We start from the raw sequence: 124,336 nt of genomic DNA, 5'->3' as shown, positions 1-124,336 counted from the left end.
TTCCCAAGTGGTTGCCCTTCTCAGCCCATCCAGCTGCTCTGGTTGAGAGAATTTGAAAACTTGCTCTTCTCCAGCTGTCATGGCAGTGTTTCCACAATGATGACACCGGCAATTTCTACCTACAGAGATTTTAGAAAATTGTCTAATATGACCTGGAAATGCAGTGAACCAAGCCTAGAAGCTCTGGGTCTGCTTCTGGATTGTTTGTGTCTGTTTATAAAAGTATAATCTACCAAATTGCTATAAATTATAGAAAGGTTAAGAGAGAAGAGAAAAAGTTTCCCTGGATCTCTAAAGAAAACATTAAAGAACCAATCACACTCATTTTTCATCAGGGCCTAATAGAATTACAATGAAAGTGAAAGTGGGAGTTGCTCAGTCGCGTCGGACTCTTTGACACCCCATGGACTGTAGCCCACGAGGCTCCTCTGTCCACGGAATTCTCCAGGCAAGAATAATGGAGTGGGTTGCCATTCCCTTCTCCAGGGTATCTTCCCAACCCAGGGATGGAACCCGGGTCTCCTGAATTGCAGGCAGATTCTTTATCAACAGAGCCACCAGGGAAACCCTCAATATCCTATAGTTATAATCTGTTTCATCCCCTCTTATACAAGCAACAGTGTTAGAGTAACACTATCAATAACATTGCTGCTGCTAAGTCACTTCAGTCGTGTCCGACTCTTAGCGACCTCATGGACTGCAGCCTACCAGGCTCCTCCGCCCATGGGATTTTCCAGGCAAGAGTACTGGAGTGGGTTGCCATTGCCTTCTTCCAATAACACTGCTACCAATATGCTATTGAAAGCAGGAATTTGTTTCTGCGTTTTTGCTCTCCATTCTTCCTCTATGAATAAAGAGCTGTATACATCTATTTTGTCAGAGCATATACCATTACATACCACTCTCTCTCTCTTTTAACCTGAAAATGGTCTTAATTCAAATGACACTGTGACTTTGATGTTCACCTCCTATTCTTATAGCAATATCTCTCCCTTGTCATTCTGATGGTCTGAAGCTTGTTTTTTGGAAGAAATCACGGAAACTAAATTCTCTGAATTCCTGTATGTTGATAACTGTTGTCTATGATCTTTATATTTGAAATTCACTTTTGCTGCATAAGTCCTAGGCTCATATTTTCTTTCCTCACAAAATCTTAAGTACTTGTACATATTCTCTGCTGGCATAAAGCTTAGAGTCTGAAAGTGAAAGTGTTAGTCCCTCAGTTGTGTCTTTCCCACCTAGGGATTGAACCCGGCTCTCCTGCATTGCAGGCAGATTCTTTAACCATCTGAGCCACCAGGGAAGCCCGATAAACTAAATCCTATTCCTTCATAAGTCACTTGCTGTTTTTGCCTGGATGCCCAAAGATACTTCCTTTTCATTTTTATTTAAAACTCAGCAGTTTTACTAGAATATGTCTTGGTGGTGTGCACTCTGAACTGATATTCTCTGGTATGCAGTGTTTCCCTTCCTTATATTTCAAGTATGTAGAGTTCATATTTCAGGAACATTTGTTTCCTTGAATTGCAGGTTTTAGAACTGTTATCTCATGTCACTTTTATCTTCTGGGACTCCTGTTATCTGCTGGATGCTTTTGGCTGTCCCCAGTATTTGTTCCTTCTCAAACTTATTTGCCTTTCTTCATTAAAAAAATTTTTTTTTAATGATTTTCTTCTTTTCAGTTTCCATTTCTTCTAAGGTGTTGTTGGTTATGTTTAGTTCCTCTCATTCCTTTAGACTTTATTTTTTCTTTTATTTCTATTTCTTCCTAATTTTGATTCACATTGTCTCTCACTCTCTAAATGTCTTTAGTTTGTTCTGAAATAGTAGGTGACAGCTTTGGTCTGTTTTGTGGGCATACCCCTGTGGTATGCTTTCATTGTCGGCAAGAATGTTATTCTACTTCTTGTTCTTTTTTTTTCTGATAACTTTGCTGACTTTTGACCTCACTTCTTTCCTGATGCTCATTCCTGAACTGACGTCAGCTGTTGCAATGCCTTCTGTCGCTGTCAACCGCAGGCTAACGTGTGAGGGCTTGCCTTCTGCAAGTCCCTTGTGCCCAGTGTTATCGGCATGTCTTCCTTCCTGTCTGTCTCTTCTTCAAGTCCTGCAAGTGCTCATTCCCCGAGGGGGTCCCCCTCCATGTGGGGTCTTGTCCTGGAAGAAGCATTGCTCCAGCCCTTCAGGCCTAGAGGAGGAAAAACCCTTCCTGTGTTCAGCTGCTGTTCTCTCTGCACTTCCTGGGGAAACTGATGCTGGTTCTGTCTTCAGGACCATCAGGTTCCTCAGTGCTCCTGTTTCTACCTGCACACACACTGATGTCACCTAGGCTGCAGCGCTCTGTGGTTCATCCTCACTCCCCTTACATCTAGGGGTCGATGGGGACAGCTTGTCAGACTGTTTTCCCATGAGCTCTGTCTGTGGGTTTTGAATCTGCTACCTACTCATTTAGTTCATAGAGCCTAATGGATAAATGAGATGAGATGGTGAGATAGCATCACTGACTCAACGGACATGAATTTGAGCAAACACTGGGAGATAGTGAAGGAAAGAGGAGCCTGGTGTGCTGTAGTTCATGGGGTTGCAAAGAGTTGGATACAACTTAGCCACTGAACAGTAACAATCACCTGACATCCATTCCAAATCCAAATTTCCCAATCTTTTATTACTTTTTTTTTTTTTGCTATTCAGTGCGGGTGGAATGTGGGATCTTAATTCCCTGATGAGGGATCAAATCTTTGCCTCCTGAAGTAGAAGCGTGGAGTCCTAACCACTGGGCCTCCAGGGAAGTCCCCAAATCTCAAAAAAAAAAATTTTTTTAAGCTAGTTTGTCCCACTCATGACCCAACCCAGGCCATGATCTGCTTTGGCTGCCTTGTTTCCTGTCTGATTTGCAAAGACAGATCCTCCTCTCTTCTGCTGTGATGCTACTTGTTCGTGGAATAAAGACAGTGGGCCATCTGCTCTGTACACTTACCACACCCTGGGTTCACTGCTCACTTTCTGCTGTGTCACATATCAGTTTCGTTTGGTCCCTGTATTTCCTTAGGCTTGTAGTTCTAGGCTTGGCCAGATTTCATATTTTTCCTTTTCTTTCTCAGTGAGAATACTTTGGGGTGACTGATGTCTACCTCCTAACTGCATCATGAAGAGTCCGGTTGTGTTGGTGTTCTGGAGATGTTAAAATTGTTCATCTGGGCATATCTGGAAATACTACAAAATTTTAATTAATAACACCACTTACTGCTTACATATACCAGGCATCTTGCTAACTGCTTTCTCTGTGATTTCTCATATTACATCTCAGTACATTCATTGAGTTCACATTTGAAAATCGGCCCAGACTTGGTTGTTTGGAAGACTCTGAATCACTGCTCTGAGCTTCTGTTTGCTTGACATAGTGATGCTTGCTCTTGATTTACAGGGTCATTTTGTGGATTATTTGAAGTCATGATGTGTGAGCATTTTGACAAAGGAGAACATGGCCAGCTTTACTGTTATAAAAAATTTAAGAAGGAAAACCCCAGATAAACAGCGACTGTGATGTCGTTTCACTTGCCCCGCATCTGTTTCTTGAAAGCGCTGAGCCACACAGACCACGCAGAAAGCTGCCGAGTGCCAGAGCCGAGAGGAAGCCCGGGAGCTGCGGAGGTTTCGCAGCCAGTCCTGCGCCGGGTGCAGCCTCGTGCGCCGGAAGCCCAGGTCCTCCCGCGCGCCGGAAGCCCAGGTCCTCCCGCGCGCCCCGCCCCCGTGCCTCTACACCCCGCCCCATGTCCCATACTCCCTGTCTCTGAGCTCCCCGCCCCTGCGCCCCGCCTTCCCGCTCCCCAGCGGCTCTCGGGCCCCGCCCCGCGCGCCAGCAGCCAGACGCCTGCAGCTTGCGGGTCCGGATCCGAGCGAGAGTGTCGCCGTGGTCAGGTCTCGGCACTTGGAGGCCGAGTGAAGGAGGCGCACCGAGCGCGCGGTGGAGCCCTCGATCCGAGGTCGGCGCGGGGCTGGGCCTCCGGGACCCCGGGTCTGCCCATCGGCCCGGGGAGCAGGTTGCGCGCCGCGCTTTTGTGCTTCCGTTCGTTGCTGTTCCGGCTCTGCGAGCTGCGGCCCCCACGCAGGTTAGTCAGTGCATGAAATATTCTGCTCCCGGTGATGGACGGCAGCTACTACTCCTTGAGTGTTGGGCCACACAGAACGGTGTTGTATATGCGCTTTTTATGCAAATATTTAACTTAAGTAACTGTTCTTGACCAGTCACGTAATGTGGGTCATCCGCTGTTAGATTATCAGCGCATTTTACTTCCCTCCTGGTTCAGGCTCCTCGGTGTCCGGGGGGGGGGGGGGGGGGGGCGGGGGGGGCGGGTGGCAGCCGCTGTGCCCTCCAGAAAGTGATGCATTTTCCGCTTTAGTAATACTTGACGAAAGATTATTCAGCCATAAAACACACGTTTGTATTTTATTTCAGGTAAAGGCGCTCTGATTTGGGGAAGCACAAGTCGACCTTTAAACGAGTTTCATTCTTTAAAAGGTGAGAAAATGAAAAAGAAAAAAAGAAATGAGAAAAATGACTCAGTGATATTCCCTAAATCCAACTTCTGGAGACTTTTCCTTTTTTTAAATATATAAGTAGTGAATTTAAATCAGAAAGAAAGCCTTTGTTATAGGATATTGTTAACTTATAGGCTCCTCTGTGTGCATGCGTTTGTCTTCTTTTAAAAAAAATTGTGCAACACCTCCATCAGTTCAGTTCAGTTGCTCGGTGGTGTCTGACTCTTTGCGGCCCCATGGACTGCAGCGTGCCAGGCCTCTCTGTCCATCACCAACTCCCGGAGCTTACTCAAACTCATGTCCATTGAGTCAATGATGCCATCTAACCGGCCATCTCATCCTCTATGCTCCCCTTCTCCTCCCACCTTCAATTTTTCCCAGCATCAGGGTCTTTTCAAAGGAGTCGGTTCTTCGCATCAGGTAGCCAAAGTATTGGAGTTTCAGCTTCAACGTCAGTCCTTCCAGTGAATATTCAGGACTGATTTCCTTTAGGATGGACTGGTTGGATCTCCTTGCAGTCCAGGGGACTCTCAAGAGTCTTCCCCAACACCACAGTTCAAAGGCATCAATTCTTTGGTGCTCAGCTTTCTTTATAGTCCAACTCTTACATCCATACATGACTACTGGAAAAACCATAGCTTTGACTAGATGGACCTTTGTTGGCAAAGTAATGTCTCTGCTTTTTAATATACTGTCTAGGTTGGTCATAACTTTTCTTCTAAGGAGCAAGCGTCTTTTAATTTCATGGCTGGAGTCACCATCTGTAGTGATTTGGAGCCCCCAAAATAAAGTGTCTTACTGTTTCCACCATTTGCCCATCTATTTGCCATGAAATGATAGGACCAGATGCCATGATCTTAGTTTTCTGAATGTTTTAAGCCAACTTTTTCACTCTCCTCTTTCACTTTCATCAAGAGGCTCTTTAGCTCTTCGCTTTCTGCCATAAGGGTGGTGTCATCTGCATATCTGAGGTTATTGATATTTCTCCTTGCAATCTTGATTCCAGCTTGTACTTCGTTTAGTCCAGCATTTTTCATGATGTACTCTGCATATAAATAAGGGTGACAATATACAGCTTTGAAATACTCACTTCTAGATTTGGAACCAGTCCATTGTTCCATGTCCAGTTCTAACTGTTGCTTCTTGGCCTGCATACAGATTTCTCAAGAGGCAGATCAGGTGGTCTGGTATCTCCTAAGTTTTACCATTTTTAAGTGTACAGTTCAGTGGCTTTTAGTACATTCACATTGTTCTGCAACCATTACTCCATCCATTTCCAGAGCTTTTTCCTCTTCCCAGATAGAAACTCCACATCCATTAAGTAATAACTCTCCGTCCTCCCCATCCCGTGCCCTGGCATCCACTGTCCCACTTCTGTATCTATGGGACTGACTGCTGTAGGGCCCTCATGTACCTGGCCCTCATGAAGCGTTTGTTGTTTGTGACTGGCTTATTTCTCTCAGCATACTATCCTCAGGGCTCATCCACGTTATGGTCTGGGTCAGAATTTCTTTCCTTTTTTAAGGGCTGAATGATACTCCATTAATGATTACAAGTTTATGCAACATTTTGTTTATCCATGATTCGTCTGTCACTGGACCCTTGGGTAGCTTCCACATTTTGGCTCTTGTGAACTGTGCTACTGTGAACATGGGGTAAACATATCTGAGTCTCTGCTTTCAGGACATGTGCGTGTCTTAAGAGTTATTACTTAATGGATGTGGAGTTTCCATCTGGAAATGGATGGAGGTGATGTTTGCAGAACGATGTGAATATACTGAAAGCCACTGTGTACCCAGAAGTGTGTTTGCTGAATCATATGGTAGTTCTACTTGTAATTTTTTTGGGGAGCCACCATACTGTTTTCCCAGTAGTGGGAGCCTGTATGGCAGCCTGTATGGCTCTCCTGCTGGGTTAAATTTGATGAGCTTAGTAAAACTGACGAATTGAACATGGAGACAGAAAAGAATAACATTTTATTAATGTTGCCTTTTGAGCCCAAACCTGCTAACTCAAAGGAAACCTAATATTGACAGAATGATTTATCATTTATCACGAGAAGGCAACACACAGAATATAGCCTTTATCCTAACCTCCCTCTTCCTCCTTTTACAGACGTGATACAGATGGATAAGCACGTCTTTTCCACATGTTTGTCAAGTAGACAGGAGGGGTCAGTGGCATCTGGGCCCAGGCAGCTCTGAGGAGGGACCAGACATCCCCACCACCCAGGTTAGTCTAGAAAAGGACATATTTTCTCTGCATTCGTCTCTGAGCGCCTGGACGTGAAGGGGATGGTAGTACTTCGTGGTTAAGTAACACAGTAGTGGCTGTGTTACAGAAGGGGGACCCTTCACAGGCCTGAGGATGGGCTCTTATCTAACACTCAGAAGTGAATTGTCTGAGGAGACAGTAAGAGTCAGGCTTATGCCCTGAGGCTGTGATGAAGGCTGATGAAGCAGATACTGATGAAGCAGATACTGATGAAGCAGAAGGCTTTACTGGGAAGGGTCACCTGGCGGGAGGACAGTGGAGTCAGGGAACCCAGGAGACCTGCTCCGCCGTGTGCTCCCAGTCTCAGGGTTTATGGTGATGGGTTGGTTTTCTGGGTCGTCAGTGGACAGTCATCTTGTTTGGCCCATGTTAAGTCCAATTCCCGACGCTGAGGGCATCTCAGACAAGGCTCATCTCAGCTCAAGGGCTTCTGGGAGGTTGGAATGTATTATGGGCTGGCATCTCCTCCCTCCTTTTGGCCCCTCCCAAATTCTTCCTTATCCTTATCGGTACCTTCTGTTGTGAGATAATTCATACAGGTGGTCACTGTTCTGCCTGGCCAGGTGGGCAGCTTCAGTTATTGGTTCCTGAACCTCTGTGAGGATCTTACGTCATTGGTTTTGTTACGTACGAGGTTTACTTTCAGTGAGTCAAGGATCTGGGGCTTCAGGTGTGAAACGTGAGAAGCGCTATGCAGTGAATGGTGGAAAAGTGGGGTCAGCCCTGCGGCCACAGCTCCTAGGCCCTCCGGTCACTGGCCTTTCCCTGGACCCGCTGGTTCCTCTTACCAAGCTGGAGGGACTCCCTTAGGGTGTGAGCCTGACTCATATCTCATTCTGATAAGCCTGCCTCATGGGAATGAAATAAAATTCATATTTGATGGCAAGATGAGGAAAACCTCAAAATAAAAATTTTCTCTGCCCATTTGGGCCTCCTCCCCGCTTTAGTGCACACTCTGCACCTGCACTGACCAGCCCTCCTGAGAGACTGGGCTTCCTTCGCCTCCTTTAGGGGGCCTGGTGACCCACCACCCACCAGTTGTACTTGCAGGTCTGCATTGTTCAAACTGTCAATGAGACATTTGATGCATGACCCCTTGCTCAGAAGCAAAAGACTGACTCCCAGGCTGGCTCCAATAAAATTCTCCATTTCTTTCTTGGACGAACTGTTGGTTAATTTTCCCATCAACAATAGAAAGTCTTTTTTTTTAAAAAAAAAAAAAAAAACACTTTTGTGAACATTCCGTCAGTGTCTGAAGCAGCAGTGGGGGGTGGGTGCTGTGACCCTGTGAGGCCCAGGGGGTCAGAGACTCACTGAGGACCCCAAGCGGAGCTGCAGTCAGTTCTCACAGGTCAGTGCAGCTCTCTCTGTGTGGTGGAGGGTGAAGCACGAAGAGGACTTGAAGACCGCTCGGTCTTGCTCTTTCCAGCACTGAAGGCCGCAGGGCAGTGACTGGGCATCCATGGCCACAGGTTCCTTCCAGCTGGGCCAGGAGGTGGTGAGGCTGACTGTAAGCTCCGTGAGAGCAGGGAGCTGTCAGAAGCAGCTGTGGTGGGAGTGACGTCCGAGCCCCTAGTGTGGGGTTTGGAGTTGAGCCCAGCCCCGTTCTACTACCCCATCAGCCCTGGAAACACTGCCTTCACTTCAGAAGGTGAAGAGGGTGAGCTGTGGCTGATGTTGAAGACCGTGAGGGGAACTCGACTTTGATGGAAAATACAGTGAGTTTTGGAAGGAGGAAGAGCCGTTTCCAGGATTTGAGGAAAAGGAATTCTGTTGGAAGGATTCTGTGTCAGAAGTTGTCAAATATGGTTTCACTCTTATGGGGAGTTCTGTGTATTTTTCAGTGATCACACTGTAGCAGGGTCACGTGGCCTTAGGGTGTTCTTGAGAAGACATGTCTCAGTACCAGCAGGCTGGCCTACTGCCCCTCCCTCCTTTTCTCCCTCCTTTCCTCTAGGTCCTCTGGCTGAAGGGCTCTCTATGGAGGAGAGAACAGGGAGCCTGGGGAAGGGCAGGGCCCCGGGCCCTTATCTAAGCTGACAGCGGTGGGTGGTGCCCAGTGGTAAACCCTGTGTCCTCCTGCTCCTGTCCCCCGACTCCTGTGTCCCCCCCACTCCTGTCCCCCCTACTACTGTGTCCCCCCGTTTCCTGTGTCCCACCCCGCTCTTGTGTCCACTGCCCAGCTGAGCAGCTGGGGTGTCGCCTCTCTGTACTCCAAGGTCTCTGTCCCCACCACGCCTGCCGGGAGCAGGATTCCATGACGGAGCAGTGGGCGTGGAGGAGCCACTCAACTTGTCTTTCAGGCTTCCTCACTGGGAAGCTAGGAAGCATCAGAGCAGAGGCCACAGGGATAGGCTCCCTCCCTCCTAGTTCTTGCGGGACATCAGGTCGTTGCAAGTTTCAGCTGCTGCTGGGCCTTAGCTTTCAGGATTGTAGGATATTCTAGGCCTTTTGAGAGAAGATGGGCAGTGAGAGCAGATGCCTTTCATTTATTTTTTCTTTGCCATGTTTTTTTTTTTAATTATTTTTTAATTGAGGGATAATTGCTTTACAGAATTTTGTTGTTTTCTGTCAAACCTCAGCATGAATCAGCCATAGATGTACATATATCCCCTCCCTTTTGAACATTCCTTCCATCTCTCTCCCCATCCCACCCCTCTAGGTTGATACAGAGCCTCTGTTTGAGTTTCCTGAGACGTACAGCAAATTCCTGTTGGCTGCCCTGTTTGTTTTTAGGTGAAGTTGTACAGTTTTCTGTGTCTTGGTGGTTGTGTGTTATGAGCACTGCTGTGGAGCAATCTGGGCTTTTACTGGTGCAGGGGGACTGTTCTGCAAGCTGGACTTAGCGGAGATTGTTTTAGGCCCTAAAACAATGTGTCCTGGTCCCTTTGGTGTCAACCAGATGCAGGTTCCTAGATCATCCTGGAAAATCGCCTCCTCCAGAAAGGGTTTTCTGCATTTATTGGCTCAGTTAGGACCCATGGTCAGTGTCTCCACAGCCCACCCCTCCCCCACCCCCAGGCTTCTGGGGCGTCTCCCGTGTCTGAGCTCTCTGTGGCCCCCAGGTCACCACGTGCAGGATCCTTGTCTTGACCATCAGTGTAGGACCCTTCCATGGAGGACTGGCTCTCGGAGGCCCCCTTGTGTTGGCCTTCACTTCAGATGTGTCAAAAGTGGATACAAAGCTCATCTACAATGAAGGCGAATCTTAATGTTTGAAAGGCTCCTGAAGAGAAACCACTGCACATGAATGTTTCATGAAGGAGGGTCACCCAGAGTGTAAGGCTGATGTGCAGGTGAAAAATCATGTTTGTGGACATGTGTGTAATCCTAACACAGAATTCATGGCTGTGGCTCTGTCCAACCCCGACTCTGAGCCACTGAGGGGGCACCTCGCCTGTGAACATCCACTTCTTTTGTGGAAAACCTGTGTAGAGAAGTGGTGAATTCACACCAAAGGCAACACCCTAGAGGGGCCTACATATAGCCTGTTGATTTTTGTGGAGGTGGGTGGTGGGGAATCCTGGAATTGGCACTTACTTGTTAATTGTTGACTTTTCCTGTTTTTTTTCTCTGACCTTAACAAACACCTTTTCATCAAATGAGTTTTGTCGTGCAGTCCTGTCTGACTCTGCGACCTTGTGGACTGTAGCCTGCAAGGCTCCTCTATCCATGGAATTCTCTAGGCAAGAATACTAGAGTGGGTTGTGATTCCCTTCTCCAGGGGATCTTCCCAATCCAGGGATGGAACCCAGGTCTCTTGCATTGCAGGTGGAGTCTTTACCGTCTGAGCCACCAGGGAAACCAAATGTCATTAAAATAGTGATGAAACTGTCATCTTGTTGGGAGAACCATTCTAATAGCTCCTCTGGCCCTTGCAGATGTAGAGACCTCGTATGGAGCCATGACAGGTTGTCCTTGTGAAAGTACAGGGCAGTGGGTCTGGGAAGGTTACAGGCTCTGGAAGTCATTGGTTCTTAGTGGTGGTGCCTGACGGTGGCTCCTCAAGGGAGACACATAACCTGGTCCTTCTCTTCCCTGCAGGTACACAGCAGAGACGCGGACACCACCACACCGGGCCAGAAGCCTGGCTTCCTCGTGGAAAGTCTCTGGCTGCCAGCACCCCTGGGCAGGGATATGGCCTCAAGCCAGCTAGGGGCCAGGGGGCAGTGCCTCCGTTTGCTGAAGACAAGGGGCTTCTTGCTGCTGAAGCTCTCGGCTGCCATCTTGGCCGTGCTTCTCTTCTGTGAATTTCTGATCTACTACCTCGTTATCTTCCGGTGCAGCTGGCCCGAGCTGAAAACCCCTGAAGGTGCCGGCACCCTTGGGGCCCCCAAGGCCCCTGAGCCTGTGCTCAGGGCCATGTTCTTGGCTGACACCCACCTGCTTGGGGCCGTAAGAGGCCACTGGCTGGACAAATTACGGAGGTAAGTTGGGCCAAATTCAGTTTTCTGCAGGTCTGTAGGCCTCTTCCCACAGGTGGGGTCTCACGGTCCCCCATGTATTTCTGTCTCCACCACCTCAAGGGCTCGTGGGCACTGGGTCACTTCCACCCTTTGACCTTTGTGGGTGACGCCACCAGAGGGTTGATGGGGGCACCTCTTGCCCCGGTGGCCCTGTCTCTGACCCCTTTTGTCACCCTGGCTGCACTTGTGCCTCCCTGAATAAGCCTTCACTCCTGGGGTGGGTGGAGCGTCCTAGGGCACCGGGACATCCCAGGGCGGGGGTTGGGGAGGCCAGACAGATGAAGGCAGGGCTACTGTATTTCCTCTCAGAGCTTTAAACCCCGGGAGGTGTGAGGTAGACAAGAACCGGAACACACCACCCCTCCTTTCCTCTTGGCCTCCAGGGAGTGGCAGATGGAGCGAGCCTTCCAGACAGCGGTATGGCTGCTGCAGCCGGAAGTTGTCTTCATCCTGGGGGACATCTTTGATGAGGGGAAGTGGAGCTCCCCCGAGGTGGGCATGCGCCCCAATGCCTGGGGCTGCACTGAGGTTCAGGGAGCCCAGGGCGTGCGGAGTCCTGGCGCTTGGCGCTGGGGCTCCAGTGTCCACAGTCGTAGGCTCCATGTCCCCGCCAGTTCTGGGTCCTGTTTATGTAAGAGAAGTCTGTGAAGGTTGGCAGATGCTTCCCACGACCCTCTCGGAAGGGAAGGTCCGCAGGAGGGAAGCGTCTGGGTCGTCCCCAGAGTTCAGGATGCATGCTGAAGTGTGGTTTAACACTTATGAGGCTGGGCTGCCTATGAGGTCATGGTCTTCTTCTAAGGGAGGTGGGGGGTTGCTGGTGGGAGGTCTCTCTGCCCTCAGGGGTGAGACCAGGTGCTGTGAGCTTTCCAGGAACCAGAGGGCAAGGCTCTTCTCACCTTGGCTGGCAGAACGCTTGGCTTACTGCATTCTTGGGATTAATGGGGGAAAGAAAAGCACCATTCTTGCTGCTTAGTTAAAAATGTTCAGTCACTGATGGTTTGAAAAGTGAAAGTGAAAGTTGCTCAGTCATGTCTGACTCTTTGCAACCCCATGGACTATACAGTCATGAAATTCTCCAGGCCACAATACTGGAGTGGGTTGCCTTTCCCTTCTCCAGGGGATCTTCTCAACCCAGGGATTGAACCCAGGTCTCCCACATTGCAGGCAGATTCTTTACCAGCTGAGCCACAAAGGAAGCCCAAGAACACTGGAGTGGGTAGCCTATCCCTTCTCCAGTGGATCTTCCCAACCCAGGAATTGAACACGGTCTCCTTCATTGCAGGTGGATTCTTTACCAGCTGAGCTATCAGGGAAGCCTGATAGTTTTGGAAGATACTTGAAAAAAAATTTCAATTAATTTTAAAAAATATCTTCCAGATGGGTTTGGAAGATATTTTTTTTTAATTAATTGAAATTTACTGGGACACTTCAAATGGTGTACAAAGAAAGTCCAGATCTGATGGGAACCCGTTTGTGGGGTTGCAGTGTTGGTTGTTGTTCTTCCATCACTAAGTTTTGCCTGACTCTCTGTGACCCATGGACTGCAGCACATTATGTTTCCCTGTCCTTCACCATCTCCCACAGTTTGATCAAACTCATGTCCATTGAGTCGGTGATGCCATCCAACCATCTCATCCTCTGTTGCCCCCTTCTCCTTCTGCCCCGAGTCATTGGTTTCATCTAGTCCAGAACTAATTGTGAAACCATGGAAACGCTGTGTGTAAAAAGCAACTGGTTGTAGAGTGAGCTTGGATATAAATGCTGCTTTAGAAAATTAAGGGGAACATGTTATATTTTTCTAATTTTATGTTATTCTAACTCTAAGTATTATTTGTTAAAGTCTTTGTAAAGTACTGAAGGAATCTGTCCAGTTTATTTCCATAGGTTGGGCCAAATTTAAGACTTTAGGACAAATTTGACTACTGTTCAGCTAGGTATCATCCAGCCTAGCGTGTTTGTCCAGTTTTTTAGGCTTAATAAAAATAAGGACTGAAACATCATCTCAGGCTTAAATAGTAAAGTCAGAAAAGCCTGGAAAGACCTTTTGGTTTCTCTCTTTCCCACACATCTTGTCGGTCCCCACCCCCCTACCCAGCCCCAGGGAGCATAACCCTGAGGGAGGCACTGGTCCTCATTCCAGGGGGGCCCACCCTGAGCTGGATGTTTCTGCAGCCATTTTTAGGACATGTCCTGATCTGAGGGGATCCTCAGCCTGGGGTTCATGCGTGGCTGTCAGGCGACATTGAAGTAGCGGGTGTGTGAAGAGGATGGTTTGGGGAGATAAACTGTTTCATCAAACTTGGCACCAGGTTAAATACTTAGGTTAGCCTTGGGAAAAGAATGGTAGAAATACTGCACATTGGCTTTATGGACGTCTCATCCCGGCAAGGAGTGACCTTCCCACCCTACAACCTGACAGGGCGGTTCCCTGGGCTGAACTGTGTGCTTCTCTCTGCAGGCCTGGGCGGACGATGTGGGGCGCTTCTGGAAGGTGTTCCGACACCCGCCCCACGTGCAGCTGCGGGCCGTGGCTGGCAACCACGACATCGGCTTCCACTACCAGTGAGTGGTCAGCGGAGGCGCCTTCCCCCTGCCCAGCCCAGGGGGGCCTTGCCTGTGGGGTCAGGTTCTGGGGGCTCCTGCACATCACTCACCAGCCCTACCACCTAGCTGAATGTGCCTCAGAGTGGTTCTCACTTGAACTTAATGTTTTGTGACCAGTTTTCTTTGGGAATCAGAAAACAAGACGGTTTGGGCTTTAATAGCTGATGTTTACATGGCGCCGGCCTGTTGTGAGCACAGCGCTTCCATACATTCAATCTCTTTCTTTACCTGTTTTTTTTATTGCTTTACCCACTCTACCAGTGAGGGAGCTGGAGCTCTGGGGATGAAGTTGATCACCCTGGGCCCCAGACTTCGGACTCTAGGCCCCAGGTTGGACAGTGGTGGCAGCACCCTGCTTACCCAGGGCAAGTGGGAGCTCAGAACCAACATGCTGGTTGGGCCTTCAGGTCCTGGATGTTATTTTTCCTGTGTTCTTGATAATTCTTAGGATGTTTTAAGAATGACTTGTTCTGAAAAACATTTCTTTTCACAATTGAATGTAGGATGGACACATACAGAATAAAACGATTTGAGAAAGTTTTCAACCCTGAAAGGCTGTTTTCTTGGAAAGGAATTAAGTGAGTATTATCTGTGAATTCTTAACGAAGACCCCTAGAATGTGACTTAAAGTGTAAACACGATGATTGTCTTCCAGATCATGGGGTTAATCGACTCCTGGCTTCTGAATTCTTTAGACGCCAGGCACCTCTTTGTGGCCAGTGGACATGTGTGCAGGACACGATGGCACATTTAACGGGTCTGTGACGATGTCCCTGAGGGAGGAGGTGCCAGGGCACCTCAGCTGGCCTGATGTCATCTGGGTTTGGGCTCCTTGGCCCAGTTAGCTTTGCAGGCCCCTCTCCCCGCCTACCCCCCACCCCCACCCCACCCGGTCTGCTTAGGCTCTGCTCTGATGTCTTATTCCACGTCACCCCCACAGGAAGCCAGGGCTGTGGGTGGCTGTCATCTCCCCACTTTACATCCCAGGCCCAGGGACACAAGGTCAGGTGCTGAGTGTAGTGGTCACCTGGGGCCTCTTACTAGTTCAGGGTGGAAAAGCCTTTCCTGTCTTGGATTTGACTCCCAGAGATGCTGTCTTGTCCTCTTAGCATCATCTGCACCTGCATGCACAGTGCAACAGGACTGGAATCTCTTCTCTGTGGGGTGCAGCTTCCGGGTCCCAGAGCACAGGGGCCCACAGACAGCACCAGTGCCCATGGCTTGACCTCCTGTCTCTCCGCAGTTTTGTGATGGTCAACAGTGTTGCACTGGAAGGGGACGGCTGTGACATCTGCTCCAGGGCAGAGGCTGAGCTCCTGGAAATCTCTCACTGGCTGAACTGCTCTCGGGAGGTAGGACACCCCTCAACCCCTGCCCCACTCTAGGAGCACGGCCATCCCCGCTTCCCCCTCCCTCCCACCATCCAGTGTCCAGTGAGTGAAGAGCCTGGCCTCTGACCTGTAGGAGCATAGCCCCCGTGGGTGTGGAGACAGGCAGCGGCTGCCGGCCTCGGCCCCCATCCTGCTACAGGTGAGGGGAGGGACCCCACTCGGTGGCCTGCGAGTGTGTGGGGGAAGCGCTGGGTCTCACGGTCCCCTGACCCCTCTCTGGTCTCGACAGCACTTCCCGCTTTACCGGAGAAATGATGCCAACTGCTCTGGGGAGGACGCAGCACCCCCTGACGAGAAGTACACCCCCTTCAAGGAGCGCTATGACGTGCTGTCCTGGGAGGTCTCGCGGAAGGTGTGCGGGGATGTGGGGATGCAGGGATGCAGGGTGGGGCAGGTGGCGCTTACACAGGTGTTTCATCTTCCGCCCTAGGAAACCCACTCCTAAGATCTGAGTGATGATAGTCTCAGCTCTTGTTTATTCTGTTTCCCACCAACATGTATCCAGGACAGTGAATGAAACTAAAGAGTAGAGTCTTAAAACTTAATTAGAATGTCCTTCCTAAATATATACACACCAATATTTATATACTGTATGGTGTATATAATATATAAAACAAAATATACATTTGTGAAATGGATTTATTAAAATATTTATAAAAAAGAAAATATAATAATTAAAACCATACAATCTGGGATGGAAAAATAGATTCTCCCTGAGAGCCTGGGCTTACTTTTGACGGAGTCTGAAAAGACTGAATGACTTGAGGGCGGAGGGAGCTGCTGGGGGTGTGTGTGTCCCAGGCCCCGGCGACCTCTCACTGCCTCCACTCCCACCACAGCTGCTGTGGTGGCTGCGGCCGCGCCTGATCCTCAGCGGCCACACGCACAGCGCCTGCGAGGTCCAGCACAGGGCAGGCGTCCTGGAGGTCAGTGTGCCATCTTTCAGTTGGAGGAACAGAAACAACCCCAGTTTCATCATGGTATGTGAATGTTTATTTTGGTCTCAAAGCTTCCACAGTATTTAAATCAGCACAGTGATCACCTACTGAATTGCAGCATGAATTGCCGCAATCTGTGAAAACATACAGAAGCTGTAACCACACCCCTCCCAGCACACCCAGCAGTGTGAACCCCTCTCTTGGGGACAGTTGTTTCTGGTGGGGTGGTGAGGGGACCATCTCACAGTGTCTCGTCCGGCAAGGACAGCAGTGCCCCGGGAGCTCTGCCTTCTATTTTCTAAGGAGACAGGGTCATCCTGTCTTATTTTCCACACACGCCTATTTGTGCTGACAGACAGATGCTGCAGGTCTTGCACGTTTGTCAGGGACGTTAGTGACGACCTAAAGCTTCAGCTCCTTTCTTTGAGCCCTAAGTCCATGTCCAGGTTATAGTGCTTTCATATCAGGAGTTTTTACTTAATAACAGGATGGGGAAAACCTTCTGCTTTCAAATTCACAGTAAATGAATGTTCCCCACTGTCATTCCACACAGCAAAAATGTCTACCAAAAAAAAAAAAAAAAGTCCATTGAAATGCCCCCCACACATGCATTTCTAGGTGATAGGTTGCTTACTTCAGCATCAAGTGGCATGAAAAACAGCCGTGTCCTGTTTTTTCCTGGATGACCACTGATCTAAGTCTCCAGGCCTTTCTGAATCCTCTCCTGCATGGCCTCTGGGTTTAGAGGACCTCCCCACCCTGTATTAGGTGCTAGATTCAGTGCAGGATTAGCTCCCGGGCCATGTGCACTCAGCCCCCGAGACCCAGCATGTGGGATGGGGGCAGTGTGGCCTGCAGTGTCCTTGGTCTCAGTTTCATCGGGCCCAGCGGCTCACTCCCTTGGTCTTGTCTGCGGGTTGGTGCCATCCATGCAGTGATGGTCTTGCTTTCTCCCCAGGGCAGCATCACGCCCATGGACTACGCCCTTGCCAAGTGCTACCTGCCGCGTGAGGACATGGTTCTGACCACGTACTGTGTGGCAGCTGGGTGCCTCATGCTCATCACGTTAATCCCCACTGGGCTTGTGTCTGCACCTTTTCATTTTGGTCAGAGGGTGCTCAGAAAATTTAAGACCATGTGAGTAGCAGCAGACTTTTGCTCTTAGCAGTAGTGTCCCAAAGCCGAAGAAAATAAACTTTGGGGGGTGCTCATGGACATTGAGACTACAGTGGGCCATGAGCACCGCTCCTGGGTTCCGGATCACTTGTGTCAGGCCCTGCAGGATCAGTGCTGTTCCCAAGCTGCAAAAATGGGACCTGTCTCTATATCGGGTCTGTCTGCTTGTTTATCAAGTGTGTGTGTTATCAGAGACTCTGTACAGTGTGCAGAAGCTGCGTGTGATCACTGGCATGCACTGGACAGCCTCCCTTCCCCAGGACTCTTCCCCAGGACAGAGGGCCAGCTGTACGCATATGTGGGGTCTGTGTCTGTCCTCCTGTGAATGTTCTCAAGTTTCTGTTTTATAAAGTCGTGTGCTTAAAATAAAATACAGATGGTACAAGCAAGAATATATTGTTCTCACAGACTTCTTTATTTCTGTGCTAAATTAATGGAATCAGATTTTTAGATGAGTGTAATTTCCTCTCCAAGCTGTTAAATCTGAATTGAATGCCTGTCAGTAGAAAGTCGAAAAAATGGACCAGGAAGAGGCTTTTGGTATTTAAAATAAATATGCCGTGGTAATTTTAAGCCTCATATAATCTGTGTGTGTGTGTGTTTTAGAGAATCTAGCTCTTCAATCAGACTTATCTAAATAGGAAGTTTAGTTACAGGGGAATTGTTGAATTACAATTCATATAAAAATACAGTTTTATTCTTTTGGGTATATATTGGGGCTGTAGCTCTTAAGATTCTCTTCATGTTGTACTGTGAAAATGCAATGGAAACTGAAGATTGTTTCCCCTTTGTAAGTCTCTGTTCATCTGAGTTTAATGGAACGATCAAGGATGGCAGGAGCCCAAATTCAGTGATAATGATTCAAAATATGTGATGGTGCACTGTATGTAAAGCTGTCATCCTTTATTTCATGGAAAACTAGCGTGTAAATGTGGATGAGTTTACAAAAGATAGTAAGATGCTGCTTTAGAGAGTAAACTTTAAAACATTAAAGACCATAAAGACAAAATGGAAGTTAATGTCGGCATCCATGTTGTTAGGATATGACCTCAGACAGTTTAACAGGTTATCCTTGACCTGAGAGCACCAGCCTCAGGGTGGTGGACAGATGAGGCTGGCTTTTGAGGTCTTGTGCTCGATGGCGCTCACAAGGCTGCATTTGCTGATCTTTCAGGGTTGAGGAACAGCTGTATTCGTGTTTCAAATAAAGGTTTTGTTGTGTTTCTTCTTCAAAAGGCAAATCAAAGTCTGTCCTTTGACTCCCCCCAGGCCAGACACAGCCTGAAACCCTTGTATTTTCCTTGCTATTTATGATGGGACCTGTGCTCAAGGAAGTAGTTCAGAAACTTTGACTAAGGGAACAGGTGGCCTTGAAAAAGTCTTTAAATAGCCAGATAATGGAGAAACATGTTTTTTGGATAGAAACATGTCCCTGGTTCCCTGAAAGAGGCTTGTGGGCATGGCATTCTGTGAGAGGTGGAGGATTACTGTGTGTCACTTACAAATATTTATATAAACGTATATACACATATCTATTGATCAATGAGTATTATCAAGAGTACCAGCCTAATAAACCCCTAAACTCTACATACACCATTTGTTCTCTTCCTCAAAGCAAGTGCAGTGATGAGGATGACTGTTCAGCACAACAGAAACGCGTTTCTTTACAGGGACAGCCACAGTCAAGGCACAAAGATCTATAGGGATTTTCCTTGAGTAGTTAGTTATCAAAATAATATTACATCTTGTGGTCTGTACAGTGTAATAAACCAGCAATAAAACAGCAACAGGAAGAACCTATTAAAGGAGGCGCTGCCACAGCAGTGGAGTCTGGGGGACCACAATGGATGGGACTCATGTGAACTGGAGGAACGTGGCCCCAGTGAGTGGGGGCTTTCTGCTGACACGTGGAAGGTCAAGGGGCTCCAGCAACAATGCTGAAGTTGGCCTCCCCTGGAGACGGAACTGAACCCCACTGCGGCTCAGGGTCTCCCCTGAGTCGGGGGCCCATCCGGTCAGAAAGGCAATCCTCAGTCAGGCCTGAGCTAGTGTGTCTCCCCATCTTCCAACTTCTCCACGAGTCAGGGGCCCCTACCCCTACACAGACCAGGGTTTGGGGAGGAGTGAGGGGACAGAAGTGGCTGGGGGCCCGGTGGTAATGAGAGCCCCGCAGACAGCCCCAGGACTCCTTGAGTTGTGCCTGGCGAGCCTGGGATGGGCGGGGCGGGGGCGGGGCAGCGGGGGGCGGGGGGGGCTCACAGGAGCTCGTACTGCTTGAGGTGCATCCGCTGGATGATGTCCCTGCAGTCGTTGAAGACGCGGCGGATGTTCTCCGTGTCCACGGCGCACGTGAAGTGAGGGTAGCAGTAGTGCTTGCCGTCGCCGGTGGCCGTGCTGATGCGCTGTGAGGACACGGCCGTCAGCTCCGGGGTGGGGGGCGGGGATAGGGGGTGTCTGCCAGGGTTGAGCCCCCCAGAACCCACTTTCTATGCAAATTTGAAATCAGCTCAGAATACAAAGTTTCTTTTCAAAATGAGGACATTTAAACCTGAGTGGGTCTGTTTCTCTGTGACCCCTGAGCCGAGGGGGAGTAAACGCTCCCCTGCCCCGTCCCTTTGGGAAAAGGCGACACGCGGATGGGTAGCTGTCTCGGGGTCGCCCCGGGGCCTGCGCCCTGACCGGCGCTGCTGACAAGCTGTGTGACCCCAGGTCGTAAGTCAACCTCTCGGAGCCGTAGGAGGTTGAGCGCAGAGTCGCGCGGGCCGAGATAGTGGGAAGGCAGAGGGCGGGGAAGTGCTCACCAGGAACAGGTCCCGGATGAAGAATTTCGCCCTCGTGACTTTGGGGTCTTCTCCTGCATCCGGCGTCGCTGTAAGAGATGAAAGGAGTTTTTATTTAAGAGCCATGAAACGAATACAGCTCGACGGAGGGCGTAAGAGGCGGAGGGCCTTCGGCCATGCAGCCGAAATCTTCCTTCCTCCTCCCAGGTCATTTTGATTTTAGCAGTGGTTGGCGTCTGCTGCTGGGAGACGACGTCCACTCACATCAGATGAAATGTCTCACTGACGGGGAGCCCCGCCCCCCGACCGCTTGCACCCCCGGGTCATCCTTAGGCCTCATGCTGAGACCTTCCCATGAAACATGCTGACCAGACAGGGTGAGGGGAGCAGGAGGCTGGTTCCCCGAATAGGTCAGAGCAGGCCCTGCCTGTGAGGTGGACGGCGACGCCACCACACGGCAGGCAGCGTGGGGCCTTGGTGCAGCCTGTGGGCAGCTGCTCCCGGGCCTAGGGAGCCCCCGCCAGGCTGGCTGAAGTTGGTGCAGAGACCTAGACAGGTTTCTTCCCTTCTAACTGAAGTCTCTGGGAAAGCCCCCTTCATTCTGCTTCATCCCATTTGGGACTAAACCATGAGGAGTGGGGTTATTGTGCTCTAAGCAAACCCCTCCTTGCAGACTCTGGGGGCGGGATGGGGGGTGGCCTAGGAAACTCAAAACCCAGAAGCAGCCCCTGAAAGGGAGCGCGAATCCTCCAAGGTTTGCCGGGTGGGACCTTCTAGGCTGCAGCACTGACGGCCTCCTGGGACGGTTGGTTGCCTGATGAAGTCACCATGCTGTGGCCGGAGTCATCGCTGGGAACAGAGGCCTCAACATGGTGCCGGCAGCGGGTGGCTCAGGACAGAGGCCTGGCTAGGGCCGCTCAGACAGTGGCTCCCTCTCAGTCTGTGCGGGTCAGTGGGCAGGTCCACGCAGACCGACCCACACAAGCCCGGGAGGCAGAGAGTCTCCGTCAACCCTCACCCATAACAAGCTGCCTTCCCTCCGCCTGCCCAGTGTGGACCAAGTCAGACTGAAATTTTCACACAGGGACCCTACGGACACTTGAATGCTCTAGTAGCTTAGAGGGGGCAGGGGTCAAGAAGACTGATTAAATTAACTGAATTTCCCAGATTCATCAGAATTGGGAATTATAGTCACAGTGCTATTGAAAGAGCAATTCTTTCCCATAATTCCGAGATAACTTGTTTCATAATCTTACCGTCTTCAGGAACAGTATAATTTGCGTACTCTGGGAAATAGTCTTCAATTTTTGATTTCCCCGCTAGCACTTTTTCTGCCAGCATATCCTGTTTGTTCAGAAACAAGATGATGGAAATGGTGCGCAACCACCTGGAAGGAGAAGCAAGCACACAGATGCAGGTCCTCGGCAGGAGCAGGGTGAGGCAACCTGCCGCCCTCTGGACGCTGTGAGGGGCTTGGATTTCTTGACAGCCTGGCACCTCGGCCCCCACTCCATCTGGACGCTTGACACTCGCATGAGGATAAACTATCCACCAGGCTGTACGTTTACTGGCACCAAAACTAAACTTCATGTAGGGAATAAGTGTACTTGGATTTGTGGTGTAATTTACTAGTAAAGGGTTAGAAAAGCAGGAGAAGTTAAAGCTTCAACAACAGAACAGAGAAGTGGGCATCTGGGGCTACTGGTCGAGGAGCTGGCATGTGGGGGGTCTGAGTGGGGACCCATCACTTGGCTGACAAGCTGAGGGAGGGGCTCAGGGGTCATCTGATCATCAGTGGATGCTTCGAATGGTTGCTTTCTGAATGTTAAAACCCAAACAAAGCCAATTTTGAACCAGAAGGCAATGGCACCCCACTCCAGTACTCTTGCCTGGAAAATCCCATGGATGGAGGAGCCTGGTGGGCTGAAGTCCATGGGGCTGCTAAGAGTCAGACACAACTGAGCGACTTCACTTTGACTTTTCACTTTCATGCATTGGAGAAGGCAATGGCAACCCACTCCAGTGTTCTTGCCTGGAGAATCCCAGGGATGGGGGAGCCTGGTGGGACACGACTAAAGCAACTTGGACACGACTAAAGTGACTTAGCAGTAGCAACAGCAACGTAGAGATACGGATTTTCCTGACTGAGTCCTGTCAGTTCCAGCCCCATTGAAAGTCTCCATATTAGATGGGCTGGAAGGGACGCTGCTTATGGTTTGAGAAGATTTATCATGAGGAAAGATTCCCTTGGAAAACAAAGATGGCAGTGCTGAGCGGTATTAGCTCTAAACCCAGGGTGAGGGTGAGTTCACCACCTCTCACCTGTTGTTCCAGATGCTCTCGAAAAGGTCCAGTGACTCCCGCAGGCGGTTGGTGTTGTTGTCTTCCCGGATGACCATGTTGTAGCTGCTGCAAGCGGCCACATAGATGATAGCAGTGACGTCTGGGTGGGGAAGAGGGGCACCTGGGTGACTCACAGCAGTGATGCTCCATGTCTCCAGGGAGAGCTCCCTCGGTGACGGCACTGGTGACCCCGATCCCCAAAGCAGCAGGGACAGTGTGACCCAGGATGCCGGACTCCCACGTCCAGGGGACGCTTGGTCAAGGCGCTTGATGATGAGCTAGTGGGAAGCAGCTAAGACACGGCAGTGGGAGTGGAGGTGGGTTCATTCCTATTTTCTTGAGAGAGCAGAGAACTCACCATTGAAGCACTGGATCCATTTTCTTCTCTCATCCCTCTGGCCGCCGACATCAAACATGCTGGGGTAGAATGGGGTGGGGGGGTTAACCAGGGGTGGTGGATGCTCCTCCTTTGCTGCTCCCTCAGCCGAAGGCTCTCCTTGCATGGTGACGTTGTGGACTGGACCCATGGGGCCTCCCTAGTCTGGCCCAGCTGGGTGTCCACACCCAGTGTTTCTCTCTCTGGGCCCTTGCCCTGCGGTCGGTCAGTGGCTCTCGGCTCTTGTCCCCCCAGGGCAGCCCCCTGCCTGCGTCCTCCTCCTCTGCACCTGCCCAGGCTGCCAGGCTGGCTCACCCTCTCAGCCATGTGGAGCTCAGGTACCTTCCTCCCTGCACTGACCACCTGCACTCCAGGGTGTGCACGGGGGTGTGGCAGTGCCTGCCCGCCCAGGATCACCCACCGCCCAGGCCCAGGGGTCCTGCCCACACACTTACTGGAAGTTGACTTTGTCCACTTGGAATCTGGTCTCGAAAATCCCTGAGGTCAGAACTCTGCACCTGAGGAGGTCCTGGGGGCAGAGAGAGGGGAGCAGACCCAGTGACCCTGTCCTTAGGGGTCATCCTGGGGCAGAGAGGGAAGCAGACCCAGAGACCCCATCCTTAGGAGGTGGCCCCGGGCAGCCACAAGCCGTGAGGTTCTCTCCATCAGAAAAGAAAAGGAAATTAAACACTTGACAAACATTCTCGGTCTCACTCCCCAGAGAAAATCACAGTTATGTATTGGTCTGGTTTACAGTCTTGATGGCTCAGCTTTCTCTTAGGAATTTCTTCTAATCTCTCCTGAGCGTCCTCTACTGACACGGGTCCCTGACAGCCGCCTGGGGTCTGGGAAGCTGAGCCCGTCCTGCTGGCTCTTGCTCTGGGTCAGATTCCCGTGGGTGCTGGCTGGTTTCAGACTGTCTTCTCCTGTATTTCTAGTCGCTAACATAAAAGACGGTGTATTCCCAAGGGGATGAGAAAGCCTTACAGTTTCACAATCTGACACCTCTGCAGGCCAGTCAGGTTTCAGTGTTTCTTTGCTGGTGACTAAATCCATTAGGATGTCAATCAGCCACTGCAGATTCCAGAATTGGGGGGACAGTGGCCCCTCCGAACTGATGAGGAGTCTGAAGACAGAATCCAGGGGTGGGCTCAAGGCCCAGGTAATAGCTACTGAGTCAGCCTCACAGACGGATGGATGCTGGGGTGGGTGAGGAGCCCAGACCTCTGGGAGGTGGGAGGCAGGGAGCAGAAACCCTCCAGTATCCCCAGGTTCGGGCTGTGGTCATGGCCCGACCCCACCTACCTGGTCGGTGGGTGTGTAGTCCACCAGGCTGACACTGTCGATTCTCTCCAGGAAGCTAGAAAAAAAGCAAGACATGCTGGGAACACCTCCAGGCTGGGAGGTAGGTGCCCATGTTTGGGGGGGCCCCCTCGAGCCCAGGGGGACCAGGCAGCCATGGACCAGCAGGTTCATGCTTTATTCAACACATGTCTCCCCAGCAGGTCAGTGTCCTCACGGTGCTGATGGGGTGCCAGACCCGTCCCTCCCTCCCCTCTTCCCTTGTGCAAGGCTGGGGTCCTTGCAAGGTTGAGCTGGTGGATGGCTGCTGTGTAGGCACACAGCAGGCCAGACCGTCCCAGTAAGACCGGGGTTCAGAGGGAGTCGTGTGTGCACAGGCTGAGCCTGTGTGGGGGGTCAGTCTGGTCCCCAAGGTCCGATGCTTCACTGGTGGAGGGGTGGAGAGAGGGCAGGACACGGCATGTATGGGTCCTCCCACCCCCCACCCCCGTTCACGTCCACCTTCACGCCCACCCAGCCTTCTCTTCCTACATAGCACTTACTACCACCTGACAAATTCTATACATATTTGTCTATTATCTGTCTCTCCCTCTGAATTCAGGACCCACCATTCTGTCCCGTTGGATGGGTTTCCCCAGCACCTGGCTTGACACCCTGCGTGTCTGTGGGATGAGGCGTGCAGGTGCTGCAAGGCCCAACCTGGACCTGGGAGGACACGGGGGAACCTAGGGGATACAGGGGGACCCCGGAGGACACAGAGCTGGTAACCAGTGAGCACGGGACCACGTTCCAGGTGGGAGGAGCAGAGTGTGTGAGGACCAGGAGGGGACTTGCCCGACATTTCTCCTGGACGGCTCAAGTCCACTGCTCTGATCTCGAGTAAAGCTATGGAGGCTTCCCCTCAGCCTGTGTGCTCAGGAGCTTCTGCACAGCGATGGGTGGGCGCCTCCCCATGGTCACAGCAGCCTCCCTGGCCAGCACTGCAGGCCCTGGAGCTGCTTTCTGGAGGAGGGTCTAGAAGGGGACGCCTGATAGCTCAGCCTGGTGTGAAAACCACAGTGGGGTTTGGCCCAGTCCTCGCTGGCTTTGTGTCTGGTACATCAGAAGGCCCTCAAGGTCCACCCCGAACACCTCATGGGGAAGGAACAGGGCAAGAGCCTCAAGTCTGTGATGGAGGGGGAGAGGTATCTGCACAATGGTGGTGGGGCTCCGGACCCTGGGGGCTCTGGCGGGTGGAGGATGAGCTGCCTCCCTTCCCACTGCAGGGCTGTGATAACTTGAGGCGGTCCTCCTCTTAGCAGGGAAATCTAACATGAACATGTGACAGATGCTGATCCTCTCTGAAAGGGCTGGAAGGAACTGAAAATCAGACCAGGCAGGAAGTCCTTCAGCTCAGAGTTTAGGGGGCACCGCTTTCACACTGGATGCAGACAGAGAGGAGGGGATGAGTGAGTCTATTAGATGGCCCTGACTGGTACAAGTAGAAACAATGAAATGTGGTCAACAAAAAAGACATCAAGCATTCCTGAAAGATCAGAGACCACCATCCCAAGGAGGACGCTGTAGGAGTACCCTCCTCACCCAGACAAAGGAAAGCTGTCCCTCGTGTCCCCACCTCTGAGCCGGGGAGGGGTGTTAGGGTTCTTCCACGCATTCGGGCTAAGACGCTTCAGTCGTATCTGACTCTCTGCAACCCCATGGACTGTAGCCCTCCAAGCCCCTCTGTCTGTGGGATTCTTCAGGCAAGAATACTGGAGTGGGTTGCCGTGTCCTTCTCCAGAAGATCTTGCGAACCCAGGGATTGAACCTGCAACTCATGTCTCCTGCATCGGCCGGTGGGCTCTTTACCACTTCCACTTGGTACTTAACCACCTAGGATCTGACAGGCATCAGTGAACATTTCCCAGGCATCTTCTGAACTGTCACTGATGCAGGATAGTCCTCTGAGTTCACATTTGTGCCACCAAAGCTGCAAATCCCCCCAGATGGCTGAGAACCTAAGGAGTAAAAACTACAGCAGTCAGTTTCTGCAGGCTTTTTGCCTTAATCTTTGGTTCAACTGGTGTATTACCCACATGGTATAGAAGGACTTCTTAAAATTGGGACTCCTAAAATAATATATAGGACAGGAATTTTAAAGGAACTTTCCAAATTATGCAGTTTTGTGTGACTAAATTTTTTTACGGTTTTTAAAAAAGATTTATTTCTGGCTGCACTGGGTCTTCATTGTTGCGTGCTGGCATTCTCTAGCTGGGGAGAGCAGGGGCTCCGGTTGTGGCACACAGGCTCTAGGTACACGGCATTGGTAGTTTTGGCTCATGGGCTCAGTAGTTGCAGCACTTAGTTGCTCCTTAGTATGTGGGATCTTCCTGTACCAGGAAATGAACCTATTTCCCCTGCATTGGCAGGTGGATTTTTTAACCATTGGACCACCAGGGAAGCCCATGACTAAATTCTAAAGGGTTGACTCCCTAAACACACCACTGCCTGTGATGAGGAAAAATTCACAAGATCTAAGGGTCCCACTTGTAGACGCTTCACTCCCACTAGACACAGAGCTGCAAGACAATAACAAGTTACCATTGTACAGTCACTCCCATCACAGTCACTTTAAGAAAAGCCATTAAAGAGCAATTTACTGTGCTTTAACTGCTTCCTACTACAGCTGAGGATAGTTGTGTTTGCAGAGTGTTTTTACTCTGGCCACTGGGATCACCTTCTGCTGGATCCTGGCACGAGACAGCCATTCACTGCTCTTTTCTCCTCTGTTGGCTGCCCCACCCCAGTATCTCATAATCGCAGAGTTCTTCTGGCTGGGGGGTGGGGGGTGGATTGTAAAAACATGAAACTATTCTGTTAAATGTCTGAACAACTGGATCCAAGGAAAAGTACCAAAGATATTTAAATAAAATGTATTTAAAATGATTTGTTTTGTGAAGAATGTGGCAGGTCAGAGCTCGGACAAACTGAGTAAAGCCTTTTCTCGGTGTGTTATCAAAATTCACTTCAAGATGCTTATTTACTTGACGGAAAAACACTGGAGGAAAGTGTTACCAGAAATGACAGCAGCCTGCGGCAGGGCTGAGACCCAGGCCACATAAAGTGGTCCTTGACCAGAGCTGGGGCTTAGGAGTTGCAGCCAAGTCACAGTTGGGGTGGACGAGTGACCCTTGTGCCCCCACCCAGGTTGTCCCTGCCCCTCACCTGCAGGGCACACCTGCTGACTCACATCCTGCTCCTCTTCAGGGAGTGAAGTTCACATTGAACCTGCCTCCACACCCTCTGTGATCCGCCCCAGTTCTTCCCTGTTCCCAGTGGTGTCAAACCTTCCACCCCAGTCAAAGCCACACGGGGATTTTCAGCTTTTCAGACCTTTATGTAATCCCCACTTTTTTTTTTCCCCCTTGGCAGCCTCAGATTGAACCCAATCTCTTCTAAGAAGCCAATTCTAGAGAACAGAATCGACAGCCCAGAAACAAACCCACAACATACAGACAACTAATTTATGACAAGGGAGCAAAGAACGTACACTGGAGAAAGGATGGTCTCTTTTAAGAACTGGTGTTGGGGAAACTGGATGGCTCCACGGAAAATAATCAAATCAGACTGCTACCTCACACCCTACATAGAAATCAAACTCAAAACAGATTAAAGACTTGAATGTAAGACCTGAAACCACAGAATTCCCAGAAGAAAGCATAGGCCATGTTCTCCAACACTGGTCTCAGTAATTTATCTTTCTGGATGTCTCCTCAGGCAAGGGGAAGCAAAGCAAAAATAAACAAAAGGGATTACATCAACCTAAAAAGATTTTGCGCAACGAAGGAAACTACCAGCAAAACAAAAAGACGGCCTACCAGATGGGAGGAGGTGTCTGATAAGAGGTTAATAATCACAATATATAAAGAAGTCATAAAACTCAGTAGCTAAAAACAATCCAATTAGAAAATGACGCTGTCACTGGGGAGCTCTGGGCGGGGTCGGGAGCAAGAGAACCCAGGGGAGGTCTGAGTTCAAATGGACCCTCAGCTAGGAGCCCACCGAGCTGGGCACCAATCCAACGCCCAGGGATGGTAACCCAGACATACCTGTCCTGCTCCACATGGAGCAGTTGGGGTGGACTAGTGACCCTTGCTAGTCCATCTGGCTGTAGGAAAACTAGTGACCCTTGCTAAGCATCTGGCTGTAGGAAAACGAACCTGGTAAACCAGGCAGGCTGGTCTCATTCCAACCAGTTGATTAAAAGAAGAAAAGACAAGAGGCCTGCTCATCAGTGTGTTATGTCCACGGGCTTGAAGCTTGTTGCCAGCAGCACCTGAAGTCCTGAGCTCTGGATTCTGGCTGTGGAAACACCTCCAAGAGGGTGTTGTAGCTGTTGCAGGTATCTTGCTCATGGTCAACAGGTTGAGGGGGGTCTGGCTGACCCCTAGACTATGTTCAGTGAGTGGGATGGTCGGACTGGCGCTTACTTTAGGGGGTGCTTTTCCAAATCAAACATGGCAGGGTGGGCATTCGACACCCCCACCTGAAGGGCACACCCACACTAAGACTCCTTTAGGGAGAAACAGCTTTAGTAAGAAGGGCCTCCAACAGCACACTTCTCATCTGAACTGAAATAAACTGAACAGCTCATAGAGTGAACTTAAAAGTTTATTCTAAATCCATTTGGAAACTGCATTTGAAGGCAGAAAAATACAAAGGAGAAATAAGAGGAGAAATTGTACTAGTGGTTGCACAGAAGAGGAACTATTTCCTTGTCTATGTTTGAGCTGGGCTCAGCCTAGGGCAGTTTCAATAAGGAGGAATCTGGTTGCCTTGAAGAAACCATTACAGTAAAGAAGTTAACGACCTGGGCTTCTAGAAATGGGCATGCAAATAGAAATTCAGGTGCTAAAACCGAGTCCAGAAAAATTCTATGCTTTCTGAACCAAATCAACCTCCAAATTATTTTTCCTTAAATAGCTTCGTAAACAGCATGTACACTCATGTGCAATAACATGCAGTTTAAAATGATTTATTTGACAAACTTCTGTGGTTCATATTCCAGCATTTCATCAACTGCAAAAGTGAGGAAATAATTCGTGGGCCTGATATGCTTTTGAAAATATGTATGTTTTATAAAAATGTACATTCATGTAGTTTGAAATGAACATATTTTAAGAAAGGCCAAGCATATATAAGCACTATTTAATCTCACAAAATATATTAATTTTGTTGGGAATATCTGCACTATAAAAGGGTCCTAAATGTACCAAAGGATCAACACCAAGCTACTTTTTGAGCTGTAATAATTTTTGCAGTCTGAGGAGGGTTAGGATGTGCTCACATACAGCTGCTTCTGTGCAACATGCAGATGGGAGGAGACACCTAAAGGTACAGGTTCTAGAGAGAGGATGTGGGGAGACGACTGGCAGGTGTTGCTCATAGAAGACTCTGGAACAACAGCCAGTCAGACGTAGTGACACTTAAATACGAGGGTCAGTTCTCATCTGCACACACCTCTGCATTTTTTCCCCTGCTTAAACACACACATTCATACAGGAGGACATGTTATAGTGGTGAACATTTGGTTCTCAACTTTCCGAAGAGCTTGGAAGAGTCCTCTGAATTATTTCCTGAAATACTGGAATTGTCTCATGGAGAAATCTTCCAGTGAAGGGAAGGGGGAGTTAAAAATATCCTTAACTATTTAACTTAGATTAATATGCCTGCTGAGGCAAAAGCAAGTCACTGCTCTCTTTGTTCAAGGATCAGAGAAAGTGGTGGCTACAGGCTCTACGTTTTCACTTTTACTTTGCACACCACCGTTCCAGAAAGACAGAAGGCAGCACAGCTGGGCTCTGGACTGAGAGGGTCGAGTCTGCACTTGTCCTTCCCACACTTCCAGACGCTGCACGAGAATGTCAGGGATTTGAAAGGCTAAACCAAATATCCCAGCTTGTATCAGTATTTCCAAGGTTTTAAAGAGTTGTCGCTTTAAGACAAGATAATAAATGCGAATAACTAGAACCTAAAATTTTATTTCTAGTTTTGATTAAAATCTAAACAAAACTCACTCCCACACACAGTCCCAGGGCTTCTCAAACCCATCAACAGTTCTTTGGCAACATTAGAGAAATGTGACTGTCATGCTAATTGGTATACTTTAAAACAAATCTAATCAAAGTCTAATGAATAGGAAAATAACCAGAAATGTGTGAGAGAAATTCACTTGGAAATAACCGTCACACATTAAGCCTTGTAAATCTTAAAACCATAAACAAATGATTTTCTCTTACGATATGTGGAGGTTACGTAGCATTTTCTTCGTTACAGAAAGGCAACTACCACAAGAAATTTATAGGCCATAAAAAGTAAAAGAGTATTACATGAGAAGGTACTAAAGTAATTTCAGTGTAAGCTATGAGAACAGATTAATAGTCAGATGTAGACTGCATTTGACAGCAACAAACTAAGGATACACAGAATGGCGCTGCCCATGAAATAAGTTGCTGAATGAACAGTAGAAAGCCCAGCAATAGACCTAGGTAATCACCACCCCTCAACTCCAGATACTACACAAAAGTAAAAAGAAAACTGTCAATTTTGATAATTCGGGCAGAAAACTGAATACACGGGAACTAGAGTTAGATAGCAACCCACTCCAGTACTCTTGCCTGGAAAATCCCATGGATGGAGGAGCCTGGTAGGCTGCAGTCCATGGGGTCGCGAAGAGTCAGACATGACTGAGCGACTTCACTTTCACTTTTTACTTTCAGGCATTGGAGAAGGAAATGGCAACCCACTCCAGTGTTCTTGCCTGGAGAATCCCAGGGACAGGGGAGCCTGGTGGGCTGCCGTCTATGGGGTTGCACAGAGTCGGTCACGACTGAAGCGACTTTGCCGAGTTTTGACTAAATTTTTGAGAAAGATTCATATAAGTCAAATTAACTTGATACACTTAATCACAAGCCATACAGAACTTTCAAATCCAGTTAAAAGTTAAGAGAAGGCCTGGGAATTCTTCGTGTGTCTGGAGAGCACTGTAAACCCGAAGGGAGAAGCATCTTGAGTAAGAGCAGTTCAGCATTCTGGCCGATTCCGAGGTTCTAGTGTAAAGTATCCGTCTTCGGAAGGTCGCTTGCGGCTGGCTCGCCTCTGAGCGGTCCAGCGGTCACACCTGGTCCCGCAGGCGGGCCAACCTCTGGGACAGCTCGTCCTGCTCGGCCGAGGCTACGCTCGTCCCCACGGAGCCGGTCTGGCCCTGCGGCAGCTCCATGTTGAGGTCGAGGCCGGCCTCGTCTGCCATTTCCTGCAGCAGCATGTCCACCTGGCCCTGGGGAGTGGTCAGCGTCGTCGTGCTGCTCATCGTGTCCTCCATCTGCTGCGTCTGAACGTCCAGCGTCTCGAACTGGTGCTCGAACTTGTCCATCAGGGCGGAGATCTTCTCGAGGTTCATGGTCTTCAACGTCGCGTCCATCGACTTAACCACTCCGGCCATCGACTTGGTCACCTTGCCCATCGTCACGGCCGTCTGGACCCTGGCGGCCACCGCGTCCACCCGCGCGCTCATCCTCAAGAAATTCACTGCCTGGTTCTTCTGGCGAATCGCGTTCTCGGCGTGAATCCTCGCAACTTCCATATTGCCCTTCTGAATGGCCTTTTTAATCTTGGCCTTTTCGGCCTTTTCCTCCTTGTCGCATTTTTTAGCACTCCTGCCCAGTTCTTTGGCCGCGAACTTTAAGTTGAACAGGTGTTTCTCCATGTTGGACATGTTCGGACTGCTTCCGAGGGTCGGCGGCCACGGTCGAGGAGGAGGCCGGAGGAAGCAGAAAAACAGAGACCGTTCCCCGCCGCCGCTCCTTTGTTTTGGTCTCACTTCCTGTTTCTGCCGTCCTGGGCGCAGGCGGTGACGTCATCCCTCGACGCCAGGGCGGGGCCCGCGGCGTAGCGGGTGGGGCCAGGAGACGCACGGCGCGGCTCAAGGGACGCACGGCGCCAGGGGCGGGGTTTCCGGACACGGCCCGCTGAGACCAGGATACTTTCGGGCAGGATCCTCCAGTCTGAGGACTGGGGCCTCGCCGACTAGGGCACTCGCCGTCTGTACCTAGTTTTCGCCAGTTGTTAAAGCACTGAAGCATTAGTAAATCCACAGAAGTGCGTGTATGCACACTTTCTTATGCACGGACAGGCTGGGGGCCGGAGGTGTCCAATTAAAGACTGAAAACCAGGAAGCTTTCCCGAGGTCAGCAGACTTTCTCCACCTGCTCCTGCAACTTCCACCTTCTCAGGGGAAAGTGGACCGTTAATAATTAAAAGTACAAAACACACAAAGTTGTGTCACTGACCTGCACCTCATTCTTTAGGGACAATCTGGCTGCAGCCTGAGACATCCTTTTACTGCAGTGGATGAAAATACCTTCCAGTCCATGGACCACCTCATCTATGCCATCGCTGAAGGTCAGCTAGTAGGTGAACTGCTAATAACGACCATCCAGAAATCTTTCTGAAGTTTAGTAATAAAAGACCCATTTTTGCCGACATGATTCTATTTGATATTTTATAAATATCCAAGGAACTTCACTCACATTTAACTTTAACAGGCAAAACTGTCATTTTACATGATGCAGGCAGATGACGGTGAAGTGCTGGGACCCACACCCATTGGCATATATCAAAACTGTCACCCTTCAGAAGTGCAGGCTTGGAGGTGGCTGCAGCCGGTGCTGCGGCTTTTTTCTTTTAGGAAGAGTCCTTTGGTACAGCAACGACAACATAAAAAGGCCCAACCTGCCCTAAGGAGCTCAGCTGACTGTTTGAGATAGTTTTAGTCCAGAGGCTCACCACCCCTTTGGGCCTCCTGTGATAGTTGGCCATGGTGGTGTTGGCACATACGTTTTAATCCAGAGGCTCACCACCCCTTTGGGCCTCCTGTGATAGTTGGCCATGGTGGTGTTGGCACATACGTTTTAATCCAGAGGCTCACCACCCCTTTGGGCCTCCTGTGATAGTTGGCCATGGTGGTGTTGGCACATACGTTTTAATCCAGAGGCTCACCACCCCTTTGGGCCTCCTGTGATAGTTGGCCATGGTGGTGTTGGCACATACGTTTTAATCCAGAGGCTCACCACCCCTTTGGGCCTCCTGTGATAGTTGGCCATGGTGGTGTTGGCACATACGTTTTAATCCAGAGGCTCACCACCCCTTTGGGCCTCCTGTGATAGTTGGCCATGGTGGTGTTGGCACATACATTTTCCTAAAACACAGCTCTGGTTATATCACTCTTGCTCCAACACCTGGGCAGAAAGGCATGTGGACACGGTCCCCACCCTCTTCTTTCTCTCCACACACAGGCAAGTCAGACTGAGCTTGAAGGCTGAACACCACTGTGTCACCTGTCAGTGTGGATGAGGACGGGTGGTCACTTCTCAGTTTGGATGAGTCCTCTCTGCGGACACTGTCCCTGCTGTGTGGGCTTCCACCCCATACCTCTCCTCCTGCTGAGATCCTACCCCCGCCTCACACTGCTCCTCCAGAACCTTCTCCAGAAGCCCCTCTGAGCTGCACTCTCCACTCCACACAGCATACACAGCAGACCTCCTGGCACGGGAGGACCTATAATATTATGGGGACCTATAATATTATGAGCCACGTGGAGGCAGAGAACAGCCTTGTTCCTTTCCCCACTATAGAACCTAGAACATGCTCTGCACACAGGAGACACTGAACCCAAGTGACGCTTTGCTTAGTTGAATTTGACTGAGAGGGGCTAGGATGTTACCCTCATCAACAGCTTAGCTTAGATTTTCTTTTCCTAAAGTAGAACTCTTTCTTTACATGAGACGTTTCTAGAAGGTGGCTCAGATGGTAAGGAATCTCCCCGTAATATGGGAGACCAGGGTTTGATTCCTGGGTGGGGAAGATCCCCTGGAGACGGAAATGGCAACCCACTCCAGTATTCTTGCCTGGAGAATCCCATGGACAGAGGAGCTTGACAGTACAGTCCACGGGGTTGCAGAGAGTCACACATGACTGAGAAACTAATGCTAACACAGCTGTGAATCACTTCACCTTTCCCACTATACTTTTCTTTGGGGGGCATCTTTCTTCCAGAGTATTCTAAAACCAATTATGTACATGGACGTGTCTGGAAGGTACCACGTAAACACAAGAGTGCAAAGCATGAGACCCTACGTACACTGCAGAGTTTCAAGTTAGATTAAGCAAAGTCTGACTTTATAAACCTGTTCTGAAATCCAATTTTCTTTGATTTCCTTTCTCCCAAAATAGCTGTTTCCATGGCTACCTAATCACTTATTATTAGCACTTAGAGGAAGTTCGTTTTTGGGGATAATGCAGTAGAGATTGTTTTTAATTTTCACAGTGGGCACCGGGGACCTCTTATGAAACAGAATCTCTGCTAATTTGCTCAGCTTGCTTGATACTCCAAAGACACTCATTTTTACCGAGAGGCCAACCCTTAAAGCTCATAATATGCTTATTCCCAGGCTGCTCCAGCCAGGTCCTCTGTCAGATGGTGCAGTGCCCACCCATTTTGAATCACTCTCAATTTCCCCTCCCCAGCTTCCAGCAACCACGAATCTACTTTCTGTGTCTATGAGTTTGCCTGTTTTGGACATTTCATACAAATGGAGTCATAGGGCATGTAGCCCTCGTGCCAGGGTTCTTTCACTGAGCCTCATGTCTTCCATGGAGAAGGCAATGGCACCCCACTCCAGTACTCTTGCCTGGAAAATCCCATGGACGGAGGAGCCTGGTAGGCTGCAGTCCATGGGGCCGCTAAGAGTCAGACTGGACTGAGCGACTTCACTTTCACTTTTCACTGTCATGCATTGGAGAAGGAAATGGCAACCCACTCCAGTGTTCTTGCCTGGAGAATCCCAGGGATGGGGCAGCCTGGTGGGCTGCCGTCTGTGGGGTCGCACAGAGTCGGACATGACTGCAGCGACTTAGCAGCAGCAGCAGCATGTCTTCCAAGTTCACTCATGCTATAACATGCATCAGAACTTCATTCGATTTTATGGCTAAATAAGATCCCTGTGTGTGGCTGGACCAAGTCCGTTTATCCCTTCATCCTTTCATGCACATGTGGGTTGTTTGTGCTTTTGGATACTGTGGATGCTGCTGCTGTGAACATTTGTGTGCAGTTTTTGTGTGGACGTATGTTTTTAAATCTCTTAGGTGTACCCGGGAGAGAAACTGCTGGGTTCCTCCGTGTTTTAAGTTTCTGAGGAACTGTGGTGAGACCATTCTTGGATTCTTCACTGGAAGTTCAGCCCCCTGGAAAGCATCTCCTCCCTTCAAATATTCCCATGGTTTCTGCCATGGAAGAAATGACTTAGAATGAATCCCGTCTTAGTTAGCATCTGGGTTCAAAATATAAGACTGCTGAGCAGATAACATAGTGACTTGGAGTCACGCCAAGATGTCAGCAGATCTTTTTTTGAGAATTCAGAATAGAAGGGAAAACAAGACATGTCAGAACCCTGGACTCTGCCAACGCGAAGCTCAGCTCCCCACCAACCCCACGCTGAGCGCCGGGCTCCTGATTTCAAACAGCCCTGACTTCATGCAAAGACACCCTCCCAGTAATTGAGCCTCCAAGGAGGAATAAGACACATTTTTCAAGCAGCTGGAAACCTGGGGGCTGGGCAGGCGGGCTTGAGTGTCCCGGTCCCAGGGCATTCCCAGCTGGATGCTGGAATGTCCTTTCTTCCATAAACTATGGTGATAGGAAGCAGAAGCAGCTACTTTCCTTCAACATCTCATTTGGCAACATAAACACATTGGGCACCACGCATGCATCTAACAAGTGTTATGAAATGTTACTTGTTCTTGAAACCCCCTGGCCCCAGCTGCAAAATCCGACTGCAGAGGAAAAACAAGACCGTGATTAAGAGACAATGGTTGCTGATCCCACTTGAGTCCCATGCATATTAAAATGGATTAAAGAAGCCAAGCTGGGGATGTTAGGATTAACCCAGATAGTGATGTTCAGGGCAGGGGGGGTGGTGGGGGGCAGAATCCAGAGCAGGAGTCACCGTATTGATGTCTGACAAGCCTGTAGTCTTCACCTTGAGTCTCAGTCTCGCTCTCCCTAATTTCAAAGGACAGAACTGAAGGAAATAGCAGATGGTGGCTGGGGTCCTCCCGGGTGGGAGTGCTGATCTCAGGCCCCTCAGGGGACCTCCTAAACCTCCGCTCCCACATGGAGACACGGTAGCAGGGGCTCAGCAAGGGCCCCCAGGTGCCAGGCACACTCTGGGGTGTTTGGGTCTCTGCTTAGTCAATCCTACAACAACTGCACAAGAACACAGTCCGTGACTTTATTCCCATGAAGCACCCTGCCCAAGCGAACATCTGGATCCTGACTGCCTGCCAGCAAAGCTCAGGCTGCTTCTGTTTGTCATATGTGCCTTGCATATTCTATTTTAAAGTAAATCATTAATTCTAACACTATGGTGATGGGCTCTTTTCATAAGAAAGAGAAATTCCTAATGGGACACTGAAGGGCGCTGAAGGCCCAGGAGACTTCACTCAAGAAATGCTGGAAATGGCGATCAGACATACCCCCATGAACCTCAGATGCAAACTTATATAGGTTTTAATGTTATCTTGAGCTGTGCTGGGAATTCCAGCTGCTGATAGTTTCTTAGTATGACATTCCCATCTCTACAACATTGTGATTTAACATATAATTCCACTGTGGTTTTTAAGCGGTGGTGACATGGCCTTAGAAAAGAGCATGAGGGGGCCTCAGAAGGGAGATGAGGGCCCCTCTGGGAGGGGTGGCCCCCAGGACCCTCTGAGGTTGCGTTTAGCTCCACCAGATCTGTACCCCACACCACACCCACACCCACATCTAAACCCCCCAGCTCTCTGGACTTCGCAATACGGCTGTGGAATAAGTGATCACAGGAAAGCAGTCACAAATGTGAACCAGAGCCTGTGGTCTGTTTACAAGGTGATGTGGATTCAACGCAAGTCTTGAAGGAACTGTTACGCATGGCAGGAAAAGAGAAGTTTTAAGTACTGCTCTACTTAATTAGCGAAGCGTCAGAGGCAACTAAGCATGCACAACTAATTAACTACAGATCCTTATCAGTAAATAGACTTTCGAGTACATAAGGGAGGATCATTAATGCTGTTGGTGGTCATTCAGGGCCCCTGGGGCAGGTCTGTCGGCACCTCTGGTTAACCTGGCCCTCCTGGACAGCTCCAGAGGCTCCCTGAATTGGGGCAGCTCGACACCTGCCAGCGGCTGAGCGGGTGTGGCGGGCTCCCCGGCACAAGGGGGATGAGGTGAAGTAAGGTTCCACCAGCACCATCTGTCTCACTGTCTTGGCCTTGAGGACTGCCTTCCTCCTGGGAGGATCCCCTCTCTTCCCACTCCTCCATCCTCTGAAGACGGAACATCATTGCTTAGTACTTCTCCTCTGTCTATACTCGCTCATCTTGTCCAGGCTCTACAGTCATCAGTGGGCAGGCACCGTCCACACCTGGGTCGCTTCCTCTCATCTAACACCAGCTCCTACATCCAGCCACTTGCTCCATCTCTGTCTCTGCTCTGGTATCTCAGCTTGGCTTCTCCAAACTGGAGCCAGATGGCGTCCTGTCCTCCACTAACGACATCTCCCTGGTCTCCGTCTGAATAATAGCATCATGACGCACCTGTGGTCACCCTGACCCCCTCTTTTCTCCACCTCTCTCATCCGATCTGCTGCATGGCTCTGTCCCCATGGACCAAGGCTCACCTCTAAGCCCACCATCTGCCCTGAAGCACCCACGGATCTCTATTGCCTCCGTTCTACCCTCTAAGCAGCAGCCAGAATGACCTGACAAGTCTGGGTCATCACATATCCAGGTGATGCCACTTGCTGCACGGGGTGGGAGAGCTGGACTCCGAGGGGCAGTGTGGTGGGGGTGCCCATCCTGGGCTGGGCCTCGTGGGCAGACTCACTATTGGGCGCAGTCGATGAGCTGGTACTCGTTGGACCGCTCGAAGCAGGCCTTCACACCTTCATCATCCCAGAGCTTCTTCACATGATCGAAGAATTCCTGAAATTTGAAAAAGTTATGAGTAAGAAAACATGTGCCACCCACCTTCTAAAAGTTAAAAGGAAAAAGAAAATGCCAAAACCATCTGCAGGGTAGGTCGGCTCCGCACAGGGTGGAAGGCCTTATTCCTAAATCTACGTCAAACACTCTCATAGTCCCAGAGAGTTCCCAAAGCGGAAGTGATAAGTCCAAAATTAATGACATTCATCAACTATCCATTCCACTAAGAGTTTACCGTTCTTAAGACTCAGCGACTTGACTAGCAGAATGGCCACTTCAGCCATGAAAAAACACACTTGTTATAATGGCAAGGTCTGTTTTAGCTGCTTCCCTCGTGGCTCAAATGGTAAAGAATCTGCCTGTAATGCAGGAGATCTGGATTCAATCCCTGGGTTGGGAGGTTCCCCTAGAGAAGGAAATGGCAACCCACTCCAGTATTCTTGCCTGGAGAATTCCATGGACAGAGTAGCCTGGTGAGCAAGTCCATGGGGTTGCAAAGGGCTGGACACAACTGAGTGACCAACACTTTCATTTTTAATTTTCTAGGTGAGAATGAAGCCACGATCATGAACAGACATGACTGACCAGGTGAGTTATGTTCTGCCCAGAAGCATTAGGTACATGAGAAAGAAACTTTTAAAATTATAATCTTTGGGGATAGTGATTTATTGTCTTCTGGTCTTTTAAGAAACTCTGAGGTAAGCATGAACCGGGAATTTTCATTCAAGCCCATCCATTATGGCACCAGCAGCCTCTGAAGCGGGAAGCTGGCCGCCTGGGTAAAGATGACTCTGTGAACCTGTATTTCCAAAATTACCCATTTTAAATGAGCAGCGCTATGGCAGCAAATGACTATACATTAGCAGCTAAATATAAAAGAAGTTATGTAAATTTTCAAGAAACTCTTTGTTAGAATATTTATATCCCTTCCCACACCAGGAAGCACTGACTTCCACCTTCGATCTGCAGGGGAGGGTCTGGGGCAAACCCTCCAGGAAGCAGCTGAGGCCATGCTTCCTAAGAAACAGCACAGGTTCTTTGCAGGGGGGAAAAAAAAACACAAAAAAACTGAGTTGGCACATTTTTTAGAGATTCACAGTTCCATACAAGGGTGGATCCCAGTTCTGAGGGGCCTAACACTTCTAGAAGTTTTAGGCCCTCTAGGAAAAAGGAAACATAGAATTACAGGTACAAATTAGGTCCAGAACCAGGGAAGGGAAGTGGGGGCCCTAAGTGCGAGCATCACCAGATTCTAGTATGTCTTATCCTGACTCCTAATGTAAGGAACAATGTTTAAGCTTACGCCATGAGTCTTTGTGTCTATCGTGTCTGCCTGCCTGTTGGCATCAACAACAAATCCATACTGTCCATGGGGGACAGGAGTGGACAGCATCCATGTGAAGGAAAGGAGCTGGACCCTTAGCTTTTATCCTGCCCCCCTGAACTGACGCTTCCTTCTGGAACCCTCCAGGGCTGCTCCCATCTCTCCAGAGAAGGGGTCTGTCTGTGGGTTTCATTAAAAACTTCTTTCTAAGAGCCAAACAAGGACACACACACACACACACACACACACACACATTTAAAGAGAAACGCTCTCTTGTGTTATCATCTGCCAGTCCTGGCAGGCAGTGATGCCACTGTCTCGGTGATGCTGGAATTTGAGTGCCCCCTTTCCCCCACTGCAACCTCTCGTGCAGTGGTCCTGGAACAAAGTTCCTTCCTGTCTTTAACAAGGGTCAGGATTAAAAACAGGATTAATTAAAAAAACAAAGTATGGCAGAAGGGAACTAGGAGCAGGAAAGCGAGTGATGTGAAGCAGACTGAAGTAGGTGCCCAGAGCATAAGGCAAGGTCTACACACAAGCTCGGACCTGTGCCCAGACAGGGTTTCTGAGCTTCTGTGCCATCAACTTAGTGATGTAAGTGAAGTTTTTCTTTAATAGTCTGAGCAGAAGCCTTGGAGGCAGAGTCACAGAGGGGTGCTTGGTCCAAGGAACAAAATGCACGGTTCTTGGAGTGATGCTGACGACAGCAGAGAGGTAGGAACCTGGTTGCCGTGACCTTACAGCAGACGCTGTGACCTTATAGCAGATGCTGTGACCTTACAGCAGACACTGTGGCCGACACCAAGACAGGGGCAACTTCTATCTGTTTCATCTTCCTCCTTGGGGAACAAGACCTTAGGCAAGACCAAGGCCAGGTGCCCAGGAGTCTCCACATTTAGTCTTTAAGGAGTTCTCAGACCTTTGTGGAAAATTCCAGGGTGGCTGTGGCTGTGACTTATTTACCTTTCCATCAGGGAAATTGTCACACAGAAGGAGAGAGACTGCCGCAGAGCACTCACTACCCACGGGCAGATTCCACACTCATCGTGTGGCCGGTCTCTTTATCTGTATCTCAGGCCTTCTCTCTCACCTTGATTATTTTATAGCCACTCTCTTACACCATTGTTTTATTTCAACGTTATTTCTAAAAGATAAAGGTTTAGAAATCATAGCCATAATGTGCGTGCGTGCTAAGCTGATTCAGTTGTGTCCGACTCTTTGCGACCCTAGGACCATAGCCCACCAGGCTTCTCTGTCCATGGGATTTTCCAGGCAAGAATACTGGAGTGGGTTGCCATGCCCTCCTTCAGGGATATAGCCACAATACCACAACCTCAAATAAAAATATACAAACCAGTAAAGAAATGATTCTGTGACATCATGAACCACTGCAGCTTCTTGCGCTGCAAGCAAACATTTGTCCAGAGCCTGGCTAGAATCCTCCTACATTTGCTAAGACAACTGGGAAGTAAATATGAGGAGTAACTTTAGTATGCCTCCCTTAACAACTAAAATGAACAATACTAAATAAAAATAATTTCAGTGTTGTGTGTGTGTGTCTAAAAAGAAAGGGTGATTCACAGTGAAGTGTCCTTGTTTTTGACATCTGGGAGTTGAGAGAAACTGAGAGCATAAAGAGAACATTACTAAGTCATACTTCCTATTTTTTCTGTATTACAGAATATGAGAATCACCTTGTGATCTTCACATATTTAGCAACTGAAATACATGGAGATTTATGCTACTCTTATTCAAAGAAGTTTTAGTTGTGTTATAGAAAATAAAAATGATAATGATACCAAATTAAACCTAAAGTAAGGCTTTAAATTGTTACAGCATAATCTTGATGTTGAAATCAAAATTTAAACTGAAAATATTAAATACCCAACTTCTCCATTTCCTAGCACAGCCCTTGCCTTCTGGTTCTGCTGTTTACACTTCTCTGTAGATATAAAGTATACTCAAAGCTAGCTTGGAATTCTCAGGTGAGTAACTTTTTTTTTTTGCTTTTAAATTCTTCATTATTGCTTTAAAATAGAAATAGATGTATGCCAACAAGAAATGTAAAAAAAAATCCTTGCATGACTTTTCTAATACAATAAAACAACTTTCTGGTTACACTAACTCTTAAAATACATTTTTCATTTTGGAAATAAAAATCAAGTCAAAAATACTTCTTGTCTGGTGAGCTGAATGTGGTCCAGGGGTCTGGAGGGCACCCGGATCTCAAGTGGGGCTGCTCCCACATTCCATGCCCTGTCCTGAGGCTGGTGGAAACCTTCGATGGGTGGAGTGAAAAATGTTATTCCTAGAATGACTTATGGAAAAGAGCCCTCTTTAATTTTAGTGTCAGGAATAGTTTTTTGCATCTCTCGGGCAATTGCTGTTTCAATATTATTATTAATTTTTAATCCTCTGGGATCCTGTGACTCTTCTTCACTTATATCACTGAGTTGATGGCACAGAAGCTCAGAAACCCTGTCTGGGCATGGGTCCGAGCTTGTATGTAGACCTTGCCTTATGCTCTGGGCACCTACTTCAGTCTGCTTCACGTTACTTGCTTTCCTGCTCCTAGTTCCCTTCTGCCATACTTCATTTTTTAAATTAATTTGTGTTATAACCTTGTGAGTGGCACCAAATCTTTTATGGAACTCGTTGAAGCAAAAGTGAAAGTGAAAGTTGCTCAGTTGTGTCCGACTCTTTGTGACCCCGTGGACTATACAGTCCATGGAATTCTCCTGGACTTTGGGGATTCTTCCCAACCCAGGGGTCGAACCCAGGTCTCCTGCATTATAGGCAGATTCTTCAACAGCTGAGCCACAAGGGAAGCCCACATTGAAGCAAAATAAATGATTAACGGAACCGTCCATGGTAACGGAGTGGACAGTGATCATCACACCATCAAGTGGGCCTTAGAAACAGGCAATTTGTTTCAGGTGAGTAGCTGTTTAAATGGAATTTTCTGAAGCTCAGGTTTGAGTCTGATTCATCTAAAATGCACCTACTCAGTTTTACCCCTCAGAAAGCAGGGTGATCTAATAGGCTTCTGTCATTTCTCTTTTCAGATATCTGGTGGATGTCAAGTTGAAAGTGTGTGTGGGATCTGTCAGGGCTGGTTATTTATAATCTCTGTCCATCCTCAGGTCTAAGTGAATACAGGATACCTCAAATTCTATTTAGAAACAGCATTCAGAAACCATGCTAAAGGGGACTTCCCTGATGGTTCAGTGGTTAAGAATCTGCCTTCCAATGCAGGAGATGCAGGTTCAAGCCCTTGTCGGGGAGTTAAGATCTCACATGCTGTGGGGAAACTAAGCCCATGCTCCACAACTAGAGAATGCCCACACGTTGCAATGAAAACCCAGAAAAAACCAAAGTATTAACAATAATCAGGGATCCCCAAGCTTGTGTGTTTCCCAGCATGAAACACAGCCTCTGTGGGCAAAAAAAACACAGGAAGAAACCAAACGTAAGGTGGGGTCAACTGGCCCCTCCTGGGGCCTCGTGTGTCTCAGGCAAGGTTCTCAGGGGCTCCTGGCTGAGGGCTCATTTTGAGTCTCAAATGTCCCGCCTTGCAGGTGATGCAGCTCCCGTTCTACAGACGACAAAATGGGAAGGATCATGGATCCTTCACACTTGTCTGAGCCCCGTGATGAGGAGGTGTCTGCCTGCATCTAGAAGCAGCTCAGTGGGCTGGGCCAGCTTCCTGTTTCCCCACCTATAGCAGCTCCTCATGGCTGGAGACCACTGACAGCAAACCCACGTTTACAATAAATACCACACTTGTCTTCCCCTGACCCCCAACCTTGGACAGCCTGCTTTATTCTTAGAATCATTTCTAGCAGCCTTTGGAGGTTTACTTTATATGCCCTAAAATTCACCCATGTAGTTATCCAGTCACACACCCACCAACGCAGCCAGGTCTCAGAGCCTCTCTACCACCTCCATGCCACCTCCCCCATCCCCACCCCAGTCTCAGACAACTGACAATCTACTTCAGTCTCTATATAGTTTTGCCTTTTCTAGAAACTTAATATAAGTGAAGTCATGAAGCCATCATGGTCAACAAAAGAGTTCAAAATGCAGTACTTGGATGCAATCTCAAAAATGACAGAATGATTTCTCTTTGTTTCCAAGGCAAACCATTCAATATCACAGTAATCCAAGTCTATGCCCCAACCAGTAATGCTGAAGAAGCTGAAGTTGAACGGTTCTATGAAGACCTACAAGACCTTTTAGAACTAACACCCAAAAAAGATGTGCTTTTCATTATAGGGGACTGGAATGCAAAAGTAGGAAGTCAAGAAACACCTGGAGTAACAGGCAAATTTGGCCTTGGAATACAGAATGAAGCAGGGCAAAGATTAATAGAGCTTTGCCAAGAAAATCGGAGAAGGCAATGGCACCCCACTCCAAGTACTCTTGCCTGGAGAATCCCTGGGACGGAAGAGCCTGGTGGGCTGCGGTCCATGGGGTCGCTAAGAGTCAGACATGACTGAGCGACTTCACTTTCACTTTTCACTTTCATGCACTGGAGAAGGAAATGGCAACCCACTCCAGTGTTCTTGCCTGGAGAATCCCAGGGATGGGACAGCCTGGTGGGCTGCTGTCTATGGGGTCGCACAGAGTCGGACACGACTGCAGCGACTTAGCAGCAGCAGCAGCAGCCAAGAAAATGCACTGGTCATAGCAAACACCCTCTTCCAACAACACAAGAGAAGACTCTACACTTGGACATCACCAGATGGTCAACACCGAAATCAGACTGATTATATTCTTTGCAGCCAAAGATGGAGAAGCTCTATACGGTCAACAAAAACAAGACCAGGAGCTGACTGTGGCTCAGATCATTAACTCCTTATTGCCAAATTCAGACTTAAATTGAAGAAAGTAGGGAAAACCACTAGACCATTCAGGTATGACCTAAATCAAATCCCTTATGATTATACAGTGGAAGTGAGAAATAGATTTAAGGGACTAGATCTGATAGAGTGCCTGATGAACTATGAAATGAGGTTCGTGACATTGTATAGGAAATGTAAAAAAGCAAAATGGCTGTCTGGGGAGGCCTTACAAATAGCTGTGAAAAGAAGAGAAGCGAAAAGCAAAGGAGAAAAGGAAAGATACAAGCATCTCAATGCAGAATTCCAAAGAATAGCAAGAAGAGATAAGAAAGCCTTCCTCAGCGATCAATGCAAAGAAATAGAGGAAAACAACAGAATGGGAAAGACTAGAGATCTCTTCAAGAAAATTAGAGATACCAAGGGAACATTTCATGCAAAGATGGGCTCGATAAATGGTATGGACCTAACAGAAGCAGAAGATATTAAGAAGAGGTGGCAAGAATACACAGAAGAACTGTACAAAAAAGATCTTCATGACCCAGATAATCACAATGGTGTGATCGCTCACCTAGAGCCAGACACCCTGGAATGTGAAGTCAAGTGGGCCTTAGGAAGCATCACTACGAACAAAGCTAGTGGAGGTGATGGAATTCCAGTTGAGCTATTTCAAATCCTGAAAGATGATGCTGTGAAAGTATTGCACTCAATATGCCAGAAAATTTGGAAAACTCAGCAGTGGCCACAGGACCGGAAAAGGTCAGTTTTCATTCCAATCCCAAAGAAAGGCAATGCCAAAGAATGCTCAAACTACAGCACAATTGCACTCTTCTCACACACTAGCAAAGTAATGCTCAAAATTCTTCAAGCCAGGTTTCAGCAATACGTGAACTGTGAACTTCCAGATGTTCAAGAAGGTTTTAGAAAAGGCAGAGGAACCAGAGATCAAATTGCCAACATCTGCTGGATCATCGAAAAAGCAAGAGAGTTCCAGAAAAAACATCTATTTCTGCTTTATTGACTATGCCAAAGCCTTTGACTGTGTGATCACAATAAACTGTGGAAAATTCTTCAAGAGATGGGAATACCAGAGCACCTGACCTGCCTCTTGAGAAATCTGTATGCAGGTCAGGAAGCAACAGTTAGAACTAGACATGGAACAACAGACTGGTTCCAAATAAGAAAAGGAGTACCTCAAGGCTGTATATTGTCACCCTGCTTATTTAACTTATACGCACAGTACATCATGAGAAATGCTGGGCTGGAAGAAGCACAAGCTGGAATCAAGATTGCCAGGAGAAATATCAATAACCTCAGATATGCAGATGACACCACCCTTATGGCAGAAAGTGAAGAGGAACTAAAAAGCCTCTTGATGAAGGTGAAAGAGGATAGTGAAAAAGTTGGCTTAAAACTCAACATTCAGAAAACGAAGATCATGGCATCTGGTCCCATCACTTTATGGGAAATAGATGGGGAAACAGTGGAAACAGTGTCAGACTTTATTTTTTTGGGCTCCAAAATCACTGCAGATGGTGACTGCAGCCATGAAATTAAAAGGCGCTTGCTCCTTGGAAGAAAAGTTATGACCAACCTAGACAGCATATTGAAAGGCAGAGAGATTACTTTGCCAACAAAGGTCCGTCTAGTCAAGGCTATGGTTTTTCCAGTGGTCATGTATGGATGTGAGAGTTGGACTGTGAAGAAGGCTGAGCGCCAAAGAATTGATGCTTTTGAACTGTGGTGTTGGAGAAGACTCTTGAGAGTCCCTTGGACTGCAAGGAGATCCAACCAGTCCATTCTGAAGGAGATCAGCCCTGGGATTTCTTTGGAAGGAATGATGCTAAAGCCGAAACTCCAGTACTTTGGCCACCTCATGTGAAGAGTTGACTCACTGGAAAAGACTCTGATGCTGGGAGGGATTGGGGGCAGGAGGAGAAGGGGACGACAGAGGATGAGATGGCTGGATGGCATCACTGACTTGATGGATGTGAATCTGAGTGAAGTCCGGGGGTTGGTGATGGACAGGGAGGCCTGTCGTGCTGCGATTTATGGGTTGCAAAGAGTCGGACACGACTGAGTGACTGAACTGAACTGAACTGAATGGGTGCGTGCTGGCATCTGGCTGTGGCTTTAGTTTGCATCTCCCCAATGACCAGTGATGGTGGACATCTTTTCACGTGATGGCTGCCCACTTGCATGTCTTATTTTTGAAGCATTTGTTCAAATATTTTTCCCATTAAAAATTGAGTTGTATGTCTTATTACTGTTTTATTTTCTTTATAACAGTAAAATATTCTTGGTCTTCTGAGTTTCCACATACATCTGAGAATGGGCCTGTCAGTTTCTAGAGAAAAGCTGCTGGTACCCTGGCTGGAGTTGCACTGTGTTTCTAGGCTACTTTGGGGAGAATGCTGTCTTAATAGTAATGAACTTTCTATCCATGAACATGCTATATCTGTTTATTTATGTCTTATTTTCTCTCAGTAATGTTTCCTAGTTTTCAGTGTACCACATTTTCCACATCGTTTGTTAGATTTTTTGCCTAAGTAGATTTTTGGTGTTATTTCAAAGGTGTATTCTTTTTAAAAAATCATTTTTGGAATTATTCATGGTTAGTACAAAGAAATACAGAAAGAAATACAGTTAATTTCTATATTTGATCCTGTATCCTACAACCTTGTTAATTTCATATATGACTTCCAGAGGCTTTCACTTCCTTCCTGTGTAGCTGAGCACAGAATTACCCATGTAGTTTTAGCCTCTTTTTCCCTGAAGCATGACTCACAAGGTCTGGGGCAGAATCAGAACTCCCTGTGGTTCCAAAGTGCAGAGTGACTGAGCCAAAGGGGGCTTTGCTAACCACAGTGGCCAGGCTGCACTTGGTTTAAAGGTTTATTTATTTATTTATTATTTTTTTTTCTATTCTTAATTTTTAAAATTTATTTATTTTAATTGGAGGCTAATTACTTTACAATATTGTATTGGTTTTGCCATACATCAACATGAATCTGCCACGGGTATACACATGTTCCCAATCCTGAACCCTCCTCCCACCTCCCTCCCCATACCATCCCTCTGGGTCATCCCAGTGCACCAGCCCCAAGCATCCTGTATCCTGCATCGAGCCTGGACTGGTGATTTGTTTCTTATATGATATTATACATGTTTCAATGCCATTCTACCAAATCATCCCACCCTCTCCCTCTCCCACAGAGTCCAAAAGACTGTTCTATACATCTGTGTCTTTTTTGCTGTCTCACATAAAGGTTTTTTTTTTTTTTTTTAAAGATATAGTAAGGGACTTCCCTGGTGGTCCAGTGGTTAAGAATCCTCCTTCCAAAGCAGGGGACATAGGTTCAACCCCTGGTTCGGGAACTCAGATCTCACATACTGCAGAGCAACTAAGCCTGCAAACCACGACTAAGACCTGATGCAGCCAAACAAAAAAAATGTCCAGTAAGATTTGCCTAAGGACCCTCTACCTTTTGTTTCAAAATTATAGTCTCACAAAACTGATAAGCATAAAGTTTTAGCAATAAGATCCATGACCCACAGTACAGTTAAATAAATCTACCTCATTGTGATGGGAACATATAATTTTCCTTAAAGTATTCTTTCCCATAAAATTAATTTCTCAGCTTTTGATTTTTCTCGTTCACAATACTCCCACTCTTCTATTTGAGATTCTCTCTCTAAAATCCTAATTCTCGTGCACTTGAAGCATGCCAAAGAGACTCATGGGAGAAACTTATTTGTGTGGGAACAGAGATAAAATAATTATGTATTTTCATTAGGGGTAAGACACTAAAGAATCACGACTTTGGTCTTTACTTCCAGACAGGCTCTGTCAAGTTGTCTCCCCAGAGTTCTCCGTGGTGTCAACTTGCTTATGCAACACCTGGAGGTATTATTCTTGGTCTCTTAGTCACTCTGAGTCCTGTCTGCTTTACGTGCTGAGAGGCAAAGAGGAAGAAGAAGGCCCACTTTTGGGAAGAGATTAAAGCAAACGTCTGTAAAAGGGTGTTTGCTGCATTCCCACAGAATTAGATACATATGTATTTGGGGAAACTTTAGTGTAGTATATAATAGAGGAGCCTAACAAGGAATCCTAAGACAACATTTGATAGTGGATTCTAGTATCGGAGGGCCTGGGTTCCGGCCTGGTGGGGTGGGAGGGCTCCTTTGCTCTGGCCACTGTACCCTGTTCCCCCGGGACAGGGCAGTCTTTCTGGGCAGCTGCTGGAACACGTGGCCAACAGGTGGAGGAAGTGGGTGAGGATGTGCCTGTGAGGGGTGGGGCAGGAGGGGGTAGTGAGAGAGTGGTGGGAAGATAAAACCAGAAGGTGGGGGTGGCACAGGGAGGACAGACTTGGCGCGAGGTTGAGGACTGGCCTGTGAAGTGCTGCCGGGGGAAGGCTTGGGAGTCCTTGGCTCCGGGCACCAGGACAGGACCTGAACTCAAGGGTGCAGATCCAGCAGCATTGTGACTAGACTGCCAGGTGCCAAAAGGCCCCAACAGGAGAACGTGGCAGGGAACAGGAGGCCGTGCAGGCTTGAGGACACCCACTGGTTCAAGGCATCACCAGCTGCTGGGGAGGGGGCACGGGTTCTGAACATGGGGTGGGGGGTGTCCGGGTCAAGGGCATGAGGCTGGCTATGGTGGCAAGAATGGGCCCTTGGGACAGGAGCCCCGAGGACAGTGCTATTGGGCTGAGCTGCACCCCAGCTCCCAGACCCTGCAAGGCCCCAGACTCCTGACTTACAGCAGGGGAGGGGTGGGGCTGGCTGAACAGAACTGCAGCCACTTTCTAGAAACAAGGGCTGAGCCTTCTTAGGAGAACATGTGCAGCCCCATGAAAAGGCGCCTGGGAGCCGAGCCCCCAAGTCTCCACACTGGCGAGGGTCCCGAGAGTCGTGGATATCAATACAATTTATAATGCATGTATACAAAGGACCATAGCAGATAAAGATGAACAGTGAGTGCATGCTCAGTCACTCTGTGTCCAGCTCTTCACAACGCCATGGACTGTAGCCCGCCAGGCTCTTCTGTCCTGAAGACTGCCAGGGGGTGGGGAGGAGGATGGGGAGCAGGCTGGGGGTGGGGCCCAGGATCCCCAGGTACTAAGTGGGCTGTTTGTAATTAACTAAGCGACACATGTACCAGGCACCCACAACAGGCTGAGGGTGTCCTCAGTAGGACCATGCAGCCTCTCCGAGAGGAAACAATAGCTATGAGGAAACAGGACACCCTTGGTGCATTTCTGGAGGGATTAGGGGACTCATGTTTCCACAAAATAACAGATCTCAAAGGCACTGCTGATCTCTGCAATTCTGCACCAGCTGAGAATCTGGCATCTGACACAAAAGGGAAAGAAAACTGTCCAGAGAACCAGAGACCTTGACATTCTGCACTCGTGAATTTGCGAGAGATCATCTTTAAGATTTCTTCCAGTTCTGGGACTCTCTGATTCTGAGTTTTGTATTTTCCCTCTTTCTATTTTTAATGGAGCCATTTTATTGACCTTTGATGCGCATACCATACAGTTGACCCATTTACAGTGTACAAATCTGGTTTTTAGTTTATTTGTGGAGTTGTGCACCCATCACCATGATCACCTTTAGAAGACGTCCATCACTGGTAAAGAATCCGTCTGCCAATGCAGAAGACTTAAGAGATGCAGGTTTGAACCCCGGGTTGGGAAGATCCCCTGGATAAATAAATGGCAACCCACTCCAGTATTCTTGCCTAGAGAATTCCATGGAAAGAAGAGCCTAGCAGGCTAAAGTCCATGGGATTGCAAAGAGTCAGAACACAACTGAGCACACACACACATCACCTCAAAGAAACCCTGTACCCAGGAGCAGTCACTCACTCCTCATTCTAACCTCCCTCTGCCCCTGAACCATGAGTCCACCTCCTGTCTCCACCGACCTGCCTATTCTGGACATTTCACACAAATGGACTTCATACGCTATGTGGCTTTTTGTTAGGCTTGTTTCATTTAACAAGTTTTCAAGTCTGTAACATGGGTCAGTGCTTCATTCTTCTTTTGACCAAATAAGATCCCACCGTGTGGACAGACCACATGTGTTCATCCACTCATCCTTTGATGGACATTCGGTTGCTGCACTGTTCTGCTGTTGTGAACAGCGCTGCTATGAACGTTCCTGTACAAATATTTGTGGAAATGTGTGTTTTTAACTCTCTTGGGTGTATACCTAGGAGAAGGCCTCCTTTTGCAAGAGAAACGTGTAGAACCATTTTACAAGAGTTATTGAGTTGGAACTTTTGATTTATCGTGCTTAATTAATCTCAGTACTTAGTAGCTATATTAAACATTTATTCATTGGAAGCATTGATGCTGAAGCTCCAATACTTTGGCCACCTGATGTGAAGAGCTGACTTGCTGGAGAAGACCCTGATGCTGGGGAAGACTGAAGGCAGGAGGAAAAGGGGGTGGCAGAGGATAAGATGGTTGGATGGCATCCTAACTCAAAGAACATGAATGTGAGCAAACTCCAGGAGATAGTGAAGGACAAGGAAGCCTGATGTGCTGCAATCCACAGGGTCACAGAGAGTCAGACATGCCTTAGCAACTGAAAGACAACAACAACCTTAACGGAGTTGAGCAGTAAGGCCTGTGTGACAAAGTTTTCACTCTCATCCAGCTCTTGAATGTGATTCTGATTTAAACTTGAACACAGATGGTTGTTGTTCAGTTGCTTAGTCATGCTTGACTCCTTGCGACCCCATAGACTTCAGCTTCCCTGTCCTTCACCATCTCCTGGAGTTTGTTCAAACTCATGTCCATTGAGTCAGTGATAGTATCCAAACATGTTGTCCTCTGTTGTCTCCTTCTCCTCCTGCCCTCAATCTTTTTCAGCATCAGGGTCTTTTCCAATGAGCTGGCTCTTTGCATCAGGTGGACAAAGTATGGGAGCTTCAGCTTCAGCATCAGTCCTTCCAATAAATATTCAGGACTGATTTCCTTTAGGATTGACTGGTTTAATCTCCTTGCAGTCAAAGGGGTTCTCAAGAGTCTTCTCCAATACTACAGTTCGAAAGCATCAATTCTTCAGCACTCAGCCTTCTTTATGGTCCAACTCTCACATCCGTACATGACTGCTGGAAAAACCATAGCTTTGACTCCATGGACCTTTGTTGGTAAAGTTATGTCTCTGCTTTTGAATATGCAGAGAAGGAAATGGCAACCCACTCCAGTGTTCTTGCCTGGAGAATCCCAGGGACAGAGAAGCCTGGTGAGCTGCCGTCTATGGGGTTGCACAGAGTCGGACACGACTGAAGTGACTTAGAAGCAGCATCAGCAGGTTTGTCATAGCTTTTCTTCCAAAGAGCAACCATCTTTTAATTTTGTGGCTGCAGTCACTGTCCTCAATGATTTGGGGCCCAAGAAAATAAAACCTGTCACTGTTTCCATTGTTTCCCTGTTTTTTCTTCTTTTATTGGCCACACCTTGTAGCACATGGGATTTTAGTTCCCCCACCAGGGATTGTACCTGCATGCCCTGCAGTGGAAGCATGGAGTCTTAACCACTGGACCACCAGGGGAGTCCCATAAACATTTTAAATTTTGATCAAGTCCAACGTGTTTATTTTTTCTTTTGTTGATTGAGTTTCTGGTGTCACATCTAAGAAATCACTATCAAATCCAAAGTCATGAAGACGTATGCCTATATTTTCTTCTAACCATTTGATGGTTTTAACTCTTAAGATTTAGGCCATTGGTCCATTTTGCGTTAACTTCTGTGTGTGGTGTGAGGTTATGCATATTGTAGGGTTAGTTCAACCTAGGTTATTTCTCAAATTCACATGAATTTTTGTTGGAAAATGACATATTTCAATACTATAACAAGTCCTTACTAAGTTATATTAAAATTTTTTGTCCTGTTCTCTCTCCCATGGAGAAGGAAATGGCAACCCACTCCAGTATTCTTGTGTGGAAAATCCCATGGATGGAGGAGCTTGGCAGGCTACAGTCCATGGGATCGCAAAGAGGTGAACACGACTGAGCAACTTTCACATTCATTCTCCCACAAGTGAACTCTCAACAATCTTGCATGGAATGTTCACTGTGATAATGGTCTGTCAAAGATATTGTAAAACAAGGATAACCTTCTCCCTCAAAATTTGTCATCATAGCCAAAGTATTTCCTGAGGGCCAACAATCAACCAAGCATTCACCAAACATTTACTGAGTTCCTTTTCTGTGCCAGGTTCTGTGTTGGGGGCTGGGAGACCATGGTGAGTGTGGAGGTGGCCCTGGCCTCAAGGAGCTTGAAACTATGTGGATTATATCCCCAGGACCCATTGAGGAGCTGAGGACAGGGACCAGCAGAATGAGCCACGACTCCTGGTCCCAAGAAATTAACACAAAATGACTGAGACACCGAATAACTAGGTAACAATGAAGGGCAGTAAGTACTGGGTATAATACAGCGACCGGAGCTAGAGCCACAGGGAAGTGAAAGCTGCAGGAGTTCAGGAAAGGGAGAGATGATCCATTTCAGAGCAGATTGGAGAGGTCTCCAAAGGAGGTGGAATTAAACTCAAAGAACTTGTAGGACCTGAGCGATGAAGGTGGTAACAGTCAGGAGCCTAGAACAGGGTGGCTTCACTGACTGGGTGGGAGACGCAAAACCAGGGAGCCACCAAGTCTTGGTGACACCTGCAAGCTAACCTGGGTGCTCTCTAATGATGACGTCTTATCCAAGTGGGTCATGTGCTCTATACATGCGTCCGTGTATTGCCATCACCCCCCAACAAGAAAATCTAGTCTCTGATTTCCTTGCATGGGGGAGGGGGATACTACATGAGGGAGGGGATATTATCCGGAGAATGGGTATTACATGGGGGAGGGAATACTAATTGGGGGAGGGGATACAATACAGGGGTAGCATCTTATTTAGATTGTGTGGTGTTGGTTATAGGCTTCTGATTTTTTTTTTTTGAAAGCTGTTAAAATGTTTTACCAAGAAAAACACCCAGGAGAGAAATCAGCTCATTTGTTTCAAACAAACAAGCATGATCTCTTGATAATCAGCCTTCTGCTGGGAAGGCACTTCGGGTCCCTCATGGCTCCTCTGGGACCCCCTCCTGCCTGGGTGTCTACGGCTCTGCTATGGCTACAGAAAAACACCTTGCTGGCCCTGTTCGCTCTCCTGGAAACCCTTGTTAGGGTCCCGGGCATGGCTACTGGGTCCAGCCAGCCTCTGACCCTGAGCTGCCCTTTCCAGCACTAAAGGGACACAGCACCCTTTCCCTCAGGGCACCTTGCTCTGTGCATCCTGAGTGGTCCTTCCCTTCCTTTGACGAAGCACTGAAACAGTTTTGATAGAAAAACCAACAGGCTGCAAACCACAGAGTTGGACACGATAATAAATGCCCAGGGGTCTCATAGATCAAGGCCAAACAGGCTCACCCACCCTCACATGCCCCCCGAACCACATGGAGTTGAGGATTCACCCCCACAGGCCCCGCCCCCCGGCCTGCGTAGAGCGAAGATTCACTCAGAGTCAGGAATCCTGAAGCATCTGCACCAGGATGCAGAAAATCCAGCTGGTAAACATCCCCCTCCAGGGACTCAGTGATGTCACAGCGGGAATCAGAGCCATGACAACTGTCCTGGAGGCCTCTCCTGTCCCAGGCACAGGGGTGAGGGCCCAGGGTGAGCCCCCTGCCCCCACACTCCACTCAGTGATTCTAGTCACACCATTAGAAACCATTCCCCACTTTAATTTTTTGACCTTGAATACATGTGGCATCTCACTATATTTTAGAAAAGAACACCTTTCCTGGGCACTTTTCCATTTCTAGTAAACTGAAACCTTGAACTTGTTTTCCTAGAATTTTCTTCTCATGTTCTCATCAGTGACCTGAGTCCTTCTATCTTTCTTCCTTATTTTCTATTCAAGTTGAAAGTGAAAAATAAGAGTGTTAGTCACTCAGTTGTGTCTTGACTCTTTGCAACCCCATAGACTATAGCCCGCCAGGCTCCTGTGTCCATGGGATTTCCCAAGAAAGAATACTGGAATGGGTAGCCATTCCTGCATCAGGGGATCTTCCTGACTCAGGAATCAAACCTGGGTCTCCCGCACTGCAGGCAGGTTCTTTACCACTGAGCCACCAGGGAAGCCGTGATGTGCAATCCACTTGTGTCCCCATAGGTCTGGCAGGGGTGGGAGCAGAAGGACAGGCCGAGGAGGCTCAGGCCACCCTGCCCAGGGCTGGACCACCCACTCAAGGGGGCCCAGGTGTCCTAATGGAAGAGGCATCAAGCCCTCATTATGACCAATCCTTCATATTTATCACACATTCTGTCTTCAAGCAAAAATGCTGTTGCTGACTTTGAATGAATCAAGACCTATCTTGAATTGTAAATGTAAAAATACCTACAGGAAAGTGCAGTTATCACTGTGATGGTGAAGTATAGCTACATTTATGCCCAGCAGCCCCCATACCCTGAGATTAGGAGGCACTGCAAGTCCACTGCCGCAGCTGGGCCCACCCAGGGCTGAGAACCACACAGGAGCCCATCTCTACCTGAGGGCGCAGGGGAAACCTCAAGGAGCTTTTCAAACACACAGATTCCTCGGACCTTCCCCGGAGACTTCCTACTCAAAGTCTCTGAGGGCAGGCAGAGGGATCTTGCTTTAAAAGCTCCCTAGATGATCCTGAGATGCTGACCTGGGAATAATGCCTCAGGGCCCCCAAGTTCTCAGGCTGCTTCAGAGCTCAAAGGCTTGATTATGGGGTTGGCTCAGGGTTTGATAAGAGTTATTTACTGGGGCAGTAGGAGATAAAGAGGGAAGTCTGTGGAAGACAGTGGGACTAGGGGCCCTATCCACCCTCTCTGCCTTTCCTGTTGAAGAGCTGGCCCTGCGCATGGGCCCACGAGCCCACTGAGCTTGCCAAGTACACACAAGAAAGTCACCACATAAAAACTGACTGAGGAACGTGATCACCAACACAGGAAACCACCCATTTAGGTTGAGCGTTTGTTAGTTAATGAGGCTGCCCAGTGATGCCAAAGTCTTCTATACATATAAGCACATTCATACTTGGGCTTCCCTGGTGGTTCAGACGATGGTAAAGGATCTGCCTGCAATGCAGGAGGCCCAACTTCAATCCCTGGGTCGGGAGGATCCCCTGGAGAAGAGAATAGCTACCCACTTCAGTATTCTTGCCTGGAGAATTCCATGGACAGAGGAGCCTGGCGGGCTACAGTCTATGGGGTTGCAAAGAGCTGGACATGACTTGAAGCGGCTTAGCATGCACACAGAGACAATTTTAGTCTAGGATTTGGTGAAATCCTAGGATCTCTTGATCTGCAGCTTTTCATGCGTGCTGGTCTCATCTTTCTACTTTTTAGACCATGAGCCTGAGAACAGGGATTATTTTAGAAATCTCAACTCCACTCCCTGAGCCCTTAATCGGATGCTCCAAGCATAGCTGGGGCTCCACGAACACAGCCTGAATAGTTTCATTAGCTTGCAAAAAGGTGCAAGGGATGCAAAAAGGTGAGCTGAACTAACAAATTATAAAATGATGCTCATTAAATACAAAAGATTTAAATGGAGATGTGTGAGGACCATCAGGACCATACAATCCTGAGTCATGTGTGAAAGTACCATTACTTCTCATTCAGATGGAACCCCAAATCAGATTCATTTCCATTCTAGGGCTCAAGGGGCAGAGACATCAACTGAGTTTCCCTTCCTTCCCCTACACTCTCCCTCCTGCATTTCAGTTATTTGGGGTCTCTGAGTCGTGCAGCCCCTGCTCTGTTTCAGGACCTTGGATTCTGAGCCGACCAGCCACGCAAGGCAGCTGGGACTGGCTTCCTCTGCCTGGTTTCCGGGGCGGATGCTCCTGACACCCCATCCCGCTCTCCCTAGGTACAGAGCAGCATGGGAGGGTCACAGCCCCCTCTCCCCTCTCCTTTTCAGAACAGGGAACAGTCATTTTCTTTCACTTTAATCATTTTCTCCCTTGAGAAACGAATTCAAACGTCTTTCACTTGCCAGCAGAGTGGGCGGGAGGTGGGTGGAAATCTTTCAAGATTCAATAACAGCTCAACACGGGGCTCAGCCAGAGGAGCAGGCACTGTAACCCCTTCAGGGCCGACACCGCCTGATATTTTGCTAGAGGGGGACTCAGTCCGGGTCTCTGGTCAGAATCACCCCTTATGGCCTTACATATGATGACGTGGATCCAATTCAAGAAAGACATGTGGCAAGAAAACCAAGACAAAACAGGAACAATGCAATTGACTCCTTTTACCTAAGATGATGAACTGTATGCTTGAGAGAGAAAAAGAAAACCCTTGCAAAGTCTGGGTGAGGAACTCCTTGGGACCAAGGTGCTCCATAGGTCCTCACTGGCTGGTGCTGGGCTGGGGTGGAAGCACCTGGGCACCCAAGCTGGCACCTCTAAGCACAGCCCAGCACCCTGTTTCCTCGGATCGTCAGAATGCTAACATGTACCGCTGCCACGTGTTCTACCCGTTGGGTGGCTCCAGGCACACAGATTTGCCCTGGAGCAGCCCAGCCCCCTACCTGCCCCAGGATGCCTCCTCCCTGCCCCCTCCACTTTTAGCATCTAGGAGGAGCTTCCCAGGGATGAAGCCAGGGGAGCCCGCAGAAGCCAGGTCAACCTACCCAAGCTCTCCTCTCAGACGGTAAAGAATCTGCCTGCAATGCAGGAGACCCGGATTCAATCCCTGGGTTGGGAAGATGCCCTGGAGAAGAGAAGGGCAGCCCACTCTAGTAGTCTTGCCTGGAGAATCCCATGGACAGAGGAGCCTGGTGGCTACAGTTGATGGAATCACAAAGAGTCAGACACGACTGAGCGACTGAGCACACACTTTCCTTCTAGACTTGATCTCCAAATCCCACTGGGGCAAAAAGAATGATCTGGAAGCCTTTGGTGAACTAAAGCTGGGAAAGAAAGATCTCCTTTCAAATGGCTGATAAGGGACAATAACTAAGCACGGGACAGACAGAAAGTATGAATCACAGCAATTTCAGACTCTGGAGAGACTAACGATGCTACAATATCTGGAACTCTCTCTCTGCAAACACCATGTGCTCACTGTCTTCTGGGCCCCAGTTTTAAATAGTAGCGACTGAGTAATGCTTCTTGCTCATCCCCTGTTTCCACACTTGAATTCTCTGCACACTGTGAGTCACTCACTTTCTCCCACGTCTCTGACTCCCTCCTGGACAGACACCCAGCCCAGCTCACTCTCACAATCCAACTGAACAGCACAGTGAGTTCCTTTAAGGCTCAGGAACTGGGAACTGGCTTTTCTCCCCACTGAGCTGAAAAGGAATCCCCCCCAACCATGTATCCTATTCAGATTCATAACACAGCCTTTTCTAAACACACACAGACCAGAGCCAATTTTGTGGCTCACAAGTACAATGCTAATTTGTATGTTTTCAGTGAATTACTCAATGCCCTAAAAAAGTGCATGCATAAGTGACAATGAAAAGAACAAAGTCGCACAATCTGCCTCTGCTTGAGCGATCCAGACGGCGTGGCTCTTCCTTGGCAGTGGTGTCCAGAAGGACACACGTACACACAACAGTGCGGGGCATGCAGCGCTTTCCATCACAACAGGTGTGGAAAGGCAGGTCTCACAGGTAAACCAGGCCTGGCCGCTGGCAATCCACCTACAGGCATGGACAAGGGCCACGTGGCTAACTGTCCCTGAGACAGGCGACGGCGGACAACACGGGAGACAGAGAGGCTGGGAGATGGTCAGGGCCATGCCAAGTGGTGGACATGTCCCCCACTGCCCAACTTGCAGACACAGAAGTGCGGCCGAGGAGGCTCTATAAGAGAAGCAGCTCTGGTCAGCACTGGGAGGGTGAACGGGGTGGTGCCTACTCGTCAAGGAGGACACACACTGCCAGGGCCAGGCCAGGCCCCCTCCCCACCAGCCTGGTCTCTGACAGCCACGTGGACATCAGGGTTGCAGTGTGGGCTCGGGGAGGCCCAATGAACAGCCAGTGGCCTGCACCTGCCACAGCACCACCATGCAGGCTGGCGGAGAAGAAACCTCTGTTTCCTCTGCCCCAGCCTCTGGTCCAGCCCCAACTGTCTGCAGCGGCAGCCACGGTGATGGGGTCCTTGGGCACCTGGCATGTGGCTTCCTCAGCGTGAGATGTCTGGACATGTGCAGTGCACAACAGAGTTTAAAGACTAAGAAAAAAGATGATTAAAATATCTCATAAATAGCTTCTGGAGATCGTATGTTACAGGAATACATGGGGTAAATCATGTTAAGTAAAACATATTGTTAAACTTCACTTGTTTCTTTTCATTTTGTAAAACTGTGGCTACTTGGGGGTAAAATTACACATGTGGTTTACATCTGTGGCTCTCATTACACCTTTACTTCCTGTGTGTGGTCAGTGTGGCGTGGAGGACGTGCTAACTGAGATAGGGCTGGCTGTGGTCTCATATGGTGACGCAGCCACTCTGAAATCAGCAGAGTGTTTTGGCTTTGCAGACACATAACAAACATTTGATTAAAAAACGCTTCTCTTCTGCACAGCTAATCGGGAGTACAGAGTACAGCAAATGTGGAGCCCAGCTTTCTGCATATACTGACTCAACTCAATCTGCACAGAGTTCGGGGAGGAGGGAGCGCTGTTATGCTCATTGTAGAGACGGACACACTGAGGCATAGGGAGTGTGGCTGCTGGGAAGGCGTGGGCAGCCTCCGGCTCAGGAATATTGAAAGTTTAAAATACTTTCAAAATCAACTGGCTTATAATATTCATAATAAAAAAGGAAGGGGACAGCATCAGCCTCTGGAATTAGTGTCCCATTAACCACAAGAGTGACTGCCAGGATGTGACACGGAGCTCCTGGAAGGACAGTTACTCCAGCATGCAGGGATTTATCTCCCACCGTGTCTCCTGCACACTCGGAGCCTGTCTTCATGAGGAAGCACCTTGACCATGTTGTGCCAGTGAATCTCACAGCATCATCCTCTATCACAAGAAATGCAAGTCCCAGCAAAATCCTCAAGGCTCAGGATTTTCTTTATCAGGCATTTTGCTCACATGACCCCTTTGAGATCATCTCATAAATTTCCCTCTGAGAGGGAGCAGGGCACAAAGAATACAGGCTAATAAATTAGAAAATTTATTATCTTCTAATTATAAATATGCTTGCTCCTTGGAAGAAAAGCTATGACCAACCTAGATAGCATATTAAAAAGCAGAGACATTACTTTGCCAACAAAGGTCCATCCAGCCAAAGCTGTGGTTTTTCCAGTAGTTATGTATGGATGTGAGAGTTGGACTATAAAGAAAGCTGAGCGCCAAAGAATTGATGCTTTTGAACTGTGGTGTTGGAGAAGACTCTGAGAGTCCCTTGGGCTGCAAGATCAAACCAGTCAATCCTAAAGGAAATAAGTCCTGAATATTCATTGGAAGGACTGATGCTGAAGCAGAAACTCCAATACTTTGGCCACCTGATTCCAAGAACTGACTCACTGGAAAGAACCCGATGCTGGGAAAGACTGAATGCAGGAGGAGAAGGGGACAACAGAGGATGAGATGGTTGGATGGCATCACCAACTCGATGGACATGAGTTTGAGTAAGCTCTGGGAGTTGGTGATGGACAGGGAAGCCTGGTATGCTGCAGTCCATGGGGTCGCAAAGAGTAGGACATGACTGAGCGACTGAACTGAACTGAAATTAGAAAACTCCAATTTATCTTTACTGTGGACTGCAGGTGGCCAGAACTGGGGGGGTGACGCAGGTCATCACTGGTCCTCACAGAGTCCTCTTTTGCTTTGCTTTGTGTTTGTCTATAACACAGTGAAAACATTGCACCCCTTCTGTCCCCCATACCAGAACATTCCACATGTCTCTCCCACGTCCTCTCTGTTGCCCCGAACACTGCGATGCTCGTTCTTTTCTCTTTTACAGAAATTATCACAAATATATTGGGTTGCTCCAAAAGTTTGTTTGGGTTTTTTGCATAACATCTTATGAAAAGCCCAAATGAACTTTTTGGCCAACCCAGTATGTGTGCTGAAACAGCACAGTCCTTACTTCTGCTTATTTCTGAAAGTCATAGAATGGTGTTGTTCTTCACATAAACTTCCATCATTTCAGTTGGTTCAACATCAACACATGGAAACCCACCCATGTCGAGGTGCGCGTGGAGTCCACTGATGCCGCACCCGCCTCTCCCGGGTCCCCGCAGGGTCTCAGTCCATGTCCTACGGATGGGCATTTGGGCTGTGTCAGCCTTCGGTTCCAACAACTGGGCCACTATGTTTCCTGTTACACGTTCCTAACGACAACACTAATTTTATTAATTAAAACAAATAATCTTGAAATCCATTGTAATCTCTGCCCCTCTGGCAGTAGCCATAAATCTCATAGGTGTTCCTCAAAAATGGCAGCATGAAGAAAAAAAGATCTGGTACTTGGATGAGTCTACTGTGTGCAGCTCAGAATCTCCTTCCCATTATGATCAAATACATCTTTTCAGTCCTTGGTGGTATACAAGGACAAGGTTTATCTTCAAAGAACTCAGTAATTTGTTCATTATGTAAAATGATGTTTTTTTTAAAGAATTATACAATTAGCCAAGAACATGTCTACAACTGCTCTTTTCTTTTTTTTTTTTTGAAGCAATATGATGTTTAATTTCCTACAAAAAGCTGTATTTCTTCCACTCTGGATGTACTACAGTTTAATAATAGATTCTGGGGGGTGAGGGGGTGTATGGGAGGAGAATGCTGTCACATTAAATGTGCGTATCTATTATAAGACACATGGCAGTTTCAGAAATTCCACACTTTAAAGGTGCAGAGTGATAAGGTTCCCTCAGCCCTGGGTTGGTTTCCCTGGCTTGGGTGACACAAAGGACCCTTCAGAGCTAATCAGAGCTGCACTCAACGGTTAGGCATTTCTGAGTCCAGTTTCTTATGCACAGGTCAAGAGACGCTTTATCTGCAGTGGACATGGATGTGATGTTGAAAAGATGCCTATAAGAGGAAATGTTGATAATGAGAAAGAACACATATTTTCCCTACACGTAAATCTTAATTTGAAGCAACCATAAAAAGCCCTGAAAAGTTTTAGCCATTCACTGGTTGATATTTAAAATGGAACTTGTAGGGGACTTTCCTGGTGGTCCAGACGTATCTGGGACTCTGAGCTCTAAATGCAGAGGACCTGGGTTCAATCCCTGGTCTGGGAACTGGATCCCACATGCCACGACCAAGACCAGGAGCAGCCAAATAAATAAATAAATAAAAGTATAAAAAAATAAAATGGAACTTGTAGAATATTAATCCTGTGGTCCCGGGCTCTGAGTTGATTAAAAGGAAAGACACTTGGGAGTAACACCTGTCATCGGTTGCTTAGGCCTGGGGGTGACCCCTGTCTTCTGGGCCAGGAGGGAGGGTTGGCAAAAATATATACGTCAAATTGGATTTTCAGCACATTTTTATTGTAACTAAAGTTCCTTTCTGGTTCTCGCATTTGTACTTGGTCAATGGTAATAACCATAATGATTCATGGCTGTTCTGGTCTTTAAATTCCCAAGCTTTCTCACCAGATACGACTCATTCTCAAGTAATGCCACGAGGCTGATACTACTGTCCCCATTTTACAGACGGGAAAATTCAAAGGCAAGTCGGCTAACAGGCTGTGTCCTGCCAAGAACTGGCTTGAGTCCATCAGATCTGGGTTCATCCTGCTGCACCCCAATTCACTGGGGCTGGCTGGAATAATCCTAAAAACTGTTTGGAGAGAGGCCAAACAGTTTATATCTCTTTATGGCTGCACTATATTATTTTCAAGGGCCAAAGAGGTTCCCACTGGCATTGAATTTTTTTTGAAGACCTTAAAATATTTAAAGTCCCAGAGTTAGCACATCTTAAATTTGACAAAAAAAGTATCCTTTCTAAACTATCAGGGACATAATAAAAACTTTTTATACGTTTTCTCTGAAAGATGGCCTTGTGTAATAGGATTCAAACATATCCTAATAGCCTATAAGGATAAACACCTGGAAAGAAGCGCACAGATGTGACAACACAAGAATGCCTCTACTTAAGGGACTGGATTCAAGACCCGACAGAGCAATGCCAGATATTACAGTATAAGAAGCTACAAAAATTTAAAATAGAAACTTACCACAGAGATATTCTTATACTACATCCAAGTAATGTAACACAGGCTATCTGGGACCCTGGGGAAGAGTGTAAACCAAAAGCTGGGAAGAGGCCCTAATGGGGTGATGTCCACGTTCTAATGGCCTATTTAGTTCAACAACAGGCTATTAGAGGTGTCTCTGACCAGCTCAGGAAGCTGCACAACACTTCTTCAAGGGAGTGGAAAAATAATCCCTCGTTGATATTTTTCATCTTGATTAATTAATTGACTGCACAGGTAAATGTCTGCAAATATGATGCAATGGGACGAATAAAGCTGCAAGAATGTCCCATGAAAGTGGCCAACTTGCAGCAAGAGTTTGATGGATAAACTGTTCTCTGGGGCAGATCTGCATCCTGGTCACTAGGATGTTCCTGTTTCCAGGTCACCCTACCCTTCACATAAGAGGCCTCTGGGAAATTCTACTTGAATGGGTGAATGACCCAGTAATTCTCAAAGTTTCATTTTCAATCACTTGCATTTTTGCTCCTAAGAGAAAGCAGTGGCCGCCAGAGCTGACTGTCTCCGGCATGCTGGAGGTTGACCACAGTGACTCCAGAGACCACCCTGCTCTTCTGGGAAACTTCCTCTTGCCAGGCTGTTTCAAAGGACTGCACCCGGCCTGACTATGCCTCTCCGCCCGCAGCTGGAACCAGGCTGACCCGGCGATGGGGGTGGACTGGCGATTCTGGAGCCCAGGAAGGCCACATGGCAGGCTTTGGAGTCAGGCCATTGGGCTCCAGTCCTGAACTCTGACTCTGGAGCAGTCAACCGCCTCCTCTGAGCTCCTATCCCCAACGAGGGCTGGGAGGATAACAGAGACATTGTGATCACTGGATTCAGGACATGGCCTGAAGGCTTCGGGAGCTGAGGCCTCGTTTTCACTGATATCAAACCAGCAGACCGACACCGCCAAAACAAGATGAAAACCAAGGAAGAGAAAATTGTTTCTGATAGACTCTTATGTATTTTAATATCCCACTTTTGTTTTTCTTTACATTTTTACTATAAACTATAAATTTATCCCAGATCAAAATATTTTCTGCAGAATATAATATTTTTGACTCTGCCCAGGGCTTCCCCGGAGAAGGCAATGGCAACCCATTCCAGTACTCTTGCCTGGAAAATCCCATGGACTGAGGGGCCTGGTGGGCTGCAGTCCATAGGGTCGCTAGGAGTCGGACATGACTGAGCGACTTCACTTTCACTTTTCACTTTCATGCATTGGAGAAGGAAATGGCAACCCACTCCAGTGTTCTTGCCTGGAGAATCCCAGGGACGGGGGAGCCTGGTGGGCTGCCGTCTATGGGGTCGCACAGAGTCGGACACGACTGAAGCGACTTAGCAGCAGCAGGGCTTCCCTGGTGGCTCAGATGTTAAAGCATCTGCCTGCAATGCAGGAGACTCAGGTTTGATCCCTGGGTTGGGAAGATCCTCTGGAGGAGGACTTGTGATAAACATCCATTTAGGAGACGGGTGATGACAACAGAGCCCTGACTTACCTGACTGCTCTCTGATTGCTCACTAAGTCTCACTTATCCACCGGCCCTTAGAAATGCTAGCAAAACACACCTTTAAGGGAGCTAATATAATACCCACATTTTGGGAATAAAACACCAAACAAACCAATTAATACTCCAGTTTAATTCATCACTGATTCTCTACGGGCTTCCCAGGTGGCACTAGTGGTAAGGAACCTGTCTGCCAATGCAGGAGTCAGAAGAGACGCAGGTTTGATCCCTGGGTCAGGAAGATCCTCTAAAGAAGGGCATGGCAACCCACTCCAGTATTCTTGCCTGGAGAATCCCATGGACAGAGGAGCCTGGCGGACTACAGTCCATGGGGTTGCAAAGAGTCAGACACAACTGAGCAACTTGGCACACTAATTGTCTGGTATTGCGCTAAGAGTTTTGGTGGAGCAATTGCAGTATTGTTCCACTTTGTAAGTGATCAAATAGTGCACGTTCTGTCATGCCCACCACCTGGCCTGTGTGTCTCCTACCACTTCCTGTGCAGACTGGCTAGGTGCACAGACAGGGCGTCGGCCAGTGAAGGGGTCGAGGCCATGTGGACGGGTGCTCATGAGCAAAGCACTGTGAACAGGCAGTGGCCAGTGAGCTGTCCATTCCAGACTTCCCGGTGTCTCCGTCTGGACTGTTCCAGGTGCCTCTGAGATGGTCCCCCCACTTCACCTCTCCCTCCCCAGAACCTGTTCCACCCACAGCCAGAGCGACAGTGATGCAACACTCAGGTATCCCCTCTCAGAGGTTCCAATCTCTCCCAGGTGGGGACAGACCAGGCCTGAGAGCCTCCAGCGCTCGCCCTGACCTCCCCAGGCACCCTCTGCTGGGCAGGCCACTAGCCAGCCTCACTCCTCTTCCTGTTACAACATTAGGGCTGTTCATGGAGTCGCAAAGAGTTGGCCACGACTGAACAACAAGGGTTCAACCGAGATTCACTCAGGAGTCTAAGGTGAAGAGTAAACCCAGGCATGACATTCTTAGAGGAAATTCTCAGAACCCTCTGAGATACTCTAGACTTTTCATTATAAACAGTAACCTTATGCAGAATCTCAAATTCTTAATAATGAACAAGAAACTCCAACTTTCTTCTAATTTTTACTTCTTAAATTAAATAACTCTGAAATTAATTTTTAATGATAGGAAATATTTGGTTCAGAAATTATTCTAGATCTATAGGGAAACAAACTTAAGACCCTCAAGGAATTGGACTGTGACACAGAAAGATTTTCTCAAGGATTTAATCTGAAATTTAGTAAATTTGTGTTATGTTTACTATTAAAATATTTGATTTAGCGCTACTGTTATGGTTTTTAAAATGGATATGTTCTTTAAACAAAAGTTAATTGTCTTCAAATGAACCAAGTGTTATTAGAATATGTCAGACATTTGCCTTAACATCACCCTTATGAGGCTCATCAGAACATAAATTCAAGAACTATTCAATCTAATAGTACAAATGATGAATATTTCAGAGCACTACAGAATAAACATTACTGAAACCTGTATGCACATTAAAATAAAACAGAATTTTCAGGAAAAAAGTTAATATTAGACACTGATTTCCTTTTTTATGTAAGTGCTGGCTCAATTGTAAATATAATCTTATTTGACACAGAGACCCAGTATGACAACAGAATGTAGGCTTAAAAACTACCAAAAAAAAAAAGTTTTGCTTCTGAAAAAGCATTACAATTCCATCTGCATTAGCTGGTTCCCAATGTTCTTTTAATGACAGTTAATTATGACCATCATTTCACAATGGCTTCAACATACCTATATGAAAATATATGTCTTCAGTGCAAATGGTTTCTCGAGTTTTATTTTTTTATTATTAAAAATTGTTCTATAGCTCAAAAACACATTTGCAAATTAGGTGCTTTGGGTTCCTTAGTAACCCACACGGGTGTTACTGTTTTTGGATTTCAGATGGAATCTGGGCGGCCTTGTCACGTGTGTGTTCGTCATGAGCAGAAGAAAATATGACAGATCAATCCATCTTGATGTTAATTTCTCATTATATGCTGAGAATAACGTCTCCTTTCATCAGAACCACACAGAAGGTGTTTCATGATTACTTTTAGATGAGCACGCAGGACAAAATTTAGAACTCAAATGCATATCTATAAATAAGTAAATCTGAAGGGGATTGAGAACACCTGATTTCAGTTAGGAGCCTGCAGTTCTGGGAGACTTTTCTAGTATGTAAGCCATCGTAGCGCGCTAGGAGGACCCAGGCTCCAGTAGGCTGAAGCCCAGCTTTGTCCCCCATCGTTTCCTTGACACCTCCCCTCCACGACATCCAGTTAAAGACACAGTTAAGTAAACAACAGCGTGCCTGCCATGCCAGATACCGCAGTCACTTTTTCTAGGTGGTTTGCCATCGCTACCTTTGTCTTCTTAGAAATTCTAAGGGTTTCATTGGCTATGTTGGAATGCTTATCAGTAACAAACGTCACGTGAGAGGATGCAGTAAAAAGCTTTAAAAAGTAATTCTTATCCGCCATCTGGACACAGAGCCTATGGGGCAATTGTGTTCTACTGAAGGGGGCAGGGAGGGGGATGTACATGGGCCCATCTGTCTTACACAGAGCCTCCCATGTCAGCTTTCTTTGGAAAAGAGAGTGCTGAGAATGAAAAACATCTCAAGGCCACTATGCCAGGCAGAGGAAACTTTGAAATACTGTTTTTTTTTTTTGGGGGGGGTGGTACACCCACACACACTCTTCTGGCACAACTAAAAAAATTGATTTTCTGACAAACTGAAGAAATATTTTCTTCTTTGAAACATGCTACATCAAATGACCAAACAACAGTATTTTAAAGAAACATATGTCCACCAAACAAGAGAAAACTCATATTCACATCACCCTCTCACATAAGCAACAGTGCTATCCAAGTGATCGAAAAAGCAGCCCAAAATTCTGCGGACATGAAAGGAATTACATTTTCCCAGGAGACAGTCGACATTCAGAAGTGATCCAGGTGTGACCTACATCTGGTCTGCGGCCCTCATGTGAGCTGAAGAACCCCCATCTTAAGAGTAAACTGGGTTCTGTTCTCTTACTCCCAAAGGTATGATCACATACCATAAAGCACTTCTGCTCATACAATTCTTACTCTTCTGTTATATGGGAAACGGCATAATTGTTGATTTAGAAATACGCAGGGGTAAAAGCACCACCAGTATTTCTTAGAGGTATGCTGTCTTCCTGATCATCACCCGCACGAACATGCTCATTAAAACATTTCTTACAATCTTATTGTCTTTATTACTACTTTTAACACGTGTTAATATTTTGGTCTACAAGGAAGCATTTCTTCCAGGCAGAGAACTAGAATTTTGAAGAAAGTCAATAATGAAATAGCATTTACACTGGTTCTCAGTAAGCCACCTGGTTAACAACTGTTCCATCTTGCACCGTTTAAAATACTTCAGTAAGGATTACTTACCTGGGAATATTCAAAGTCAGTGATGGGGGCAATGCTCTTGATATAGTCTGATCGAAACTGGTTTTCTGGGTTGGCCAGTGGAACGGGGGGAATTATGGTACTCATTGCCGACACAATTGTCTACAGTGGAATGAAGGAAAAGAATGTATGGATAAATACACCATTTAGGCTCCATGTGTGATAATCTAGTCTGTGATTTCTGTGTATACCGTTTGAGGGAGCAGAGGACACAACCTTTTCACTGAACAAATATTTAGGAAATTCCTGGGACTTCCCTGATGGTCCAGTATTTGAGGTGCCAATGCTCCCAAATCAGGAGGCATGGGTTCAATCTCTGGTAGGGGAAGTAAGATCCCTCATGCTGCACAGCTTGGCCAAAAACAAAACAAAATCCTTACCACAATAGCATCCTTAACGTTTTTCCGGATGTCCAGAATTTTCTGTTTCTTCTCTCTGTGTGAAAAGAGAATGGTTATTAATTAACTTTCTGCACAGCTGGTTGAATGCTGAATGAAGCTTTAGATTCCCAGATGCAGTGGGGCTAACATAGTACCACTAGACTTCAACATTAGCCCCAGGACAACAGTGAAAAGTTGTTTCTTTTTTTCAATCTGGGCAAGAAAAATACCTACCTTTACAGGTTTGGACTCTAAATAAATTTGAAGGGACGCACCACAGACTCTAGCTCTAGACAACCACACAGGTTAAACATAACAAGGTAAAATGGTCATGGCTACTGTTACCAAAAATACAGGGCTACACTTGCAAACATATCTTATTTGAATCTATCCATATGTTGAATTGAAATAGATGCAGACATAGGGAGAAGTATATATTGACACATTAAGTGAGATCATAGCAATAATAATAACACAGATCAATACCTCGAGTATCTAATAAATCATACTTTGTTAAGTAAATATTTTGATGTAGGCACCACCAGAGGAAGGATTTGCTTAAATATGCCAAATTCAACAACTCGCGTCTATATTTTCTGTCCTTACAGGCTGACTCAAAGATCAAATTAACTGTTTAGAGAGAACATTTTTGGGGAGGCCGGGAGAGAAGGGACAAAGTTTGCATGTGGTTGGGAAACAAACCCGGAATGGGTCATTCCTTACTCTGGATTAAATCCGTTGACGTGCAGGATCCTCATTTGCTTGACGATAGTGCTTTTCCCAGACTCACCAGCTCCTGAAAATACACAGAGAGAACGCTGTGACCGGGGGCTGGAGACCGTGGCCATCTCTCCCGCCACCAGAGACGCACAAGCGTCCTGCCCGCGCGCGGGCGTCTTCAAGCGCGCGCTCGCTGTCGGCGGGGGCGCTGGCCTCGCAGCCCGGCCCTCTATGAGCCGCAGGCCGTGCGCTCCGCTCTGGCCAGGCGCCGCCGCGCACCCCCGGGCCTTACCCAGCAGCAGTAGGCGGTGAGTCGCTTTGTAAGCCAGCCGCTCCTTTTGCAACTGCTTCTCGATCTTCTTGTTGGCCTCGCGCCGCTCCTTTTCATCGACGCCCTGGTCTTCTGACGTCTTGCTGTTGCCCAAACACCCCATGCCTGCCCGCTCGCGTGGACCTCAGGCACGGTTAGGAATTTGCACAAAAGGCGGCAGACAGCTGTAGGTGTGTGTAGACCCTGCGGCGGCCTCTCTTCCTCACTGTTGAAAGAGACGTTCCGGTCTCTCGGTGTTTTCCGACCAGAGTAGGCGTTTCTTCTCCCTCCCCGTGCCCACCGCGAGCTCCCAACTCAGAGAACACAAAGAAGACGCGCGGAGCCAACTGCTTTTTAAAGACAATTGTTTAGAATGATCTGCTGGATAAACAGCAGTAAGCGGAGACAAGGCGGAGAGCGCCGGTCCTCCGGAGCCGGCCGGAGCTGGCCCTCCCCGCGCCCCGCGCGCCCCTCTCCGCGCGCCCGGCTGCTCGCGCCCGATGAGCTGCTGGGGAGCGCCTAGGGGGACCGGAGCATGGACGCTCTGCCGGGTGCCTGGGCCCCGCCGGTGGCGGCCGAGCAAGGCGCGGTGGGACGGTGCGCGCCGGGTCCCCGCCAGTGATTGTGGGCACCTGTCGGCCATCCGCGCCCCATCCCAGCTCCGAGCCCCTGAGGCCTCCTCGCGGCGGGGAAAAGGAGCCGACTCAGGGCGGCGGGGCAGGGGGTCCTGGGATCTGGAAGGGTGGCGGCCGCCCTCAAAGGGAACCGCGGAGGCTCACCCGCGTGCGGTCCGGACGCGGCGCGCGCGGCTCCTTCGCAGCCCGAGCGGCTCTGGGTCTGGGCGTGCGCTCCCGCGATCCCGCACCGCCTCCGGCTCGCGGCGGGCGAGGCCTCGTGCTGGATCATACATATTCTATCAGGGGGAGGGTCCGTGGCGGGCTCAGGCACCCCGCCTCCCCTCGTTCCCGTTCTAGACTGTTCCAGCGCTCCCACGCCGCCTCTCGCCCCCGGCTCTCCTCCGCGCGCTCTGAGCAGCTTGGCTACTTTTCTGCAAGACGCCGTGGCCCCGAGCCTGGCTCCGCCGCCAGAACCAGTGAGGGCGGCTGCTCGTTCCCACCTGTTGCGCGGGTGCCAGCCAGTCACTCTCCCGCTGCTGGACGTCCCGCTACTGGACGTGCTCGGCATCCTCGCTGCTGGACGCGGGGGATCACCCCCCTGTGAGTCTCCAGGCTCGGGACCCTGGCAGCGCGCGCCAGTTCCTCTCAGGGCTCCTCTTGGCTCTGCTGTCCAGTCCCCCTCCAGCCCTGACGTTCCCTCGCGGTCCCCACGCCTGGCCTCCTGGGCCCAGCGCTCCGCGGGCCTCACCCGGCTTCCCGCTCTTTCTTCTCCAGCGGACAAACACCGTCAACTCCGTCCAGTCTGACGTTTTGACACCGACGGCCCTCTAGGCCATACTTCCACCCCACCGTGTCTTGCTGCCCACGGGCTCCGAGTTAAAACCTAGGACTGACTCCCCCCGCCCCGGGCGGTTCACCCTACCTCGGTTCACACTTCAGCTCCTGCGGTCGGGCTTCGACCCACTCTTCACTGAAATACTCTCTCTCGGAGCCATCAGTGGACCCCGGGGTCAGCCTTCCCCCAGGAACTGTGGTCTTGACCTTCTCTAACTCTCCTGGAGACTCCTTCCTCCTCCCCCCGACCATGTCCTTGAATTTCCCTCCCCCTCCACCGGGAGCAGGCGCCTCAGCCCCAGCCCAGCCCCCTCCTGTCCGCAGCGCCCCAAGCACACCTCCACATCGGGGCCTCCCAGGATCTTCGGTTCTACGGACCTACGGACCGGACTAGACCGAGATCTGAGCTCATTCCCTTGCCCACCCACACCTCCAGCCGCTCCTCTCTCTGTCTCTGTGAATAAGGTCCCTGATTTCCCGAACCAGGACATGGTTTGATCCCCTCCTTTTCCTTCTTGCAAACCCAGTCACTGTGTTCCTTTGGGTGCCTTTCCTAAACATCGCTCCTGTTCTTTCCACCCCATCTGCCATTGCCATGGTCACTGTCCAGCCTGGATGTCAGCAGTAGCCTTCTGCTCACTTACTCCTGCCTCTCTGCACAGTTGCCACAGTGACAATGCAGATCTGACCACATCACTGTCCCCACCACCCCCAAGTCCCCAGCCATGGTCCATCAAGACTGTTTTTGGGTAAACTGTGCACCTTGATGGAGAAGGCAATGGCACCCCACTCCAGTACTCTTGCTTGGAAAATCCCATGGACGGAGGAGCCTGGTAGGCTGCAGTCCATGGGGTCGCAAAGAGTCCTACACAACTGCGTGACTTCACTTTCACTTTTCACTTTCATGCATTAGAAAAGGAAATGGCAACCCACTCCAGTGTTCTTGCCTGGAGAATCCCAGGGACGGGGGAGCCTGGTGGGCTGCTGTCTATGGGGTCACACAGAGTCGGACACGACTGAAGTGACTTAGCAGCAGCAGCAGCAGTGCAGCTTGAGCACTCATGTCCATGCTTCCTGGAGCTGCTCCAGTCCCCCTTCGGCCCCTGTGGGTGAACACCCCAGGACATAATGTGGGCACGTGTGTGCTTCTCTGTCTGGGAGACTTGCTGTAATGGTTTGTTTACTGCTCTTTCAAAAGTCCACTGGACTTGGGCTCAGTGAGGGCCAGGGCGGAGCCTGCCCTCAGCACCTGCTTTGCTGTGCCCGGTTCAGTGCCTGGCCAAGGAAGGAGAGGCCCCATGAGTCTTCATTGGATGGATGTATGAATGAATTCCCGAAAGCCAAAGATAACTCCACTCCAAGTGTAGGTTCTTATGAAAGGAATTTCACCATCAGATTTTAAATTCATAAGATGCCTGTCCAGTTTAGCACCATATCCATATAGGAATACTCTTTCAAAAACAAAAGCAGCAAAGCTTTCTTTCTGTCAGGGCAGAAGCAAAGACACAGGATGAGCTGTGAAAGGACTTTTCAGCTTGTGAAAGGACACTATTCAGCAGTGTTCTGAGGCCTCCCTCTTTGTGTTAACACAAATATTTACCTTATTTTGGTAAATATACACAACATATCATGGAAGGTGGTGGGCGGGGCAGTGAGAGGTGAGAACAGGTGCACAAACAGCAGAGTGTGGTGGGATGTTTTAAGGGATATGTCTATTTTTTCTTATATTTTTTCAAGGTGGATATGTTTTCAAGGATATGTCTATTTTTTCAAGGTGTCTATAAAATTGTTAGCTGGAAGAGAAGGGGACAAAACATATCCCCTGGAAACTTGCTGTGCTTAGTCGCTCAATCGTGTTCAACTCTGTGACCCCATGGACTGCAACCCGCCAGGCTTCTCAGGCAAGAATACTGGAGTGGGTTGCCATGACCTCCTCCAGGGGATCTTCCTAACCCGGGATCGAACCCAGGTCTCCTGCTTTGCAGGTGAATTCTTTCCATCTGAGCCATCAGGGAAACTGATAAAGGGGAGAAATAAGAACCTGTAACCCTAAAAAATATAGCAAAAGTTTTCACTTGGTCAAATTTAGGAATTAGAATTAAAATAACTCATTTCTATGACTTATCCAGTGATTGCTGGCACTGAGCTAAATCCTTTCCATGGAGTGGTTTATTTAGTATTTACAATAACCCTAAAAGGAACTATTGTGACTGTTGTTTCATAGAATGCTAGAGGGTGAATAAGAGGTGTGTATGGGATCTAAACCTTTGCAGCCTGGCTGCAGCATCTGCACTGTCCATCCACAGAACACTGTTGTTGTTGTGTAGTCACTTAGTCGTCTCCCGACTCTTTTGCTATCCCATGGATTGTAGCTCGCCAGCCTCCTCTGTCCATGGAATTCTCCAGGCAAGGACACTGGAGTGGGTTGCCATTTCCTTCTCCAGGGCATCTTCCCAACCCAGGGATGGAACCCGCACCTCCTGCATTGGCAGGCATGTTCTTTACCACCTAGCCACCTGGGAACCAGTCCAAAACATAAAAGCAACTTGTTTACACGGCAATGCAACATTTCTGATGAGAAATACCAAGGTGATCTTTGCACAGTCAATTATCAGGTAGGAGGTGAAGACACTTAAAAACCAGTCATGTGGCCTTTTCCTAGTCTGGTCTAGGCGACCAGTCCTCCTTTGAGCTTTGAACCCTGGGCTCAGAATCCGGATCCCAGCTGGCTCACCTGGAACACAGCAGCGGCTGTTGGGGAGCAGCTGGGAGCGGGTGATGCCGGCATCTGTTGCCAAGCAACGGCATCGCAGCAGCATCACCACCCTCCTCCTTGCAGCGCACGCCCACCTGCGGATGTGAAGGGCTGCTGAGGGGGCAGCCAGGTGGGGGGATGCTGGGGTGAGGGGAGGCCCCAGGCAAGGAGGAGGGTTGAGAAGACATGGAGTTTAGGGTGAAAGGGCAAATGTGAAACAAAGTGGTTTTTCCTGCTCTTGTTGATGTGAAGAGACAAGGAGTCTTGTGAAAGTGAAAGTGGCTCAGTCATATCAGACTCTTTGTGACCCCATGGACTGTAGCCTGCCAGGCTCCTCTGTTCATGGAATTCCCCAGGCAAGAATACTGGAGTGGGTAGCTGTTCCCTTCTGCAGGGGATCTTCCCAACCCAGGGATCAAACCCAAGCCTCCTGCATTGCAGGAAGGTTCTTTACCAGCTGATCTACCAGAGAAGCCCCCGAGTGCATTTGAAAGTTGAATTATTTGAATTTCTTTTGTACTTAATTTGTGAATTTTGAATAACGATTTTGAAATTTGTTTTTGTTTCAGCCCCTCCCCCCGCCATTGAAGCTGGCAGATGTCCAAAAGTTGACAACTATTCTCTGGTTGCTGCTGCTGCTGCTAAGTCACTTCAGTCGTGTCCGACTCTGTGCGACCCCATAGACGGCAGCCCACCAGGCTCCCCCGTCCCTGGGATTCTCCAGGCAAGAACACTGGAGTGGGTTGCCATTTCCTTCTCCAGTGCATGAAAGTGAAAAGTGAAAGGCAAGTCGCTCAGTCATGTCCGACCCTCAGCAACCCCATGGACTGCAGCCTTCCAGGTTCCTCTGTCCATGGGATTTTCCAGGCAAGAGTACTGGAGTGGGGTGCCATTGCCTTCTCCGGTTAGCTGGACCTAAATCTCTGATAGCAATGGGAACAAAATTCGTTTTCCGTTATATAAGGAGGCCCTCCACAGAAATTTAATTAACAACAAGATGAAAAAAATTCAAAGGAACTGTCTCACATCACCTCAGGCCTGGATTCAGGAGATGCTGAGCTCATTTGAAAAGTGACCAGAATGCTGTGGAGCACAAAATAGCGGATATATTGAATTAAATTTAAAAAATCAATGTTTTTTTTTAATAACTGGTCTAGCATTTTATGGGACTTCCCTGCTCACTCAGTGGTAAAGAATCTGCCTGCAGTGTGGGAGACCAGGGTTCAATCCCTGGGTTGGCAAGATCCCCTGGAGGAGGTCATGGCGACTCACTCCATTATTCTTGCCTGGAGAATCCCATGGGCAGAGGAGCCTGGCAGGCTGCAGTCCTTAGGGTTGAACAGAGTTGGACATGGCTGGAGTGACTAAGCAGCAGCAAAAGCAGACCCTGGTGGGGCAGGGGATGTACAGAGAGCAAGAGAACATCTATCTTGAGTGGCCTGACCATACACCCCTGTAGATGAAAGACTGTGGTACCATACAGATGTTTTAAAGGATTTCTCAGAATAAAATGTTAGAACTACCATCTTTGGAGAAAACACATGGTGATGTCTGTTAACTGGTGCAGTCTCCTCTTTTATGTACTAACTACAGATGTGGCTCAGATGGTAGAGAGTCTGTCTGCAATGTGGGAGACCTGGGTTCGATCCCTGGGTTGGGAAGATCCCCTGGAGAAGGAAGTGGCAACTCACTCCAGTATTCTTGCCTGGAAAATCCCATGGATGGAGGAGCCTGGCGGGCTACAGTCCATGGGGTTGCAAAGAGTCAAACACGACTGAGTGACTTCACTTTCTTTCTTTCTAGCATTTTATACTGTAGAGGTTACTAAAGGTTAAAACTGCATTCTAAGACATTAGGAGCAGGAATATTGAAAGATTTAAAAGAGGAGGAACAAAGCAGAGTGAGAAAGGCCAGCAGTCCTGACTCGATGCAGTGATATGGACCCAGGAAACTAAAAGCTGTGCCTGTTTTGCAAACAGACTCAGTGGGGTCAGCGTGGGGGCGGCTGAATGGCCGAGGCAGACATGGCTCTTGTGCTGCCTCGTGCCTTTTAGCACTTTGCAGCTGTTTTCTCTCTTTCTTTTCTTAGGGTCTCGGTGGAAATGGTCCGTGTGGATTATCTTCATTCTCAGCAGCAAAGCTTGCTCCATGACCTAATCACAACACACTTTAAACATCTTTTTTTTTTTTTTTTAACATTGTTAAATAGAAAAGTAGGGAAATATTTTCACCTTTCCCTTTCTGTACACAGCACTCTGCAATCAAATATTGTAGCATTTATGGAAATAATTTCTCTTCCACAGCAAAGCACACTGCTGAGCCATCAGGGATACCCCATGAATGTACATAAGACCACTGAATTGTATACTGAAAAATGTTAAGATGGTAAATTATATGTTTAACTACAAAAACAAGAAAAAAAAATTCACACTCAGGATTTTCATCATGACAGTGGTTTCCACTGTTTGTTTTGAGGCAGTTAATGTTGTAATAGTTATGACCAACCTAGATAGCATATTAAAAAGCAGAGACATTACTTTGTCAACAAAGGTCCATCTAGTCAAGGCTATGGTTTTTCCAGTAGTCATGTATGGATGTGAGAGTTGGACTATAAAGAAAGCTGAGCATTGAAGAACTGATGCTTTTGAACTGTGGTGTTAGAGAAGACTCTTGAGAGTCCCTTGGACTTCAAGGAGATCCAACCAGTCTATCCTAAAGGAGATCAGTTCTGGGTGTTCATTGGAAGGACTCATGTTGAAGTTGAAACTCCAGTATTTGGCCACCTGATGCGAAGAGCTGACTCATTTGAAAAGACCCTGATGCTGGGAAAGATTGAGGGCAGGAGGAGAAGGGGACGACAGAGGATGAGATGGTTGGATGGCATCACCAACTCAATGGACATGGGTTTGGGTGGACTCCAGGAGTTGGTGATGGACAGGGAGGCCTGGCGTGCTGCGGTTCATAGGGTTGCAAAGAGTCAGACACCACTGAGCAACTGAACTGAACTGAACTAAATGTAATTAACTCGGGGGCCAGTTCTTGCTTACAAACATCTCCTGCAGTTATAGTTTCTGACCAGCAGGTGGCGGCGCAGAGCCCAGAGTCAGAAGGAGGCTCCAGGCACACCACTCATTCACCATAAAGCGGGTTTCCAACCCTACACTCAGGCGACCTTGAGGTTACAAGGATGAATTCCTTGTCGCTGATCTCAAGCAGTTTAGTGGGCCAGTAGAGAGGAGCAGACTTGCATTCAAGTCCTCAGGGTTCTGTGGAGATCACAGTGGGATACTGAGGGATGTGTGTGGTCAGTTATGAATGTGAAGGAAAACGTCACTTGATCCCCTAGAGGATGTGTGCTAAGTCACCCTCCGTTTTCTTAGAAAAGACACTGAAAGGTGCTCTGTTTCCAGTAGCTCATCTGATAAGATCATCTCAACAGCTTTGAGATTATCCACACTTTGCAGAGAAGGCTGTGGTCTGAAGGTCCCAAGGGGCCTGACCGGGGTGGAGCCCTGTCTGATCCCAAAGCCTGAGCCCTTTTCAGAAGGAACTCTGACAAGTGGGGAAAAAATCTGCACCGTTCTCTCTTCCGGAAGGAAAAATCAAACAAGCCCATCTCCTTGTGAAGGCGGGCAGGTTAATCTGCATATAATGACTGATGAATTCATTAACTCTTCACTCAGTTGCCTTAGCAACTGGTTTCTTTTAGAATTTGGCTTAGTTACAGAGTCTAAAGCAACAGTTTTTCTTGTAATAGAATGTCAACTTGTGTATGAAGTTCAACAGAACTTGAACCTGCTCCGTGACAGGTGGGAACTATGGACCTTTCCCAGGAAAGTTGGATGGGCTCTTCCTGAAGCTTGCAGACTGTGAACCAGGGAGAAAGAGCCTAGTGTGTGTAGTTGTCATTTGTTATTTATTTTTTCATTAGGTAGGAACTGTTTGATGAATTTAAACAACAGGTCAATTCAAGACCGATGTTCAAGAGGTAGACTCTGAGTGCGGACAGATCCCAAGCTCATAGATACGTGATTGACAGGACAGAGGCATGCGTGGAGGTGGTTACTGAGATACAGGACTTTCAGAGAGACAGAGAAAGCACAAATATGGAGTGGGGAAAGGCAAGGCAAACCTGTGGGATGGACTGCAATTGTAGCAATCGGAATGAGCTCACAGTGTCAGATATGTTTGTCCGTGACTATCTGCATGTACACGTGTGTCTGTTGTATGACTGTGTACATGTATAGCACACACATGCATCTATTCTCTTGTTCTGTCTGCTGAAAACACCCAGGTGTTAGACACACTAGTAGCTGTGAGTGTACCTAGTGCCCAGTCTTGGCCTTCAGCATCACCCACCACCCAGAGGAGCCAGAACTCCTCAGAGAAATGGCAGATTCTGAGGTGGCGGCAGTGGAGTCACAAGATGAACCTGGAATATGGTTACACAGAAAATGAAAAAAGAAAGTCCCTCAGTTGTGTCCAACTCTTTGGGTCCCCAAGGACTATACAGCTTATGGAATTCTCCAGTCCAGAATACTGGAGTGGGTAGCTTTTCCCTTCCCCAGGGGATCTTCCCAATCCAGGGACTGAACCCAGAACTCCGGCATTGCAGGTGGATTCTTTACCAACTGAGCCACTAGAGAAGCCCAGAAAATAGGAATATGCTTTCAAATGATGGGGAAGGTCCCTGAGAACACAGAGCCAGACCAAAGGCACTCCCATTTGACCAAATCTGGGATGATTTCAGCACCAAAAGAGTTAAGGTCAGTCATGAATTCTAAGCCATTGATAAATATAGGAACACCACATGTCCATGCCAATAAGAGGCAGAGCCAAAGCAAAAACAACACCCAGTTGTGGGTGTGACTAGTGATAGAAGTAAAGTCCAATGCTGTAAAGAGCAATATTGCATAGGAACCTGGAATGTTAGGTTCATGAATCAAGGCAAATTGGAAGTGGTCAAACAGGAGATGGCAACAGTGAACATCAACATTTTAGGAATAGCAAACTAAAATGGACTGGAATGGGTTAATTTAACTCAGATGACCATCATATCTACTGCTGTGGGCAAGAATCCCTTAGAAGAAATGGAGTAGCCATCATAGTCAACAAAAGAGTCTGAAATGCCATACTTGGATGCAATCTCAAAAACGATGAAATGGTCTCTCTTCGTTTCCAAGGCAAACCATTCAATATCACAGTAATCTAAGTCTATGCCCTGACCAGTAATGCTGAAGAAGCTGAAGTTGAACAGTTCTGTGAAGACCTACAAGACCTTCTAGAACTAACATCCCCCCCAAAGATGTCCTTTTCATTATAGGGGACTGGAATGCAAAAGTAGGAAGTCAAGAAACACACAGAGTAACAGGCAAATTTGGCATTGGAGTACAGAATGAAGCAGGACAAAGGCTAATAGAGTTTTGCCAAAGGAACACACGGGTCATAGCAAACACCCTCTTCCAACAACACAAGAGAAGACTGTACACATGGACATCACCAGATACTTAAATCAGATTGATTATATTCTTTGTAGCCAAAGATGGAGAAACTCTATACAGTCAGCAAAAACAAGACCAGGAGCTGTGGCTCAGATCATGAAATCCTTATTTTCAAATTCAGACTTAAGTTGAAGAAAGTAGGGAAAACCACTAGACCATTCAAGTATGACCTAAATCAAATCCCTTATGATTATACAGTGGAGGTGAGAAATAGATTCAAGGCATTAGATCTGATAGAAAGAGTGCCTGAAGAACTATGGACAGAGGTTGGGCTCCAAAATCACTGCAGATGGTGACTGCAGCCATGAAATTAAAAGACGCCTACTCCTTGGAAGGAAAGTTATGACCAACCTAGATAGCATATTGAAAAGCAGAGACATTACTTTGCCAACAAAGGTCCATCTAGTCAACGCTATGGTTTTTCCAGTGGTCATGTATGGATGTGAGAGTTGGACTGTGAAGAAAGCTGAGTGCCGAAGAATTGATGCTTTTGAACTGTGGTGTTGGAGAAGACTCTTGAGAGTCCCTTGGAGTGCAAGGAGATACAACAAGTCCATTCTAAAGGAGATCAGTCCTGGGATTTCTTTGGAAGGAATGATGCTAAAGCTGAAACTCCAGTACTTTGGCCACATCATGCGAAGAGTTGACTCGTTGGAAAAGACTCTGATGTTGGGAGGGGTTGGGGGCAGGAGGAGAAGGGAACGACAGAGGATGAGACGGCTGGACGGCATCACCGACTCGATGGATGTGAGTTTAAGTGAACTCCAGGAGTTGGTGATGGACAGGGAGGCCTGGCGTGCTGCAATTCATGGGGTCACAAAGAGTCGGACCCGACTGAGCGACTGAACTGAACTGAACTGAACAGGAGGCAGGGATCAAGATGATTCCCAAGAAAAAGAAATGCAAAAATGCAAAATGGTTGTCTGAGGAGGCCTTACAATAGCTGTGAAAAGACGAGAAGCGAAAGGCAAAGGAGAAAAGGAAAGATACACCCATTTGAATGCAGAGCTACAAAGAATAGCAAGGAGGGAGAAGAAAGCCTTCCTCAGTGATCAGTGCAAGGAAATAGAGGAAAACAACAGAATGGGAAAGACTAGAGATCTCTTCAAGAAAATTAGAGATACCAAGGGAACATTTCATGCAAAGATGGGCACAATGAGGGACAGAAATGGAAGGGACCTAACAGAAGCAGAAGATATTAAGAAGAGGTGGCAAGACTACATAGAAGAATTATACAAAAAAGATCTTCATGACCCAGATAATCACAATGATATGATTATGCACCTGGAGCCAAACATCCTGGAATGAGAAGTCAACTGGACCTTGGGAAGCATCACTATGAACAAAGCTAGTGGAGGTGATGGAATTCCTGTTGAGCTATTTCAAATCCTGAAAGATAATGCTGTGAAAGTACTGCACTCAATATGCCAGCAAATTTGGAAAACTCAGCATTGGCCACAGGACTGGAAAAGATCAGTTTTCATTCCAATCCTAAAGAAAGGCAATGCCAAAGAATGCTCAAACTACTGCACAATTGCACTCATCTCACACACTAGCAAAGTAATGCTCAAAATTCTCCAAGCCAGGCTTCAACAGTACGTGAACCATGAAATTCCTGATGTTCAAGCTGGATTTAGAAAAGGCAGAGGAACCAGAGATCAAATTGTTAACATCTGTTGGATCATTGAAAAAGCAAGAGAGTTACAGAAATACATCTATTTCTGCTTTATTGACTATGTCAAAGCCTTTGACTGTGTGGATCACAACAAACTGTGGAAAATTCTTCAAGAGTTGGGAATACCAGACCACCTGACCTGCCCCTTGAGAAATGTGTATGCAGGTCAGGAAGCAACAGTTAGAACTGGGCATGGAAAAACAGGCTGGTTCCAAATAGGGAAAGGAGTACGTCAAGGTTGTATATTGTTACCCTGCTTATTTAACTTATATGCAGAATACATCATAAGAAATGCTGGACTGGATGAAGCCCAAGCTGGAATCAAGATTGCTGGGAGAAATATCAGTAACCTCAGATATGCAGGTGACACCACCCTCACAGCCGAAAGCAATAAAGAACTAAAGAGCCTCTTGATGAAAGTGAAAGAGGAGAGTGAAAAAGTTGGCTTAAAGCTCAACATTCAGAAAACTAAGATCATGGCATCTGGTTCCATCACTTCATGGCTAATAGATGGGGAAACAGTGGAAACAGTGACAGACTTTCTTTTTTTGGGATCCAAAATCACTGCAGATGGTGACCGGAGCCATGAAATTAAAAGACGCATACTCCTTGGAAGGAAAGTTATGACAAACCTAGGCAGCATATTAAAAAGCAGAGACATTACTTTGCCAACAAAGATCCGTCTAGCCAAGGCTATGGTTTTTCCAGTAGTCATGTATGGATGTGAGAGTTGGACTATAAAGAAAGCTGAGTGCCGAAGAACTGATGCTTTTGAACTGTGGTGTTGGAGAAGACTTTTGAGAGCCCCTTAGAGTGCAAGGAGATCCAACCATTCCATCCTAAAGGAAATCAGTCCTGAATATTCATTGGAAGGACTGATGTTGAAGCTGAAACTCCCATATTTTGTCCACCTGATGTGAAGAACTGACTCATTTGAAAAGGCCCTGATGCTGGGAAAGATTGAAGGCAGGAGGAGAAGGGGACCACAGAGGATAAGATGGATGGCATCACCAACTTGATGGACATGAGTTTCAGTAAACTCCAGGAGATGGTGATGGACAGGGAAGACTGGCATGCTGCAGTCCATGGGGTTGCAAAGAGTCGGACCTGACTGAGTGACTGAACTGAACTGATGCCAATAAGAAAGAGATAAAGCGGGGAGAAGGGAAACATTATCAGTCATTGAGAAGTGAGAACCCTCTCAGTTCTTGGTTCCTTTTCTTCCTCCCTGTTGGGTTTCATTTGTGTGCAATTTATCATCTGTCTCCCCAGGTGCTTATGCAGTGCTGACCCCATGCTGGGTGCTGCCTAAGGAGACAGGACTCACACTGTTGGGTTGTGGGTTCTCTTCAGTTCAGTTCAGTTGCTCAGTCGTGTCCAACTCTTTGCCCTTAGGGGTGATTATTTATCCACAGGCCAGCCAGAGGTCATACTTGTTAGAAGCATGGCAGAGACCAGGTCAGTTTTATGTGGAGAACTGATGACAGACCAACCTGGAGGTGAGATGCCCTGCCTGGGACAGAGAGGACAGGAGCAGTCGTGCAGAAAGGACAGGTGCATGACCTGTCTGGGGATGTACAGTCTCGCACGGGCACACAGAGCAGTTATTCCCATTAGAGAGAAAAGGGACTGCACCAAGGAGGGGCTGCTGGAGGATCCACCAACACTGGAGGATGGATGCTGCTGTGTGGAGGTGTGCGCGGGTGTGTGCAGGTAAGAGCCCGGTCAATGGGTTTCCCGCCTCCGGGCCCAGCTCTGCCACTGGTTGGCCATCCATCGCCTTCATCTGTCTCCCAGCATCACCGTTCACACCTGGGAGCTCAGATCCAGCCGGTTTCCCTGTTAATGGAGGGCAGGCAGTGAGGACCACGGTTTGGGAGCGGCCGCCCCGCATTCATCAGGTTTCCCGCGCCGCAGCGCCACCTGGCGGCCGCCTCAGGAACGACCTGAGGCAAAACTTGGCATTCTCTATTGAACAGAGAGCCCCGCAGGTTAGGACCGCAGGCGCAGTTATCTGCGGTTAAGAACAATAGGCTCCAGAAGCTGGAATATTGAAGAGGCTATTACTTAAATTGTTGTGTTGCTACTACTACAACACAACAAAAGACAACCCAGTTAAAAAAGGAACAAAAGTATTTGAACAGACATATCTCTAAGGAAGACTTATAAATGGCCAGTTCCACAGGTGAAAAGATGTGCAACGTTGGTGACTTTCGTAGGATGTAATCTGATGGTGGATTTCAGCTAAACTTATGTCTAAATAGAAGGTAAAAAAGTATTCTAAGGGAATTACATATAAAATGAGGGGACTCTGCTGACAGAGGGGATCAGGAAAGTCTTGGAAGAGGTGACACTGGAGACGCCCTTTGAAACTGAGGGTGAACAGGACACTCAGTGGTGTCGGGGAGAGGATTCCAGGGTAGAGGGCAGGGGAAGCCAAGGGGCCTGCGAGCAGGTGGCACAGACTGTGTGGTGTGGCAGGTCCACCCACAGGCAGGGGGGAGTGGGCCTTGAGAAATCGGGGGGAGATGAAGGGTATAAACCCTGAGTTATGAAACAAAGTTCCAGGATGCAGTGCACAGCACATGACTACAGTTAGTAACACTGTGCTGTGTACTTGAAAGCCGCTATGAAAGATCTTAAAAGTCCTCTTTGCACACAACTTTTTAGGTAGCTATGTGTGGTGATGGGTGTTAACTAGACTTATTGTGATCACTTCACAATATAGACAAATATCAAATCATTTTGTTGTACACCTACAACTAAGTTTTCTGTCAACTGTATCTCAATTAAAAAAAATACTAAAACAAAGTAACCTCCTAAGAAAAAAGAAAAGTTTGCTACTTGACCCTGTCCTCTTTAGCCTCACAGCAGAAACAGAAGGAAATACAAGGAAGTCAGTGTCTTTTATCAAAGAAAACAGGAATGAATTTTCTCAAAGTTCGAGAGGCTGGAAGGTCCAAGAGGGAGGTGCTGGCAGGGCTGGTTCCTCTAGAGGCCTCTCTCCTTGGCTTGCAGACACCCACCGGCTTCTCCCTGTGTCTTCACATGGTCATCCCTGTGTCATGTCTGTGTCCAAATTTCTTCTTTATAGTAGGATATATAAGGATACCCATCAGGCTGGATCAGAGTCCACCCTAACGACCTCATTTTATTTATTATTTTTGGCTGTGCTGGGTCTTCTTTGATTTATGGGGGTTTTCTCTAGTTGCTACTAGAGTAGCAGGGGCTGCTCTTTGTTGTGGTGCGTGGGCTTTGCATTGTGGTGGCTTCTTTTGTAGCGGAGAGCAGGCTCTAGCTGCATCGGCTTCGTAGCTGCATCCCTTGGGCTCAGTTGTTGTGGCACATGGGCCTAGTGGCCCCAAGGCTTGGGGAATCTTCCCAGACCAGGGATGGAACCCATGTCCCCTGCACTGGCAGGTGGATTCTCATCAACTGCACCACCAGGGAAGACCTTATTTTAATTAGCCTTTTCAAGGCTCTGTCTTTGAGTACAGATGTTGGGGGCAGACTGAAAGGCCATTTTATACAAGGGACTTGGGCATCCTCAGGTTTTGGTGTCTGGAAGGGCCCTGGAACCAGTTCCCTGTGGATTCCTGATGGTAGTGACCATGGTGTGACTCAGGCTGTGACCACAGTCTTTGGGTGGTGGGTTGACTTGCAGGATATGGAGGTCACCATAGAAACCTGTCCTCTGTTTTCCTAAGTGAACACTCAGCTGCACTTGATGGAATTGGGTACTGTTTGCTCCCAGGCTGACACACAGAAATTCAGGTCACAGATAAATGGGCAGGGGGCCCACCCCGGGGCGCAGTGGCATCGCTGAAGCCCGCCTCCCTGGATGCTTTCAGCTCCACACTTAACAGATCATGCTACACCGAGGCCACGGCTGAGTGGGACCAGTGACCCTGGCCTTCAATAATGAGCCCGTCCAAGCTCATTATTGTGCCTAAGCCCAAAGGGGAGCTGTTTCTTCTGAGAAAACACCACTTGCCAGAGGGGAAGTGGGTCTGAGTATTGAACACACATCCTCCATTAGTGCATCAGAACAGCTGCGTCTCCGTTGCCTCTCAGGCCAGGTGGCACCAATCAATGGCTGGCTGGAGTGCAGGATGCGCTTACATTAAGAAATGACTCTAAAGTACCAGTTACTTCAGAGCTTCCGAGACAGCGGATTACATCACCATCCTTCCTGGCCTGGGAGGGAAGGACAGACAGAAAATAGCCACCTCCCCGCCTCGGGGCTTTGCTGATTTTTCCCAGCACACAGAATGTTCTCGTATGTGAAAATCTCTAACAACCAAATGAGAGAGACTGCTCTCATCCCCTGGGGGGACACCACAGAGGTTTCTGGGGCTTTGGGACTGGACCATGGGGGCAGAGGTGAGTTCTGATGGTGGAAAACGTGCTGGCATTTTGCTCTGCATCTGCCCCAAGTGCAACGTTAATACACCATTCTCTGACAAGCCCCTCAAAATGGAAAAAAAACCAGAACCCCTGATCCACTTTTAAAACAAATCTATTCAACGAGTGTACTTTGATGTTTCGGTGACCTCCACACCGTCTCCCTCTCCTAGGCCCCACTCCGTCCTGCACATGCAGTGCCCACGGACTGGGGTGATGGTGCTGGTGTTCTTGTCTCCGCACAACACCATGGGGACACCTCTCTGCTGACCTCTGGGCAGGTGAGTGTCCCAAAACACAGCCCGACATCCTTCTGAACACAGGCGACCCCACATCAAATGGTGGATTAATTCCAACTCATGCCCTCCAGGGCTGTGCTTCATTCTGGCTGCGGGTGTGGGTTCAGGGTCCATCCACCCTTGCCCCGGAGGCCCACAGTCCCCCTGCTTGTTCTTTCTGCGCCGTCCCTCAGCCACACCTGCTGCCTGAGTCTTGCTTCACCTATGGAAATGTGGAGCTCTGTGTCTGAGGTTATGGGTGATGGTTTATACAAGAGACTGAGACAGGGCTGTGAGTGCAGCCCCTCCAGGCTGTAAGGACATGCTGTGAGCGTGTGGGTCTGGAAAAGCGAGGCACAGCCAGAGCATCTGGAATTTCTCCTGATGACAAAGCCCACGGGGCTCCAGTGGGCCGGGGCGGGACAAGGCAGCACACTGAAAAGGAGGTGTCCTGAGCATCCACCCAGCTCATGTCCACTGCACGACTCAAGAACCAATCGCCATCTTGGTCACTGTGTGTGTGTGTGTGTGTGTGCTAAGCCGCTTCAGTCCTGTCTGACTCTTTGTGACCCCATGGACTGTAGCCCACCAGACTCCTCTGTCCATGGGATTCTTCAGGCAAGAATACTGGAGTGGGTTGCCATGCCCTCCTCCAGGGGATCTTCCTGACCCAGGGATGGAACCTGTGCTCTTATGTCTCCTGCACTGGCAGGTGGGTTCTTTACCACTAATGCCACCTGGGAAGCAGGGTCACTGTATTGTTACAATTAAGGTATTTATAAAAAAAAAAAGTGATCCACCCCCACCCACCACCCCCACTGGAGAACATTGTTTTTCTGTGATTTCACCAAGTACTCCCTTTTAGAGGAACTAGACAAGGATGGGGGTCAAGCCAGAGTTCTGGTTTATCCCAACAGCCAAGTACAAGGCGATGACAGTAAACGTCCCACAGAGATGGCCTCCTTCTAGAAAGATGTATTGCTGGTGGAGAAAGACCATACACACAGGAAAATAGCAGGAGATAATTGAAGGAGGCAGAAAACACGAATCCTACTCATAGTTGTCCATTTTTAATTTGAATGGTATCTGGAAAATGGATAACATCAAATGAATACTTTTCCAATCAGAACGTAAAGTGGCGCCTACTATGGTGTGGGACATCGACTATAGTGAGAGGCAGGGAGACCTGGTGTGCTACAGTCCACGTGGTTGCAAAGAGTTGGACACGACTGAGCAACCGAACAACAATAACTATGTCATGACTATGAGTTCAGCAGCTGAAAGGTACACTTGTAGGGTGGGGATCCAGCTTTGATTGCTGGGTGTTCAGACAGACAACGTATTTTGACCCCACACCCAGTCTTGTCATCTGTGTTTTTGTTGGCAGTGGCTCATGGGCCGAATCAGGCATGGAGATTGTGCTTTATTAATATGTGTGTGCTCAGTTGCTCAGTCATGTCTGACTCTTTGAGACCCCACGGACTGTAGCCTCTCAGGCTCCTCTGTCCACAGGATTCTCCAGGCTAGAACACTGGAGTGAGTTGCCATACCCTTCCCCCAGGGGATCTTCCTGACCCAGGGATTGAACCTGCATCCCTTCTGACTTCTGCATTGGCAGGCAGGTTCTTTACTACTAGCGCCACCTGGGAAGCCCTTTATAGATATGAGCCAATGGTTAACAATAAGGAGGTTTCAGGTGAAAATCAAACATTTTCCCTCTTATTCTGAAAATTCAAGATGGGCAACGCTGGACCTGCATTTAAATTTTTTCTCTATATGGAGCATCTTTTGCTTCACATATCCTTTTAAATGTTTCTGTTTGGCTGCACAATCACATTAAAACATTAAGATGCCAGAACTCTGGACCTTATTTGGTTTTCTCTTATTTCTTGAGACCACAATTCTCTCCTTTTTGAGTTAATTTGGTGCATGAAAAGAAATTTAGCTGGAGTAATTTCTAAGTGATTTCTTTCCGGAAAAATATGTGGGTGGGGATATCCTTTGAGCAATTATGTATCTGAAAATCTATTTTCCCCTCACATAGACACAGGTACACACACACACAGACATATGCATATGCCCACAGTGGTTTAATGAGGTGCGAGCGTCTAGGATCACCGTTCAGTATTTTCAGACCTCTGGCAACATTGCTGTGTCCTGTGGGGAAGTCAGCAGTGTACATGAGAACTCTGCTTCTGATGCCTCCTCTTCCCTTTTCAGGTAACCTGATCCCTTCTGTATTTTTTGCTCTTTGATTCTCCAAAAACGTTTCCCTTTATATTCGAATTCAGATATTTCACTGGAGACAGTAGCTAGGTTTGTGCCATTTTACTTGTTCATTATTGCAATGGTGAGCCGTTCCAAACCGAAGATTTAGATGTCCTTAAAGAAAAGTCTTTCATTTGTAAGCAGGATCTACCTCCATTGTAGGCTGGGTTCTTTGTGCGCCGCTGGGCAGAGAACAATTATTCTTCTTTAGAGCTCACAAAATGGGGGTCAGAAGCCCACGTCTTACTTTTTTTCTCCCTAAACTTTAAAAGGCACAAGTATTAATAGCATCAGGGACCCAGGCTTTGAGTCACAGCGCACGTCCCCGGGTTGTTCGCCGTAAAGGCTGTTCCGCTCGCTACAGCTTCGGCTGCAAGCGCCCGCAGGCCCCGCGCTCTGCACCTTTGCGCCGGCGGCGTCGCGTTCTCTTCCCTGTGCGCAGGGGCCACAGCGGACGAATCTGAAGGAGGAGCGGGATTCTGAGGACACCAGGGTTGAAGCCAACTCAATGAGGCAGAAGGGCCGTATTCCGGGCTGTAAAATTATTTCTCAGAAGCGGACAAGCCACACCGCCCCCCGCCCCCGCCGCCCCCCTAAGACGACCCCGCGGTAGGGGCCTCCGGCACCTGCTTTCCTAGGCGCGCTTGGAACAGCTGCCGCAGCAGAGGAGGTGAGATGCTCCAGGCCCCGCACGGGGGCACGCAGTGGGGATGAAACGAGTGGGCGCGAGATCCCCAGGCCGGCCCCTCAGTCCGTAACACGTGAGCCACGGGCCGGAGGACGAGGTGTGGAAAAGAGCAGGGTCACCCGGCAGCTCGTTCGCGGCCCACTCAGGTGGACGCTAGCCGGTCAGAGCTGCTCAGGACCCGAGACCGAATCCACCAGGTCTGCGCGCGCCCCTCGCCGCGTGTGCGCCGCCCAGCGCCCGGTTTCCCGAGCCTCCCGTGCGCCCCTTGCGCCCTGCTCTCCGCGCCCAGTTCTCCGCGCCCCCCGTGCGCCCCCAGCTCAGCGCCCCGCACCCACCGAGCAGCAGCAGCCGGTGCGTCCGCCGCAGGTCGCGCCTCTGCTCGCGGAGTCGGCGGTCGATGCTCTTGCTGACCCGCCTGGCCTCGCGCTCCTCCGCGCGCTGCCGGTCCGTGCGCCGCCGCCTCTCTTGCGCCGGAGTCCGGACAGGGGCCAGGTCCAAGTCCGGCATCGGGTTCAGGTCGGACCGCGCGCCCTCCACGGGCGGCTCCGGGTCCCCGAAGAGCAGCGGCCGGAGGCTGTGGCATAGCCCCATCTGGGCGCGGGGCGCGGGCCTCGGGGCTCACGCCCTAGCCCCCGCCGAGGGGCGGGAGGGGACTGCGCGCGGACCCGGCGTGGCGCTGCGGCCGGCAGGCTGGGGCGCACAGGTGAGCCGGGGCCCCGGCCCCTCACCGTCCCCCAGGGCCATTCCGCCTTTGCCGCTGGTTCAGGGGCTGGCTACCTCTTTGGCCGGAGATCACCTGACAAAGAGGACCTCTGGCCTGACCGGCTGCCGCGAGCCCGGCCCCGGTTACCGTAAGTACCGCCACCTACCCTTACCCCGTTACCGTATTTACTGCTTCCGGCCCGGCGCTCCTAACGTAAATACCACCGCCGGCGAGTCCCCCACCCCACCACGCCCGTTATCGTAAGTACTGCCTCCTAGCCAGGCCTCCTTACCGTAAATACTGCTGCCCCAGCCCGGCGCGAAGCTACAAACAATGCCACCCTGGCCGTGGTGGTGACGCCATCGGCCAGAGCTGCCATTGCCTTCCTTAGAACTTCTCCGTGGGTTTCATCTCTGGCAGTAGGCAGTAGGAACGCAAAGCCGGCTAACGGGGTGGGATGCCAGCGTTGAGAGCTTGAGTTCCCCGTGTAGGGTAAGGGAGTTAGAGAAAGAGAGGTTCGGAAATAGGAGACAGGCACTTTACACGAGCAGATCACCCTTAACGAGGCGAGAAGGGGCAGCAGTCAGATTAGTGAGCTGCTGCACTAACCCAAGAAAAGAGTAAGTATATATAGGCTTATATGTAGAAATCTACTATCTTAAGGGGGCCTGTTCTCCAAGGTTGTTCGGAATAGTTACCTCTTAAACAGCTGGGGCAAGGAATTCTGGAGATCGGCCAGAGGCTGGGACCGGCTGGGAGCTGGGCAGTCAACCTTAATGTCCATTTTTTTTTCCGTCGAGTGAGAGAGTTCTTTGTTTTGCATAGAATGGTGGGGAGGACCTGGAGGGGAGTTTTAACTCTAGGCTATTTTGAGCCCTGTAACTTTCCTTCACCCCTCGGTGTTAACATCTGCGCACTCCTTCACCTTCCTGCTGCTCATACACGCTAGTGTACACACCTCCGCACACTCTCGACCCCCACCTCAAACTATTACACCTTCCATCTCGACATTATTTTCAACAAGTTCTACACTTAGTAAAAAACTGAAAGCAGGTACCTAATTGTCAACAACAACAATTGTCATGTACTGTTTATATTTGCTAAAAGAACACAGAATTGCATACTGCATCCGATTTTTAATCTGCAAAGTAGTGCAGAGAGGAGCCAGGCACTTCCAGACCCGGTGCCTTCTCTCCACGCCTCAGATCCATGAAAGATCCCCATTTTCTCCTAATTTCTCACATAACGTCCATCATCTTATAGGACTTCTGCAACATGTGAAAATTTTGACAGAGCTTTTAAGAACCCTGCTATAACACACAGTCTAATTTTTATCAAAGTGGCATGGGATGTTATAATTGATAGGTAAATATATCTAATAGGAGTCCCTGTTAACAGAGCAAATTGGGCTGTTTAATGCCACACAGGCCTGGGCACTTGAATTGTATTCCTCTGGGCTGCAAACTGAGGGCAGCTAATAATGACAGTTCAGTTCAATTCAGGCGCTCAGTCGTGTCCGACTCTCTGTGAACCCATGAACCGCAGCACGCCAGGCCTCCCTGTCCATCACCAACTCCCGAAGTTCACCCAAACCCATGTCCATCGAGTTGGTGATGCCATCCAACCATCTCATCCTCTGTCGTCCCCTTCTCCTCCTGCCCTCAATCTTTCCTAGCATCAGGGTATTTTCAAATGAGTCAGCTCTTCTCATCAGGTAGCCAAAGTATTGGAGTTTCAGCTTCAACATCAGTCCTACCAATGAACACCCAGGACTGATCTCCTTTAGGATGGACTGGTTGGATCTCCTTGAAGTCCAAGGGACTCTCAAGAGTCTTCTCCAACACCATAGTTCAAAAGCATCAATTCTTCGGTGCTCAACTTTCTTTATAGTCCAACTCTCACATCCATACACAAAACCCGCACAATTACATAGGTTGTGTGTCAAGAATGATAACTGGATTTGGTAAGAAGTAAGTGAAAGTGAAAAGTCAAAGTGAAAGTTGCTCAGTCATGTCTGACTCTTTGCTACCCCATAGACTATACAGTCCATGGAATTCTCCAGGCCAGAATACTGGAGTGGGTAACCTTTCCCTTCTCCAGGGGATCTTCCCAACCCAGGGATTGAACCCAAGTCTCCCGCATTGCAGGCAGATTCTTTACCAGCTGAGGCACAAGGTAAGAAGTAAGGTGTTTGCTCAACCAGATTGGTCAGGGTCTGAAATGGTTGCGTAGTTATAAGGGGAGACCTTTAGACCAGAAGGTTGAAACTGGCAGTGACCGGCAGCTACTGTTTTGAGAAAGGCTGGTGGTGTCCTTGAGTCTGACACAATTCAGAAAATTCAGGTTTCTCAATGATCCAAAAACGTGTCTGGAACCACATCCACAGTGGCCACCCAGCTCCATTTTCCTGAACCAGAGCTACTCCATTTTGATTTTAAATACCTTCTTGTCTTCAGTGGTTCAAGCAGATGACAACGCATGTTTGACAGGTCATAAGACAGGCTGTTCTAGTGAGTATAAAGTTCATGTTAAATGATGCATAAGTCACAACGACTTCTTACCCACACTTCAACAGCAATTAGAAAAATTTGATTATGTGATCTATGCATAGAATAAATTAGAATAAAATGTTTAATATTTATATATAACTGCTAGTAAAGTTTAAGGTTTTTAAAGTGATTTAAAATCATTGGGTTATATATATGAACAATTTCTAATGTCAAAGATTGATTATGAATCTGAAAATAGAAACGATGAGGGGAGTCCAAGTAAATGTAACATCACAGCAGGTTGATACAATATGTAATCTTGTGTAATCTTCACTGCTGCAGACAGGATTTTTCCATTCTTAATTTGTCTTCCTGTGAACTTCCTAAGAACAAATGGTTAGGATGTAGTGAAAGGGTGTGTCTAATGTCTTTGTATGGATATATGTTTAATTGATGAATGTGGCACTTTATTAGTGTTTTAATAAACATTAAACATTTTAATAAACATTTTAACACCATTCCATTGGAAACTTTAGTAAAATTGTAGAGAAGAGGTAGGACCAATTTGGCTTCCTCTCCCCCAGGTTGGGGCTCTGTTTGATTAGTCTGATATATAGTCTGAGAGGATTCATTAAATAATGCAATGATAAATTTTATAAAAATATAGCCATTCAAAGCGGAAGTGGAGCCCTAACTTCCTATGATGCAGGATTTGCCAGCCTCTGCACTATTGACCTTCGAGGCTGGATAATTTGTTGTCTTCGGGCGTGTCCTGTGCATCTGTGTAATGTTACAAATATGCTCAAAGATTTCAAATAAGATGTAGGCATGGTAAATGAACTGATGAAGAATCTCAGCAGAGAAATTGAAACTGTTGAAGGGGAGCAAATGGAAATACTAAAACAGAAAAGTGTAATAACATAAAAAATTCATTGGATGTACTTAACAGCATGTTGAACATGAAAGAACAATTTGAAGACTTAGAAAGCAGATGTATAGAAATGATTTCATCTACAAGGTGGGGTGGGAGGAAGCAATTGAGGTGAAATGAGCAGATTCCCAGAGGCCTGTTGATGAATATTATCTCATCTAAAATAATTGTAATTAGAGTCCTAGAAAAAAATGGAAAAAAACAAGGCAGAAACAATATTTGAAGAAATAGTGGCCTCAAATTTCTGAAATTTGATCAAAGATATTCACTAATAAGTCCAAGGAACCCCGTGAGTCACATGCAGGATGCTGCTACTGCTGCTGCTAAGTCACTTCGGTCGTGTCTGACTCTGTGCGACCCCAGAGACCGCAGCCCACCAGGCTCCCCCATCCCTGGGATTCTCCAGGCAAGAGCATTGGAGTGGGTTGCCATTTCCTTCTCCAATGACATGCAGGATGACACAGAAAAATGCACACAGGCACATACGATCAAACTGCTGAAGTCTCAAAATAAAGAGAGAATCATAAAAGTAGCCAAAGAAAAGAGACCTTATGTATAGAAAATAACACATGGAAACACATGTATAGAAAATATTGGCTTTTCATCAGAGATAATGGAGGTTAAAAGGCAGCAACACAGCACAGTGGAAGTGCTGGAATACAGAAAAAAATCACCAATTTATAATTTGATATCTTGAAAAGTCACATTGTGTTTGACTCTGCGATCCCGTGGACTGCAGCATGTCAGGCTCCTCTGTCTTTCACTGTCTTCCAAAGTTTGCTCAAATTCACATCCATTGAGTTGGTGATGCTGTCTAACCATCTCATCCTCTGCTGCCCCCTTCTCCTCCTGCCCTCAATTTTTCCCAGTATTGAGGTCTTTTCCAATGAGTCTGCTCTTTGCATCAGGTGGCCAAAGTATTGGAGCCTGAGCATCAATCCTTCCAATGAATATTCAGGGTTGATTTCCTTTAGGATTGACGGATTTGATCTCCTTGCAGTGTATTGTGAGTTTATAGTATATGCAGATGAAATATGTGAAGCTGTTGAAAAGGATAGGGTTGGGTGAAGGAACCACCCTCCAGAGTTCCAGTGTATAAAGCAGTGTAGTCGTGATGCATATACATGTGATAGGTCACCAACAGCATCTTCTTCAGTGACAGAAACGTGGAGTGAATGCTTGGAATGTGGATATTGTTCTGAAGAACTGGGTTTAATCTCACTTAATTCTAATTAGCTTAAAATTTAAATTTAATAGCCACAGGTGGCTAGTGACTACCATTTTGTACAATGCAGCCCTAGAGAAACCACTGAAAAATAATAAACAGTGGGATACCTAAAAAGCTAGTAGGGAAATAAGACTGAAATCGCAAAACAAAAACAAAACAAAACAAAAACCCAAAACTTCAAGTAAGCTCAAAGAAAGAAGAGGAAACAAACGATGAACCAAATGGAAAACAAATAGCAAAACGGCTGCCTTAAATCCAAGCCGTTTTATAATTAAATGTAAATAGCCTAAACTTTCCAATGAAAAGGCAAGAATTTCAGGATAAAAAAAGACTGACTTTTTGCTGTTTATAAGAAAACTTTAAATACAGATGCAAATAGGTTGATAATAAAAAGAAGGAAAAATGTGTGTGATGGCATATCAATTTCCTGTAGATATAGTAACAAGCGACCAGGAAGCTTAGAGGAGCAGATATTCGTTCTCTCCCAGTTCTGGAGGTGTTGGTGGGGCCACAGCTCCCGCCCAAAGCTCTAGGGAGAAACTGCCTGGCCTCTTGCAGCATCGGGTGCTCCTGGTGTTTGCTCATCATCTCTACCATCTCTGCCTCTGGCTTCGCTAGTCTGTTCCCTGAGTCTGTGTGTGTCCTTTTTTGTCTCTGTATACAAGGTCTCAATGGATTTGGGTTCCACTCGAATCCAATATGATATCATGTGTGGGTTAAATAGTGTTTCCCAAAACACTATTTTCTTAGCTCTTATTAAAATTAAAAAAAATCTTATTCCTATAATTATGTTTCCATTCCTGCTCCTTGATCGTTCAATTCAGGCCAGATCTATGAGCTCCCCATTAGAGTTGATGGGACCTCAGCTTTGTAACACCCCTGCTTTCTCCTTGCACCCCAAACCTCACCTCTAAGTTCACTTCTTTAAAATGTGTTTGTACTGGAGTACAACTGACTTAAAATGTTGTGTTAGTTTCTGTGCTTAGTCACTCAGTCATGTCTGACCCTTCACGACTCCATGAACTGTAGCCCTCCAGCTCCTCTGTCCATGGGGATTCTCCAGGCAAGAGTATTGGAGTGGGTTGCCATGCCCTTCTCCTGGGGATCTTCCCAACCCAGGAACTGAACCCAGGTCTCCTGCATTGCAGGTGGATTCTTTACCATCTGAGCCGTGTACAGCAAAGTGACTCTGTTATACGTGTGTATTTTCCTATTTTTTTCCATTATAGTTTATTTTGCTAGTGCTAAGCCACTTCAGTCGTGTCTGACTCTTTGCGACCCTATGGACCATTGCCTTCCAGGTTCCTCTGTCCATGCGATTCTCCAAGCAAGAATACTGGAATGGGTTGCCATTTCCTTCTCCAGGGTATCTTCCCAACCCAGCGATTGAACCCACATTGCTGGCATCTCCTGCACTGGCATGCAGGTTCTTTACCACTAGTGCCACCTGGGCAGCCCTACAGTTTACTATAAGATATTGAATAAAGCTCCCTATGCAATACAGCAGGTCCTTGGCATTTATATTTATCTGCTTTATCTGTAGTAGGGTGTATCTGCTAATCCCAAACTCCTAATTTATCCCTCCCCTCCACCCTCACAGTTATTTTTAAAAGTTGAGGTATAATTGACAGTTTACTAGTTTCAGTTGTACAATGCAGTGATTCAAAATTCTTACTTATTGTGAAATGACCACCACAATAAGTCCAGTTAGCATCCATCACCACATACAGTTAATACAAATGAGAACTTTTAAGATCTATTCTCTCAACAGCTTCAAAAATACAGTATTGTTCACTAGAGTCACCATGCTGTACCTTACATCCCCAGGACTTATTTATTTCATAACTGGAAATTTGTACCTTGTGACTCTTTTCACCCATTTTCTCCACCCTTGAACTCCCTGCCTCTGGTAACCACCAATCTGTTTTGTATCTATGAACTTGGGTTGTTTGTTTTATAGATTCTCCATGTAAGTGATAACATACAATATTTGTCTTTCTCTGACTTATTTCACTTGGCACAATACCTTTAAGGTCCATCCATTTTGTCACAAATGGCAAGATCACAGTCTTTTTTATGGCTGTGGTGTATATAGGTATCTCATCGTCTTTATCCGTTCATCCATCAGTGGGCACTTAGGCTGTTTCCATGCCTTGGTGGTTGTAGATAGTGCTGCAGTGAGCATGGGGGTGCATGTATCTTTTTACATTCATTTTTCATGTTCTCTCAGAAATCCCTCAGAGTTTTATTGAAATTTAGTATTTATGTTTACTGTGACTAGGTAAATTCTTTTTACGATTGAGCTTCTTACCATATTATAATCACTTTTCCATTCCTCTGGGTGAGCAAGCTTCTTCATTCTGGTTTTCTGTGCTCTTATCACTAACTCAACAACATGTTCTGTACTCCCACCCCATCTGAAAAATCACCTCTGAACACAGTCAGACACGTTAGCATCCTTACCCCCATCATCTGCTTCCCTTTTGATGGGCTGCTTCCTCAGCCTGTTACAGGGTGCGGCTGTCCTTTTGGTAGAAATTTTCTCATCCCAGTATTATTTTCACCTCTTTTAGTCCTCCCCCCTATTTTATTACATAAGACTTGAAAAAAAGCAAAATTCAATTATGACATAACATTTCATCATTTAGACATACATGCTTTTTCTTAATCATATTTTCTTTAGGAAATATTGCAAGAAGCAGTATTAAGATTGAAATGAATTAGTTTAAAAAATAAGATTATTTTATTAGCATTTTTTAAATATAATTTATTTTAATTTGAGGCTAATTACTTTAAATATTGTATTGGTTTTGCTATACATTGACATGAATCTGCCACGGGTGTACACGTGTTCCCAATCCTGAACCCTCCTCCCACCTCCCTCCCCATACCATCCCTCTGGGTCATCCCAGTGCACCAGCCCTGAGCATCCTGTATCATGCATCGAACCTGGACTGGCGATTTGTTTCACCTATGATATTATACATGTTTCAATGCCATTCTCCCAAATCATCCCACCCTCGCCTTCTCCCAGAGTCCAAAAGACTGTTCTATACATCTGTGTCTGTTTTGCTGTCTCGCATACAGGGTTATCGTTACCATCTTTCTAAATTCCATATATATGTGTTAGTATACTGTATTGGTGTTTTTCTTTCTGGCTTACTCCACTCTGTATAATAGGCTCCAGTTTCATCCACCTCATTAGAACTGATTCAAATGTATTCTTTTTTAATGGCTGAGTAATACTCCATTGTGTATATGTACCACAGCTTTCTTATCCATTCGTCTGCTGATGGACATCTAGGTTGCTTCCATGTCCTGGCTGTTATAAACAGTGCTGCGATGAGCATTGGGGTACATGTGTCTCTTTCAATTCTGGTTTCCTCAGTGTGTATGCCCAGCTGGGTCATATGGCAGTTCTATTTCCAGTTTTTTAAGGAATCTCCACACTGTTCTCCATAGTGGCTGTACTAGTTTGCATTCCCACCAACAGTGTAAGAGGGTTCCCTTTTCTCCACACCCTCTCCAGCATTTATTGCTTGTAGACTTTTGGATAGTAGCCATTCTGACTGGTGTGAAATGGTACCTCATTGTGGTTTGATTTGCATTTCTCTGATAATGAGTGATGTTGAGCATCTTTTCATGTGTTGGTTAGCCATCTGTATGTCTTCTTTGGAGAAATGTCTGTTTAGTTCTTTGGCCCATTTTTTGATTGGGTCATTTATTTTTCTGGAATTGAGCTGCAGGAGTTGCTTGTATATTTTTGAGATTAGTTCTTTGTCAGTTGCTTCATTTGCTATTATTTTCTCCCATTCTGAAGGCTGTCTTTTCACCTTGCTTATAGTTTCCTTTGTTGTGCAGAAGCTTTTAATTTTAATTAGGTCCCATTTGTTTATTTTTTCTTTTATTTCCAATATTCTGGGAGGTGGTTCATAGAGGATCCTGCTGTGATTTATGTTGGAGAGTGTTTTGCCTATGTTCTCCTCTAGGAGTTTTATAGTTTCTGATCTTACATTTAGATCTTTAATCCGTTTTGAGTTTATTTTTGTGTATGGTGTTAGAATTGTTCTGGTTTCATTCTTTTACAAGTGGTTGACCAGTTTTCCCAGTACCGCTTGTTAAAGAGATTGTCTTTTCTCCATTGTATATTCTTGCTTCCTTTGTCAAAGATAAGGTGTCCATAGGTACGTGGATTTATCTCTGGCTTTCTATTTTGTTCCATTGATCTATATTTCTGTCTTTGTGCCAGTACCATACTGTCTTGATGACTTTGGCTTTGTAGTAGAGCCTGAAGTCAGCCAGGTTGATTCCTCCAGTTCCATTCTTCTTTCTCAAGATTGCTTTGGCTATTTGAGGTTTTTTGTATTTCCATACAAATTGTGAAATTATTTGTTCTAGCTCTGTAGCTTGATAGGGATTGCATTGAATCTATAGATTGCTTTGGGAAGTATACTCATTTTCACTATGTTGATTCTTCCGATCCACGAACATGGTATATTTCTCCATCTATTAGTGTCCTCCTTGATTTCTTTCACCAGTGTTTTATAGTTTTCTATATATAGGTCTTTAGTTTCTTTAGGTATATATATTCCTAAGTATTTTATTCTTTTCGTTGCAATGGTGAATGGAATTGTTTCCTTAATTTCTCTTTCTGTTTTCTCATTATTAGTGTATAGGAATGCAAGGGATTTCTGTGTGTTGATTTCATATCTTGCAACTTTACTGTATTCATTGATTAGCTCTAGTAATTTTCTGGTGGAATCTTTAGGGTTTTCTATATAGAGGATCATGTCATCTGCAAACAGAGTTTTAATTCTTCTTTTCCAATTTGGATTCCTTTTATTTCTTTTTCTGCTCTGATTGCTGTGGCCAAAACTTCCAAAACTATGTTGAATAGTATTGGTGAAAGTGGGCACCCTTATCTTGTTCCTGACTTAAGGGGAAATGTTTTCAATTTTTCACCATTGAGGATAATGTTTGCTGAGGGTTTGTCATATGTAGCTTTTATTATATTGAGGTATGTTCCTTCTATTCTTGCTTTCTGGAGGGTTTTTATCATACATGCATGTTGAATTTGTCAAAGGCTTTCTCTGCATCTATTGAGATAATCATATGGTTTTTATTTTTCAATTTGTTAATGTGGTGTATTACATTGATTGATTTGTGGATATTGAAGAATCCTTGCATCCCTGGGATAAAGCCCACTTGGTCATGATGTATGATCTTTTTAATGTGTTGTTGGATTCTGATTGCTAGAATTTTGTTAAGGATTTTTACATCTATGTTCATCAGTGATATTGGCCTGTAATTTTCTTTTCTTGTGGCATCTTTGTCTGGTTTTGGTATTAGGGTGATGGTGGCCTCATAGAATGAGTTTGGAAGTTTACCTTCCTCTGCAATTTTCTGGAAGAGTTTGAGTAGGATAGGTGTTAGCTCTTCTCTAAATTTTTTGGTAGAATTCAGCTGTGAAGCTGTCTGGACTTGGGCTTTTGTTTGCCGAAGATTTCAGATTACAGTTTCAATTTCCGTGCTTGTGATGGGTGTGTTAAGATTTTCTATTTCTTCCTGGTTCGGTTTTGGAAAGTTGTACTTTTCTAAGAAATTGTCCATTTCTTCCAAGTTGTCCATTTTATTGGCATATAATTGCTGATAGTAGTCTCTTATGATTCTTTGTATTTCTTTGTTGTCTGATGTGATCTCTCCATTTTCATTTCTAATTTTGTTGATTTGATTTTTCTCCCTTTGTTTCTTGATTAGTCTGGCTAATGGTTTGTCAATTTTATTTATCCTCTCAAAGAACCAGCTTTTGGCTTTGTTGATTTTGCTATGGTCTCTTTTGGGTTTTTTTGCATTTATTTCTGCTGTAATTTTTAAGATTTCTTTCCTTCTACTAACCCTGGGGTTCTTCATTTCTTCCTTTTCTAGTTGCTTTAGGTGTAGAGTTAGGTTATTTATTTGACTTTTTTCTTGTTTCTTGAGGTATGCCTGTATTGCTATGATTCTTCCCCTTAGCACTGCTTTTACAGTGTCCCAAAGGTTTTGGGTTGTTGTGTTTTCATTTTCATTCATTTCTATGCATATTTTGATTTCTTTTTTGATTTCTTCTCTGATTTGTTATTCAGCAGCGTTTTGTTCAGCCTCTATATGTTGTAATTTTTAATAGTTTTTCTCCTGTAATTGAGATCTAATCTTACTGCATTGTGGTCAGAAAAGATACTTGGAATGATTTCAGTTTTTTTGAATTTACCAAGGCTAGATTTATGGCCCAGGATGCAGTCTATCCTGGAGAAGGTTCCGTGTGCGCTTGAGAAAAAGGTGAAATTCATTGTTTTGGGGTGAAATGTCCTATAGATATCAATTAGGTCTAACTGGTCTATTGTATTATTTAAGGTTTGTGTTTCCTTGTTAATTTTCTGTTTAGTTGATCTATCCATAGGTGTGAGTGGGGTATTAAAGTCTCCCACTATTATTGTGTTATTGTTAATTTCCCCTTTCATACTTGTTAGCATTTGTCTTACATATTGTGGTGCTCCTATGTTGGGTGCATATATATTTATAATTGTTGTATCTTCTTCTTGGATTGATCATTTGATCATTATGTAGTGTCCTTCCTTGTCTCTTTTCACAGCCTTTGTTTTAAAGTCTATTTTATCTGATATGAATATTGCTACTTCTGCTTTCTTTTGGTCTCTATTTGCGTGGAATATCTTTTTCCAGCCCTTCACTTTCAGTCTGTATGTGTCCCCTGTTTTGAGGTGGGTCTCTTGTAGACAACATATGTAGGGGTCTTGTTTTTGGATCCATTCCGCCAGTCTTTGTCTTTTGGTTGGGGCATTCAACCCATTTACATTCAAGGTAATTAGTGATAAGTATGATCCCGTTGCCATTTACTTTGTTGTTTTGGGTTCAAGTTTATATACCCTTTCTGTGTTTCCTGTCTAGAGAAGATCCTTTGGCATTTGTTGGAGAGCTGGTTTGGTGGTGCTGAATTCTCTCAGCTTTTGCTTGTCTGTAAAGCTTTTGATTTCTCCTTCGTATTTGAATGAGATCCTTGCTGGATACAGTAATCTGGGCTGTAGGTTATTTTCTTTCATCACTTTAAGTATGTCCTGCCATTCCCTCCTGGCCTGAAGAGTTTCTATTGAAAGATCAGCTGTTATCCTTATGGGAATCCCCTTGCGTGTTATTTGTTGTTTTTCCCTTGCTGCTTTTAATATTTGTTCTTTGTGTTTGATCTTTGTTAATTTGATTAATATGTGTCTTGGGGTGTTTTGCCTTGGGTTTATCCTGTTTGGGACTCTCTGGGTTTCTTGGACTTGGGTGACTATTTCCTTCCCCATTTTAGGGAAGTTTTCAACTATTATCTCCTCAAGTATTTTCTCATGGTCTTTCTTTTTGTCTTCTTCTTCTGGGACTCCTATGGGACTCCTATGATTCAAATGTTGGGGTGTTTAACATTGTCCCAGAGGTCTCTGAAGTTGTCCTCATTTCTTTTAATTCATTTTTCTTTTTTCCTCTCTGATTCATTTATTTCTACCATTCTATCTTCTACCTCACTAATCCTATATTCTGCCTCTGTTTTTCTACTATTGGTTCCCTCCAGAGTGTTTTTGATCTCATTATTGCATTATTCATTATATATTGACTCTTTTTTATTTCTTCTAGGTCCTTGTTAACCCTTTCTTGCATCTTTTCAATCCTTGTCTCTAGGCTATTTATCTGTAACTCCCATTTTGTTTTCAAGATTTTGGATCATTTTTACTATCATTATTTGGAATTCTTTATCAGGTAGATTCCCTATCACTTCCTCTTTGGTTTGGTTTGGTGGGTGTTTATCCTGTTCCTTTACCTGCTGGGTATTTCTCTGCCTCTTCATCTTGTTTATATTGCTGTGTTTGGGGTGGCCTTTCCGCATTCTGGCAGTTTGTGGAGTTCTCTTTATTGTGGAGTTTCCTCGTTGTGGGTGGGGTTGGATAGGTGGCTTGTCAAGGTTTCCTGGTTAGGGAAGTTTGTGTCTGTGTTCTGGTGGGTGGAGCTGGATTTCTCTCTTTGGAGTGCAGTGAAGTGTCCAGTAATGGGTTATGAGATGTTAGTGGGTTTGGAGTGATGCCGGGGTCCAGCCCCGGCTGATCCAGGGTATTCGAAGGAGAGACGGCATAGGCGACCTATTTATTTAAATATTTATCAAAGATGTAAAGAGTAATAGGATGAGGATAGCTCAGTAGGAAATTCAGTGGAGAAAAGAGGCTGAGTAGCTTGGTTTACACGGGAGACCAATAAAACTTCAAGACAAGAAGTTTGCACCACTTACATAGGCTGCAGGCGTCCTTCCATTTTCCCGAAGGAGAGGAGACACTGAGGCCTCCCCGGTCGGATCTTAGAAGCCCAGGCGTAATTAGCAAGCATGGCGGGTTCCGCGCTCCAGATGGAGACTCAGCCAGAATTTGAGAGAGAGAGCGACATGGGGAGACCAAGTTTCGGTGAACAAGGCCCGCACTTTATTTTCCAAAGTAGTTTTTATACCTTAAGTTATGCATAGAGGATAATGGGGGAAGGGGTGGAGTCATGCAAGGACAGCAGTTCCTGGTCCTAATCGAAGCCAGGCTTTCAAACTTCATATGCAAAAGTTCAGGTGATTTACATCATCTTCTGGCCAGGAGGCCTGTTAACATTTTAAGAAACTTGTTTTTCTCTAAAGGTGATTATTCCAAAGTCAGTCACCAGCCTCCAAAAAAGCATTGGACAAAGCTGCATTCCTATAGGGCAAAGGTGAGGTGGGCTCAATCAAGAAAAGACTTAACTCAAGGGTCCAAGGTTACAAACATTGAGGCTACTACTTACATTTCTATACACCCATTATATCAATCAATACACTGCCAAGGACACAGTAGGTAAGGAGTATGGAGACTTAGCAGCAAACATTGGCCCAATAAGTGAAAAAACCTTTCACCGATACAATTTCTAATCAATCTTTTAACTACTCAAAGGAATCTGTGTTTAGACAGTTTAGAACATATCCTGCCTCTCACAGTTGGGAGGCTCTGAACAATCACATGTGGCCGGAAAAAAACCTATTCAGGCAGGCTAGAGGATTTCCAAAGGAGTTTGTAGGTTAAACACTGTCACACCCAGGAATTATTAACTGGAGCTGTAAGCTAACTCTTTTTTCAGAGAGAGGTAGTGGGGGACAGCCCCCCATAAAGTCAGAGGTGTAGGTGAAAGCACAAAGCAGAAAGTAGGCAGACTCTGGTTTTGGGGGTAGATGGGGGACTCCTGAGGCTCGATCCCACCCTTGCGTATGCCGAGCCTCCTTCCTCATGACCTTTGTCATGGGCGGAGCTCCTCATGCTGGCTCCCGGCAGTGATAGAATTCCAGTTGAGCTATTCCAGATCCTGAAAGATGATGCTGTGGAAAGTGCTGCACTCAATATGCAATATGCCGGCTCCCGGCATCGTGACTTTAGGCAGCCTGTATATTGAAGCTCAGGGCTATGTTCCTGTGTTGCTGGAGAATTTGCATGGTATGTTTTGCTCTGGAACTTGTTGGCCCTTGGGTGGTGCTTGGTTTCAGTGTAGGTATGGAGGCGTTTGATGAGCTCCTGTCGATTAATGTTCCCTGGAGTCAGGAGTTCTCTGGTGTTCTCAGGATTTGGACTTAAGCCTACTGCCTCTGGTTTTCAGTCTTATTCTTTCATACATTAGGCTCAAGACTTCTCCATCTATGCTTCACTTTCAGATAGTTCCTTGATCTGGCTTATACTTCTCAAGATCTATAGGCCCCTTCCTATGTAGTCATTGCTAACTACAGGGTTTTAATCTATTGCACCTGTCACTTCCAAGGTGGTTCCCTCTGTTTTCGCTTTTTCTGTTTGCTGGTCTCTTCAGTGTCTAATTTCTGCCCCGACACACGGGGGCAGTGGTGGTCACTTTTTAAGGCTCACTTGTTCAGTCGTGCTGTGGGGAGGGAGGAATGCTGCAAACAAATATCACTGGCGTGTGCTCGCGGTGTCTCAGCCACACTGGGTTTGCCCAGTGTGTGCTTTCCCTGTCTACACTGCTTAGGCTCTAGGTTGCTCTGCCGGGAACCATCTGAGGCCGGCCCTGGGTTGTATGCACCTCCCAGGTCTAAGCCGCTCAGGTTTAGGCACTTGGGTAGTCCTCAGAGGTGCAGACTTGGTTGGGCCTGCGTTTTGTGCCCTTCCCGGGTCTGAGAAGCTCAGGTGACCAGGTGTTTGGTGAGCGCAGTCACTGCAACTTACTGCCTCCCCCATCCCGGCTGCTCAGTTTTCTGGGTGTACAACTGGCACACAGTCTCAGGCGGATGTTGACCGTCCAGAATCCCAAGAAGTCTTGGCTAGCAATGAAGCCTGCTTGCAGTTTGGTAAAGGATGCCTTTCTGAGGCTACGATTGCCCACTTCGGGCTCTGGCTGTCCTCGCCTGCCTGTCTCTGGCGGGGGATGGGCCGGTCTGAAGCTGGCCAGCTCTAGCCAGTCCTTTGTTCTGTGAGCGGGCCTGGCGGTGTCTTAGGTTAGGGCTTTTCGAGTGGTAGCTATCCCACAGTCTGGTTTGCTATCTCAAGTTAGTTCCCTCAGATTGCCCTCAGGGCATTTAGGCCTGGTCCTTACTCTAAGCAATGCAGCTTGCGCCTCCCTGCCCAGCCCCAGGTTGCTAGTGGTGGATGCAGGTGTCTGTGCTGCTTCTCTGCTGGGAGTTACCATTGGCTACGTAATCTGTGGGTTTTAATTATTTATTTTTCCTCCCGGTTGTGTTGCCATCTGAGGTTCCAAGGCTCGCCACAGACTCACCAGTGAGAGTGTTTCTTGGTGTTTGGAAACTTTTCTCTTTTTTAAGACTCCCTTCCCGGGATGGATCTCCATCCCTACCTCTTTTGTCTCTCTTTTTATCTTTTACATTTTTTCCTACCTCCTTTCAAAGACAATGGGCTGCTTTTCTGGGTGCCTGATGTCTTCTACCAGCATTCAGAAGTTGTTTTGTGAAATTTACTCAGCGTTCAAATGTTCTTTGGATGAATTTGTGGGGGAGAAAGTGGTCTCCCTGTCCTATTCCTCCTCCATCTTAGGACTGCCCCCAAATAAGACTATTTTAAAAAGCACTTTTGGGTTCACAGCAAAACTGAGCAGAAAGCCCGGAGATTTTCCATCACTCCTGTTCCCACACATGCCTGGCCTCCTGTATTATCAACACCCCTAGCAGAGTGATGTGTTTTACAGCCAGTGAGCATGGACCAATCGTATCACCAAAGGTCATGGTTTATGTCATGATAAACCATGCTGTGGGTTTGGACAGACATACAATGACATGTACCCACCATTAATTATGCATAATAGTTTCATTGCCCTAAAAAACCCCCTGGTCCTGTCCATCTTTCTTTCCCCCAAGTCCCTGACAACCACTGATGTTTTTACAGATGCCATTTTTTTGGCCTTTTCCAGAATGTCATGTAGTTGGACTCACACAATTATGTAGCCTTTTCAGATTGGCTTCTTTCACTTAGTCATATGCACTTAAGATTCCTCCGTATCTTTTCATGACTTGATAACTCATGTCTTTTTAGCTCTGAATAATATTCCCTTGTCTGGATGTACCATAGTCTGTCCATATACCTACTGAAGAACACTTTAGCTTCCAAGTTTTCAACAAAGCAGCTGTAAACATCCATGTACAGGTTTTTGTGTGGATGTTGAGTTTTCAACTCCTTTGGGTAAATGCCAGGGAGCATGGTTGCTGGATAGTATGGTATCACCTTTTGTACGTGTGGAATTCCGTTTTCTGGTTGCTACCAGTTTTTCTTTCTTGACTTATGCCCTCTATTTTGTAGAAAAGAAGCTTATACATTGGAAGTGAATTTTCTGAGAACGTTGCACATCTGAAAATGCCTCCCCACCATGCTTAATAGCTACCTTGGCTGGATATAGAATTCCATATGAGAAATATTTTTCTCTTAGAATTAAGAAAATTTCTTTTTTTTTATTTATTTGGCTGTGTCATGTGTTATGTGGGATATAGTTCCCTGGCCAGGGATCAAACCCTGGTCCCCTGCATTGGGAACTCACAATCTTACCCACTGGACCACCAGGGAAATCTCGACTCCATCCTTTTGCCGTCTCAGCACTAATGTAGCAAAGTCCTTTCTCCACATCCTCACCTGTACCTGCTGTTTGCCTTTTGGATTATAGCTGTCCTAGTGGGTGTGCCGTGGACTCTCACTGTGGTTTTGATTTCCATTTCTCTGGTGACTAGTGATGTTGAGTCATTGATTTTTAGAAGTCGGCTCTCAAACTCTTCTCTTCCTGTTGCTATTTCCCCTTGGTTATTGTTCGGATGTCTGCATCTATAACCAGCTAAAAATACAAAATCATCCTGCCCTTGCTCATTGGGGACTAGCTTTCCTTGCCTCTCTGAGGATATTAATGAGAATGTTGTGACATTTGCTTATTCTTGAATCTTTGTATGTTTGTTTTAGTGTCTTCCAGTCTATTTTCCCTTCAAGTTTTCCAGCCATCCTTTGAACTTCAGAGCATGTTGAAAGCCCTGTGCCTGTGGGCATTACAGGTCCACAGGGTCTTCCCTGCAGGGTGATGTGCCCAGTGGATTCCAACAGCTGAGTGTCTGTGGTCTGATTCTCTGTAGTTTCCTGCACGCTTCTGCCCAGAGGGTCTAAGCTGGAGCTTGGGCCCTTGCATTCTAACAGCTTAGTGGTGGAGGCTCATCATTCATTGCGTAAACTTTCAGCAAATTCCCCTGTTTTCAGAATTGCAATCCCTCCTTCAGTATCCAGCCTAGGCCAGACATCTTGATTTACCTTGCCGAAGAACAAGGCTCAGGACCCTGGTTGATCCAGGTGAGGGGCAGTTGTTGGGGTGTTGAGTGGTGGAGAGGATGGAGGGGTCTCACTGCTTCGTGAAAGCTCTGTGGCCCTGTAATTAGCCTCATTTCTGGATCTGTTGTGTCTGTTACATTCTTGCACTGTTGGGAGTCAGGTGCTCTGGGACACCTCCCCTCTACCTTGCCCTGCTCTCTGCTGATCCAGCCTTCCTGGGCCTCCCATCTGCCTTTCTGGCTTCCAGAATTTTGTTTTCCTCTCCTACACACTTTTTAGGTTTCTTCCAATCTAGTGGGATTTGTTAAATGCTCTTGATCAGTTTTGAAATAGACACCAACATGAAGAACCAGCAACACACTCTGTCCCTGTTGGGTCACAAAAGCCGCATATGCTAACATGATATCAAAGAGGCCCTACTGTGTCCCCCTTTGGCTTAGATGGTAAAGAATCTGCCTGCAGTGCAGGAGACCTGGGTTTGATTCCTAGGCGGGGAGATCCCCTGGAGAAGTGGCTACCCACTCCAGTATTCTCTCCTGGAGAATTCCATGGACAGAGGAGCCTGGTGGACTATAGTCCCTGGGGTCACAAAGAGTCAGACACGACTGAATGATTAACACTTGAAAAAAAGAAAAGGACATTTTCATCTGACAGTGTCTACCAAACCAGGCCTGCTCCTTTGTCACCAAGGTTTACGAAATGGAGAAGCCAGTCCAGGTGATGATGGCTGGAGGCTAGTTTGGTTCATCCAGAAATGGTATAGTGGCCTGCACATAAGTCAAGAGAACAGAAGCCTCATCTTCTCTCAGCCATGTGTGCAAGCCCATGTTCACCCATCGCTGTGTCTCCTGTTTTCTCTCCAGGGGCATCTCTGTTCCCACCAGAGGCTAGCTCCCTGCGTCTGCTCAGGGTCACTCCCTCCCACCGTCTCAAGCATTTGCCTTCCTGCAGTTACCTCCTTTCTTTCTCTTGAAACATTCTGAGCAGGAACTCAGGCCTCAGCCCCTCCCTCTTCCAGCCCCTTCCTTCTGGCCCCTGCACCTGCTGGCCGTCAGCTTGGCCCTGGTTCAGGTCAGCGAGGCCTCTGTGCTGCACACCTGCTGGGCATGTCTGTATCCCCATGGGACCCAGCAACACTCAACAAAGTTCTGAGAATGTACCTTGCTTTTTGTGACCACAGTCTTCCCCATTTCCTTTATTTTCTTATGGCTTCTCCTTGGCTTCCTTTGGGTCCCTGCACCTTTGGCCTTGTCTCCTTTGTCAGTGGTGCTGAGTCTCCAGGCTCAGCCCTTTCCAGGTAGTGGTTAAGAAATCCAGCCCCTGGTTTAAATCCTGCCTGCATGTGGATGACCCCAAGTTCCAGGTGCCTGTATTTCATGAGCTGCTTGGCATCTCCCCTTGGAAGTCTGACGGTCATCCCATTTCAGCCTGTGCAAATGGAGTGCCTGCTCCTCCCCCCCAAACTCATTCCTTGTTCTTTCTTCCTCAGCTCAGGCGAGGAGACTGGGCTTCGTCCCCTCACAACAGACACGTGGAGCCTCCTCTGTCCCCCATCCTGTCATGCTCCTGTCCATCGGTCCATCAGGGATCAAGTCCTGTTGAGTCCTCCCCTGTGTCCCTCTGTGTACACTGCCTCCACCCTGGTTCACATCATTACTGTCTTTCACTTGTGTTTTCTTCCTTTTGCAGGAGGCTGGTCTGAGTGTCTGCTTCCCCAGGGGCTGCAGGAATCTTTTAACAACGTAAATCCACCGACGTCACTGCTCCTCACAAGCCTGCAGTGGTTCCCTCTGCATCTGGGGTCACCCCGCCCCTGCCCTGGCTGTGCTCCCGCCTCAGCTGATCTCTGCCCCCCTCTCTGATGTTCATTGTCCACAGCAGGCCCTGGGCCACCCTCACTGGCTGTGCTTCTGTGCCTTAAACTCCAAGGGCCAACCAAGGTCACTCCTGCCTCAGGGCCCTTGCACCTGCCCATTTCTTGCCTGGAGAACTTCCCCAGGTGGCCAGAAGCTCCATAACCAAGTGGCTGGCGGTTGGGAACAGGAGCTGGATCTGGGTTCCAGGGCTGGATGGAAGCTAGTTTTTCTAGGTCACCGTATCCCTGTGTCCAGCAGGGTGAATGATTTAATAATCACTTCCAAAAGGGAGGGCACACGGTGCCGAGAAGTGTTCAGAAAGACAGCGGGGTCCCCTGGCCCCCACACCGCCTCACCTCCCCTCCGAGCTGGGGCTGCATGGCCGTCCGTGAGAGGAGGCCCTGACCATGGCAGTGTGGCTGCATCACAGGTGTTCACAGTAACATAGCAAACCCGGGGGTGAGGCTGGGAGGGAAGGGGCTGGAGCTGGCTTCCCGCACCTCCTTCCAGCCCCTGGTCAATGACATTAGGTCGGGGGTTGAGACTGGTTGTCGTGGGAATGTTTACGTCATGGAAGCTAGCAAATGCTAGACCATCAGGACTTTTCCCCCCATGCCCATGGAGATCCTGGCTTACAGTGCATGCCTGGGAATTCATTCAATCTGGGGGAAACAGAGTCTCTCAGTGGAGGCTGGCTAGGCTATAGGAAGATGCATACTATTCTCTGCAGGCTTGAGGTTGGGCCAGCAGTTCCTCTTTCTCTTTTTTTTGGTGTTGGGGCACGAGGGATCTTAGTTCCCTGACAGGGATTGAACCACTGGACTGCCAGGGAAGTCTATTTTTCATGCTGGGAATCGTCTTGTGTGGGTTCCCCAGAAGCAGACCCCAAGAGATTTGGATACAAGGGATTTGTTAAGGAACTTCTTCCAGGAGAAGCTAATAAGAAAATGGGAGCCAGGCCTGGTGGGCTTTCCAGGGATGTCTGCACCTCGTCTGACCCTGGGAGCCCAGGTGTGGGTCACAGGGACCTCCAGCTCCCAACACACAGCCTAGAGGTCATCTCTGAAGGAGGTTGCAGAAGAGGAAGCTGGGGACCGACTTAGGTCCCAAAGAGCTGGGCAGAGAGGCACCAGGGTGGTTTCAGAGGGGAGACTCCTCTATCCTTATTCCTTGATCCTTGGCCCACTGTCCTCACTGGTCTGTGCGAGGTGCCCCCCGCTCCCTTCACTTTCCTTCCCCACCTTGTCCTCACCCCACCCCCTGTGAGCAGGCACTGGCCCCCAGGCTCAGGGCCGGATGGAGGTGCACACCCGTCACAGCATGCTGCAGAGGGCACCTGGAAGATCACATGTACAGGTATTACCTGTGTGTGTGTGGAGGGGGCAGGGATTCAGGCAGGCTGGGTTTCCTGTGGGGACCCACCCAGGCTGGGGTGGCAAGGAGGAGCAGGGTGGCTCCACCCTAGGACTCAGGAGGCAACTGCACCCTGCAGGGGCTTGCATTGCCGTGGGGGCTGCAGGCACTGAGGGCAGGTGACAGGCCAGCAGATCCCATAAGCAGCGCACGTGCCACACTGGGAAGTGCGGCTATGGGGAGGGGGTCTGTGGGGGTGGGGATCTCCAGGGAAACCAGGGGGTGGCTCATCAGCTGCCGGAGTGGCTGCACCCTGTGCTGTAAGGGTGTCTCTGTCCTGGGCACCACAACAGCACCCAGATCAGCTCAGGCTTAGGGTGGGTGGTTGGCGGGGGGTGAGGTGGGCAGGGAGAGGAGTGAGTCCCTGGGCCACACACACATTCCCCTCACTCTCAGCAGAGATGCTCACAAGTGCCTGGTGACAAAGGAGACTCAAGAGCGAGACGGGGCTCCAGGGTGAGGGGAGGTCAAGTCTGTTCGGAGATGGAGTTGGTCATGTGAGCGACGAGCTCCCTTTAGCACCTGCTCTAGGGTGTCCCTGCCCACCCCCTCATCTGACGGGGGCCTTGGGGCCCTGCCTCCAGGCCTTGCTTTCCCTGGCCTTCCCCAGGTGTGGCCAACATGCTCCCCCACCCCCCACAACAACCCCTGCCACACCTAACTGGGTCCGAGGAGTGACCCAAGGTGACCTTGGGTGACCAATGTTAGAGTCAAGAGGTATAAGAGAGTCTCCAGTCTCTGCTTTCAGACGCAGGGGCAGCCAGGGCCCAGGGGCTATAGGAAGCCTGTCTGCGGAGAGAGAACAATATGATAGAGGCCAGGGGCCTTTTGGGGCCAGCTGTGACCCTGGCTCTGTCTTATGAGAGGTAGGCCCATGAGCAGCGCAGCCACGGGTTTGCTTCTCCCATTTCCTGTCTTTTGGGACTTCCTTCTGGCGTTCCCCTCTGTGTGCGTCCCCCCAAGGACTGGGGCATCCTGGAGGGGCCATGTCTGTCATCACGTCTGTACCAGTCTTGTGGCGCATGAGGGCTCAAACAGTTTTAAAATAGGACACTTGACAGAACTTGCAGCCCTAGGGATGAGAACGTCCCTGGTGTCTTGAACACAAGACGGGGTTGACCACATTGGGGGCAGGGAGTCTGATCACATGGATTAGACACTGGTTGGCAGGGAGGTGAGGAACCAGAGAACAAACTGAGCAGAATTTTCTAGCAGTTTGGTTGTGAGGGGAGGAGAGTGTAGCTGGTGTCCACCTGCTGGTGGAGGGCGAGGACACGGAGATGGGCAGGGCTCCTGGATCCAGTGGACCCAGCTGGGAGAAGGTGAGTGTCCTGGGCAGAAGTTGACTGTGTTATTGCTCCCATCCTGACTGTGCAGAATGTGAAATGATCGGTCCCTGGACATGGAGTCAGGACGTCACAGCTGGTGGTGTTTGAGGCAGAAGGGCTGGCAGGCCCCAGACTAGACCCCAGACCAGCCTTGACGGGGGTCCCCCAGCCAGAACAATGCTCTGTAGCATTGTCCTTTTGAATAAGTAGTTTTGTGTGACCCTGAGCTTTTGGCAAAGTAGTTAAGTGCGTCTTCAAAATCCTGAGTCTCTGATGGAGGCTGTTGCTCAGTGCTGGGCAGCCTGGAGAAACTCCTGGAAAGAGGGCTGATTCTGGGCTGGAGCCCAGAGGAGCCCAGGAGGCAAAACCAGTATGGGGAGGGGCTGGGAGGGAAGGCAGTTCTGAGTCAGTGGCAGTTACTGCGAAGCTGTTAATGGGAGGGGGGTGGGTAAGGAGGGGGAGTTGGAACCCAGGCAGTTGGAGGGAGCCGGTTCTAGCAGCCCAAGTGGGCAGGTGCTGCTGGCATCCTCTGGGTGGGGCAGAGGGCACGTTGGGCCAAGGGTGACCGATGTCTCGTCCCCCTTTGGGCTTTGAAATTTTCTAGCCCCGAGTTCAGTGTTGCTGAGTCCTGAGACACGGAGGGCTGGAGGGGGCAGCCATGGGTGGAAGTCTGTTCTCAGGGGGAGCTCAAGAGGGCAGGGAGGGGAACGCCTGGGAGGAGGGGGTCCCTGCCCTGAGGGCACCCCTGAGCCTATCTCTTGGGAGCACCTTCGTCAGGAGGTGCTGGGCCTGGTGGCAGCAGCTGTCCAGGGTATGGACTTGACATGGATGTTCGCCCCGTCCCCCCCGTGCCCGGCTGGATGGAGGGCAGAGGAGGGGAGGGTCCACAGGCACGGATGGCCCCTGGCTCCCCGCACTTCTCAGCGGGGCTGTGCCTCCTGCCTGTAACCGACTGCACAAAGCAGCTGGAATGTGACAACGGGAGCAGCCTGGCGTCCCCGCTGGCGCTCTGAGGCCTTTCCGCAGCCCTGTCCTCTGTCCTCCTCCCACGTCCGCAGGGTCCCCAGCCCAGCTTCAGACCCCACAGATCCTCCAGCCTGGCCTCCCCACCCTTCATCTTGAAGGTCCTCCTGTCCGCTGGTTCCTCCCTGGGGAGCTCCGTGCCCCGAGTGTTGTAGTTCACCTGCAGTTCTCATTCCCAAGTGTGACGTGTGTTTGCTCAGGGCTTCCCCCAGGGGAGGAACTTCTTGGCGGGCATTTGGTATGGGGCTCTGGTCTCTTTGCTGCATCCACTCTGTGCTGGGTCCAGAGGAAGCACCGCTTGTCCTGAGCATCTGCTTGGATGTTTTGGAAACTTCATTTACGAAATGGACAGGGTCTCAGTCTGACTTGCAAGGGTCCAGGCATTTCTCATGCTCTGGCCGGGAGCTGGGGCTGGGCATCCCTCCTACGCAATAAGCCAGCTCTGTCTGGGCTATGTTCCCTGTGGTTCCTTGCCCCTGCTGGATGCCCCTCTCTTCCCTGGAGTTATTCCAAACTCACCCTCATTTCTCTTCTGAATTATTTTCAGGATTCTTTTTGAGACTGTTAACTTTTGTCACTTGATCGTACATTTCATTGGCGTTGTTTTTTTGAGTTTCTGCAGACCTGTTTTTCCCCAATTACTTTGTTAGAATAAGATAAAGGCTGTGCAGTTTGTACTTTTCACGGTGCCTTGCAAGCACATGAAAAAACACTTCAACAGAACCTTAACTTAAATTGGTTTATGAAAAACAAGAAAAAAATGAAAATACATGATTCCTACTAGAATATTTGAGCACATGATTGAGGGCAGAGATGTTTTAAACTATTTTGATTATTCTTTACCTTTGGAGCCTGGCATGCTAATATTAGTTGAAAGAATTACTCTTTGAAAACATTATGGGAAAAATAACCTTATTCCATGAAACTTTCATATTTTCTGATAATGAGAAAAAAACCAACATGGAGCTAATGCTCCTGACCTGCCCACATCAGTAGTCTTACGTGATTTTGGACATTACTGTAATTTGTCAGTTGATTTCTATCAGATTAAATCCAACCAAGTCACCTGCTAACTGTAGATTCGACATTTCATCAAAGAAGTAAAAAAGGGGTATCTGGATTATGGAAATTTGGTTTATAGTCAGATATTTCTGGGACACAATTCTGGGCAGAGTAGCACGTAGTTAATGCAGTCGGGGTGGTGTGGGCAATGGGATCTGGGAGGGGTTGCTGGGGCTGAGAGCAGGGGTTCAGGGGGTCAGCGGGACCGGGGAGGAGGCACCAGGTCAAGAGTTGGGGGTGTGTCCAGGCTCTCTGTGGTTGACCAGCTGCGTGACTTTGGATCAGGAACTTGTCTGGAGCTTGCTTTTCTCATAAATACTAGGTTCCTCTAGTTTTAACACTGGGGGAGTTATTTTCAGATCATGTCAGCTGCCTCTGAAGGTCACCCTGGTGGAGCAGAGAAAGAGCTGGACTGGAATCCAGGAGCCTTGAGACCTTGGGGTGACAGGAAGAGGAACCAGGACCTAAAGTTTAACTTCAGGGACTGGGAGGTGCCTTGTACATAGATCAGAGGGGATGGGTGGCCTGGGCTAGCCTCAAGATTGAGTTTCTGAGCCTTCCAGACAGATGCTCAGAGCTGAGACCTTGAGGTGCAACCAAAGTAAAGATCTGGGTCTCAAGATTTTGGGGTGATATGACCCACGTATAGAGTGGCAGATTGCACAAACAGTCTACAAAGGAAGGGCTGCAGGAAGTCTGAGGAGGATGGTATTTCGGATCCCATCCCTCACCCTGTGTCAGGCTGCCCCTGCCTTCACCACACCCTGGGGGGTGCTGTGGCCGCTGCCTGCCCAGGACACTGGGACAGACACACACAGCATCTCTGGACCACGTGTTCTGTAGAATAAGGGATTGGAATATGCACTTCTCCACCTGGTTTCCCCCAGCTCTCCCGAGTGGCGATGGAATCTGATGTCCCTGAAACAACAGGCGGCAGGTGCATTTGGACTGGTCTTCCCTCTCTGAGGTGTGGATGTGGTAGCTCTGCTTGGTGCAGATGGCCACGATGTGGCAAGCCCCAGACAGCTGGATGATGCCCGCTGTGCAGGGGGCTCCTCCACCCAGGCTGCCTTTACCAGCACCTCTGGAGAAGCTGCTGGTGGCTTCTGCAGGCAACTGGCAGGTGTGATGCCCAAGAACCACTCCCCACCCCCCCTCTTGGCTCATGAGGCCCCCTTGGATTCCCAACCAAGACTCCCTTGTGTGATGTCTGTCTTTTCCACTGTGTGGGTGGCTCCCTGTCTTGCTCAGTCCCTTCCTCCTCTGCGGACCTGAAGCATTCTCACCTCAGGTTCCTTTCCGCCTTGCTGGCACAGCCATGCTGGGCATGAGTGTGTTAACCATCCACCTTACCAATGCCTTGTGTCTAGCAGCAGTTCTGTTAATAATAATGGTTGATGCCGTGTGTAGTAACCATCACAAAGTATTTTCAAGATGCTGTGATCACATAATTACTCATTTTCCCTCTACAAAACATCTAACCATACACTAAAAACCCTGGATAATCATGTACCGCTTCACAGGTATCCACTTGTGGTTAACACTAGCTTTAAAAGTCAAGGCTCTTGGTTGCAAGTGACAGAAACCCTAGTCAAACTTGTTAAAGCAAAAAAAAAAAAAAAAGGTTTTTTTTTTTGGACCAGATAATTCAGGAGCGTTGGGGAGTGATGGTTGGCCAGTTGGACTATATCCAAGGGCTCCAGTGTCATCAAAACACTCATTGTATCTTGCAGCCTCACCTTCTCTCTGTTCAGGCCTCACTGAAGTATGTTCTCCCTAGCTGATACCTCCTCCTTCCAGCTAGTTTCCTATGCTCAAAGGAACTGTTTCTTTTCTTGGGTCCATCACGTAGCTTCCGACTGGTCCTCTCAGGGCCTAAATTTGTCCTCTCGGCTGCCAGGAGTTTGCTGATCCTAAAGTGGATGCATTTTTTTGGAAATGTCTGAGAACAGATTTGGGGTGAGGTGGGAAAGCCCCAGTTCTTAGGCAAGGCCCCCGCCTCATCCTGAGACCTCCGTCCTCACCCCTTGGTACCCAGGGCCCAGTCATCTCACCTCTCTTTCCCGGTTGGTGAAACGGGGTGACTCACTCAGTTTCCTCCTCCTTAGAGGATTTCATGGGGATCAGATGAGGTTACACATGGGCCATAAGATGCAGACACCCATCGGTAAAGGTCTGAAGTGAAGTGAAGTGAAGTGAAGTGAGAGTCGCTTAGTCGTGTCTGACTCTTTGCGACCTCCTGGACTATACAGTCCGTGGAATTCTCCAAGCCAGAATACTGGAGTGGGTAGGCCTTTCCCTTCTCCAGGAGATCTTCCTGACCCAGGAATCAAACAGGGGTCTCCTACATTGCAGGTGGATTCTGTACCAACTGAACTATCAGGGAAAGGCCACTAGTAAAGGCCTAGTGTTAAGTAATTCAATATATACATGATATGCTCGCAAATATTTGCTTGAGTGAAGGGACCATATTTTAAATACTTTGTCTACTTTATAAAGCTTATGTTTATGTTCAGTCAAGATATCACCACCTTTTTTTTTTCTCTAAATTTTACCCAGCTTAGTATTTCACTCACTGTTGTTGTTTTTCATAGCTCAGTGTCTCTTTGCAACCCTATGGACTTCAGCATGCCAGGCTTCCCTGTCTTTCACTATCTCCCAGAGTTTGCGCAAGCTCATGGCCATTGAGTCAGTGATGCCATCCAACCATCTCATCCTCTATGGTCCCCTTCTCCTCCTGCCTTCAATCTTTCCCAGCATCAGGGTCTTTTCCAATGAGTCTGCTCTTTGCATCAGGTAGCCAAAGTATTGGAGTTTCAGCTTCAGCATCAGTCCTTCCAATGAATATTCAGAGTTGATTTCCTTTAAGAATAAGTTATCAGATCACCATTCTGCTCAAGGCCCAGAGTGGCCCAGATGGGAAAAGGAGTCCCCGGTGAGAATGGGGGAGCCCTTGAGGGCTCCCAGGGGATCTGGGGTTGTAAAGACACACCTGGCTGCAGGCCCCCAGCAAGATCTGAAATGTGACAACCCCCACCCCAAGGTCACTTGTCCTGGCCTTTGCCCTCCTACCCGGATGCTGGACCATCCCTGAGGCATTTCTAAGGAGAGATATATTTTGGTAACCAAGGAAATTCCTCCATTTTAACAACTGTATAAAAAGTCATTTTCTAGAAGCAAAGGAGCCCTGAGTTTGACAGTTGACCTCAACAAGGATCTCTACTTGGCCTGACATGGGGTGGGGCAGGGATGATGCAATTCAAGAGTCCTCTGTGACCCCAAGGGCCTCCCCAGGACCCCAACACCCATTGGGAGGAAGGTCAGTCCTCGGAGTGACCTGAAAAGGCCGGTGTTAAAGGTCGGGTGTTTCACCTTCCCTGTTGTAATGATCTTAAAGAAACTGTGTGGTCGTGAAGCTCCCGCGTTTTGAAGCTGAGATTGAAAGATAATTTGGGGATTTGGCCCACCTTGCGCCCTGTCTGAAAACAAAGGGGGAGATTCTTACCTTTCTAAGGACAGCATTCATTAAAGCATTAGCCTGAATGACAATCAATCTGCCCAGCAGCCAATTTCAGGAGAACTCTTCAACGTTCCTGCAGAGAGTCCGAAGAGACGAGATGCTGCTGTGTTTTGCCTGAACCTTTCTGTGTGAGGTCCATGCCTTGGACCACATCCAGAAGCCTGGACCATGCCAGCCCCTTGGTGGGATGTGTGTGTGTATAAACATCGATGAAACCCCAGGAAACCCATGGTCCTTTTGGATCCCGTCCAGTCAGCTGGGATGTCCACTGTGTGGACCACGTGTTCTCTGCAGCAGACCCGTGGAGTGGGAGCTGAAAGGGTTAATTGCTGCTAGTTAGAGTGCCTCAGTTAACTAGCACTTGCTAAGTGATGGTTTGACTGCTGGCTCTCAAGGGTCCTCCTTCAGACACGGACCCCATGGGAAAGATTTGTCTTTTGAACAAAAAGCCAAACCCTGTATTTCTTAGTAGAACCAGAAGTAAAATTAAATCACTGAAGCATAGAGTGTAAAACACAAAGCCTTATCTGTAATGTCTGAGCACAGGTGCTGTCTGTGGTCAGGGGACTGAGTGGGGTTTGCTGGTGTAGCCTCTAGTGAGGACCTGGGGGTCCCCGGCTGTGAATCGAGGAGCCAGGGAGGCTGGAGGGACACTGGGTTGGATGCTGCCCCCTGCCCCTCAAGTGCCCAGGGCATGAGAGGGGACTTGGAGCCAAGGCCAGGTCCCAGGTGGACATCCAGGCCTCGGGCAGGAAAGGACAGAAATGGGACCACAATCCTGTTCCCTGAGGAACAGTTTGTAAAGTCTGCATTGCTCACCAACACTTTTGTGTGAGTTGGTTCTCCTGGGGAAACTTGGAGGAAATGTAAAATTTCATAACCCATGTGTTGGGGGTTCAAGGGGCCTGGGGGTGACCCTGGAGATGGGGCGGCAGGGACAGAGGGCAGAGGCCCCACGAAGAAGGACGTGTCTGGAGTCTGCAGAGGGGTGGGTGGGGGCTTCAGGGGCCTGGGAGGCTCTGAAGACTTGAGAAGACACCTTGATTAAGGCCTCTCTCAGCCACCCTTGACCTTTAGGGCTTGAGGAAGCTGGACTAGAGGGGACTTGGGGGAGGGGGTCTCAGCATCCTCACTACTGATGTCCTGGTGACACCAGCAAGTTCAGGCTCCCCTCTCCCTCCCTGTCCACAGTGAAGGGCAGCCTGCCTCCTGCCCTCCACCCCCCAGGCTCCTGGGCTGCGTTCTGGGTCTGCAGACAGATGGGCAGGGCCAGGCCCGTCCACCCCACAGTGAGTGGAACAATGGGCGTGAGCTGCCCAGCTGGATGTGCAGATGAGTCTGCACATCCAGAGGGCTGTGTATCGGCTTGGGGGGCTCCCAGTCCTGAGGTCTACCTGGGTCCTGCCCCTCCCGCAATGGACCCAGTGGTTCTACCTTATCCCCCTGACAGCAGTGGGAGTGGCCTTTGACCATGCTCCCTAACCCTGCACGCCCAGACGGGGGTTTCACTGGAAACCCACTGCCTCCTCCTGCTCCCCCTGCAGACCCAAGCTGATGAGTGAGGCACCTTTCAGAAGGAGAACACGGCCCCTCCCAGCCAGAGGCACATGCCTCTGTCACACGTGTGTGTGTCTGGGTTGCCAGCTTTGTGTTCATGCTCAGGGATGCCTGCTCCTGGCCTGAAAGGCAGGTTCCCCTGCTCCGAGGGGTCCTGACTCTGAGCTCAATGCAGACTCTTCTTCTCCTGGCCCACCTGATTCTTTGGCCTCTGTCTGTTCAAGGACAGCCTGCGTCACCCACACCTCCACCCTCATATCACACTCCAGGAAGGTGTGGCGTGTGGCTGCTCCATCCTGAAGGGTGGCCCAGACACCCCTCCCCAATTGCATCACTGCCATGTGGGCCCCCAGGTGCTCGGTCAGCCCTCCTGGCCAGCGTCTTGTTTCTCTGACTAGATTGTAAGCTCTTGAGCATGGATGTGGACTCCAGGCTCCAGGAAGTGCTGGATGCTGGTTCACACGTGTTGCGTGTGGTTGGTGAGCACCAGGCCTATGGCTTGCTGGTTGGAGAGGAAGGAGCATCCGGCTGCTGGGGCCAGGGAGCACAAGGGCTTGGGAAGCATGGGGGGTGGAGCAGGGAGCATGGGATGGGGGTGGGGAGCACAGGGGGTGGCGGGGAGCACTGGGGGGGAGGTGGTACAGAAGCATGATTTGGATTTTAGTTCTGTTCCTGCCGCTGGCTAGCTATGCGCCCTCGGGAGTGTTTTCATGTGTCTCCTAAGGAGTCAATCTCTGTCTGCTTCTATCTGCCTCAGATCTCACCCCCTTGATTCTGGAATTAGAGGAGGGGCTTCATTAAGCTCCCCTCAACCCCTCAGCTCTGGGTTGGGACCCAGTCCTTGGAGGCCAGCGCCATGCTGCCCCCATTGGCTTTCCAGGTAGATGTAAAATGGATGCTGTCACCAAGTCAACCTCATGCTGTTAGAAGGATCATTCTTTCCATCAGGGAGAGAAGGTCCAAGGCTAAGAGATGGAGAGAATTCCTCCAGGACTGAGTTGAGGGATGGTGGGGGTTGGGTGGTTGGGGGGGGCGGGGGGAACTTCAGACGTAGCAGGTTAGTTGTTCAGATTAAGGACTGACCTCAGACACGGTGATGTGGGTGAGAAGGGCAATAGGCGGGTACAGTTTTATTCTGCAGTGACAAGTCCAACACAAACTTCACTGAGAAAGAGAAAAAGCTGCCTCCTGAACTTCCTGCTGGGGTCCCCAAAGTGCAAGTCCTGTGCCTCAGAAGGGCTGGGGTGGGGCTCTCTGGATGGACAGCGAGCTGCTTGCAAATAAGAAGGAAGATTCAGGCCAGTTGCGCACGAGGTTTCCTGACCGCCCCCTGCCCCCGCTGCCCCCCATGTCCTCGACCTGTCCCTACCATCTCATCCCCCATCTCGCTCCCTCTGGCTTCTCCGTTGGTTCTTCCTTGCTTGATTCTCTTCCCTGCGTTCCTCGACTAATCCTTCTATCTGGTGTGACAGGTACCCCGTGCCCACGGAGGCCCCAATGCACCAGGCTTTGTTTTCTTTTTTACTGCTGAGTCCTTGCGGTCAGTCTGAGTGGGTCTGTCTCTGCCTGGCTTTCTCTGCGTTGCTCCCATCGGCCTCATAGGCCCCGAATCTCCAGCTTGTGTGCTAAGGACCCGGACCCCTGTCCTGAATTCTGGGTCCTCTTCGCAGAAACGTGCTGGCCCCTCCTCCAGTGTCTGGCACGAGGGGACAGTCTCTGTCAGCCTCACACGGCTGCAGTCAGTCCACTAGGGCTGCTCTCACCTGACCACAGCAGTCAGCTGGACGTACCAGGACCTGGGCTGAGCCATCCGCTCGCCCGGCTGGCACGTCACCTTCTTCCTCTCCTTTCTCAGAGGCTCTTCCGGTGACATCTTGGGTCCAGGCTGTGCTGGACAGTGATACTGCCCCGAGGAAGGAGGCCCCTCCCAAGGGAAAGCCTTCCCAAACTCTACCCCGCTGGTGTGGGAGGCTGGCATGAACTTGTTTTAAGTGAAAAAGAAGTGACTGATGACTTCAGAAACGATCCATTGAAAAAGAGATGAAAGAAGATCACCTGATTTCAGAGAAACTTGCTGCCCACCAGCCAGTGGAATCTGGAGATGATAGTGTAGTGGCCAGAGGAGGGGTTGTGTTTGCGTGGGTGGGTCGGGTGATGAGCCAGAATGTTTGTGGAGAACTGCTCTTTGCATAAGATTTGCTGACTAAGCGAGTTTGGTTCATCCACCTTTCAGTTGCTTTCTCTAACCAAACAGTTGAAATAACCGTTTACCCAATGTGGACTGTGGGATCCTTGGCAGGAAGGTGGGGCCAGGAGTTGCCCAGCCCTCCTTGGGGCCGAGCTTGTCCTCTCCTGACCAGGGCCTACTCCCAGTTTTGTGACTCTTGGGTCTGTCTTTGAGCCTGATGGGGATCTCTGCCCAATCTGGCCCCCTTCCACTTGTTTTTGTTCTCTCCCAAAGGTCACATGGAAGTAACCCTGGCTTTAGTTGGGGTTCTCTGGAAATTGAAGCCCGAGGTAGAGGGAAGAGGCAGTGGGATACATAGGAATAAGAAGTGTCCACGTCTGGGAACTTGCTGCTCCAAGCTGCTGATTTCCCAATCCACGAGACATGCCAGCCAGGCCCCACCCCCAGGCTGTGTGGGCACCGGTGGGGTCAGTGGTGACCTCTCCAGGGCCAGGGACCACTGTCCTGCTGTGTCTGCACCAGGCTCGCTGGGTCACATGTCTCTTAAGGTTCTACCCGGGATCCTTTGGAGAGGGAAGTAGACACGATAATGATGCCAGACAACCGGGGAGAACTGGGGTGGGTGGCTACCTCCCTGGAACCTGCAAAGAGCCAGCTCGAGGATTCAGAACTCAAGAGAGAATCTGACACAGCTCTGCCCACATGATGGTCTGGGATGAAGGTTTGTCCACTCTCCTAGAAGATAGTTGTCGAGTCCTCGGGTGGCCACGTGGGGCCGGGCAGCCTGGGTCTCTGCTCTCCTGGAGCACACTTGAGGAGAGCAGACTCCCACTTAGCAGGTAATTCAGGAGCGACCCAATGCCAGCCACGGGGCTATGGAGAGCCTGGTGGACAGTGGCACCAGGAAGATGTCTCCAGGAGGTTACACTGAACATGAGACTAGAATACTGACAGAATTGGTCCGGCTGTGCTGCCTGGAGAGGGGGCATGAGGGCAAGCGGCCTGGGAAAGGCAGGCCTTGGGTAATAAGAAATGCAGCCCATGTGTCCAGGGCATGGAGTCCAAGGCAGGGGGGGATGGGGTGGAGGCTGGGGTCAGGTGGTTGGGGTCGCGCGGTTCAGTGATTCCAGCATTTGGAGTCTGGTCCTTGCTGCCAGCTGCCATGAGTAGCAGCTCTGACAGGGCGGGTGGGTTGGCAGGGGAGCCTTCAGGATGTTCTCTGGCTCAGAGGAACGCGTGTGGTGGGGTCGCAGGTGCTTTGGTTTGGATGGTTGAGATGCAGACAGTGGGTGAGAGGGTGGGAACATACTTGGGAAGTGGGACGGCAGAGCTCAGCAGCCCCCTGGATGCCAGTACAGAGGTAGGGGTGAGCTCCCGCCGAGGGCATGGATGACTTCTCCACAGAGGGGCCCTTCTGTAGTGGGGGGTTCTGTCTGTGTCCCAGGAAGACACAGGAGCTGTGACATCGTCAGCTTGGGATCCACGGAGACTGGGATGATGCGATGGGCAGTAGGTGGGTGACTTGCAGGGCAGAGACTTGGACCTGAGATAGAAACTGCTTGAGGTGTTGGGTGAGGGCAAGACCTTGGCTGGAGACTCGCAGAGAAGAGGGGGCAGGAAGGAACCTTGGTTCCGACTTTGCAGGAAGGCTCGAAGGAAACTAAGCGCAGGAGGCCAGAGCCTCAGAAGGTGAACAAAGGGAAGATCTCCTGGGGAGTCTGAGGGGAGGGCAGGGGAGGAGAGGGGAGGTCCAAGAAGGAACAAAATGGTCCCCTGAGCCCAGGCTTCTGGGACGCCAAAGGGGGCAAGACAGGCCAGCAGCAGTTGCATCCATGAGCAAGAGTTGGAGGACAGAGAAGTGGGGAGCAGGGGACAGGAGGGGCTGAGGGAACACAGACATGAGCCTGGGTCATCTGGGCGATGCTGAGAGGAGGAGACCGGGGAACAGCCCCCTGTCCCCCGCTGCCCAGGGAGGCTGTCCCGCTGGATGGGGTGGAAGCCAGCGTTTGGAGCTATCTGGTAAGTTCTATGATCTTGAGGCACACAAGGAGCCCAGCCAGCTCCCAAATATTCATGGTGACTTCCCACTCCCACTTGGAAGTTGGCCTGTTCAACCCGTGGCTGGGAGTGCGGGGAGCTTACTTTCTCGGGTCTGTCTCAAAAAAAAATAAAAGCAAAAATAAACCGATGGGACCTATTTAAAATGAAAAGCTTCTGCACAGCAAAGGAAACCATCAAGACAAAAAGATGACCTAGGGACCAGGAGAAAATATTTACAAATGATGTGACCCACTGAATTCTTCTAGGAGGGTATAGACTGTCCTCTGTTGGCCTCGTCCAGAAGCCCCTGGCCAACACCTGCCCCCACCCCCCAACTCTGCCCAGTGGTGCCTCCAGGGAAAAAGGAGTGGGTGAATCTAGGAACTTAGCCTCTTAGCCTAGGAAGGTGCAGGTGTGAAATTCCCCTGCGGAGTCAGGTGGAGGTAAGTGCTCAGTATTGTCAATGGGGGCTCTTGCTCCAGGGTAGCACCACATCTGGCTCGGGGGCTTGGCAAGGCTGTTCTCTGGGGACTTGGGCTCATACTGGGGCCGGGGTGGGGGAAGGGAGCAGCTGTCCGTGGGGGGCCTGCCCTGCAGGACATCTGCTTGGCTCCTGGCTCCTTCTCAAGCTGGGCTCTTGTGAAAAACAGGGTAGTTTGATTAGAGGATTTCTAAGGACCCTTCCAGCTGTGTGTGTGTTGTAGCCTGAGCCCCAGGCGGTGGGCAAGGGGGGTGGTGGGGGCGGCGGGTGACTCACCTGGCCTGTGCGAGGCATGGGGGTGGGTCTGCTGGGAGACACACACGCACACACACCTTGGCCCCTCGCTCCCCAGAGCTGGGCAGGAGGTGTGGGAGCCTCTCCTGCACATGACTGGTTCCTGCAGGTCACGGCTGCCCCGTCTAGTCCACAGGGAAGCCTGTCCCTGGTGCCCCTACCATCTGTGTTCCCTCGCTTGTTTCAGAGCCAAATTTCTTGAAAGTAGTGTCTACATTCACTGTCCCTCACCCCACCCATCAGTCCACCCTGATCATCCCACCCACCTCCTTGGGAGCCCAGGGCAGTGGACTGGGCAGTTCCAGTCCTCCTGGCCCAGTGGGCCAGTTTTCACGCCCTCCCTGACTGGGTTCCTCTCCAGGCTCCTGGGTTCTTGCTCCGGTCAGCGCTGGTCCTCCCAGCCTTGACCTTGGGTCCTGCCATTTGTCTGTCCTTGGGCTCTGTCCATCCCACACCCATCTCTGTGTTGCTCCTGCACGTCTCCCCTTGGAAGGGGCTGGGGGACAGAGGCAGAGGCAAGGGCAGAGCTGGGGAGGTGTCTTGGGGGGGGGGTCATCTGAAAAGCCCACACTGGATGGGGTTTGGCTCTGCTTCTCTTTGGGAGCCGTGGAAGGGGTGGGTGCAGCGGGGGCAGGGCACAGACACAGCACTGTCAGCTCCTGTGGCAGGGCTCCTTCGAGAGAATCCGAGAGCCTCGCTGGGGAGTTGCTCTAGAGGCAGAGGAGGTGGGGGTGGAGACTGAGCCTCGATGCCTTGAGGCCCCAGCACCCCTTCAAGCCCAGAGGCCCTCCTGGAGTAGGGTAGGGGATGGGAAGAAAATGAAGAATCTTACTACCCAGGGACATGGTTACATAAATTGTCAAGTGAGAATATCCAAGGGGTTTCTGGCAGGTAAAGAACCTGTGTTTTCTTTGCACACTTGTGCATAAAGGGAGAAATTTACAGATTTTGCAAGAAATTTGAAGGGACTTAAAAATGCTTTAAAGTAAACATCTGTAATGATGGTAAGCGGAAAGTCTGTGGGTCAGCACAAAAAATCCCACAAGGTGTAATGTTAAGTGAGTGAAGAATACAGCCTGTGTGTTTGATGTTGACCACGGGAGACTGTAGGCACTTGAGTGAATTCTGGAGGAGGGGAGGAGGGCACTTCTGGGGCAGCCACGTGCGTGGATTAAAAAAAAGTTTCACTTTGTTTAGAATTAAGGAAATGACATGACTAACACAGTCATTTTAATAATCACAATATGTTTTAGAATAAGTAATGAATAAGAATCATATTTTCATTTTTTTTCCCCCAGTTGGGTAGTCTGCCCTACACTTTTTTTTTCCTCT

At 48.3% G+C, this 124,336-nt stretch overlaps 3 protein-coding genes and 1 non-coding gene across 8 annotated transcripts; 1 reads left to right on the top strand and 3 right to left on the bottom strand.

Moving 5' to 3' along the window:
* Positions 1-3,818: 3,818 nt before the first annotated feature.
* MPPE1 (metallophosphoesterase 1) lies at positions 3,819-17,782 on the top strand. Of its 3 annotated transcripts, NM_001305022.1 has the most exons (12): positions 3,819-4,109; positions 4,457-4,519; positions 6,655-6,771; positions 10,858-11,240; positions 11,663-11,771; positions 13,738-13,841; positions 14,387-14,461; positions 15,127-15,235; positions 15,348-15,413; positions 15,504-15,626; positions 16,114-16,254; positions 17,171-17,780. In NM_001305022.1, exons 4-12 carry the CDS (start codon positions 10,951-10,953, stop codon positions 17,351-17,353), a joined length of 1,200 nt encoding a protein of 399 aa, NP_001291951.1. In that variant the 5' UTR covers positions 3,819-4,109; positions 4,457-4,519; positions 6,655-6,771; positions 10,858-10,950; the 3' UTR covers positions 17,354-17,780. The 3 variants fall into 3 exon arrangements, with proteins under 3 accessions (NP_001291951.1, XP_005224367.1, XP_024839969.1); XM_005224310.5 differs by lacking the exon at positions 6,655-6,771 and having other exon boundaries at positions 3,830-4,109; positions 17,171-17,782; XM_024984201.2 differs by lacking the exons at positions 6,655-6,771; positions 15,348-15,413 and having other exon boundaries at positions 3,830-4,109; positions 17,171-17,782.
* GNAL (G protein subunit alpha L) lies at positions 16,245-93,642 on the bottom strand. Of its 3 annotated transcripts, XM_059880742.1 has the most exons (14): positions 69,809-72,202; positions 69,012-69,255; positions 68,723-68,795; positions 68,000-68,054; positions 67,602-67,721; positions 38,150-38,247; positions 24,193-24,247; positions 23,343-23,416; positions 22,870-22,928; positions 22,491-22,611; positions 21,425-21,555; positions 20,190-20,257; positions 19,648-19,790; positions 16,245-16,774 (listed from the first exon to the last, which is right to left on the bottom strand). In XM_059880742.1, exons 2-14 carry the CDS (start codon positions 69,151-69,153, stop codon positions 16,753-16,755), a joined length of 1,161 nt encoding a protein of 386 aa, XP_059736725.1. In that variant the 5' UTR covers positions 69,154-69,255; positions 69,809-72,202; the 3' UTR covers positions 16,245-16,752.
* Positions 30,195-32,027, bottom strand: CHMP1B (charged multivesicular body protein 1B). The gene is given in 1 exon segment (NM_001014904.1): positions 30,195-32,027. A coding segment is annotated over 1 exon segment (600 nt). The 5' UTR covers positions 31,943-32,027; the 3' UTR covers positions 30,195-31,342.
* Positions 86,142-87,940, bottom strand: LOC100296081 (uncharacterized). The gene is made up of 2 exons (XR_003032411.2): positions 87,764-87,940; positions 86,142-87,624 (listed from the first exon to the last, which is right to left on the bottom strand). It is a non-coding gene; the product is annotated as an uncharacterized protein (transcript).
* Positions 93,643-124,336: the final 30,694 nt, after the last annotated feature.

The sequence above is a fragment of the Bos taurus genome, chromosome 24 (assembly GCF_002263795.3).
Source record: "Bos taurus isolate L1 Dominette 01449 registration number 42190680 breed Hereford chromosome 24, ARS-UCD2.0, whole genome shotgun sequence".
Classification (NCBI taxonomy): Eukaryota; Metazoa; Chordata; class Mammalia; order Artiodactyla; family Bovidae; genus Bos; species Bos taurus.
The sequence above is the reverse complement of the archived record's forward strand: the minus strand, read 5'-3'. Positions and strand labels throughout refer to the sequence as shown.

Coding starts and splice junctions, on each gene's coding strand:
- GNAL (XM_005224101.5), bottom strand. CDS start 88,640: ATGGGGCTATGCCACAGCCTCCGGCCGCTGCTCTTCGGGGACCCGGAG. Junction 22,612..22,869: donor ATGGATCCAGTGCTTCAATG/GTGAGTTCTCTG, acceptor TTCCCCACCCAG/ACGTCACTGCTATCATCTAT. Junction 20,258..21,424: donor TTATACTGTTCCTGAAGACG/GTAAGATTATGA, acceptor CATCTCTTACAG/CGACGCCGGATGCAGGAGAA.
- MPPE1 (XM_005224310.5), top strand. CDS start 10,951: ATGGCCTCAAGCCAGCTAGGGGCCAGGGGGCAGTGCCTCCGTTTGCTG. Junction 15,414..15,503: donor CGGCCCCCATCCTGCTACAG/GTGAGGGGAGGG, acceptor TGGTCTCGACAG/CACTTCCCGCTTTACCGGAG. Junction 15,627..16,113: donor CCTGGGAGGTCTCGCGGAAG/GTGTGCGGGGAT, acceptor CTCCCACCACAG/CTGCTGTGGTGGCTGCGGCC.